General features: G+C 38.4%; 1 protein-coding gene across 1 annotated transcript; it reads right to left on the bottom strand.

Annotated features, from left to right (window-relative positions):
• Positions 1-8795: 8795 nt before the first annotated feature.
• On the bottom strand, positions 8796-9189 carry LOC125360617 (60S ribosomal protein L31-like). Its single transcript, XM_048358657.1, has one exon. The coding sequence runs from the start codon at positions 9174-9176 to the stop codon at positions 8796-8798; it is 381 nt and encodes a 126-aa protein (XP_048214614.1). The 5' UTR covers positions 9177-9189.
• Positions 9190-144179: the final 134990 nt, after the last annotated feature.

Genomic DNA, 144179 nt, shown 5'->3' with positions numbered 1-144179 from the left:
TGATGTAGGTAGTTTAGGTTTTTTGGCTATCACTTACCTGTTATTTTTTAAAATCTATGATACATGTCTCTTGCAGCCATCAAATAGTGTGTGCATATTTATTATATAATCTATACACATATACAATGTATTATATCTGTATATATATATATCTGTATTATATCTGTATATATATATATGACCACTCTTGTCTGAAGGCTTTTGTTCATTTATACTTAATACAATTAAATTGAAATCAAGAAATGTTTTAATTTTAGGCTTGCTACCTTTTCCTCACATGAGTTTGGACAAGCCAATTTTTCACTCTCTGTTTTTGAATGTGAAGATAAAGATGTATATTTATTTCCATGAATTACAAGTGCAATGCTGTTCATATTAGCAGGCAGTCTTTATATAACACATTCTCCACTGCTGTCAAAAATCAAACAATAACAAAGAAGGAAAGCTGAGAGACAAAAACCTAAAAATGGAATTATTTTTTCTAAATGACTTTCTGGGTAGCATTTTCAGTGGTACATAACTCAGAGGTAACAATAGATTTTTTTTTCATTTCAATCATAGGCATGTGGCACTCGGACAGTCATTCCTGCAGAGAAAGCTGTGTCAGTCATGCAAGGGTACAGTAATTATTGCACAAGGCAACATTCTTACCACAGAGAGCAGTGGGGGAGTCAGGAGGCACCGCGCTGGGACAGAACACCGAGTTAACTCCACAGTACACAGTGGCAGGAGCAAATACTTAAAAGAGATCAGGAAAATATGGAGAGAGCTCTGAACATGACTTAGTGCTACGCTTTCTGATGGTCTTAACACAGCAGTATCAACAGAACAGTGCTTCATGTCATCAGCTCTGAAGGCTGTATTACAAATTGTTATGTTGTAGGTTGAAAATGAACTTGAGATGCTGACATGCTATAGTAGGAAAAAGAAGTGCACACTTTCTCATTTAAAGATGCAGCATTCCTCTCTGCTAAATCCTTAGGCATTGAATGTGGCAAGACAGCACTGTGTAAAGCAGTGTGGGGCTCCTGTGCACCAGGTGTGTGGAGCTCCACCCTGGACATCAAGGTCAGCTTGCTTATTTGCTCCAGAAACTTCCCATGGCTTAGTGCTGCATCCTTTGTGTTTCTCACCAAATGTCCAGCATAACCAGATTTCCAAACATCAAGTACTGTATATAATACATGCCAATTTTTCTCTTTAGCTCTCAGTTCACCATGCATAAATGTGAGTATTTCACTAGGTCAGTAGAACTTGATTTATTTGTAAACTTGAAGAAGTCCTATGACACGCAACCATGTGACCTCCACAACCCTTCTAAGTTCTTGAGAAGTAGAAAAAAGCGCTTATTTTTTCACTTTTTTTTTTTGCCAGGCCTAGGCCTTGAACTCAGGGCCTGAGCACTGTCCCTGGCTTCTTTTTGCTCAAGGCTAGCACTCTGCCACTTGTGCCATAGCACCACTTCTGGCAATTTTCTATATATGTGGTGCTGAGGAATCGAACCCAAGGCTTCATGTATACGAGGTAAGCACTCTTGCCACTAGGCCATATTCCCAGCCCCCCAAAAGTGCTTATTATCTGAGGAACACACCACACACACACACACACACACACACACACACACACACACACACACCCACCAATTCTAAATACTCAGGGTTGGACTTCTCAAGCCCAAACTAGAAAATTTGGGCTTTATTAAGTAAGGAGTTTGAATTATAATTACCAGAGCTAATCATCTAACTACATTTTTGTTCTATTAGTTAGCAAATATCTGCTGTATATTTTGGGTATTTGGACTTGATAGTATAACTTTCATAGTAGTTGAACTTGGGAAAACATTCACCAAAATAGAAGCAACGGAAATAAATTGAAATGCTTTCTGAAAAGGATGTCAGGTAGGGGAAAGAATGTAAGATTGGGGTGCGTGGCTCACAAATGGAAGTACATTTTGCAGAACAGAAATATGTGTAATTTGGGTTTGGATTCAATCGGTTGTATGAGAGAGCGGGCAGGTCAAGGGGAAGGGAAGAGCCAAAGTGTGAGGATTCAAAGCCAGAAGTTAGCTAATTTTAGATTATAGTCATTGGTGATGGAAAAGATCCACAGGATTGTATTACCAAACTTGTTTCTGCGCCAGTTCAGGACACATTTGGACAGAGAGAAACTGACCTCAAGCAAAGGTTGGGTAGTGTGGGAAGGCTGCTTCTAAATGTGCTCACAAGGTTGGTGCTTGAGATGTTTGTAGGGATCATAAACAGGAAAGGTGAGTATAAGTTTCTGTTCAGCCATTGCTCAGGACTCTAAAATAACCTGGCAAAGAAAAGCTGGTTTAAGTAGAGTCTACTCTGACTCAAAGTATAAAGATAAAAATGTATGAGGTATGAAGTATAAAGATAAAAGTATTGTGGCTGGGGATATGGTCTAGTGGTAGAGTGCTTGCCTCATATACATGAAGTCCTGGGTTCTATTCCTCAGCACTACATACATAGAAAAAGTCAGAAGTGGCACTGTGGCTTAAGAGGTAGAGTGTTAGTCTTGAGCAAAAAGAAGCCAGGGCCAGTACTCAGGCCCTGACTGAGTTCAAGCCCCAGCACTGGCCAAGAAAAAAAAAAAAAGATAAAAGTATTGTAGGAATATCTTCACATTCTTTGCACAATACAGTTACTATGCTGTATTTTCATTGTTGCTTATCTACAGGACTGGGGATGGGGATATAGAGCGTCCGTGCCATAATATCCTAACAAAAACATTTCTATAATGTAAACCTTCATGGGGAAAGACAGGGACAATATGAGTTTTCCACAGAACTGATTTCATTTAAATTAAATGATTGACCTCAATTCTGAAGTGTTACTCTTTCTTTAAAAAAAAAGTATGTGTGTGACCCAGGTGCTAGTGGCTCTCACCTGTAATCCTAGCCACTCAGGATGCTGAGATCTGAGAATTGCACTGTGAAGCCAGCCTGAGCAGAAAAATCATCATGAGACTCTTATCTTGAATTAACTCCTCAAAAACGGTAAGTGAATTGGTGGCTCAAGTAGTAGAGCACTAGCCTTGAGCACAAGGAGGCTCAGGGACAGCACGCAGGTCCAAAGTTCAAGCCTCACAAAGGACAAAAAAATCTGCCTGTGTGGGTGTGTGTGCGCGTGCGCATGCACATGTGCTCCAGTACTGGGTCCTGAACTCGGCTTGGGTACTCAAGGCTGGCACTCTACCACTTGAGCCACACCTTCATTTTTTACTTTATCCTGGTTAATTGGAAATAAGAGTTTCATGGACTTTACTGTTTGGGCTAGCTTTGAACTGTGATCCTGAGATTTTGCGTTCTTAAGTAGCTAGGATTACAGATGTGAATCACTGGTGCTTAGCTGTAAAATATCCCTTTTAAAAAGAAAAGATAGCATTGGTACATGTACTTTTAATTGCTTTTCTTGTCTAAAGGAAAATTGGTATAACCCTATATAAATTCACTCATTAAAAATTAGTCTTGTGACATTCAAGTTCAAGGCACAATGTCTTTAGAATACTCAGAGGGCATTTTACAAACAAATATATGAATGCACATCAAAATTAAGCTTCTCCCAATTATTGAGATGATCTGTGATATTAACTAACACTAAGAAAGAAAACATGAATGACCCGGACCATGAACAAGAAGATGTAGCCTAATGTCAGATTTGTAAATATGTAAAACGATGTGACCTTAAGAGCCGATAAAATATACTGTATGATTCATATGAAGAATATCCATTTATTTGACACATTTCATTCAATTTGAACAGTGCCATGTTTTCCATGGTTCATGTTTTTTTTTTTCCCCCCAGTGTAGCATTTCTCTAAATTTGGAAGCATTCCAAGTGATCAGTTTTAGACATTTCTCACTGGATAATTATATGTTCTCCTGTGCCAAATGCTAGGGATATGTGACCCATTTTGATATATATATTTCAAGGTTTAAGGGTACTCTGTGGTGCTAAACACAATCATAATGCTGTTTATCACTGATAAGCTAAGGGTCAAGAGGGGACATTTTAGGATGCAAAATTAGGCAAGATAAATTAAAATTTTTGCTCACTCTAACCTAAATGTTATCCCTTTTTCAATGAGAATTGCTTAGTCTTTTAATTTCTCTTATAAACAATGCAATTTATCCCCCAAAATTACTTTTTTTTCTTTTAAACTTACGAAGGAAAAGTTTACTTTTGTGCAGAAGGGTAGGTGGACACAAGAAAAAGGCAGAACACACATGCAATGGCACTGCTGCCTTTTATATCCAGGCAGTGAGCCCTGCCCCTTGCCTGGATTGGTCAGACTCAGAGTTCACTTTCTACTGGACATCATTTAAGCCAAAAAGATGGGGAGTTTTGTTGGTAGGCTTTTTTTTTTTTTTCATGTGTGTGTGTCGGGAGGGGGTGGGGGGGAGGTATGTCTACCCTGGCGTTTGAACTCAGGGCCTGGGTGCTAGTCCCTGAGCTTTTTGCTGAAGGCTAGTTAGTGCTCTAACACTTGAGCCAAAACTTCACTCTGTCTTTTTGATGATTAATTAAATGTAAGAGTCTGGCTTCCAAACCACCATCCTTAGATCTCAGCCTTCTGAGAAGCTAGGATTACAGATGTCAGTCACTACTGTCCCATCTGTTGGTGGGCTTTCAATGAACAAAGGGACCAGTGGGAAGGGTCTGTGGAGTCTGAGCAAGTCTCCTGGCTTTATATCATGGTGAGCATGTCTTGCAGGGAGGAAGGGCTTAACAAAGAAAGAATCTAGAAAAATGAACTCTGAACAGGGCAAGTAAAAATGGAGTTTGACAAAGGAATGCAACACATTTTGATAGAAAAGACTGTCTAATAACTGAGGTTATTATTGTCATCCAGTTTCCAGACCATTATTCTAATCATCCCATGAATGGGCCATTAATTTCAGAATTTTGCTAATTCACTGGCCATATCTGACAGACCCTGTAAAGCCTTTGTTATTGCCGTATCTGGGGCCATATTGTTGAGGATGAAAGTACAACATCCACTTCCAGAAATAACACATACATTTCCCCTTTCTGTCAGGACCATATCTAAGACAATTGGGTTCTCCTAGGCCATCTTGTTGTTTGGCCCAGTTGTTCTACAGTTTCTTTAACTGCGTCCTTTGTGCAGTTAATTAATACTTGTTGGTTATAATAGGTATAGTTAATACAATGTACACTCTTATTTATAGTGGCATACCAGAACAATCTTGACGTAAATTCAGTGGCTATTTGGTTTCTAGTCTCAAGTTCACCAGGAACTCATGGGACCACAATGGCATTGATGTAAACTTGGGGTCAAATGATGGAGTGCTTTGGTTTTGAAATGCTAGGCTGAAAGGGCTGGCCAGTTGAACTAGAGTACAGATTTTGCTCCATTTGATAGGAAGACCCTCAAGCAAAGGTCCCCCACAGTACCATCAAACATTGGATCTGGTAAAGGTGAAAGCAGATGTAAAAAGACCTGCTTTCACTGCACAGAATACATTTTCCAGAAACTCTGACTTTCCACATCTAGAAAGGCATGAAGTGAAGTTAGGGTTATGGGATAGTGACTTAACTGACCAATGTGGTTTTAATCCATCTGGATCTTTGATTACAGGAAGCAATTATGACCCTGTCCTGCAGGACTTGTTGCCCTAAGCTGTTGTGTCTTGGAAAGGGGCTATTGCACAGACCATGACAGCAGGATCTATGGTTCATCTCTGGGAAGTGGGCAATTTGAAGACCTGATCTACCTGCTGCACACACTTAATTTCATCCCTCAAGTATCTATGTCTACCCCTGGTATAATAAGACCACTGATTAGTTTTGGTTGGCCATCCCACATTACTCTATACCAGCATAGGCAATGTCTAGTACTTCAAATATGCATATCTATGTAATCTCATCCTGAAAAGAATGTTGCTTTAAATCTTTATCTCTCTCAATTATAACAGGGAGCAGTGTAGTATTGGCATCAAATTGGACATTTTGTAGGTCTTTGGTTGCCCAAATTCTCCAGTTCATACCATTGTATTTTTTTGGCATTGCAAAATGCAGAGAAACTAACAAATCTGAGGTGCTTTATTGTTCATAGTGGGATAGGGTAGGTGATCCACACAAAAATCTCTTTTATCGGAAAAAATTCCATACTCTAGTAATTATATTACAAAATGGCTTCATTGAATTAGAATAATTTATTTTCCAGAAAGACATATATCTGTCTATCTATTTATTTACTTTGCTAGTGCAGGTTTTAAACTTAGGGTATTATGCTTTTGCTGGGTTGGTGTTCTACCACTTGAGTTACATCTCCACCTTGGCTTTTTTGCTGGTTATTTTTTTCTTTTTAGCTGTTATTTTTTCAGAGCTGAGGATTGAATATAGGGTCTTGCATTGCCAGGCAAGTGTTCGTCCACTGAGGTAAATCTCCAACTCTTTTGCTGGTTATTTTTGGAGATGGAAACTTGAAGACTTTTCTGTCCCATCTGGTTTCAAACTAAAAATCTCTGAATCTGTCTCCTGAGTAGCTAGGACTATAGGAATGAGCCACCAGCACCCAACCAGAATATTTTTATGAATTCACTTTTATTTTTTTCATACTGCTTCATATTCATGGTAAATGGATAGAGGAGCAGTAAGTTTTAAGATGAATGAATGGAAAATCTAGCTTAAGAAAACTGGGCCATATGCCCTGTGACCCCTCCTCTTTTAAACGTCTCCTTTTGATGGCACTGACACTTCAGAATTAGTAGAGCCACACCAGCAAATGTTAATATATAGGGAATGTTAATATATCGGAATGAGAGATATGGGCTTAGCTGTTCTTGAATACAGTTAATATAAGTAGTAGATGAGTAGTATTGGAATGCCTAACTAGAGTAATAAGGCAAGAGACAAACATAAAAGGGATCCAAACAGGGAAAGAAGTAAGACTCTCCCTCTTTATACATGACATGATCTTGTATTGAAAGAAATCCATAGATGTTTCTTCCAAGTTACTTGAGCTGATCTGAAACTTTGGCAAAATGACAGGGTATAAAATTAACCCACAAACAGACAGATAAAGGTGTGAAGTGGGGAGAATGGAGTCTCAAATTCACCATATATACCACAAAATTAAGAAAAATAAAGGAAGGAATAGGTCAAACTTTTGAGCATGTTGAAGGGTATGACACTGATCAAGATGCATTGTATTCATAAACTGTTTTTAAATGGAACCTCATTTGTACAACTACTTAAAGTAAAAATAAATAGAAGTATTTGCTATCTAAAAAAAAAGACTTTTGCCTGTTCAAATTGGATCTGAAGATGGAAGAGTGGTGAATAAATGCAGCAGTCACTAGAAGTTGGGAAATATAAGTCAGAAAGAATGCAGCTTCAACCACACTTTGATCTTAGCCCAGGGAATCTGTTAGGTTTTTGAGTGTCAGGACTATAAGGTATGGTAGTCATGTTGCTTTATGATTTCTAAGTCTGTGATCATTTATTTATGTTCCTAAGTTTGAAATAGAACATACACATATTATCTTTGCTTATTAAGTATTTGGCCACTATGTTGACCTTTTGAAAAGGGAGCCATGATTTACTTAAAATATTTTTGCCCCTTATTTTTTTTTTTTACTTTTCTTTCAAATGAGAAGTGCTAAATTATTGGTGCATTTACTTCAGAAAATAACTTTGAATAAACGCAGATAAGAGGAAAATGCTGAACACATTAAGTCTATATTATATTCAAAAGCTATCACCAGTGTCATTGAATTTTAGCATTATTGTCATTAAAATAATATGTTTAGAAAGATTTTATAACTTTTAACTTCAGGTCAGAAATAAGATGAATTGAATTATTTTAAGCTATAAAGTCCTTTTTCTTAACCATTGGTATGATGAAATCCTTCTTACATTGTAAATGCTTTCGGAAATTTTGTGCAGAAAAAATACATAAATGTATATATTGTATTTAAGTATTGTAGACTATCTCCCTTTTTTAAGAGAGTGCTTTGAAAGTTTTTTGAAAGTTTTCATTTTCACATTGAACCTGAGACCCTCCAGTTCCACTGGTTTGATTCCTTATTTCTACCTGTTCAGTGGCAAATTTGCAACATGCACTCAATAGTAAAGTTTCTAGTATGCTGCAAAAAAGAATTAGCCCACAAAAATCAATAGCTTTTCTGTATGTCAACAATGAGAAGAGCAAGGCTGAAATCAGGAAAGCAACTCCTTTTGCAATAGCTTCAAAATATCTAGGAATTAACCAAAGACGTTAAAGGACCGCTATGATGAAAAACCTGAAAAAAGAAATTAAAGTGAAAACACCTCCCATGTTTCTGGATTGGGAGGATTAACATGGTGAAAATGTCAAAAGCTATCTACAAATTCAATGCAATATACATCAGTATCCCAACAATATTCTTCAATGATAAATAAGAAGCAATCCAAAAATTATATGGAATACTAGCAGGCCCCGCGTAGCAAAAACAATCCTTAGCAGGAAGAACAGTGCTAGAGGAATGTCAATACCAAACTTCAAATTATTTCAAAACAGTAAGTATAAAAACAGCTTGGTACTGGCCCATGAGCAGACCTGAGGACCAATGGAATAGAATTGAAGTCCTAGAAATGAACCCACAGACCAATAGCCACCTAATCATTGATTAAGTAGCAAAAAACTCTAGATGGAAGAAAGCTTCTTAAAAAATGGTGCTGGCAGAATTGGCTACACACATGCATTTATTTATTTATTTATTTATTTATTTATTTATTTATTTGCAATTTTATAGCTTTATTTGACACTCACTGGCTAATTCTCGTCCACATTGACTGTAGATTTCTGAACGTGGTGACCGGGACATAGGTCACCAGAGTATAGAGCTTGTTTGGTGAGTCTTCATCTTCCTTTCGTTTCCTGGACAGGTGCACACGGATCCGATAGGGGACATTCCTTATTCCTTTAGCCCAGACAGCTTTGTTGAGCCTGGTATCAATGCGCACATCTGGAGTCCCCATCTCCTTCATGGCGAACTTCCGGATCTCTTTGAGTGCACGAGGGGCTCGCTTCTTAAAGCCTACTCCATGGATGCGCTTGTGAATGTTGATGGTGTATTCTCTGGTCACCACCTCGTTGATGGCAGAACAGCCCTTCTTCTTCTCACTACCCTTCTTTGCGGGAGCCATTCTGCCGGGCCCAAGCTGGAAAGCCACACATGCATTTATATATCACCTGCACCAGAATCAACTCCAAGTGGACTTGGAGGTAAGAGCAGATATCCTGAAAATATTACAGGAAGGGATAGGGGAAACACTAGGCCTCCTTGGTACAAACTGAAATTTCCCAAATAAAGATCCAGAAACACAATAAATCAAAGAAAGGCTGGATAAATGGGACTGCGTCAAACTGAAGAGTTTCGGCATGGCAAAGGGAATAGTTAGTAAGATATATAGAAAGACCACAGAATGTGAGAAGATTTTCACTAACTATGCATCAGACAAGGACCTCATATCTAAAATATACTTAGAGCTCAAAAAATTACACCCCCCCCCAAGAAAAACAAAGACTTAAAGAGACTTCTCTGAAGAAGAAAGAAGAATGGTCAATAGATACATGAAGAAATGTTCAATATCTCTGGCCATAAAAGAAACACAAATCAAAACTACATTGAGATTCTACCTCATCTCAGTTAGAATTATGATTATGAAGAAAACAAATAATAACAGATGCTGGTCAAAAGGGAATGCTACTATACTGTTGGTGGGAATGCAAGCTTGTTCAACCATTGTGGAAAGCAGTATGGAAGGTCTTCAGAAGACTAAACACAGGGCTCCCCAGTGACCCAGCAACCCCACTCTTGGGTATTTATTCAAATGACCACAAACCAGTGAGCACTAAAGCCAAAAGCACAACTGTGTTCATTGCAGCATTGTTTACCATAACTAAGGTATGGAATCAACCCAGATGCCCCTCACTGGATGAATGGATCAAGAAAGTGTGATACATATATTATATATATATAATATATATATAATTGTATGTGCATATATGTGCATGCACATATATATACATACATATAGGAAAAAATTATATTAAGCAAAGTAAGCCAGACCCAAAGAAACATAGGCTGCATGTTTCCCCAAATTTGTAATAATTATACTGTGCCTATGAAACTACAAGTAAACCCAATGGATAGTCAAAGACAAATAATTACAATGCAACAGTGATTTCACTAAACACTACGTTGGAAATTAAATGAACTTTACAATATGGGAGAGTGAAGTCCTAGGGTGAGGAGGGAAGGAAGAGAAAATGAGGGAGTGGGTAACACTGTTCAAAAGAAAATGTCCTCATTACCTAACTTACATAACTGTAATCCTCTGTATATCACCATTACAATAAAATTTAAATGAAAAAAAAATTGTGTTCTCAGTTGTTTATGTTGACACTGTAGAACAACTGATAGGAAAGCCACAGGCAATTATAAAATATAATTATGGTACTGAAATAGTCTTGTTTGTGCCACAGGTTCAGAGCTAGGAAAGAATTTTAATATGCTTAGGATGGGGGTTTGACCTGACATTCTGATGTGTGATGGAGTTGAAAATATGTAACTTGGAATGAAAAAAATGATCTGTAAGGAGAGGGAAAGGAAATTTGTGGCTTTTTTCCATTTGAAAATAATTACAGCTTCCTTTAGCCAACTCCAGGAGATTTAATAACTTTTTGTATTGGAGAAGGGTGGCGGAGCCATGTGGCTACCTCCTGCTTCTGTGTCTGAACTACAAATAGCACAGTTTGGAAGCTATGAATAATTTGTTCACTGTAAAATCCATGCTGTAATTCTTTATGTTGTAAAGTTGCATTCAAGACCCCTTTCTGACTTCTTTAGAAAAACCAACTGGCAAGTGTCTGTCTGAGGGAATTGAGGCAATATTTTCTAAGTAAGTGACAGGAAATGTTCTTTCTACAGACTATTTCAAAATAGTCTTTGATAAGTACACAATTGAGTTTAATTACCTGTGAAAAATATCCTGTTTCTAACTTCCTGAGCAATAAATGGGATTGCTACTCGGTGTACTTGCTTGGAATTTTAGCACTTAGCTATAGAATGCCTTGTGAGGTATACCTATTTAACCACAGAACTGAGAGTCAGAGTATTTTGAACTAAAATTTAGCCATAAAACCTTGGGTACTTCCAGTTCTCCTTTCAGATTCATTCCCATTCCTCCTGTTTCTGTGAAGAGAAAAAAAAAGAAGAAATAATTCCAGAATTATTAGATTGGGTTAAGCAATTTATCATATTAATTCTTTTAGGCAGAATGAAAATCAATTTCAGCAGGAGTAACACCCAGGAAGTCATTATGATATTTTGCTTATTTAATACGTTAAACATCTAATTTCTTTTAAAAAGCAAAGAACACATATTAGTTTATAGATATTTTTGTTTAGTCTCTTTTGCAAAGTAGACTTGGGAAGTTTATGGCTACTTGGTAATTGACAAAGTTTAGAGAGCAACCACAGTCAGATTTACATTGATTGGTGAGTATGGTTTTAGCTCCAAGATGGTATGACTCAGAGTTTAGAAGTAAATCTCTTAAACTATAAGTCTCTTAATGTTTATTTCTCTACACATATAATTATGATCACTCCCAGGTTATCTGTAAAATCCTTCATAGTCCTTTGAAGTGACATACTATTTATTTTAATGATGGCAATTCCACCTTTCTCCTTGAAATGATAATATATATTGGTGTTTTAATAACTGCCACTGATTCTAAATAATCTTCACTCAGTCTTAAAATAGAAGATATCCCTACAGTTCTAAGGGACTATAATAAAGTCAATACTGTCATGCTGAACTCTTTTCTTGGATAATTCTATTGACGACTTACAAATTGTTTATTGATATTGTATACTGAATTTGAATTGCATACTCTATTTTATAGTTTAATACAGAATTACATTATTTTACATCATTAAAACATTAATTTCCTTTAAGTTAAGAACAAATGATTCTAACTATATCAGTCTAAGACCACACCATTACATGTAATTGTGGGTGGTTATAAAGCAAAGTCAGGACAGAGCTTCCCGTGTCAGGTCCCATGACAAAGTTACATGGATAGCTTCATCAACAGGCTGCAATGAGTATCTTAGTTTTGTTTGATTATGTTCAATTGTTAGGCTCCAAGTGCATAAAAAAGAGGCCTATTAATGACTCAAGGATTGTAGTTTCTCTTGAGTTTAATGAGGTATTAAACTCAATTTAAAGATTTTCAGGTTGTAAGGAATCATTTGAACAGAAGTGTTTTGCTGAGTTGCATAATGCCCCTTTCCAATTCATGTTTACCTGGAACCTGTGGCTATGACTTTATTAGGAAATAAGGTCTTGGCAGACATAATGAAGTATAGGTGAAGTCATATTGGGTTAGGGTGGCCCTCAATCGAATATGACTAAAGTCCTTATAAGAAGAAGGAAATTTAGATCACATACACATGGGGAAGGAAGAGACAGAGATTTGACCAGTGCATCTACAAACCCTGGAATGCCAAGCATTGCCAGTAATCTTAGAAGCTAGGAGAGAAGCCTGCAGCTCCCTCCTTGCTTCCTGCAGCCTGCTGGCACTTTGATCCCAGGCTTCTAGCTTCCCGACTTCTATGTGAGAAGCATCAGTTGTTTAAAGGACACCATTGTGGTAATCTGCTTTGGCAGTAGTGTTGTAATATGGAGGTCAGATCTGGCCAGCGCAAGAGCGCAGAAGCTGACTCCACCTCCACTATCTCCCCAGCCCCCTTGCTCAGAGGCCTGGGAAGATCCCCTCTCCCTGTAAACAATAGTGCCCCACACCCCCTGAATCAGCATGCCAATTTTTTTCTGAATAATTATTTGTTGTCAAAGTGATGTACAGAGGGGTTACAGTTTCATACATAAGGCAGTGGGTACTGTTATGCCCAAGTCGTGAGACGACCACCAAGAAGACCACCAAGAGCCAGATGTTCTGAAATGCAAAAGCAAGGCTTTATTCAGGCGGGCTGCAGCTTGGGCCTTGTCCTACACTCTGACGCAGCAGAGATTAGGAGGAAGGCCCCAAGTTGAAATTTCACAGGGCTTATAAAGGCAAAAAACCACAAAGTTACAGCAATCAGGTGTTCAAGCAAGATTAGGATACGGGTACAAATCTGATTGGCTCAGGGCTCGAGGCATTCCAGGGCAGTTAGAGTTAAGCATTCCCAGGCGGTTAGAGTTAAGCAGGGAGTTTTCTGACCAGCTGGGTCCTAATAAGCTTGTTCCGCTAGCTGGGATAATTGGTGGCCTGGGTTACTCATAGTTTAAACAGTCAACTAAATGGCTACTGCCTCAAAAATGGGGTTTACTTCAACTCTACAGGTACATTTGTTGTACATTTTGTTACCTCCTCCCTCATTTCCCCCTCCCCCTCCCCCTTTCCCTCTCTCCCCATGAGTTGTTCAGTTGGTTTACACCAAATGGTTTTATAAGTATTGCTTTTGGAGTTGTCTTCCCCCCCCCCCTTATTTATTGTCAAAGTGATGTACAGAGAGGTTACAGTTTCATATGTTAGACCTTGGGTTCATTTCTTGTACTGTTTGTGACCTCCTCCCTCATTACCCCCTCCCCCTTTTCCTCTCTCCCCTTGAGTTGTTCAGTTGGTTTACACCAAATGTTTTTGCAAGTATTGCTTTTGGAGTTGTTTGTCTTTTTATCCTTTGTGTCTCGATTTTGATATTCCCTTTCACTTCCCTAGTTCTAATACCAGTGTATACAGTATCCAGTGTACTGAGATGAGATACAGTAATAGTGTGGGAGCATACCAATTCTTGATGGGTGTGCCTGGATTCCTACAGGAAGGGAAGCCCCATCCCTAGGTAATGGGAGTTCCTGAATCCCAAGAGACAGACAGGGGTGGGTATATGGCCTATAGGTTACTGAACCTGTCTCTCAAGTGCTTGGAACTGGGAGCTCCCTGTGACCCAACCCAGATCAAGATAACAGGAAATACCTGAAGTTCCAGTGTCCCCTCAAGTTAAGGATGACTCAGGCAACACCCTTGTGACCCAACCCAGATCATTTGTCTAAACCAATCATTTCAAACCCCATAAGCTAGTCAATCACCTTCACCAGGCCCATTTCAGCCATTGATTAGGCTGATCATTCTTAAGAATTATTTTATAATTTTCCCGTGATACAAAATGATTTGCTGTGTGATGATGTGACGCATGAAATGTTCCCCCAAACCCTATAAAAAGCCGGTGTAATCTGTATCTTGTCTGTGTCCTTGTGGGTGTAGGTCCGAACTCGAGCTTGCTAATAAACGACTCTTTGCTTTTGCATTGGAATCAGCTTCTTGGTGGTCTTTGGGGGGGGTCTCGAATTTTGGGCATTTCAGAGTGAAACTATTCACCTGGTAACTAGTGCTGTTCACCAATCAGTTCACAAACTGGGCAATAAAATAGTAATTAAAGAGGAGGGTATTAAGCAGAGCATTGCATGCTATATTCTAACACCTCAAGGGTCAAAGTCCAACTGGGGGAAGTACAAAGTAGTAATAGTGCCAACAAGCTCTAATTTTCAAGAAAAAGAGCTTTAACAGTGTCAGAGAAAAAGGTGACATTAGCTAAGATGAGATCTGGAGAAATGGGGCTGTTACAATGTAGATTAGTAGACACTTTCAAGACAATCTTCCCGAAACATCAACATCTCTCAATCTTGAGTGCTAAATGCAGTGCTACTTGTGCAGGAGCTGACTTTGCCTATCTATGGTTGGGTCTGGGAATCTGCAGTCTAGGGGGTCCTGAGGAGGAAGCTTCTTGGACTTCAATTTGTCAAGTATCATTGAAGGGTGAGTTTGGGAGCAAATCTAGGGTTGGTGGAACAAGACATTAATACCATTTGGGAGACTTTGTCAAAGAAAGAAATAAAATTCAGAATCATGTATTTAGGTGAGAAATAACAAATTGAAAATAAAAATTACAGCTGTATATTATTTAAGTAATTATGAGTAAATTGCCCTTATGGAAAATATAATACAGCTGTAGTGTGTGTGTGTGTGCTGGTACTTGGGCTTGAACTCAGGGCCTGGGTGCTGTCTCTTTGCTTTTTCACTCTGCGCTAGCACTCTGCACTTAAACAACAGCTCCACTTCCTGTAACCAGAACCAGGATGCCAGTCTTTGTGACTGCATCTGAGGCTGTTACCAATATTTTGTCTCACTTTGCAAGCTAGCCACTCTCAACTAGCCAGCAAAATGCCAAGTTGGAGGCATAGCTCAAATGGTAGAGGTGTGAGTAAGAAAACAGAGTTAAGTACAAGGCCCTGAGTTCAAGCCCTAGTACTGGAGTTAAATGAGGGTAGTATTCAGGAAATGTAGGGCAGATTAGCTTAATATAGGACTTCCCCCCCTCCCCCAATATAGTTTTTTTTCCCTTAGCAAAGCTGAACATCAGTGTTCTACTTTCTAGTATCTATCAAATAAATATTTGAACTCATTCAATGATCTTGATTTTTTTACCATTAAGATTCAACACAAATTCATCAGAACAATTCAAAGACTATCCTTTAGATATTTTTTGGTTATTGAATATTTAGGTCTTCTAAGCGATTTTTGGAACCCAGTACCTAAAAGTAACAACACCATAAGAAGTGCCCACATGTGGTTGTGCTCATATGCTGCCAAAAAAATTGGAAGAAAATAAAAAATTCACTCATTCATTTGGATGTTTCCAAGTCACCAGATGTTTGGCATCATGAAGACTAAATGTTAGGTGACTAATTAATTGGGTTGTTCTTACTCCACGTGTTTGGCATTGCAGACTGACTGATTATCTTTTCAGATAGGGAAGTACAATGTGTTTCATGTGCTCATTTGGGACACAACGCCAATGGTTTTTTTTTCTATTTGGTCTCCACAGACACAGTTAAGTTTAATTTGTGATTTTTTTTGTCTTACAAAAATGCAGGTGGAAATATTTTATTGCCTTTAAATCTCATAAAACACTAAAAGATTTGAATGAGAAAAAGTTCTGTTCCAACAGAAAGTGTTTCATCCCAAAGAATAAGATTTTCCTTTCTTTATTCCAGCAAATGAACAATAAAAATATATGAAATCATAGTATCACTAAACTTGAGAACAAACATTTGATAATGAATGTTTTCTTTTAAAGCAGAGTAAGAGACAAAATTTAAGAAAAGAACTTTCAATTAGATAGTGTCTAAACATACCTTATTACTTTAACATGCCAAGATTTAGGAGACAACTACACATGGAGCTAAAACTTCTTTTAAAATTGTTATTATAAAGATGATGTAAGGAGAGGTTAGAGTTACATAAGGTACAGAGTACATTTCTTTTTTGCTGAATGTCACCCTTTCCCTTACTCTCTCCCAGATTTTTCCTCCTGATACACATGGAATTTTATTTGCTAGAGTAAATCCTTTTATCAGACATTTTCCAGGTAAATAGGGCTATTCATCTTAAATTAATTGTGTAGTCTACATGAAACTGCAATAGAAAACTGGGAAAACAGATCAATTTAAGGACCAGAGAGCTACACATAAGAGAAATTAATATTAAGAGACTCAACCCAGTAAGCATTACCTTCAATTATAATGAGTTAATTCAACAAATATTGACTGAGTTGTTTCCATGTCAGGTTTGCTTTCTGTAATGCCCTGGGACACAGAATTGAATAGTGTAAAAGTCATTCAGTCTAGTTGATTATATCCAGAATATACAAGGAGCTCAAGAGAAAAGCTCAAAAAGTGGGAAAAAGAAAGCAATTTTATAAAAATAAACTGAGGTAAAGAACTGGTACCGACTAAATAGACATTGATGAACAATTTTCAATACTTTGAAACCCTGGACCTAAATTTCTTACTAATACATTATAGGAAAAGTGATAGAAATTAGAAAACGCTTAAAGAAACTTAATCCTTCCTACTTCTATCTGAAACAGAAACAATTAAGAATAAAAGCAAAATAAAAGGAAGGAATAAAGGATATAGGCTTTCTGTTATATATGAATGATTTCAAAGTATATGGGAATATTAAAACAAGCCTCTGAGAATTCAATTAAATTAGCATTTAAGAAAAAATTGCCAATGGTATGTGGTAAGTGATAATACGAATTACAGAACCTGATGAGTTCACTCATCACAAGAGGTCACATTGTTAGATCAAGTGAAAATGGAAAGTCCACAATCCTGATAAGCTGGTCTGTGCTGCGATGAACATAGTTGTGCTGGTGGGTTTAGTGTGGTCTTGCTTGTAGTCTTTTGGGTAGATGCCCAAAAGTGGGGCTGCTGGGTCATAGGGGAGCTCTATGTTTAACCTTCTTAGGAACCTCCACACTGCTTTCCAGAGGGATTGAACAAGTTTTCATTCCCACTAACAATGTAGTAGGGTTCCTTTTTGGCCACATCCTCTCCAGCATTTGTTATTATTGGATTTCCTGATAATGGACATTCTTACTGGGGTGAGGTGGAATCCCAATGTTGTTTTGATTTGCATTTCTTTTATGGCCAGTGATGTAGACTCTTTTTCACATGACTCTTGGCCATTCTCATTTCCTCTTCAGAGAAGTTTCTTTTTAGGTCTTAAGCCCATTTGTTGAGGGGGCTGTTGGTTCTTTGATTGTTTGATTGTTTTGGAGGAATTTAATTTTTTGAGTTTGGTGTATATTTTAGATATCAGGCCTTTGTCCATTGTATAGCTAATAAAGATCTTTTCCCAATCTGTGGGCTTTCTGTTTATCTTGGAAGCTATGTCCTTTGCCCTGCAGAAGCTCTGCAGTTTGATACATTCCCACTTGTCCAACCTTTCTTTGATTTGTTGCATTTCTGGGCCTTTGTTGAGAAAGTTTCTTCCAGTGCCAAGGAGTCTTAGAGTTTCTTCTATTCCTTCTTGTAATGTTTTCAGGGTATCTGATTGTATTTCTAGGTCTTTGATCCATTTGGAATTGATTTTGGTGGAGGGTGATAAATAGGGATGAAGTTTTAGTTTGTTACAGATGTTGACCCAGTTTTGCCAGCACCATTTACCCAAAAGACTACAAGCAAGGCCACACTAAAGCCACCAGCACAACTATGTTCATTGCAGCACAAATTGTCATTGCTAAAACATGGAACCAATCTAGATGCCCCTTAGTAGACGAGTGGATCAGGAAAATGTGGTACATATATCCAATGGAATTCTGTGCCTCCATCAGAAGGAATGACACTGCCCTATTCATAAGGAAATGGAAGGACTTTGAAAAAAATCATATTAAGTGAAGTGACTCAGACTCAAAGAAATATAAACCCTATGGTATCCCTCATATGGAATAGCTAGTACATGAATAGGCTAGTCATGGTAGAAGATCAAAATACCCCAATGGCTACACCCATATGATCATATAAGATGATGCCAAGTGAAATGAACTCTATATTATGGAAACAAGAGTTATACCACTGTTGTAATTATTATCAACATGCCATGTGAAACCGTACCTTTTGTATTTTGTTTTTTTCTTGTCTGTTTCTTTGATTGTTTTGTTTTATTTCTCTTGTATTCCCTTCCTGTGGTTGTACACCCGCTACCACTATATCTCATCTGAATAACCTGGATATTGTTTATATGGGTATTAGAACTGGGGAAGGGAAAGGGAATATCAAAATAGAGAGACAAAGGACAAAAAGACAAACCATTCCAAAAGCAATACTTACAAAATCATTTGGTATAAATCAAGTGCACAACTCTTGGAGGGAGATGGGAGAAAATGAGGGAGGAGGTAACAAGTTTAACAAGAAATGTACTCCCTGCCTTACATATGAATCTCTAACCCCTCTGTACCACACTTTAACAATAAAGAAAAAAGTTATAAAAAATAAGCTGGTCTGAAGGCCCATACAATAGTCATGATTATCTTGGAAGAGAGCTTCTACATGATTCACTGAGACATATCTGTGGGCAGGTTAAAGAATTCTTCTTGCAGAGAAGTCAGTTCATTCAGGGAAAGCTTTCACAAAAGAGTGCAGACTTCTCTCCATCCTCAACCTGTCCAATTTAATAGAAATAAGCCTTGGAAATAGGTGATTCTGGGGAGGGATTAAACAAATGTAGAAACAGAATCCATGACACGAAAATTGTTAATATGAAGAATTACAAAAAATACACAAAACAATTCAGTAGTTGCAGCAGTAATCAAAGTTTTTTGGTACATTATTTAATCATACACACAGAATAAAGTGTATATGTGTAAATCAACACAAATGACCAAAATTAAGATTGTTGGAGTAAAATTGTTAGAGGAACTGTTGGTCAGAGATTAGGTTTTTGAAATTGAGATTAAGCAAGATTGAAATTTTGGAAATGACAGAGTGAAGTGATTCCAATTAGTGAATAGTTAAGAAAGGGTAGTAAACAAGTTGATTGGAATGGGAGAAATTTTTTTTTTTTGCCATATTTTCTCTAGTAATGGCCTACTATCCAGAATATATAAGGAGCTCAAGACTCTAAGCTCTCGTAGAATCAATCATTCAACTAATAAATAGGCAAAGGAGATAGACAGAGACTTCTCAGAAATAAAATAGGCATAATCATGAAGAAATCAATATCACAGGAGATTTCATTTCTCCCCAGGAAGAAAGTCCATGATAAATAATATAAACAACAACAAATGCAGGTTTGGATGTAGAGTAAAATAATCCTGTTAGATATTGGTGGGGATGTAAACTAGTACAACCACAATAGGAAGCAGTTTGGAGATTCTATAAACAAACAAACAAACAAACAATAGACATCAAATGATCCAGAAATATGGCTCTTGGTATGTATCCAAAATATAAATTATGAGTCAGGATATAGTAGAGAAGTTTGCACACATTTGTTCATTACTGCACTTTTCACCATAACCAAGTTATGGAAACAGCCTGGATGCCCTAATGATCATTACATTATAAAATTTTTGATTGATTTGGCTTATTGAGTCTTCTTTGGCCTTTTGTACTCAATGTTGTAAAATAGTTCTATTTTACCTTCTATTACTTTTAGAGTTTCATATTTTGTATTTATTGATTTCATTCCAGGCATCTCTCTTGACATACAATTTGAGATTCAATCTTAGTTTTTCAACTCAATCTTAGTATTTCCAAATAATTATCTATTTTAGGATCATATATCAAATGTCATTGACTTAGGATAACATCTCTATGACATATTAAAATCATATAAGTATTTGGGCTTACCTTTACACTTGCTCTTCTATTCTTCTGAAAGCTAGTACTTTTAATTGTTGTTAAATTACATATATAAGTTAATAAAGATCTTTGTGGTTTTGAAACTTACTATTCAAGAATTCTCCGTCTTCCTTCTTTATGAGACACAGTTTTATTTATTTATTATTTCTTATGCCAGTACTAGAATTTCTAGCAAGAGAATAAGCCAAGAGAAAGACAAAAGGGAGATGCAAATAGAAATGGAGGAAGTACAACTATCTCTATTTGTATATGACATGATCCTATATTTGAAGGGGCTTATGGACTCTTTCTTGCAGCTACTGATTAAACACTCTGGTTAAGTAGCAGGGTATAAAATCAACCCACAAAAGTCAGTAGCTTTTCTGTATGCTAACAATAGGAAGATCAAAGATCAAGAATGAAAGCAGGAAAGTGACTTCATTTGCAATAGTCCCCAACCCCCCTCCCCCAAGCCCTAGGAATTAACCAAAGATGTGAAGAAACTCTATAGTGAAAAACTGTAAAAATTTGAAGAAAATTAAAGAAGACACAGGAAGTGGAAAGACCTCCCATGCTCTTGAACTGCTTGTAAAAATGGCAAAACTACCCAAAGCAATCTAGAAACCCAATGCAATATTCATCAAAATCCCAACATTATTCTTCAATAAGGTAGAGAAAACAATCCAAAAATTCATATGGAATCACAAAAAGCCCTGAATTGCAAACGCAATCCTTAGGAGAAAAAGTAGTTCTGGAGGTATAGCAATACCAAACTTCCAACTTGGTACTTGCACAAAAACATGCATGAGGACCAATGGAACAGAAGGCCCAGAAAGAAACCTACAGATCTAAAACCATCTGATATTTGATAAAGGAGTAAAAAACAGGCTGGAAGAAAGACATCGTCTTCAACAGATGGTGTTGGGAAAACTAAATATCACATGCAGAAAATTAAAGTGAATTGCTATCTATCACCTTGTATCAGCATCAATTAAAAATGGATCAAAGACCTCAATGTAAGACCTGAAACCACAAAACCATTGCAGTAAGAAGTAGGACAAACATTAGGACTCCTTGAAATAGGTCAGAATTTTCTGAGTAGAGATCTAGAAGCACAGCAAATCAAAGAAAGACTTGGTAAATGGTATTGCATCAAACAAAAAGTTTCTGTACTGCAAATGACATAGCTAACAAGCTAAAAAGACAACTTACTTCAGTTTCCCAGTCTACAGAATGGGAGAAGATTTTTGCCTGCTATACATCAGACAGTGGCCTAATAATCTAGGATATACAGAGAGCCTAAAAAATCAAATTAATAGATGGGCTAATGAGCTAAAGAGACTCTTCTAAGAAGAAGAAGTAAAAATGATCAATGGATACATGAAGGAATGGTCAACATCTCTGGCCATAAAGGAAATGCAAATCAAAACAAGAGTGAGAGAGAGGCACTGGTGGCTCATGCCTGTAATCCTAGCTACTCAGGTGGTTGAGATCTGAGGATCACAATTTAAAGCCAGCTCAGGAAAAGTCCCCATGAGACTCTTATCTCCAATTAACCAATGAAAATCTGGAGTGGCTCTGTGGCTCAAGTGGTAGTGTGATAGCCTTGAGCACAAAGAGGCTCAAGGACAACATCCAGGCCCTGCATTCAAGTCCTATAACTGACAAAACTAACAAAAACCAAAGACTGAGATTCTATATTACCCTAATTAGAATGGCCAATATAAAAAATTCAGGCAACAACAGATATTGATGAGGATGTTGCTAAAAGGCAACTCATAATACACCACTTGTGGGAATATAGGCTTGCTCAACCACACTGGAAAGGAATTTGCGGGTTCCTCAAAAGACTAAGCATAGAACTACCTTATAGTCCAGCAATTCCACTCCTGGGCAATTAGCCAAAAGATTAAAAAAAACCCAACAGCGTACAGTAAAGCCACCAGCATAGCTATGTTCATTACAGCATTATTCACCATAGCTAAGATACTCTTCAATGGATAAATGAAGAAAATGTGATATATATATGTATATATATACATATATATACATATATATATATATATATTCCACCCAGTGGAATTTTACTCATCCATTAGAATCATTAGAATGATATTGCACATGAAATGGGAAGACCTGGAAAAATTATGCTAAGTGAAGTAAGTCAGGTGCACAGAGAGAGAGAGAGAGAGAGAGAGAGAGAGAGAGAGAGAAAGAGAGAGAGAGAGAGAGAGAGAGAGAGAGAGAGAGAGAAGGGTTGCATGGTTTCCTCAGATGTAGAAGCTATTAGCTTATAAACCAGTAAGTAAATACATTGGATGGTATTCAAGTGTATATAAATGTATTAACTGAAATATGGCAGATTCAAAGGAGAATTCAAATAGTGTAATTCCTTAGAAATGCCAAGTCAAAGTTCAACAAAATGAACACCAGCAAACAGGTATTTGCAAAGGATGTGGTGGAATCATGAGGAGAGGGGCAGAAGAATGAAGAGAAGTAGGGGAGGAAACAGTAAAACTTTCTATGTATATTTTACAAAATTAAGAAAAATGAGGGAAGGATCAGGTTCGGAGTAATGGATATGAATGAAAGGTGTGACACCTGATCAAGATGCATTTTATTCATGAACTACCTTGTTAAATGGCAATTCTTTTGTGCAACTACTTAAAGATAAATTAAAAAAAAACTGACTTCTGGATTGTGCAATCATTATCTGTTTTAACTAAAAGTAAGGCTATGATCATTCACCACATCAGTTTGATAATATGCCTTTGTAGCTCTCTCTTTTCTTGTATCATTTGTATTCAGCCTAACATTTTGGGCATTTACCATCTGCCTTTCTGATAAGCCTTAGGGCTTTATTTGGGTTCTGTTGTGTAGGCCAGAGTTTAGATTTGCTCATTACTCTGGAGGCCAAAATCTAAGAATTGGCTCTTTAACAAACTATTAAATAGAATGAGCTTTTCTTTTTTTGAATAATTTTCTTATCAATAATACAAAATATCACATCAGTGAATAATAAGGGGAAAAATCTGGAAAATCACTGGGAAACATATCCAGTCTTTTGTTTGTTGTGGTTAGTGATGGAAACTGATGACATAACTTACTATATTAGTTTCAGAGTAGAAAGAACAATGATATAATAGAGATTTAGATATAAAAAGCTAATCTTTACCACAAAAGTCTACAAAAGGCATTTAGTATTGTGGAGGTTATAGTTTATGTAATAGGAGGTGGGAGAGGAATAAAGGAGTAAGACAAGGATGGGAGTGGAAGAATTTTTCACTTGTCTTCCCAAGTGCTTCTTAAATCAAGTTAAGGTTTGTTGGAGGTGATCTTTCTTTCAGAATCAAGTAACTCAATACTGGTATTTTTTGTTTTATTCGTGTCTAATGTAATTCTAAGTGGCAGCTTCTAACCTGCACTCAAGATTCCTTCAGGCAAAAGTGGTCCCAAATGCTGAGGAATTGTCCCCCTGTCTTTGGCTTCCATGAATATGGTAGCAAATGATCCACATGCAGTGATCCAATATGGCTTTCAGGAGGCATTGCCCTTTGTTTCTTCTTCTGTTTCTGGGAATTAGGTTGGGGTTTATTTCATTTACTTAGTTTCCACATTGTTTTTCAGATTCTATGTCTGTTGGTAAGTGGGAAGTTAAGGAATTGTGTGAGAAAATATGTTGCATGGTATGGCTAAAAATTTTTTAAAAAGTCATTACTTAGATTACTGGGAATTCCTTTGACATGAATACATCACACAATACTACCTAGACTAGTTGTCTTTCTTTCTCTTAGGAGTTGCTCATTTGGAATCATTGAGACTTGTGTTTATCCTTCCTTATCCTAAATGATGAAGATGCCTTGTTGGAAAGAGTGAAGTCTGAGACTGTGATGCTGATAAAGGATGATTCTTAACATACATATGTATGGAATGATCTGATTTCACCGCAATGAGCTTCTAGTCTCTGAGCGCTCTAGGACTGTAAGTAGCCAGTGCTTTTGAGTTCTTGCCTCTGATAATGAAGACTCATTAGGCAGTATGATGTAGTGATTATAAATATGGGCTCTGTGGTCAGTCTGACATGACTTGGAATTTTGGGTGTTCCATTTGCTAGTTGGGTGAACTAAAGTAGTTTCTTACCTGACTTAAGCCTCAGTGTATTAATATTAAAATGTAACTAAGTAAATTTTACCTATCAAATAAATTCAAATAAACTTCCAAAATAGTATTTGGAATAAAAAAATTAGATATTTTAAATTAAATATTAATTCCTGCCTCATCATAACTTCCTCTACCTTAGGAGTCACTCCACTATCTTAGGCCCTGATGTAAAGCAAGGCCTTTTCTGAAATCTGGGACACGGACCTTTCCGTGAGATTTGCTCACTCAGGACTTATCTGGTGACACAGGAAGCTATAACCATAAACCTTATCCTCACCACAACAAATTCCCCTGCTCTCATGTACCTCACAAGCTCCACATCTCACAAACTGGCCTGCAGAATACTCCCCACCCCTGGTGAAATTGTCCACCTTCAGCCCCTTAGCTATATAAACCCCCTTGCTGAAGGACAAGTGCTGTCCTTGCCCACGAGGATCAGTCTATCAGCTGGCTGGCAAGAAATGTTGCTGTATGTGACTTGGTGTCCATGTGGTCTTCTGGGCTGGGCTTTCAATCAGCTTAAGAAACGAATGAGATCAGGAGCTAGAATTCTTCTGGATACACAATAAAACTATTAATATTAGTATTAACTGGATTTATAACACTGAGCTAAGGTCATAAGGAATACAAAGAATTACAATGTCCTGTCAAATGTTTAAGAGCTTAAGTTTTTTTGTATGAGAATGAGATAAGCCACATAGTTAGCAAGCAATTTATGAGAGGAGTAGACTTTTGGGCCATAGTTTTTCAGAAGGTTTACAAGGGATCCAGAATTGCAGCTGTGTCTTGAAGTATGGATAGTCTTTGGATAGGAAGATAATCCTATTTCCTCCATATTAAAGTCTGCTTTCAGAGTATTTTATAAGGTATCTGTATTGCAAGTATCTTTTGGAAATTTTCTTCTACAAGGTTGTATATAGTTGAAATGCTATCTTTAGTTAAGTTGTATGATAGTCTATATTGTTAAGCATTACTTGGCAGGGATGGAGATTATTTTTGGCCAGAGGATTGTCCCAGAGTTCTTAAGATGATATGATGTTTTTGGTTATATATTTTGTCTGTTGATAAAGGGTATCCTTAACTCCAGTCAAATTGGAGGAATAGTTTCCACTTAGGGGAAGTTGACATATTCATTCTTTTTTTTCTGAACTAGAAAGTGCAGAAATAAAATCTAAGTGCCTTTATCACAGCTATTTTGAAACTGCTTTTTGCTAAAAAAAAAAAATCACTCTTCACTTGGGCCCACTGGTTAACTGGCCTGGAACTACTGCTTCTCAGTTTTCAGAGTGATGGGATTATAGTCATGTGTCACCATATCTAGCTGACAGTTGATGAATTCTGTAGTTTAGTTACAATATTTATCCTTTATATCCACTCCTTTAATGTTTTTCATTGTTTAATTGTAACTGTAATGCCACAGACAACTTGAGGCAAGATGGAAAAGATGAGATAATAGAAAAATTAAAAATAAAATATATGTATATAAAAGAATTCATTCTTCTTTCTTTTTATCTACAAGTGTTTTTGAGTCAATAGTTGGAAGAGATTCTGCCTTTTTTAAAACAGAAGTTACTAATAAAGAATATATATATATATATATATATATATATTCCCCTCTTAAGGCATCTGTGAAATATTTATCAATCACCATTGGATTTTGTGAAGCTCTTGGAAAAGAAAATTCCTCAGACTCCCTGTTTTCTGACTGTCCCTTTCCCTCTGAGTTTGGAAAATGTCCTGTAATCATTAATTTTGTGTGTAACCTTCTAATCATACTCAGGCATAAGAATGATATTCCTTGGACTGTAAAGAAACAATTATGGCTGCGGTTATGGATGGAATGAATTACTTGACATTGACCCAAGAACTCTCTTTACATATGCATTAGACATACTTTGGTTATTATTTTCTTACAAATGAATTAAATGGCTGAAGACCACAATATATTTGGATGAAATTACCCAATTGATTTATTTGCCTTCTATTTCTCGTTTCTTCCACGTAGCATACTGATGTAAGGGCACCTCATGGAGTGCCAAAGATAACAGACAACTTGGCAGAGCTGGCTGCCTTGATAGACAAACAGCAGAGCAGGACTGGCACCTGACAGTTGTATTTGTTCCAGCAGATGCATTATTAATATTTTATTAGCCAACGATAAATAAATAGGCATGGCATTTCCTCTTCCCCTTGCTATTTTATTATTATTAGTTTTTAAAAAAATAAAATCTGCATTGTGTGGTAGATAATTGTATTGTCTTCCTGCTCCTACATCAATATTTTTCAAAGTAAGGCAGACAATATATCGTCACAATTGACTCAGACTCCAGAAGGACTAGAGAGGACTGTGGATGAGATCTTTAATAATTGAGAAGGAAGCCAACACAGTTAAGCATCAAAGTGTTGGTCACAAGGAGTAACCACATATAATGAATTCAAATAATAGTAACTTGGTCCTAGGAAAATGGTAGCATACTTAATGTGGAAGGATTTTATTTTTTTATTTTTTATTTTTTTTAACATTATGATCATTTATTTTATTTAATTCCTTCTTACAGTATTTGGATATGAACTCAGAGTTTAATGCTTGTTATGAAGGGGCTGTACCACATGAGCCAAACCCCACAGCCCATTTCGTGTTTGATTCTTTTTTGTATAGGCTGTCACTTTGTTTTTGTGTTGTTTTGTTTTATTTTTTTCTTTTTTATTTTCAGGAGACTCTTGGACCATGATCCTTCTACCTATGCCTCCCAAATACTTAGGATTACCGACATGCCCCTGACATGCTTAGTTTATTTTTTGAGACGTGTTCTCATGAAATTCATTACCCTAGTTTGTGGAAGAATTTTAACTTGATGGATTTCTTTTGGGTACAAACCTACATATGCTAAATAATTTATTATCCTAGAATATTGAAGTGGTCAAGCAGGACATAGGCAACTGCAAGAGCTTTGTGTCTTTATAAGGCCATTTTCTGCCAAGTGTCTTAGAATGATACCAAAGTTGAGGTAGGGTTAGTGCTCACCTGCTTTGTTTATGGTAAAGAAAGAAATCTATCAGAAAGAAAGGACATTGTTTATTATGTACAATCAGAAAGAATGACCTCTTCTCACATAAGAGGCATTGTGGAGGTCAATTCTCTGTTACTAAGTTCAAGAAACTATGATAAAGGTATTATAGCGGTGAGAGAGAACCCTATTAACGAGTCTATTTCTACTTATGAAAAATGTACAGTGTCAATGGTGATAGAGTTGATATCAGCATACTATAGAAAAGCAGATCAAAGCCCAGGATCTTACTAAATTGTTAGACATCAACTGTGTTAGAACATAAAACAAAGCATTTTTGGATTAATTTTTTGTGGGAAATATGTTAATAATCATTATTTGTACTATATTTGTACATTTTATCTCATTTCACATATTGACTATTATTATTAAGTCCTACTAATATTAGGTGTTATTAGATTGCTTTTAACATTTTTATGATTTTCTACATTTTTGTTAGCATCTATTAGTTTAATTTTGAAATATATTAGGCAATGAATGTACCTGGATCACCACTTCCATCACTCTCGCTTATTCTCCCTACCCATTTCTTAAATAAATTTCAAGCTTCACTGCTCCAGTCTTACATGTGTACATAAAACATTTTGAAGGTACTCAGCTTCCCTTACCCACTTCATTCATAATCTCCTCTCCCACTAGTACTCATCCATGTCTCAGAACATGTTTCACATTCCTTTCCTTCAACTTTGTAAGTGTATGTTGACAGTTCAAAGAGATTTCATTATGGTATTTCACACATGCATGCACAATATTTTAATCAGGTTTGACCCCCTTGCTTTCTCTCACTTTTCCTATCCCCCATTCTGTATTGTGCAACAGCTTTTAGCAGTTTGCCATCTTCCTTCTCAGAGAAAAGATACTTTGTTATTGTTCACCTTTGAATATTCTCTCTCCTTCCTACTTCTAATCTCCTCAAACAGTCCCACAATTACAAACATAAATGTATATATATGTATATATACATATGTGTGTGTGAACATTGACTGTCTGTTTGTCTATATGTATTTGCCAAGTATAAAGGTCAAGTGACCCTGGACTGAACACTCTGAAAGCAATTTCCTTCTTTGAAGTTGTTTCTGTCAAGTATTTTGTCAAAGTGATGGGAAAACTAAGTAATATTCAGATCAATGTACCTCAGATTAATTTTGCTCATTTGTCCTCTATTAAACAGGCTAATAATAAAGATTGAGGTATTAAGAGATTTGGTATAACTGGGGTTTCAATTGGTCAAAAACTAGAATGGCTGAGTGGAGCCTTCTCTTCATTTCTTCAGCTTCTGAGAGAAATATTCCTGTTTCTTCTTTCAGTGTTTTCCCACAGCCCTAACTACTTCTTGGAATTCTCTTTCCTCAAGCCTTGATTGTTTCTCTAGATTTCTTCTATCACTTAAAAGACCTCTCATGAGAATCTATATTTCAGTGTCAAAGTAATTATTAATTAATGATTGCATAAAGCTGTATGACTTTGTACAAGATGAATTTTCTGAGGGTCAATTCCTTCATAGTTAAATGAAGAGAATAAGAATGAATTAATGTACTGTAACACTTGGAAGTTAGTAGGCTGCACAGAGGGATTTAATAAGGATGCAGTACACAGTTCACTGAAAGTTTTCCCTCATTTTCTTCCTATATAAAAATTGAAACAGAATTATTTGGGGTTGGTTCCATGTTTTAATTATGAAAAACTGTACAGAGATGAACATAGTTGTGCTGGTGGCTGTGTGCTTTGGTGTGGTCTTGCTTGTAATCTTTTGGATAGATGCCCAAAAGTAGGGCTGCTGGGTCATAGGGGAGCTCTATGTTTAGCCTTTTGAGGAGCCTCCATACCGCTTTCCAGAGTGGTCAAATAAGTGTACACTCCCACCAACAGTGTAGTAGGATTCCGTTTTGGTCATATCCCCATCCAGCATCTGTTTTTATTAGTTTTCTTGATAATGGACATTCTTACTGGGCTGAGTTGGAATTTCAATGTTGTTTTGATTTGCATTTCTTTTATGGCCAGTGATGTTGAGCACTTCTTCATGTGCCTCTTGGCCATTCTCATTTCCTCTTCAGAGAGATCTCTTTTTGTCTTTAGCCCATTTCTTAGGGGGTAGTTGGTTCTTTGAGGATTTGTTTTGGAGGAATTTAATTTTTTGTGTTCTATGTATCTTTTAGATATGAGGCCTTTGTCTGTTGTATGGCTGGTAAAGATCGTCTCCCAATCTGAGGGCTTTCTGTTTATCTTGCAAGCTATGTCCTTTGCCATGCAGAAGCTCTGCAGTTTGATGTAGTCCCATTTGTCCAACCTTTCTTTGATTTGTTGTGTTTCTGGGCCTTTATTCAGAAAGTTTTGTCCTATGCCAAGGAGCCCAAGTGTTTCTCCTATTCCTTCTTGCAATGTTTTCAGGGTATCTGATTTTACCTGAGGTCTTTGATCCATTTGGAATTGATTCTTGTGCAGGGTGATATATATATAAGGATCTAGTTTTAGTTTGTTACAGGTGTTGGACCAGTTTTGCCAGCAGTGTTTGTTGAAGATACTGTCTTTCTTCCACCCTGTTTTTTTTTTTTTAGCTCCTTTATCAAAGATTAAGTAGCCATACATCTGTGGGTTCATTTCTGGATCTTCAATTCTATTCCATTGGTCCTCAGGCCTGTTCGTGTGCCAGTACCAAACTGTTTTTATTACTATAGCTTTGTAATAATACAGCTTGAAGTTTGGTATTGAAATTCCTCCAGCACTGTTCTTTCTGCTTAGGATTGTTTTTGCTATGGAACCAATCCATATGCCCCTCAGTAGATGAGTGGATCAAGAAAATGCCGTACATGTACACAATGGAATTCTATGCCTCTATCAGAAAGAATGCCATTGCCCCATTCTTAAGGAAAGGGAAGGACTTGGAAAAAAATCCTACTAATTGTAGTGAGCCACGCCCAAAGAAACATGGACTCTACGTTTTCCCTCATTGGGAATAATTAATACACAGCTAGGATAATACTGGCAGAAGATCACGATAGCTCAAAGCTATGCACATATGAACCCATAAGATGATGCTAAGTGAAATGAACTCCAAGTTATGGAAACAAGTGGTTTATCATTGTTGTTATTTTCAACATACCATGTGAAAGTATGCCTTTTTCTTTTGTCTTTCTTTCCTATGGTTTTACCCCTGATGTCACTGTAACTGATTTTAGTATCCTGGATATTGTATATACCTGTATTGGAACTAGGGAAGGGAAGGGGAATATCAAAATAGAGAGACAAAGGATAAAGAGACAAACCAATACAACAGCATTAATTACAAAACTATATGCTGTAAGCCAACTGTACAACTCATGGGGGAGGAGGGAAATGGGGAGGGTGGAAGGCAGGGAGGGATGAGTGGGGAGGTAACAAGTTGGATAAGTAATGTATGCACTGCCTTATGTGTGAAACTGTAACCCCTTTGAACATCACTTTGACAATGAATAAATTTTAAAAAGGGTTATTTTGTTAACATTATTTTATATTAGTATGATGAGTGATGACTTCCAAGTTGTTTTCATGTATTTTACCTTATTTGCTGCTGTCACATTTAATTTGGGTTAGATGAGATTATTTATTATTGCTATTCTCACATAGGGCTCAGAGACACAAAAAGAAGCACCCAGATTCATAAAATCTAGCAATTCTATAGAAATGGGAAGGGATATTAGTTTATTCATTGTCATTTATTTAGAATATCTGTCCTGTGCACTTGGGATTTACCAATTACTCTATTTGGTACAAAGACATATCAGCAAAATTTGTTGAGTAGTTTACATTAGTGGGAGAGACAGAAACCATTATAAAACTATATGTGGGGCAACAAGTTTGACAAGAAATGCACTCACTACCTTATGTATGTAACAGTAGCCCCTCTGTACAGCACCTTGATAATACAATTAAATATAAAAAGCATATATGAGACTGAAAAATTTAAAACCAATTAAGAGGGATAGATTCCCTGTTGTAAGGTTTTGATTTTGGTACCCTGTGTCTTGTAAATATGTTTATCTGATCTGGGGAAGAGCCAGGAAATAACAAAATGGTGAGACAAAGGGCAAAGGGTGAACCAGTGCAACAGCGATACTCACAAGACAGTATGTTGGAAATGAACTTTACAACTCGGGAGTAGGGAGGGGAGTTCCAGGGAAGGTGTGTGTGGGAAAGTAGGAGAAAAAGAGGGAGGGGGGTAACAATGTTGGACAAGAAATGTACTCATTGCCTTACTTATGTAACTGTGATCCCTCTGTACATCACCTTTACAATGTCATTTAAAAAAATAAAACAATAGAAATTTCTAAAAGTGGAAATTGAATATGATTGATTTCATTCAAGTTTACTTGCATTGGAAGACATCTAGTGGGTATTCTCTTGTTAATTAATAGGATTAAATTTTATTGTACAGGTGATGTGCTGAGTGGTTATAGTTACATACATAAGGTAATGAGTATGTTTCTTTTTGAACAGTGTTACCCTCTCTCTTATTTTCTCCCACTTTCCTAAATTTTTTAATTAGGAATTCATAAGCAGGTTAAAATTCATTTTATTTGTGTTAATTATGTCTTTATAAATATGTATGTTTTTAGTATCAAGCATGCATATTCTTTCTTCTCTATTAAGCTTAGCTTGGCTATAGTGGTAAGAGAACATACTAACATAATAATATATTAATTTTATAGTATATGAGCAAATATTCTTTCCATGCCACAGAAGACATTTTGTTTTGCTTTCACTGAAGGTATCTATGTATGTGGGTTAATTTAATAATAAATACTATGAGATAAGAAATATTTTTACTACTAATTTGGTACTGAAAAAAGTCATAGATAAATCGGTTGGAACAAGGTAACACAAATAATACCTGGTGGATCAGTTTTGAACTTAGTTCCATCTGACTTGAGAGTATATGTTCCTTTAAATATTATGTAATTTTACTTCTTTTACAATAACAGTCCAATTTGCAAATTTTACAATTTCATTTTTTGTCTGCTTCAATAACATAGTTTTCTTTTAATAGAATATGGCATAGCTGATTCAATCATTCCAAAGATCTGGATTTGTCATTTCAACTCATAACTAAAGACCTCTGCATGATTGCTGGAAAATTCATTAATTTAATCAATCATTCAATGAATACTTATTAAGAGCCTAGATGCAGTAGATGGTGATTTATGTGAAAACATGAGAAGTAAAACAAATACACTTGGCTTTTAATTTTTCCAGCAGAAAAATCTAAATCAAAACCATCTGTCCAATAGCTTCTGCATATGTAATTTATACATTTTCTGTATCTAATTAAATTAAATGTATTGGAAATGAAAAGTGTAAATCATTATAGAGATGTGTAGAAGTATCCATTAAAAAGAAAAAATATTCAAACTAATGAATAATAAAGTAATTTCATAGAAAAGACCATTTTAAGAAACAGAAAGAAGTTTTAAATTACTAGCATTCCATTTATAATTAAAACTAATACTGTCTGGTGTGGGTGGCTCATACCTGTAATTTTAGCTGATCAGGAGGCTGAGATCTGAAGATAGTGACTTGAAGTCAGCCCAGGCAGGAAAGTTGATGAAATGTATATCTCCAATTAAGCATCAAATAGCCAGAAGTGGGGCTGTGACTCAAGTAGTAGAGCAATATCCTTGAGCAAATAAAACCTCAAGGACAATGCCAAGGCCCTGAGTTCAAACCCCAGGACTTGCACACATGTGAAAAAATAATACGCTAGAACATTCTGGTTTTCTGGTTGGTAATTGGAGATAAGAATCTCAGAGACTTTCATACCCAGACTGATTTCAAACCTCTATTCTTGGTTCTTAGCCTCCTGAGTTCCGAGGATTACAGGCGCAAGTCACCAGAGCCTGGCTATGATTATTATTTTCAATACACCTGTTTTTTAATATGGAGTAATTTGAAATTGACTTCAGGTCAATTAAAAAATCTTCATGACACTACACATATTCATGAGTATCTTTGTGAAGATAAAGATAAGCTTTAGATGCCTTAAATTATATCTCTTTTCCTTAAGAATTGAAAATAAGAAAGGATGACACTGACTGAGATATATTGTGTATATAAAGTGACATCTAGAATTGAAATTCCTTTGAATACTATGGAAAAATATTTTAAAGCATAGATAAAAGAATAGAGAATATATGTATATGGAATCAGTGAAGTCAACTGCTGGTCATTTCATTTTACCTGGTCCTCAAGACCCAAGTAGATCTCATCTAGGTGATATACAGTCTATAATTTCCTTTTCCAAATCAGCTTGTGTCGAGTGGGCTAGTGGGTGAGTGAGGACAGAGCAGGAATGCTCAACCAATAGCATTCTAGGACTCATGGCTCATTATCAGAATCCTTGGGCTAAATAGAGATCTGTATGTTTGGGTCAGCATATTGTTGGAGATATATTCTAATGGAGTGGCTGGAGGTTAAAAGTTTTAGATACATAGTGAGTCAGGGAGTCAGTTTAAAAAAATCAAATTTAGATTTGATAAGAGTGTTCAGATAGGAAGAAGAAATACAGAGTCAGGAGTTATTTTCTATAGATTCTGAGAATTTTAGAATTAGAAAGAATTTTGGAAGACCATAGTTTATTTCTCTGGATATGAGAAAAAAAAAGTCCAGATGGGTACTGGGATTTGTTTAGTTTTACTTCCCTGGTTATTAACAGAACTATGAGTCAGGTTTGGAGGCAATGTTGCCCTGTCTCAATCTCTTTCCATGATTGAGTTTCAAATATATGGTGTTCTTTTGCTTAGAATTTAAAACTTCAAGTTTCCTTCTTTGATTAGTCATTTAGAGCATTTGACAGTCTTTTCCTTCAGCTCCTTACAACACAAGCGAGAACATAAAAAGAAATAAAACTAGACTCAGAACATCTTAACTATTTCTTGCTAAATCCTAGGATACAATTCTCACACACTTTTATGCCTATGAAGAAATCCTTAAAGTTTTCATTCAGACTGTTGACTTTCCTTTATTCATGCAATTGTTTTTGAGGGGGAGGAGTACTAGGGATTAAATTTACAGCGTAGCATATGTGGGCTCTCTTTAGGTTTTTTTTTTTGTTGTTGTTGTTGTTTTAGATAGTCTTTTGATTTTTCCCTACAAATCCTTCTACCTCTGCCTCTTGAGTAGCTGCTATTATAAGCATGTATGAGGGAGGAGGTAGCAAGTTTGATAAGAAATGTACTCACTGCCTTACATATGAAATGGTAATCCTTCTGTACATCACTTTAATAATAAATAAATCAATTAAAAATAAGCATATGTCATCAGGCCTTCCATTTTTGTACATGTAATTCTTCATCAACTAGTTAGATGCATTCATGTAGAAGACATAGGTGTAAAAGTAATAATAGAAGAACTTTATTTTCTTAAACTAATGACAAAGGAGATTTTAAAATGCACAAAAACATGTATGAACAGTACAATTTACACTATTGACTGGCTCCTTCCAAAGAAAAATATACACATGGTAATTCTGTTTAATAAGTTGGGAAAGTGCAATATTTTATAATGTCATCTTTAAATGCCATTTTTATAATGACATCTTTCAAAAATATAAATATTATCTTATAAATTTGGATACTTTAGATATTGAAATAGATTTATATGAAACACTTAAATTCTCAGGAATTATAGATAATTTGATTATTTAGATCAATGATAAATAGATTTTAATGTCATGCAATATTTAATTTTATACAAATTTCATTTTTTGTGCAAATTTGTATTAAGCTTTATAAAACTTCATGAAATAAATGGTTTCACTACAAGTATGAGGCTTTTCTGATATGGAATGAGGTGAAACATTGGAAGATTCTGGTAGAAACAGTATAGGTAAAGTAAGAAGGGGTGCATTGTGTTTCTCAGGTATGTACTTATTCTTTGAAAAGTCATCAGCTTACTCAGTTAAGTATATCACTACCTAGAAAAAGGCTGGCAAATATTTTGGTGTCCCATCCCACCTCTATGAGCTATTTTGCATGCTACATTCAGGAAGATTTTGAGGCTATATTCAGATAGGTAGAGGATGGGGTGAATAGCACTGCAAATGATGTGTGATTATTGGAGTTTACACACATAAGCATGGGGATGAGAATAAGAGAATGATGGCTCCAGTGTCATTATAACCTATCATGCATTATTTCCTTTCCTTCTAAACCGCAAATTTCAAAATACTCATCAATCAAATATTCCATGTAGTAGAAATCTAATGAATTTCAGTATTAATTCTGTGTTGCAGTAGGAAAGGACAGATAAATTGAGTTAGAATCTCGATTTCTTTAAGGAATAACATCAAACTCTGAAAATATGTAAATCTCAGCTTAATCATCTCTAAAATAGGCATAAAATAAAGCCTGTCCACCAGTCCCAAGGCTTTAACTTAGGGCCTTGGCACTGTTCCTGAGATTTTATGCTCAAGGCTAGTGTTCTATTGCTTGGGCTCTAGCTTCACTTCTAGCTTTTTTGGGGTGCCTCATTGGTGGTAAGAGTCTCATGGACTTTCCTGCTGGGATTGATTTTGAACCATGATCCTCAATCTCAGGCTCCTCAGTAGGTAGGATTACAGGTCTGAGCCAATGGTGTGTGACATCTTTTGTGGTTTTTGACACAGGCAAATGGAAAATTATAAGCAAAACCTAGCACCATATCTAAAGGTATTTATATACCTTCACCCAAGATAGTTCTGTTATAATATTATGTTAGAATATATATAATATATATAATATGTTAGAATATAATGATATTATGGTACTAATTTTGTGTGAAATTCTACTGGAAAATTAAGCTGTTATATATTTGCACATTCTAAAGAGCAATAAATGTGGACTTGCATTATGTGGACAACTGACAAATGTCTGTTTCTACTACAGTTTTGTGATTGTATCACAGACATTGTATATCTTCTCATTCATATATTATAAGACTGAGAAAAAAAGTTCAGCCTAACCTGTCAATAGAACACAACTATGCTACAGATTTAAATATGTTACAGATTTTATTTCAGCAATCCTATTTACAGAGAATTTATTGACAAGCCTTTACACAGCTGATTTTGATCCCAAACATTCTTTGCTTTCTCTTTTGCTGGTCACACAATGAATTTTCTTTTCAGAACTGCAGGCTGTCCAAGCACGCCCCCTACTGGCATAGGTCTTTTGTGCATCAACTCTTAAGTCCTAAAAGGAGACATAGAGAAGGTGATAGTGACAGACATAGTAAAAGCCAGTATTGTTAAAAGGGAAGTAAACAAGCAACCACATGCAGATTTTATTTCAGATGCGTGCTTCCTAGTGTCTTATTTTAAATACATTTAATTCTGTGAACTCCTTGTGTGGAGACTCCATATTACTTCTTAAGGCTCGCAGCCAGAATATCCTCACTCATATGATTGTTCACTCATATGATTAGCTCACACACATAGAGTTCACACCATGTTTGGGCACAGTTTGAAAAAAGGAAGAAAGACATAAAATCTCCACCTTAATGGAGGTACAGACAGCAATGCTGCCGAAAAAAGACACCATTGTAGGACAGCACCTATGTGGGTGGGTGGGGTGGGTCATTGTGACAGGATGTGGATGGGATCTCTGTAGAGTTTAGGGAAGAGATGCGATCATACAAGCTGAAGTCCAGGAACAACAAACAACAGGGAAACATCCTCTCACAGGTAGCATTTGAAGAAACTAATGAGGGAAACCAGAGTCATCACAGCATAATGGTTGCAAAAGGAGAGGCTGAAATTTGTGTGGGACCAGTAGGCAGAGGTCAGATTGTTACAGGACTACGGGTCATCATCAGACTTTTTTTTCTCTCACAAGTACACTAGGAAGCTATTTGAAATTTCAAACAGGAAAGAGATACCACTCCACTAAAATGTGATTCTATAGTTGACATTATACTTAAAGTTCTAGGTGAATTTCCTTTGGTGTACACTAAGTGGTTACTGTATATGATTTTGGTACACTGGGTATTGTATATATGCCTACCTGATCTAGGGAAGGGAAAGAAAAACGAGGGTGTAAGATATCACAAGAAATGTACTCACTGCCTTATTATGTAACTGTACCCCTTTTGCACCACACCTTGTCAACAAAATTTAATTAATAAAAAATGTGATTTTGGGTATATGATAGAAATGGATTTTAGGGGAACATATGTCTCTAAAATTCAGCTTGGTAATAGTGTCAACCTGGGCTGGGTGGCATTGTGAAAGGGAGTGATTCAAGATCATATTTCTCACCCTTCACATCTGGTGAAGTCTAAAAACCCTTTACAGAGACTATATAGAAATGTGGTTCCTAAAACATTTTTTAGATGATGAACTATGAAGTTATAGGAATTCATGTCTCTAGTAATGACTGTAATTTTAAAGCAGTAATACACAGAATTATGATTGCAAGCGTGGTGAGGTAGTAATGATATGAAAATATATGATTTCTATATGATGACATTAAATTCACTGCTACTATGTTGTCTACTCTCATAATGAAAAGAAATTTAAATTTCAGCTTAAAGCTACTGAACGTAAGCAGGGCATGATGGTACTTTTCTGTAATTCCAGCATTAGAGAAGTAAAGATATGAGACTCAATTATGAGTTGTAGACCAGTCTGGTGTACACAGAGAAGTTTTAAAATAAACAAATAGCTCTTAAATATTTGTTCCCCCTTCTCAATTAGTGACACCCTACCTCAGTGGTAGAGGTGACATGGTATGTCTGTTTTCTAACACAGTGGTCATATTTTATGGAAAGCTTATTTTGGTTCAGTATCCTGAATATTCAAAGTTGCTGGGGCCTATTTCTGATAATGGCTTTCTTGTTGGCAGAATTGTGAGGCAAGGACAGGGATGACACACAGATTGTATTTTTTTCTGGTCTCTTTCCCTTTCATTTTTTTTTTTTTTTTGCTTTTTCGGACTCTATGTTGCTGGGAATCTAATCCTTGCATATTAAGCATGAGTTCTTAAGCTGCTTTCTAAGCCCTCTCTCTTCTTTCTTAAAAGTAGCATTCAACTATGGAGATTGTTTTCCACTGACTATCCTATCTAATTCTAATCACCTTGGAATGGTTTGCCACCAAATGTCATAGTTGGATTGTTTCCATTCAGATGTGGAAAAGAAAGGTTCCAGGAACATATGATAGCATAATTCAGGTGTGTAAATCTGTGTGGACCTGACCAAAGTAAAAGCGACCATGGCTTGTCCAGGGAAGATAGTTTTGTATATCCAGTTGTGAAAGGGTGTGAAAATTCTACCTTTTGACTTGAATACAGGCAAAAGGGCAAATTCCAGGAAGGCTATTTTAAAATGTGCTTTAACCATCCTATCATGGTTCTTTCTGTAGGAATATGGCTAGATTTTTGTCTAAGGTTTAATTATATAGGATTAGCACCTCAACTGGGAAGGCTTAAAATAACAGTGAAAAATGTAGCAAATATATTTTGTTAAAACTTTTTTTTTAAAGAGGCTGCCAATGTAAATTGTAGGTACTTCAGAGGAGAGAAAAGTATTATAAATAAAGTTCATATTTATAGTAATTGAAATGGAAGGTGTCACTTTTTACATTTCATAACAGAGCCAGTTCTGTATTTGGCCTGCATCACTTGAGGACATAGCAAGGATACAATAAATAAAATGCAATTTTCTTTAAATGATTAACATAACTTTCTTTTCTGGGGCTGACATCACCCAGGTGGTAGAGTAGCATATACTAGCATTTATCCTTCCACAAAAATTTACATGTGGACAGGTAGTCAGTCAAATTAGGCCAGAGGAGAGCTAAGGGGTACAATAAAAAAATCTGCAGCTACACAGTGGGTGAAAAAAGTGAGATAAGCCAAGCTCAGGCAAATGGTGCACATTTTCTCTCATATACAGAAGCTAGGTCTAAAATATACTGGGCCATGATAAATCAGACAGGACTCTAGGCATTCACACACAGTGAGACCAAAGGAGGGACGCTCTAAGGGGAGGAACACAAAGGCACAATGCCTATGTGCCTCTGATCATATAAAATAATATTGATAGAAATGAATTCCAAGAAATGGGAGCAAGTGGATTCTTTGGGAAGGTAAGGGGAGGGGCGGGCAAAGAAATGGAGGGACACAGGGTGAACAAATGCAGCACTGATACTCAGTAGACACTATGGTGAAAATGAACTATACAACTTGTGAGTGAGAACTGGAGGGATAAACTGGGAGAGAGTGAAAGAAATATCCAAAAAGAAATGTACTCATTACCTGACTTATGTGACTATAACCTCTCTGTTTATCACCTCTATAATAACAACAAAAAAAATTTAAAAAGCAGAAAATAACCACGTAGAAAAGATCATTGGTGAGATGGGCATAGTGGAGACAAGTGATGCAAAGGGTAAAGGAAACCTACAATAGTGTTGGTACCAAATATACAATGGGAACCCCCATGCTCCCCAGTGGAGTACAATGGCATCTGCTGTAACTGGGGAACCCTGGAAGGGGGGACAGTTTGTACACCCTTTGTACACATAATGCTTTTGCATTACTCGTGGAAAAAAGAGCTTCCATGTCTTTTAACCCTGTGAGTTATAGGACCTGAAAGCCACCATAGATGCTTTAAGAATAGCCACAATTCAGTCCTGGGATTTGTGGGTATACTGGGGCCTACCTCTGTCTCTGATATATAGTGAGTTAGTTTGCATTCCAGGCACAAAGCCAAATCCTCGCTGCAGGTGTCCATGCTACTGTAAGAGCTAGAGCTATTCCTCCCTCACCCTGGAGCCAACTGAACTGCACAAATGTGTGTTCTCATGTTTCATGGTGGAAGTGATAAAACTTGTTTATGAATTGATCTTGAGGAAATATAGAGAGGAAGAAAAGAAAGGATCTAGAGTTATGTGATAACATCATAATCCAGGTCTGTATCTGTGTTAATGTCTGAAATATAAGCAAGTGTGGCGAACCCCATAGTCTATGCAGTTCTATGAGTAGGAAGTCATTTCACATCTTGAACTCCGCACGTGCAAAGAGAATGCTGTGGCTCCTTCATGAACATCTGTGTTATACACTGTTAATTAGTATGGCAATGTGAGGTGCCTGTGCCTTGGGCTACAGTGCTATCCTCCTCCATGTTCAGCTCTCAGCTTTGTGGATGCTCCATGGTACTCCATACCAGACACTGGGGCCACTGCAGGCTCAAGTGTTCTTATAAACCAAGCCCAGTGTCAAGAGCCATCCTCTAAATCTTGAGTTCCTTGATGGGGAAAAAGAGAGTGGGAGTGTCAGAGAATTACAAAACAACCTGAAATGACACTAATGAGTCTCCTCTCCTCTTCTCTCCTCTCCTCTCCTCTCCTCTCTCTCTCCTCTCCTCTCCTTTCCTCTCTTCTCCTTCCTTGTGCCTATCCTGGGGCTTGAACTCAGAGACTCGATTCTCTCCTTGATCTTTTGTGCATAAGGCTAGCACACTACTGCTTGTCTTTTCTTTTCTTTCTTTTTTTTTTTTTGCCAGTCCTGGGGCTTAAACTCAGGGCCTGAGCACTGTCCCTGGCTTCTTTTTGGCCAAGGCTAGCACTCTGCTGCTTGAGTCACAGCACCACTTTCAGCTTTTTCAGTATATGTGGTGCTGAGGAATCGAACCCAGGGCTTCATGCAGGCTAGGCCACTGGGCCATATTCCCAGCCTGCACTCTACCATTAGAACACCTTCATTTCCAGCACTTTGGTAACTAATTGGAGATAAGAGTCTCAGACTTTAAATAGTAATCCTTACATCTCAGCTTCCGTAGATCACTAAGTACTTACCTCTCAATAATATCATTATTTTACTCAAGGCTAGCACTGGCCTTTTCTGTTTATGTGGTACTGAGGAATTGAACCCAGGGTTTCATGCATGCTGTGCAAGCACTCTACCACTAAGCCACATCTCCAGCCCCTGAAAATAAATGTTTATAGAAATATTTCATGAATAAGTTTTGTGGTATTGCAATGACTCTTAATTGGCTCCTTAGAAGTGTTTAGTTAGGAATTGTCAGTGTTCAGTATCTGTTCCTCTGTGTTGAGAGCCCGTTCTGTGCCTTCTCTTGGAGGTCTATTGGGAATGGAGTGAAATGAACATGATGCTCAAGTCTAAGAATGCTCTGGCTGGTACTGAAGAAGACATATAAATCCCCTCAACTCTCAATGATCTCTGGTCTAAGCATGCCCTGGCTGGTATTAGTGAAGATACAAAAATCTCCCTGACTCTCAATTTCCTTGACATTGCCCACTTTATATGAAGATTCTTAGGGGCTGAAGTATATTACAGGGGATGGTCAGAACATCACAGATAAACAGTTCTCCTCCTTTTTTGCCATGTTTTAGATGCAGCAAATAATTCTTCACTGGTCTGGGACTCATGTAGCCTTCCTCGAAGTCCAAATCCAAAGTTCTAGGCTTGAAATATACACTCACTGTGCTGAAATCACAGCACTCCACACAGTGGTTAGAATTTCATGATAGGATCTTACATTTTGCCTCTTACAGTTTGGGAATTCCTCACAAATTGCAAGGATGTTTGAATGTTAGTATTGGACCTCCTGGAATGACAAATATAACTGTACCTTTAAATCTTACAGAGAGGTAACAACAGCAGATACATGTGGGCTCAATGTATTCTTCTGATAAATGAAGAATTCAGTTTCCTGAGATTTTATGAGACATTTTCACATAAAGTTAATGAGGAGAGATAAAATTAGAATTTTCAATTTTTTTTCTAACTCCTACCCAGCCATCTTAATGCCTTGTGGACTTTTCCTTTGTTGACTTAATTCATCCTTTAGTTCAAGTGAAAATATCAATAGATGTTTTCAAAAGCTGATGCCATTCACATCTTATCATGCTTTATGTTGTGGATATTGGTAAATAAACAGAATTATGTTACCAAAAAAGCCTGATAAGCAGTGATGGTAGAAAAAGATGAATCTGAATTTAACACAGAAATTAGCAGTCTTTTGATAAGTGAGTTTGTTAAGAGGCTGGAAAAGAGAACAATGGTTAAGGAGAAAGATTTCTATGTTACATGCTTTTCATAAAATATTTTCAGTGAATTCACCTATAGTAGGGCTATTGATGGAATGTTGAGTTAAAAACTGAAAACCAAAATCCATAGGGGAAGTACTTCATATTGTCTCTTTAAGAACGAGAAAATGATTTTTTAAGGTGTATAAACACATACTCACACACAACTATTTTCTTCACGGCTGAGCCTTAGAGATTCCAAGTTATTTTGAGTGCCAGATTTTTAACCCAGAGGAAGTTTTATGGCTGAACTGAAACCCCTCAAAAGCAAAGGTTACAATGGAAATGCTGACAGAGTCAATGCCATGGCAACCTTTGTGAGTCTAGTTTTATTAAAACAATAAACAACTTTTGTTCAAGTGCAAGTGTTGTAAAAAAAAACACCAAAAAAACAGAACAGCAAAAGGACCCTTCCTGAGTCTAGTGCCTAATCTCGCTCTGTTATTTCCTTGCCCTGGCTCTGATCCTGTGCTCGCTGGGTCTCACAGGCAATTTATTGGTCTGAAATCAAGCCTGGCACAACCAGCTTCCCCCCTTCCCCCTTCAAAGCAATAAAAAACCAGGAGAGGGAGCTCTGACCTGCACGGGCTGGAGTGAATGCTGAATGTTTACTCAGTCAGGACATAGGGGATATTTCTAACTGGCAATAGAATGTTTTCAATTTCCTAATGGACTTTGTATGTATTTTGTGTCTGATTATGATCTAACAAAATTGTTTCCTCCTTTATTGCAAGTAACTCACCAAAGTCTAAATAATACCTTATGTTGTACACATGGAGTGCTCACTTCCTTGTACAACTTAATAGGTCGGTGGAGTTGGTCAATGCTTTGCACATTTGGCTCACAAATAGGAGAAGCCAAAGTGAAAACAAGTAGAGTCACAGTGATCTACCTCGGTGTAAGGTCAGGTGGAGAACAAAGTTCTCTGTTTAACTTCTCACCAAAAGTAATATTGTGCAGTGTTTGAAGAGAAACAGGACTTTGGAGAAAATGAAGGAAGAGATGACACTATTCAAAAAGAAATGTACTCATGACCTGACTTATGTAACTGTAACCCCTTTGTACATCACCTTTACAATAAAAATAAATAAATTATAAAAAAATGAAAATAGAAAAACAAGGAAAAATACAGGACTGTCTAGTAGGGGGGAAGGGGGACTGAATCTAAGTTACTTCTTAGAGACACCTTGAAGCCTAGCCAGGAGCTGGGAAGCTCCAACCAGCTCCAAGGCCTAGAGGTGAGAGGAGACATCCTTTGAATTGCAGATACCTGTCTCAATGGGTGTGTGTGGGGGGGGGTTGTTCTTTGGGGGTACTATGTGGACACATTGTGTTGTTTAGTCCCAGGTTCCTCATGCTGTGTTTATATACAATGTTTTCTGAGGCAGGTCCCCATCCAACTTATGGCCTTTGTCTTTTGGGTTTGTTTTTCACTCTTTAAAAAAATAATTTATTTATTGTCAAAGTGTTGTACAGAGGGGTTACAGTTTCATATGTAAGTCAGTAAATACATTTCTTATCAAACTTGTTACCTCTTCCCTCATTTTTCTTCCACCTTGCCCCTTCTCAAATTCCCTCTTCACCCTAGAGTTGTAGAGTTCGTTTATAGCATATTGTCTTGTTGGTATTTTTGTTGCAGTGGTTCACCCTTTACTCTTTATTTCTCCATTTTGATGTTCCTCTTCCATTCTCTAGTTCCAATAAAGGTATATACAAAACTCAGGGTACCAAAATCAGTTACAGTGACATCAGTGGTAAACCCATGGGGAAGAAAGACAAAAGAAAAAGGCATAATTTCACATGGTACTTTGAAAATAACAGCAATGATAAACTACTTACTTCCATAACTTGGAGTTCATTTTGCTTAGCATCATCTTATGTGTTCATATGCACATAGCTATTGAGCTATTGTGATCTTCTGCTAGGACTATCCTAGACATGTACTAATTATTCCCAATGAGGGAAACCATACAGTCTATATTCCTTTGGGTCTGGCTGACTACACTTAGTATGATTTTTTCCAAGTCTTTCCATTTCCTTATGAATGGGGCAATGTCATTCTTTCTGATAGAAGCATAGAATTCCATTGTGTATATTGGTTAAACATCTGTAACAAACTCAAGCTAGATCCTTATATATCACCCTGCATCAGAATCAATTCCAAATGGATCAAAGACCTTGAGGTAGAGGCAGATGCCCTGAAAACATTGCAGGAATGAACAGGAGAAACACTTGGACTCCTTGGCACAGGTTGAAACTATCTGAATAAAGGCCCAGAAACACAACAAATCAAAGAAAGGTTGGACAAATGGGATTGCATCAAACTGCAGAGCTTCTGCAAGGCAAAGGACATAGCTTGCAAGATAAATAGAAAGTCCTTCAGATTGGGAGAAGATCTTTACTGGCTATACAACAAACAAGGGCCTACATCTAAAATGTATGTAGAACTCAAAAATTTAAGTTCCCCCCAAACAAATCCTCAAAGAACCAACTGCCTCCTTAATAAATGGGCTAAATAAAGACTTAAAAGAGAGATTTCTCTGAAAAGGAAATGACAATGGCCAAGAGGCATATGAAGATGTGCTCAATATCACTGGCCATAGAAGAAATGCCTATTAAAACAATACTGAGATTACACCTCACTCCAGTAAAAATGTCCATTATCAAGAAATCTACAACAGATGCTGGCTGGATGTGGCCAAAAGGGAATCCTTCTACACTGTTGGTGAGAGTGTAAACTTGTTCAACCACTCTGGAAAACAGTGTGGAGGTTGCTCAAAAGGCTAAACATAGAGCTTCCCTGTGACCCAGCAATCCCATTTTTGGGTATTTACCCAAATGATTACAAGCAAGACCACACTAAAGCTACCAGCACAACCATGCTCATCACAGCACAATTTACTATTCCTAAAATATGGAACCAACCTGGATGCCCCTCAGTAGATGAACGGCCTTTGTCTTCAAAAGCTTGGTGCAACCTCTGTTGTGGGCTTGAGGTCTTTGTAATCGACCTCTAAATATACTGTATATGGAAGGTTGAAGCCTATCTACCCAGATGGAAAAGTTCTGCTGGTACCTGACTATGTCCATTAAAGGTCTGGCATCTTGTCTTCATGTTGGAGGAGGGTGACACCCCCCTGCCCAGGTGATGGGTATGCCTGGATCCTTGGAGACAGAAGCAGGCACTTGGCTGACTGGTTGCTGGACTTGTCAGACCAGTGCTTGGAACTTGGAATTTCCTGTGACCTTGCCTCCTGCCCTGACCCTATTTACGCCTGGATCAGGATGCCATGCCACATGTCTCCATGTCTGTGTCCTGTCTCCTGGCTCTTCTCCAGTCACCATAGGATCCCACTTCAGCTCTTCATTGGAGCTGAATTGGTTTGTTGGTATTGTTTTTGTTCTTTCTTTCCTCTCTGGCCTGTTTCCTCACAGTGTTAAGTGTATTTGTGGGTTGCAGGCCTTTGCAACAATTGGCTGCCTGAAGACTGCTAGCCTTCTATTAAAACTCTCCAAGATTCAACTTCTCAAAATGTGGCTTCTCTGATTTATCACCTTATTGTAGCAGGAAAACAGGAGCCATCCAAGGAACAACTTTTCTAAGAATAAATACAATAAGTAAATCCCCCTGAAGCCAAATACAGATATGAAGAAAGCCAGATCAAATATGATAAAATACCCTACCCTCAAGGCATTACAAAAAAACCTTTTCATTTATTGAAAGGTACTGAAAAATAACAAAAGAGAAGGAGATGTTTGGAAAGTAACTGTAGGCTGGAGGCAAAAAGCACAAATTGGTGAAAAATTTTCCATTGACCAGAGAAAGGCCAGAACTCACCAGAACAAATGAACCCAAATTTGCTCAGCTAATTAAATTATACGATGAGGCAGTGGAATCCCATCTTCCAGCTACCACACTCTGTCGGATTTAAACAGGTATTTGCAAGCCAGATGGAAGATTAGAATCACCTGTGAGTTCAGAGCACATCCTAAAACAATTTAAAAAAGTTTGAGGGTTCTTGGGGTTAGGGTACACATTAGTAATTTTCAAAGCTTCCAGGTGATTCTGGGGTGCATCTGAGGCTGTGAAGCAATGACTTCGGGGACCCCAGAAGCCCTAGAAACATGACCTTTCAGCTAAAGAAAAACTACAGATGTTTGTGGTAGGACATTTCCTCAGGATAGTTCATCAGGTCCCTCTGAGTTTAGCAGCATTCATGATTGAATTCTGTGGCTCATGGCCCACTTGGTAGAATGTCTATAGCAGATGTCTGAATTGCATTAATAAAGGAAGCCTCCAAACTCTTCCTTCTTTAAGGAGTAGCAACAGACTCTTGTTTCAATAATGATTAGTAGTGATTAACTTTAATCTCCCTAAAACTGCCAGTTCTTTTTTTCTATAAATTAGCTGACCTTTGGATGCCCAAAGCCACATTGTAGATCCCAGCAAGTTGGCATTTAAACTATGTGAGCAGCCCATGAGACAGCTGTGCACTCCATTTCATGTAGTTCATAAGACGGGGATTATGGAGGGTGGTTGGCTGTTCAAGCCATCTGAAGAATTGTTCTGAATTCAATCAAGTCCCTCTTCATCAGCTGTTTTCAGGGCCAAAATCCTGAAGAGACTGGATCACATTTGGAATATGGAAAGGCCAAAGTCAACCCCAACAAAGATGTAGCAGAAGCATGTGGAAATAGTTTTTTCTGTATTGCAATTTTAGTGGTTCACGTTTTAGTCACATTTTCATGATTATAAACTGTTACTCTGGGCAAAGGCTTGTTTGTAAGTAGCCAAAGAATAGCATATATACAAACAGGCCTGGTTTCTGGTTCATTTATAGGAAACATCTATTCAGCCCACTTGTCTCTCACCACTCCCACTGTGCCTTATTAATTACAGGCAGGAAAGGCATGCGCTGTGGCCACTGGAAGCCAGGGGTTACATTCACAGCCCTGGCTGTATCCTTGAGCAGATGGTGTTTGGGGTGCTTTGGTAGTTCTTGGAAGAAGCTGAGGCAGAGCCACGGGCTCTGGGGTGTGTTGGGTACAATTCTCCTCAGCTGGAGTATAGTGCTCTGTTGAACAAATGCTAACGGCTAGCAAAGAAGCTGCCTTCTCCACATGCCATAGTTTTTTTTTTTTTAATTTTGAAATTAATTAATCCATAGTTTTTGAACAGGGTTTTATAGTTTTGCCTGAAGCAGCCTGGATCATAATCTTCCCATTTATCGTTCTTGAGTAGCTGGGATGACAGTTGCTGGACACTGCTCACATCTCATTGGTTGCTATTTTGTTAACTTGGGGTTTTGTGAATGTTTTGGTTGGGGTTTGCCTCAAACCATGATCCTCTCAATTTCTGACTCCCAAGTACCTGAGATTACAGGCAAGTCTTTGTGCCTGGCTTGCAAGATGATTACAAAATAAAAAAATGCTACATCATTTAATTTTTTTCATTATGAAACAAATGAGACTAATATTATTTTCATTATCCTTAGCTTATAAGCTAATGATGTAGTGATGGGGTTTTCATAATTTCCTGCCCAAGAAAATTCTATAAACAAACAAATCCCAACTTAGTAGAAATTGGGACACTGACCAGAGTCCAAATATCACACACTTTTACAAAATCTGTGCTTTCTCCTCAGATATGAACTTGGCATAAAACACATTGAAGACAATGATTCTGCTTCCATCCTTGCAGAGGACTGTAGAGGGACACCACAGAGGTCTGTCTGTGTAGGGCTTCCTCATTCTCTGTATAGCCTCTTATTTGGTGGCTTCTTTTTACATGCTTTGATGCCACATTGCTTACCCCAAGCTTCATAATCACATAAGATATCTAGGTAACAAGCTACATATTATTCCTTGGAAAAATGTATTACAACCAAATGCCAAAATGACAACAGGATTTGGAAAGTTCCTCTGATCCCCCAGTAGTAGATATTTCATATTGCTTCAATATATACTGTTGGGTACTATCTATGAATAATGCAGACCTTAGTTTACAAACATGATATATTATCTGTCTTACAGAAATAAGATTTCATGAAGATGACTGACCTGAACAGTAAATGTGCAATGTGACATGTAATTTTTAAATGTAAGACAAATGATATCATTCTAAATATGCTGTTTTTCTTGATACAAGCTTTTAGACACTGAAACAAGGAACGTTAAGTTAGGTCTTAGATAGCCTTTGTGCTACATCTCATAAAAAAGCCAGAAAATGGATCTCTTCAGTCTTTGAGATTTAGATTTTGCCTGTGAAACCATTGTCTTTTGGTTGTGTCATTATTAGAAAAAGGTGTGGAAAGTCTTGATCTGCTGCTCACATCACTTCAGTCTCTATAAACATCCCAGATTCTCTTGTATCATCAGCCAAATGTTGTCCTCATATTTCCTGGAGAACTCCAACTTCTGTAATCCAAATCAATTACAAAATAGTGACTAGCTCTCCTTTTTTACACTGTGATTCAATTTTGCCCTCCCACATTTTGCTCTTAAGTGGGGTACAGGTACAGAATAGTCCAGAGTTGTTTGAATCACTCAGGGAGAACCTACAACTTTTAGAAATGTAAAACAAATTTGAGTTTTGTGTTTAAAACTAATTCTGGCAAAAGAATGTCTCTATTGAATCTCACAAGACTCAGGTAATTCTCCAATGTCTTTTTTTTGGGTCAAATAATATATGTTGAAGAAGATATTTTCCTTTCTGTTTGTTGGCAGAGCTGAACTAATCATATGTACAACTTTCAAGCTTTGTTAACCTTTCACAAAGTAAAGTAAATAAATATTAGTTTTTGATAAAATGGATACTTTAAAAACCCAAAGAACCCATAGTTGTCTTTTAGAAGAACAAGATGAGCATACACTGTACTTGTATACTGTACATGCTACATCAATCCTCACCGTCCAGAGCTGATCACTTGATACTAGGATAAGCTATTAGGACTTTGCAGTTCCATAGCTCAGGGTCTGTTTTGCAGGTGTTAAATGGTGGTGAGAACCCATGTGATTTGTACAAGGTCACAAAATGGGTATAGACAATGGCAGAAAGCACAACCTCTCAGCTTTCTGAATTAAGTTTAAGACTCAGTACCATTTCTGTGACCCAGTCCTTGGTAGATTGGTTTCATAGGTAGGGATTTCACATATATGTTCTCAGCGTTGCTTTATTCCTCTACATCAGCACTGGTGGACAGTTTATCTGCTGCAAGCCTATCTACTGAAATTAAAATGAAGTTGCATTTAGTTAACTGTTCAATCACAAAACAAATATTTTCTCATTATTTATAAGATGAAGGGCTGTCAGTCAGATTTCTGTCACTGGGATAAGATATACATGAGATAATAAAGTTTGAGAGAGAAAAGGTTTATTTTGGTCCACTGTTTCAGAGGTCTCCTGGTGGCATGTGCATATAGTTTTGAGCCTCCAGCAACACAGCAAATCATAGCAGCAGTCCATAGCACTGCTTACCTCATGGTAACTAGGAAACAAAGAAATATAGAAGAGGACTTTCAAGGGTGTGGCCCAGTAACCCAACTTTCTTGCACTAGGTTCCATCTTTGAAGGGCTCTTTCACCCCTAATAGTGCCAGAGTGGTGATTAAGCCTCCAATATATCGACTTTTGGGGGACATTTAATATTAAGCTTTAATGACAATTATTTCAGTAGACTCTAAAGTATAAACAAAGACAAGATAAAGCCCCTGATTTAGAGAACCTTATTATCTACTAATTAATTCTAGCCTAATGTCTTCTTAGTGTATCTTTTGGGTATAGAGTGGATATTCTCCACTGAAGTTGAAAAGAAGGTTCATTACAACTTTCTTTCCTTTCCTTCCTTCCTTCCTTCCTTCCTTCCTTCCTTCCTTCCTTCCTTCCTTCCTTCCTTCCTTCCTTCCTTCCTTCCTTCCTTCCTTCTTTTTTTCCAGATACACTTTCACTGAAAGTTGTGGTTATGTATGAAATATAAATTGTTAGTGTGTTATATAGGTCTTTATTCTCTTTCCCCATCCTATCTGGCTCTCATATTTACTTGGGGAGGAGCTAAAGAACATAGAAAAGGAAGATTTTGAGAATGTTTTCATAGTTGCCTGACAGTTCAGTAGCCCACTAAATTACTAATGTAATTACCTCCATATTATTATCGAGAAAATTTCTGATCTTCAGTAATGTATAATCTGGGAGACATTTTCAGTGTAGGGACCTGCATCATGACAGTTTTTCTGTGTAAATGATCATATAATAAAAATTCAGGGGGGCTGGGAATATGGCTTAGTGGTAGAGTAATTGCCTCGTATACATGAAGCCCTGGGTTCGATTCCTCAGTACCACATATTTAGAAAAAGCCAGAAGTGGCACTGTGGCTCAGGTGATAGAGTACTAGCCTTGAGCACAAAGAAGCCAGGGATAGTGCTCAGGCCCTGAGTTCAAGACTCAGGACTGGCCAAAAAAGAAAAAAGAAAAAAGAAAGAAAAACAGAAAAAAGCCAAAAGAGAGCTGTGGCTCTCAAGTGGTGCACTATTAATGTTAATTTATTTTGGAATTACATTTAGAAAGTTACCCTACCCCCCCTTCCCCCCCAAAAAACGTCCTAATTAGAGCCCCTTGTGACAACTATCACAGCTAGAGCTGGAAAGTGCCACTGACTTGGATCAGTGTCCTGACTGATGAGGATGCCAGGACATTTCAAAACCCATTGAAATCTTGTTTGCTTCTTAGTTCTTAAATATATATTACTTTTCTCTCTGTGGCTGGAGTACATGTCTATAACTAGTCTCCTATGGTTCAAGGCCATTAAAATAGTTTCATATTGGCTAGGTTTGCTAAGTGGTCCTTTGCAGATCAAATAATTTTGTATTTGGTAGAAGTGGTTTGGACACATAAAAAATGCCAACTAATGAATTAATTGGGTTTGTATTGGGTTACATGTACTACTCATAAAGAGAATTGACAAACATCATAGTTTCTTTACTTGTCTACTTTGTGTTTCACCTGACAATAGGGCTAATTTCCAACTACGTAAATGTCTGTAGTAAATAGTATAAAGCCTACAGAAAATGACATAACTATCATCAGTTGAAATAATGTGTTTATCAGAGTAAGTTTTAATGGAGTTTGTAAATTCTACCATTGACTTTTCTAAAGATGTTACAAGATAATCCTGTAATTAAACAGTATTATAACTCTTAAGTTAATAAACACTTTTTATTGTCAAGTCTTTGAATCAGAAATTTAAATGACCTTAGACAGATGACTTCAGAATTCTGAATGAATGATTTATTTCTCACATCACAACTTCTTTTATGGGAACAACAGTTGTGCTTGGGGTAAAGTAAGATTTTATTGTTTTGGTGCATGGGTAGCTCACCTCTTAGACTGGTAAGTTATATGGCTGAGTTCTAGTGCACAAATGTTCAGTTCTGAAGAAGAAAATGTAGGAGCATTATATCTATAGAAAGTCTTCTCTCATAGTTTCTATTCTTGCCTCGCCTCTGAAATTGGACTTTAGCTTATAGACATGTACCACATGTACTAGATAAAAGACATCTTGGATTTTAAACTGTCAGACAAGATAACATTAAGAATTAAAAAGTGATGTTTCTTTTTCCTTATTAGAAAATCCTTTGGAAGATACTACTACTGGACTCTCTTATGGAGAAATTAGGTCATTTTTTGGCCCATTTTGGGTATATTAACAGAATACCCTGTTCTTGCTTTTTGTGTTGTTTTCAAGGGGCTACATTTTCTTTGAGAAGTCCACACACTGTGAAAATTAAGCATAAATCTGTCTGTAACTCTAGATTCAGATATATCAAAAGGTGGTATGCCCAGAATTCTTACAAAATCTTTGGCATGGCTGTATAATCATTAACTTTAAAAGTATTTTAGAATAAATAATTTTGAACATTGCCATTTTCTCCACTAAAAGTATAAATTACTCAACAGCTTAAAATCAACGGATTATTTGGTTAGTAAGGAACAATGAATGTGAATGTGTTTTCAGACAAAGAAAACATCTTGGGCTTAAGCTTAAGCAGCTAGAATAAATAAACATTCCTGCCTTTCCTGAAATGTTAGTTCCTGATGAATACCAGTGAATGCATTTCACAGAATGAAATAGCTGAAGTCACCAGTATAGGCTAAACGAAATGACCCATCTGATCACCCATTAAGTACAAAGTGGCAGAAGTATGAAGCCAGGAAGTGAGGGTGTTGTGCAGACCATGGGTTATGGAGTCTCTTAGAATCTCATTGCCCCCAATCTTTGATCTGAAATAAGTCAGAAGCCATGGATTTGTGAGTTTTTCACTGAGATATGTTAATTAATTTTTTTTTGCAGGCCCTGAGACTTGAACTCAGGGCCTGGATGACACTGTTCCTGAATGTTTGTGCTCAACAGTAGTGCTCTGCACTTTGAGCCACACAGTGTTAGTTAGTTAACTGGAGATAAGAGTCTCATGGACTTTTCTGTCCAGGTTAGATTTGAACCATGATCTTTAGATCTTAACTTCTTGAGTAGCTAGGAATACAGGCGTGAATGGCTTTCTAATTAACTTTATAAGAGAACTACTCCTCTGAACCCATGATTTATGTATAGTGGTTGGTGAGTGAGATATGAAAAATTATCTAGGGATATACTTTTTGATGCTAATTATGGCTGTTAGATTGTATGTTCTATGAAGTATACACAATGTATTCTTTCTGTTTTTAAATTTATTTTTTATTAATTTAAATATTTATAAACCAGTATTTCAACTCAGCATGTTAATTTATCTGTATAATGCATCTTGATCAGAGTCAACTTCCCAGCACCTTCCCATCTATCCCAACCTACCTATCCCCTCAAATTTTCTAGTTCCATTTTTACACATGGACATAGAGTATTATGACTTTGTTCACCCACCATTCCAACCTAATTCAACCTAATATAACATCTGGCTTCTATGCATTCAATAAATATGTGGTGAACAATAAAAAGAAAGGAGAGGGGTATACTTCCATGGAGGTATACTGTTCTTGATTAGGTTATCTAGTTCTTTGAATCTTAAGTTTCTCAATGATAAATTGAGATAATCTCCTTCTAAAGAACATTACCTACAGTGATAAGATAGTATCCAGGAAAGCACTTTGGAATACAAAGTACATTTCAGGCATAAATGATGCAATCTGTGTTATCAAAGTAATGGCAATTGGGGAAATCTTGCTGATATTCCCCAATGTGTATGAAAAAGAGCTATTCTGAAGAATTATGTTAAAAGTACCACTTCATGTAATTGTTATGTGAGACTATATCAATTATGAATCTAGTCCTCTTTGGAAGAGGTTTACTTATATGTTATTTCATCCACTTGAAAATTATATTTTAATATCTACATAGTTGTACAATGAACCAATTATACAATGCATCTTAAGAAATGTCACCCTTTCATCATTCTCCTCCAACCCAATTTTCTTAGTTTCATAGGAAATGTATTGAATATTATGATTGCATTCTCCCACTCTTTCTTCACTTCTTCCTCTCTCTCCCCTCCCCTTGACCTCTCCCTGACTTTCAAGTGCCAGTTTCCTCATATTCATTTTGTTCAATTGTGGTTTAGTTTTACTAAGGAATTACACCATTTGAATTCTCCCTTTAAAATACCATGCATTGGTTAATACATTTGTGTATACTTGCATATATCCCTGTATGTGTTACGTGTGTATTTATAAGCCAGTTCTAGCTTCCACCTATAAAAGATATTTATCAGTCTGTGGTTTGAACTCAAGCAAGCCTTGTGCTTGCTCAGCTTGCTTGTTTGGCTGTGTTCTATATCTTGAGCCAAACCTTCAGGTTGGCTTTTTTCTTGTGTGAAATGAAGTTTTATGGGCTTTTCTTCCAGAACTAGCCTCAAAACATAATTATTTAATCAGAGTTAAAAATCTTTGCCTGAATGAAACTTCCTTAATAATGGCCCAGAAATGCAACAAATCAAAGAAAGGCTGGACAAATGGGATTGCATCAAACTGCAGAGCTTCTGCTGGACAAAGGACATAGCTTCCAAGATAAACAGAAAGCCCTTCAGATTGGGAGAAGATCTTTACTGGCCATACAATGGACAAAGGCCTCATATCTAAAATATATGCAGAATTAAAAAATTAAATTCCTCCAAAAAAATCCTCAAAGAAACAACAGTTCCATCAACAAGTGAGCTAAAGACCTAAAAAGAAACTTCTCTGAAGAGGAAGTAAGAATGGCCAAGAGTCACATGAAAAAGTGCTCTACATCACTGACCGTAAAAGAAATGCAAATCAAAACAACATTGAGATTCTACCTCACCCCAGTAAGAATGTCCATTGTCAGAAAGACTAATAATAACAAATGGAGGGGATGTCGCCAAAAAGGAACCCTACTACATCGTTGCTGGGAATGTAAACTTGTTCAGCCACTCTGGAAAGTGGTATGGAGGTTCCTCAGAAGGTTAAACATAGAGCTTCCCTACGACCCAGCAGCCCCACTCTTGGGCATCTACCCAAAAGACTACAAGCAAGAATACTCTAAAGCCACCAGTACAACAATGTTCATCATAGCACAATTTGTCATTGCTAAAATATGGAACCAACCCAGATGCCCCTCAGTAGATGAGTTGATCAGGAAAATGTGGTACATATACACAATGGAATTTTATGCCTCTATCAGAAAGAATGACATTGTCCCATTTGTAAGGAAATGGAAGGACTTGGAAAAAATTATACTAAGTGAGTGAGCCAGACCCAAAGAAACATGGACTCTATGGTCTCCCTCATAGGGAATAATTAGTACAGGTTTAGGCTAGTCATAGCAGAAGATCACAAGAGCCCAATAGCTATGCCTTATGAACACATAAGATGGTGCTAAGTGAAATGAACTCCATGTTATGGAAATGAGTGTTATATCACTGCTGTAATTACTTTCAACATGCCATGTGAAACGTAGCTTTTTTTGTTGTTGTTGTTGTTCCTCTTGTATCCACCTTTCTATGGTTGTGCCTGTGCTATCACTGTATCTAATCTGTGTACCCTGTATACTGTATATATGTGTATTAGAACAAGGGAAAGGAAAAGGAATATCAAAATTGAGAGACAAAGGATTAAAAGACAAACGACTCCAAAAGCAATACTTACAGTACCATTTGGTGTAAATCAACTGAACAACTCATGAGGGGAGGGGAGGAACACCGAAGAGGGGAGGGGGAAATGAGGGAGGAGGTAACAAGTTATACAAGAAATGTACCCAGTGCCTTATGTATGAAACTTTAACCCCTCTGTACATCACTTTGACAATAAATGAAAAATTAAAAAATATTTGCCTGAATGTTGGAAAAAGATAATAAATACTATATATCAGTATAAATGATTAGTATGACAATAACGTATGGGTTGGGGAAATTGTAATTTTAAAAAGGGTTATAAGGTTGGCCTCATTTAGAAAGTGACTTTTAGTTAGAAATTTGAAGGTGGCCAATGGGTCCAAACAAGAAAATATGACAGTATAAAGACTTCAAGGCAGGAGAGAGTCTACAACATTCATAAGAAAAAAAAAATCATGATGATTAGAGATTATGATAAATGGTATCAGAAAGATCAGGAGCTTTGGAATCACATCACTGGGTATCAAAATCTTATTGCATGTAAACTTTATTTAGCAAGGTTACTATGCCTCTCTGAGCTTGAGCTTCTATTTATGTACAACAAAGGATGAAGTGTGCTATGAAGCACCAAGTCTAACACTGTTACATATGGAATTATTACCTCAAGGAAAATAATGGATTGCTTTTGTGTGGCACTTGGAATAGACAACAAAACCAGTATGGAAGTTAGGCTAAGGCTGTGCTTCAACAGGAGGCCGTATGAGCCAATAGTCAGTCATCTCCTGGTATGAGCCTGGCCTAACAGAGTAAATGACAAGATGACAGTGTGGTATTTGCATTCCAAATAATTTATTGAGGGCCTATTATATACAAATTTTTGAGACATTCGTTTTATACAGTTGTACAGTTTCTCATTTAAATCAGGTTCAAAAAGTCAGCCAGTGTCATCTCCCGTCTTCACCTCTTCCTCACAGCCTTGAATTTTTTTCAGTATTTATTTTGGTTCTCATTCGTCCTTTTGTAGGCGGATCAGACCACATAGTGGTTTTTGTCTCTTTAGCTATCTTTGCAGTTGCTTAGTTGTTTAAAGAAAAATGACTAGACTGACATTTGTCCTTTATTTTGTAAATGTCTTAGGAGAAAACTGAACATTTCCTTTCCATTTTAAATCTCTATTGTTCCTGGCCCAGTGAATTCTTTTTTTTTTTTTTTCCAGTCCTGGGGCTTGGACTTAGGGCCTGAGCACTGTCCCTGGCTTCTGCCACTTGAGCCACAGCGCCACTTCTGGCCATTTTCTGTATATGTGGTGCTGGGGAATCAAACCCAGGGCCTCATGTATATGAGGCAGGCACTCTTGCCACTAGGCCATATCCCCAGCCCCCAGTGAATTCTTGACACAATTGTTGACTGATTGAAACTAAGTGGAGTTTAAAAGAAGGAATGAAGAATTCCTTTTCTCCTCCCTTATTTGTGCTTGTTTTTAAAACTAAGCTAATATGATTGTTTCAGGACCCTACTTACCAAGATAATAGGAAGCATGGACCTAAATGGCTTGTCGCTGGCTTTCCAAATAGCAGAAACATCCTTTCATAGCATGCAAGATCTTGCTCATATGAAAAAAAATGTACTTATATTCTTGGTATGGGTACATAGAAATGTATTTGCTTTACTTTTTACAGGTTAGATAACTTCCTGGGGGCTGTGTATTCTGTTTATGGCTCTAGTCTGTTAGTCTGATGCCCCCAGAGTTCTACAAGTTAAAACACATGAACTGCAGTACTGTGTGTACTGCAGTACTGCAGCTGCAGTACACACACATGCAAATGTGCATACACACATGCATGCACACATACAAATGCTCATTCACATGCATTTGGTTTTCCACTTTTCTATGTTTTTTTTTAAATTGTCATATCAGAATAATCAACAGCCATTCTACCTTATTGGGTCTAGCTTTAACACTTCATAAGGTAGTGGGTAGAGTAAAAACTGTTAATGGAGTGAAAATTCCTTCTCAGGGTAGAGAGGACAAACAAAAAATGCATAGCGAAGGGGTGAGGATGGAGGCAGGAACTATCCTGGAAGGGAGAGTATGTTTTCCTGGTTTCCTGCTTTTGTACCACTGACTTCTCTGGCCCCTTCATTCTGCATACTTCTTTTGAGCTGTTTTCTTAGATTGACCACAAACTAGATAGATGTTTCACTAACCAATGGTCCGTAGAAATTTCTGGCCTTGGGTTATTCACACATTTATTTCTTTTTTAAGCAAGTTGACATTGTATTTTCAGATAGGAAAGGACATGGCCCTGTAATAGTACTTTTTCCTTTCTGCAGTCTGGGAAAATTCATTCTATGCATTTTTTGCTATGCCAAAGGAAAATTATTCTCTTTGAACATGATAAAGATGAATCTTGAAAAGCCCTATCAACAGATTGCTTTGGACATTTTACTGTAATTGAAAAACACCCCATGTGTTCAGGTTAATTGACACAAATTGCAGAACAATAACATAAACTCCCTATGACATATCTGTTAGCAGGTCCTAGGCTGTCCTTGTTCTAATGAGCCAGAAAGTTGTTCTGGAGTTCATTGTTTTAAAGCTGTTTTCAATTAATTTGGGCAGAAAAAAGAATCCATTTAAAGCAATGAACTTAAGCTCATGGACTTTATGGCAGAGACCCTAAGTTGCTGAAATATATTTTTCCTCTCAGCATGTACATTGGATATGACAGCTCTGGACGACTTCATAGAGAGCTGTAATATACAGATCAGTCACAGCAGGATGAACAAACAGCATAGTCATTGCTTCCTTTCTTTGTCTGTTGGATGTATCACTTTTGTTAACAGATCTTTAGATGTGATGATTATCAGACTGTCATATGAGAACCAAATCAAGTGTGTTGTAGCAATGTCATTTACAACATGTAGTTAATAATATGGATCCATTTGCATAAGAAGAGAAGTGTTTTGGGGTTAAGTTAAACAGAATAACTGATAAACAGGAAGAAAAATGTCACTTTCATAACATGGTATCTTGTTCTGTATGCTCACCTTTTGTTTGTTTCATATGAATGACTGCTTTGGTAAACATGAACATGTTTCTTTTGAAAATCAAATTGAAAGCCAGGTGCTGGTGGCTCATGCCTATAATTCTAGCTACTCAGGAGGCTGAAATCTGAGGACCATATTTCAAAGCCATCCCAGGAAGTAACGTCCTGAGCTTCTTATCTCCAAATAATCACAGAAAAAGCTGGAAGTGACAAGTGGCGCTATGGCTCAAGTGGTAGAGTGCTAGCCTTGAACAAAAAGGAGCTCAGGGACAGTGTCCAAGCCCAGAGTTTGAGCTCCAGGACTGGCAAGAAAAAATAAAAGTATAGACTTCTCTAATTCTTTTTCTTAGTGGATTTCTGGGTGAGATAAAACAGAAGCAAGTCAGTAGAAACATTTTTTTTTTTTTGCCTCTAGCTAGAAAAAATTACAGCTTTTTTTTCAGTTGAGTTATACATGTACCTCTTCAGAAGCATTGTTTATTCATTCATTGCCAGCCAGTGAATATGTATGCATTAGTCTTTTTAGGTTTTGATAACAAAATACCATGAGCTGGGCAGCTTAAACAACTAAATGGATTTAATTCACATATTTCTGGAGGCTGGGAAGTCCAAGGTCAAGTGTTGGCCATTTCATATGGTGGGGAGTAGGAGAGGGAATGAGGACAAAGGGGGGAACAGGAAGACACAGGAAGATCCATATTTGATTTCTTTCTTTCTTTGCCCTTTTTTTTTTTGTGCCAGTCCTGGAGTTTGAACTCAGGGTCTGGGCTCTGAGCCACTGTCTGCTCAAGGCTAGTGCTCTACCAATGTCAATTCTGGCCTTTTCTGAGTAGTTTATTGAACGTAAGAGTTTCACAGACTTTTCTTCCGGCTGGCTTCAAACTGTGTTGGGGAGGACCCTGCCCAGGACTGGTCGGGACAACTTGTGTGAGAAATATACACAGTACCTCTTCCCTGCCCACTAGGTAATCTTACTCTTGATCAGTAATAAAAAAATAAATATTTTGAATGTGAAAAATTGCAATTTATTTTTTGTGCTGGTCCTGGGGCTTGAAATCAGGGCCTGGGCGCTGCCCCTGAGCTTCTTTGGCTCAAATCTAGCACTCTACCACTTGGGCACCACATCTGGCCTTTTCTGAGAAGTTTGTTGGAGATGAGTCTCATGGACTTTCCTGCCCACACTGGCTTTGGACCATGATCTTCAGATCTCAGCCTCCTGAGTAGCTAGGATTATAGATGTGAGCCACCAGCAGGAACTCAGTTTTTAAATAGGGATTATAATAGTTAGATACGGTTGGGACCAAGTGTTCTCTTAAGGATCCAGCAACTAAATGGTTACTGTGATAAACACTAACACATTTTTAAATTATTGCTAAAAGTAAAATTGTAGGTATTGATTTTTCTTCTTTGTTCCAGGACTCTGGATACAACCTGGATTCTCCATCATTGTGTAGGTCTCTAAATAGGCCTCTTCATTATCATGTATCATTCTAAACAAGGTGGATTGGGTTTTGTCTTGGGGCTGCATAAATGGGGTAATAATATACCTGGTAACCTGTTAACAAAGGAGATAATGAGAAGATGGATGTGAGTTGGTACTGGATGCAAACTGCAACCAATCCTGGTTCCATATTTGATAGTCGTGGCATTTAGTCTCTTGTATAACCCCTCAGGTCCTTTCCCTTGGCTAGGAAGCTTGAGAAGTTGATGGAGGGTTGAAGAAGGTAATGCATATAGAACACATAAAAAGGTATTTAGCACATGGTAAACAATCAATAAACATTATTATGTAAAATAATCTAAATCTGTATAAACATCCACTAAGAAGATTAGGTAAGTCTGGCTCCTGGTGGGGCCCTTGTCATCCCCTTAACTGGAAAACTGACAGGTTCTCTCTTTCTCATGAAAGACCCCAGGCTCAGAACCTTAGTGCAGCCATTTTAGGCTAACCAAGCTGTTTCTGGCTTCTGTACAAATATGCTTTGCTAAGAAAATTATATTATCACTTACCCTACCCTCTCCCCTTGGTAACTAAGTAGTAACCTCACAAGCTAATCAATAAGCTCGCATTCTGCTCAACCGGCCCCCGCAGCTGGACATCCTGGTCTGAACAAACAACATGTGCTGACTCGGACAAGGGTCATTTCCTCATACCAAGGGTCGAAGAACGTACTCCTGCTAAGGGATGATTGGCTAAAGTGTATGATTTGTTCTAAAGGGATTGGCTGCCTGCGTGCAGACCTAGTTGTAATACTTTGAATTTACTGGTTGAAAAAGCGCGGGCTCTGTTGTAACGGACTGTAAGGTTCTATAAAAAATCACCCCCAAAACTGCTCGGGGCTCTCAGCCACTGACCCGAACCTTGCGGATCTCGAGGTCACGTGCACCTGGGAGCCCGGGCATGCCTGAATAAAACCCTCTTGCGTCTTGCATCCAGTGGTCCGTGTTTGTGTCCTTGGGTGCGGGTCTCCGAGGGTCTTTCATTTGGAGGTCCCACCGAGATCCACCGAGAGCCCCAGCCCAAGGACCACCGGTCCCACCGGGAGGTAAGCCGGCCGGCCATTATCTGTCGTTTGTGGTTTTGTCTGTTTCCTGTCTGTGTCTGTTTGAAATTTGCGCAGCGTTCGTACTATTACGCGTAATAGCTCTGTATCTGGGCAGCTTGAGAAGGAGTTGACGGACTCAGACTTCTCCCCTGCCACCCTGGGAGACGTCCCAGGGATTTGGGGAGCCCAATTCTTCGGTGCTCCGGGCGTATCTGAGGGATACGTCCATTTGTTGGCCGAGGGGACAGCCCCTGTCTTCCTCCGACCGTCTGAATCTGTATTTTCGGTTTGTCGCCGAAGCCGCGCAGCGCGTCTTTTGACCAGTCTGTCTTGTTTTGTGTTGTAGCTGTCTGTTATTTGTTTTACTTGGAGTCTAAAATGGGACAGATTCCCTCTACCCCCTTGGATTTATGTTTAGCTCATTTGAAAGATATACAGGCGACAGCTCACAATCAGAGTGTGAGTGTCCGCAAAAAGAACTCTGGGTGACCCCCACCCAGCCTTCTTCAGCAGAAAATTATTTGGTGTGCTAAAATGTTTCGCTAAAATTATCAAGCCCTGGAAAATGAGGCTGGAGAATGCTAAAATCATTTGTTAAAAGTTTGTCTTAAAATTTGGGTGTTGCAGGAGTAAGATTGGCAAAAATACCTCCCGCCATTGGAAAATGTACGGCCGATGTTTATTTTGCGCGCTTTAAGATCTTTTTAATGTGTGTGTGTGTGTGTCTGCATGTGTGAGTGTGAACATGTACAAGACTGTTAGCATGATGTAAAATTGCGTGAGTTTAAGTTTAAATTCAAATGGTCATTAAGTTTGGGCGTTACCAAATGCTTTAAAAATTATTGCATTGTTTTAAAGAGGAACTATAGTTAAAGAAAATGTTTCATTAATTAAAAAAGAAATTAAGGTTAAGTGTCAGAAATTTTAATGTAAAGGTTTATCACTGTTAAAAAAGAAAGAAAAAAATTGCTTGGGTTTCTAGGACATGAGAAAAATGGGCCTGTATGCCTATCCACAGGAGTGAGTGGTGATCTGGCAAAGGTGCAGCTTAGCCAGCCCACGTGGTGGCACAGGCCCTGGAGGGAATCCATGTGGTGGGACAGCCAAAAGGGAGTGTCCTTTCATGGTGGAAGAAGACAAGCCGGCACCAAGACAGTTCATCAAACTCTGAGGAGTAGGATGAAAATAGGCTGTTTGGTAGTACAGGCCATGGAGGCCTCTCTTTTGACTCTTTTGTTTTCAGGTGAACTTTGGAAACCTGGTGGTAAAAATGAATGATTTGGCTGGAATTTTTAAAACTGCCCCTTGAGGTACTAAAAATTAGAAAAGTTTTTTAAATGGTTAAAAAGTATATTTATCTGATGTAATTTTGATTCCTGTGCTATTTTTGTAATTCGGATGTATTGAAAAAGCAAAGATGCTGAGACTGGATTTCATGTGTTTGTGATTTTGGTGACTGTTTTAACGCTGTTAAAAGTACTTTTGTTACAATTGTTTTGGATATCAGTTCAATGATTCAGGTACTAAATTTTATGTGATGTAATAGTAAGACTCGTAACTATCTTAAGTTACATATAATGAGGCAAGTATTTTAAAGACTAAACTAATGGGGATAGAAGTAAACTCTCTATGTAGGAAGAAATGGCAAAATGGGCTAACATTTCTCACTAATTTATTGGAAATCTGAATGGATACGTATTTCTAATTTTGTAATTGTAATTCTTGCATTCAGAAAAAATTGTCATTTTAGTCCAAAGGTCTTCATGCCATGTGGTAACTGCGACTAAAGAAAAAATAAAGAAAAGAAAAAAAGGCTCTTTTAAAATGGGCAGGCCAAAGGCAAAGGGCAGTACCGGTTTCAGAATGTCTCTAAGCTTCAGAGTTTTTCCAACGCAGATAAGTGCTAAAGTGTTAGTGTTAAACAAAGGTTAGTAAAAGGCCTTGAAAATCAAGAATGCATTTCTAGATAAGAAATTTGGAAGTAAAATTGTCCTAAATGATTATTGCGAAGTGAGAAATGGAGAATTATGGCTACCAAAATGTTTAAATTGCCATTCCAGTTTCTCTGTAGGTTTTTTTGTAACAATTTCCAGCAGGCCCACAGAGAAGAACAGATGACCCCTACAAGTTGTCAAGATGTAACATTGGCCCTTAATAAGTTCCAGGTAAGAGTATGCTTAAAAACTATTTCTGTGTGGACCACCTTGTTGCTTTTAATTGGAGTGAAGTGGCCTTCTGTAAGACTCATTGATCTGAAATCTGTGGTTCGAAGCCAGCCCGGGCAGAAAAAGGTCCCTGTGGGAGTCTTTGTGTCCAGCTGACCAGCAGAAGTGCTGGGAATAGTCATGAGTTGCTTTGAGGCTCAAAGTGGTAGGGTGCTAGCCTTGAGCTGGAGAGCTGAGGGACAGCACTCAGGCTGAGTCCAAGCCCAGTGACGGACCAAGAGAAATGCCAAAGGTGCATTTATACCAGCATGGAAAAGTTACTCCTGGGACAGAGTGATTGCGTATCCAGAGGCAGTAAGCCACTGCTTGGATGACAGAGAGCGTGTCAGGTCCTAGAGTCACTCCTGTTTGGCCTTTCAAAAGTTAATCAGAGCCGGGAGGTCCTAGAAGAATAGTTCGTAAGCATGCCTTTTATTGCCTATGTCTATCTACTTTGTAACTGGACAGGAACTTGCCAGTCATCTGTGGTAGTGGGTAGTAAAGCTAAGTTTGTTAAATAGGGGATAGTTTAAAAATCCCAACCCCCTGCATCTGCTCAAAGCCCTAACAAGCAGTGAATTTTGAGCCGGTACATCTGTTCAGGAAAGAAAGCTTGTAGACCTGAGATTTTGTGCTTATTGAGATCTGTAAAAGGCCTGCAAAGGTAGTGTAGGCATTTCTTTTTAGGTCATCAGAGATCAGTTCCCCAGCCAGACAGGAAAAAGCTTTTACAAACTAGAATGTTAAAAGGCTATACTGATGTAGCCACGAAAAGTCTGTATAGTTAAATATTGAATGTAATTTTCAGTTTGGAGTAAAGCTCCTACTGGACATCTGATCCTGGCAGCCCCTTGGTAAAGTAGACTAAGGTTATAGGTCCCTGGCTAGGAAAGGCCAACGCCCCTGAGTCAGCCTGAAGAAGTTACAGAAGATGGATGATCTTCGCCCATCAGCCCCCCTTTAGGACCAAGGGACCAGAGTTGTTTTGGGGAAGATGAGACAGGATAAACTAGGGGCATGGAAAACAGAGGTAACAGTGTACAAAACTGCACTTGTGAGAAATGGTTACAGGCCAAGCCTTCTATGTTGGTTTTAAATAGCTGATTTAAACTTATTGCCCTGGCAAAAATGCCCCAAGGGCCATTGATTGCCTAAAGCTGTCTTGACATTCAGCCTACAAAAGCTAGTGTGCTTAAGAAGGAATCAGGAAAATACAAGGAAATTTGACTAAAGTTAGGCCTCAGGTTAACTTAGGTTAAGCTTCTCTAACCAGTCTATGGAGAAAGTTGCAGGTAACCCAGAAGGTGTGACATTCTACTGGAACCACTGGGAGCCACTGCTGCCTGATACCACCATGACACCTGCCCATTGCATTTGAGTGAGGATCAAGGAGAGTCTAACAGTCATCTGGAAGAATCTACATCTTCACCCTGTGTAGCCCTATCTTGGTAAAACAAATGGGACTCTTATCAAAAGCAGCTGATTTCTGCTGGAAAGTACTTTGGATCTGCTGAAACTAAAATTTTTGAGGGACATTCTTGAGTTGACTGGAGTTAACTAGCTCTATTAAGAAAATTGGATATTGTAAGAAATTTTCAAGCAGACTGGCCTGCTGCTAAAATCAAAGCATGTATAACAGGCTGGAGAGTCACTTCCAGGCATTGCCCAGAGTGGGAGTATTAAAATGTGTCCAGATGGATTAGGGTGTGACCTCAGAAGAAAGGGAGGTAACTGCCATCAGGTGTGCCAGATGCCAAGGTAACTGGACAGAGATTTAAACTGTCTGGGGGCATCTTCATGAAGCCCTCCTGAGGGTGGATCTTACAGGTGCCACTGACCAAGCATAGGCACGTAAAGGCACTGGAATCAGGAGAAATCCACTCTAAAACAGTAACTCATGGTAGTTGGCTCTGGTCTGGCTTTTTAGGAGCAGCAGTCCCCATCAGGCTGACCCTTGCCCCACCTTTGTTTTCCCCAACAGCCTGGATAAAGTCACAGTAAATTGCCTTGATGTAGTTGAGATAAACCAGATTCTACAAACCAGAGGAAAAGAAAATGTAGACAGTTTAAAACTCTAGCAGCAAAGAAGCCCCAGAAACTGTAAAGAGGAAAGTTAGTATAGTAAGTCTTGGAAAATAAGAAAGGGATTTAAAAAGTCAAGTGTTACAGAATGTTTCAGTAAGTCGCTGCTGGCGTGAAGAAGTAAAAGATGGTGTGAGTGGGGATATGTTAAACTGTATAAAGAAAGACTTTAGAAAGAGAATTAGGGAAGCAAAAACGTTTCCTTTAAGATAAAACGGTTTTTGGTATGTTAAAAGTAAAAATGACAATCCCTAGAAAGTTTAAGTATGTAGCAAATGATATCAATATGTCTTAAAATTAGAGCTTATGAGTAAAGTTGGCATGTAATCAAATTGGCTATAATATAATTAGGTAAATAGGGTCAGAATTAGGGCTTTGGTGTAAAACTATCTGTACCTGCATCTGCAGGGGTAAGGGACTTGTGTTAACCAAAAAGAACTCATGTAACTAACTGCTTGATTCCCTCGCTGAGATGGTTTTGTAGGTAAAGCCTGGATTTGTTCATGTGTAGCCTTAGGATCAGATTTGGGATCCCCTCCCATAATTCCTAACTTACAATCGAATTTGTTATGAGTCTTTATCCCCCCTCAGAGCCCTATAACAGGCCCACCAAGCGATCTGGCCCAAGCTAAAAGGCCCCTTATGAGACTGGACCTCCTTCTGAGCCACACCCGCTACAAACTGAGTAAAGTGCCACCGACAAGGGAACCTGGAACCACGTTGGAAAGGACCTCACACCGTCCTACTGACCACCCCCACCGCACTAAAGGTAGACGGGATCGCCCACGCTTCTCATGTAAAAGCCGCCCATCGAGAGGACTCAATCGACTCCCTCCAGGATCCAAAATGGAACTACCTTAGAAAAATCATTGACATCCCTATCCGAAGTAGTTTTACAAAATAGAAGGGGGTTAGATCTACTCTTTTTGCAGGAGGGGGGGTTGTGCGTCGCACTAAAAGAAGAATGTTGCTTTTATGCAGATCAAACAGGAATAGTCAGGGAAACTATGGATAAACTTAGAGAAAGACTTGCTCAAAGAAAAAGGGATTTTGAGTCCCAGCAAGGGTGGTCTGAGAACTGGTTTAACAAATCACCTTGGCTCACTACCCTCTTGTCCACCATCATGGGCCCCCTTATCATCCTGTTACTTATCCTAACCTTTGGACCTTGCATTTTAAACAGGCTAGTACAATTTGTAAAAGACCGTCTGTCCATTATCCAAACTATGGTGTTAACTCAACAGTATCAACTGATAAAACAGATGGAACCCCAAGGGAACCTACCCCAAAGACAGGACAAATGGATATAAGATTCTATCCATTATAAAGAAAAAGGGGGGAATGAAAGACCCCAGGCTCAGAACCTTAGTGCAGCCATTTTAGGCTAACCAAGCTGTTTCTGGCTTCTGTACAAATATGCTTTGCTAAGAAAATTATATTATCACTTACCCTACCCTCTCCCCTTGGTAACTAAGTAGTAACCTCACAAGCTAATCAATAAGCTCGCATTCTGCTCAACCGGCCCCCGCAGCTGGACATCCTGGTCTGAACAAACAACATGTGCTGACTCGGACAAGGGTCATTTCCTCATACCAAGGGTCGAAGAACGTACTCCTGCTAAGGGATGATTGGCTAAAGTGTATGATTTGTTCTAAAGGGATTGGCTGCCTGCGTGCAGACCTAGTTGTAATACTTTGAATTTACTGGTTGAAAAAGCGCGGGCTCTGTTGTAACGGACTGTAAGGTTCTATAAAAAATCACCCCCAAAACTGCTCGGGGCTCTCAGCCACTGACCCGAACCTTGCGGATCTCGAGGTCACGTGCACCTGGGAGCCCGGGCATGCCTGAATAAAACCCTCTTGCGTCTTGCATCCAGTGGTCCGTGTTTGTGTCCTTGGGTGCGGGTCTCCGAGGGTCTTTCACTCACAACAGCAAAAAATGTCTGTCATCACTCAGTAACATTTGAGACAATGTTGACTCTTTTAGAAGATTATATACACTGCTGGTTTGGAGGTACATAAGCCTTGGAAGTATATATTTTGTGTTTAAGTGATTCAGTGTTTTAGGCATTGTGTTTTGAACTTAAAATGTCAGATCAAAGTGAATTCAGAAGATCCTGTTCATTCATTCATTGCAAAAAGAGATTATGACACCAGCATACTGATAGGAGAGAGCCCTTGGCTGGGTAGTAGGAAAAGAAATGGGGGGTGGGGAGGGTTATTTTAATAGCATTGTTTGAAACAATAAATTACAATACAAGTCACAACAAAAGATATTCTTTATGTCCTCCAAAAAGAAGAGTTCACCTCTCCGAGAATATGTCCTTTGAAGTTCCAGGCATTTGCCACCAGTTAGAAGTCTAAAAGGAGAGATACCTGCACGATCTTCTGCTCTCCCAGGAGCATGCTCAGCCTGGAGCATGTGTTGGTGGGAGTCATAGTGTCTTGAATGCTCTTAAGACAATAATGTTGAAAAACAACCTAGCAGCAGGTACTAATCTAGCTTCCTGGGGTCATTTCTCAAAGCCTACTGATGAGGCAAGCTGACAGGATCCATACTTTCCCAGCCTGCATCGGACACCAACACCTTTGGCAGTGGGACAGTATGGCTGAAACTTACAAGTGTGAGCCAAAAGGGCAGGTCAGGAAGGCTTACTGTGGTTTATCTCATGAGAGAAATAGAAGAGAGTTAATGACCTCATCTTTAGTTTGGAGGCTTTGCAGTACTTTGGCAGATAGGCACCGGCTTGTGGAAAGCTCACATCAACAAAGGGAAGAAGCACTGTGACCACCTGTGTTCTTTGGCTGTGATACTGTGTATGCAACAAGTGAGTACAGAGGCCAGGGCAAAGCACAGGGTAAACAGAAGTTTGTGTAAATGAGGCAAATTAGGGCAGCTGGTTTCATGGTACCTATGAGAATAGCATAACAATGGAGCCAATATGGCCTGACCCATGGGCTCAAGTTCATTCTGAAGTCCATTGTGAGCCTGGAAGCTGCCAAAGAAACACACACAACAGAGAGATTCTGAGACCACAGTTGAGCTGGATGAATCTTTCAAAGTAAAACAAAAAAAAAAAAAAAAAAAAGGGAAAAAAAATCTGAAGTTCAAGTAAGTACAGGATTCCAAGAGAGATGAAGGTCAAGTTCATGGAATATGTGCATGAAAGATGAGCATTGGTTTTGGACGTCTCAAAGACTCTGATGGTTTTAGATCAATGCTGTGAATGTGGAGGGTTTTTTTTTTTTAACTCTAATGTTGGCTTAATGTGGGTATATTCTTTCCGTGCATTTTAAAATTATTATTATAATGGTGATGTACAGAGGGGTTACAGTTACATAATTCAGATAAAAAGTACATTTGAACAATGTCATCCTTTCCCTAGCTCTCTCCCCATTTTTCCTTCTCATATTCACCCACCCACTGCTGCATCTATTCATCATTTGTCCCACCATTTCTGGGATCCCTCTTACCTTCCCAAAGACAGATAAATGAACAAACAGGAAAAAAAGAAAAGAAAACAAAAACAGCAACAAAGAAAAATTTCTCTTGCTTCCATTTCCTGGAGTTCATTTCGATAAATATTATTTTATATGATCAGAATCACATAACTATTGGGTCTTTGTGTTTCTCTCATAAGAATGTCCTCCTTTGGTCTCACTCTGTGTGAAAGCCTAGAGAGAGAGACCTGCTTAATTTATCATGTGCTGGGTATATGGGCTTAAGTTCATTCTGAAGTCCATTGTGAGTCTGGAAGCTGCCAAATAAACACATACTACAGAGGGATTCTGAGACCAGAGGTGAGCTGAATGAATCTTCCAACGTAAGAAAAAAATGGGGAAAAATCTGAAGTTCAGTAAATACAATGTTATTATTATTACTGTTATTATTTTTACCATCCAGTATATTCTTGTAGCTTTTTTTTTTTTTTTCTCAAATTTTTATTTTCAAACTGACGTACAGAGAGGTTACAGTATCATACGTTGGGCGTTGGATACATTTCTTGTACTGTTTGTTGCCTTGTCCCTCATGCCCCCCTCCCTCCCCCACTTCCCTCCCCCCCGCCCAGTTGTTCAGTTCACTTACACCAAACAGTTTTGCAAGTATTGCTTTTGTAGTTATTTCTCTTTTTTTACCCCGTGTCTCTCGAATTTGGTATTCCCTTTGAATTTCCTACTTCCAATACCAGTAAACACGGTTTCCAATATACTCAGATAAGATTACAGAGATAGTGTAGGTACAAACATAGGAAGGTGATACAAAACATCATCAATAATAGAAACTACACATTCACATAGGACGTTGAAAGTAGTTATAACTGTGATATATCACTTGTTTCCATATCATGGAGTTCATTTCACTTAGCATCATCTTATGTGTTCCTAAGGGTATAGCTATTGGGCCTTGTGATGCTCTGCTATGGCTTGCCTAAACCTGTACTAATTATTCCCAATAAGGGAGGCCATAGAGTCCATGTTTCTTTGGGTCTGGCTCACTTCACTTAGTATAACTTTTTCCAAGTCCTTCCATTTCCTTACAAATGGAACAATGTCATTCTTTCTGATAGAGGCATAAAATTCCATTGTGTAAATGTACCACATTTTCCTGATCCATTCATCTATGGAGGGGCATCTGGGTTGGTTCCAGCTTCTCGCTATGACAAATTGTGCTGCGATGAACATTGTTGTGCTGGTGGCATTACTGTGATTTTGTTTGTGGTCTTTTGGATAGATACCCAACAGTGGGGCTGCTGGGTCATAGGGGAGTTCTATATTGAGCCTTCTGAGGAATCTCCATACTGCTTGCCAGAGTGGCTGAACCAGTTTACATTCCCACCAACAATGAAGTAGGGTTCCCTTTTGGCCACATCCCCTCCAACAATTGTTATTATTAGTTTTCTTGATATATGACATTCTTGCTGGGGTGAGATGGAATCTCAATGTTGTTTTGATTTGCATTTCCTTTATGGCCAGTGATGTAGAGCATTTTTTCATATGTCTATTGGCCATTCTCATTTCCTCATCAGAGAAGTTTCTTTGTAAGTCTTTAGCCCACTTGATGAGGGGGCTGTTGGTTCTTTGCAGTTTTGTTTTGGAAGAAGGTAATTTTTTTAGTTCTGCATATATTTTAGAGATGAGGCCTTTGTCTGTTGAATGTCCGGTAAAGATTTTCTCCCAGTCTGTGGGCTTTCTGTTTATCTTGAGAGCTATGTCCTTTGCCGTGCAGAAGCTCTGGAGTTTGATGCAATCCCATTTGTCCAACCTTTCTTTGATTTGTAGCCTTTCAGGGTCTTTGTTAAGGAAGTTCTGTCCTGTGCCAAGGAGCCCAAGTGTTTCTCCTACTCCTTCCTTTAGTGTCTTCAGGGTGCCTGTTTTGATTTCAAGGTCTTTAATCCATTTGGAATTGATTTTGGTGCAGGGTGATATATAAGGATCTAGTTTTAGTTTGTTGCATGTGTTGAGCCAGTTTTGCCAGCACCACTTGTTAAAGAGGCTATCTTTCTTCCATACTATTGTTTTAGCTCCTTTATCAAAGATTAAGTAGGCATAGTTCTGTGGGTTTAATTCTGGGTCTTCAATTCTGTTCCATTGGTCTTCAGGCCTGTTCCGGTGCCAATACCAAGCTGTTTTTATTACTATAGCTTTATAATACAGCTTGAAGTTGGGTATTGTAATTCCTCCAGCACTGTTCTTTCTGCTTAGGAGTGTTTTTGCTATTCTAGGTCTTTTATTGTTCCATATGAATTTCTGGATTGCTTCCTCTATTTCATTAAAGAATGGTGTTGGGATATTAATGGGTATTGCATTGAATTTGTAGATAGCCTTTGGCAATATTGCCATTTTGATTATATTAATCCTCCCAATCCAGGAGCATGGGAGGTTTTTCCATTTTCTTAGTTCTGACTTAATTTCATTTTTCAAGCTTTTAAAGTTCTCTTCAAAGAGGTCTTTCACTTCTTTGGTTAAGGTTATTCCTAGGTATTTTATGTTTTTGGGGGCTATTGCAAAAGGAGTTGCTTTCCTGATTTCAGCCTCGGTCTTCGGGTTGTTAGCATAGAGAAAGGCCGTTGATTTTTGAAGGTTTATTTTATATCCTGCGACTTTGCCAAAGTTTTGTATCAGCTCTAGTAGCTTGGGGGTAGAGTCTATGGGATTCTTTAGGTATAGGATCATGTCATCTGCGAAGAGAGAAAGTTTAACTTCATCTTTTCCTATTTGGATCCCCTTTATATTCTCTTCTTGCCTAATTGCTCTGGCTAGGAATTCTAGTACTATGTTGAAGAGCAGGGGAGAGAGTGGACATCCCTGCCTTGTTCCTGATTTTAAAGGGAATGGCTTTAGTTTTTCACCATTTAGAGTTATGCTTGCTGTTGGTTTGTCATAAACTGCCTTGATTATATTCAGGAATGTTCCCTGGAATCCCAGTTTTTCCAAGGCTTTTAGCATAAATGGGTGCTGGATTTTATCGAACGCTTTTTCCGCATCCAGCGATAAAACCATGTGGTTCTTTACCTTGCTCCGGTTGATGTGGTGGATTACATTAATTGACTTGCGTATATTAAACCAGCTTTGCATCCCTGGGATGAATCCAGTTTGATCGTGGTGTATGATTTTTTTGATGACTTGTTGAAGTCGATTGGCCAGAATTTTGTTGAGAATTTTTGCATCTATGTTCATCAGGGAGATTGGTCTGTAGTCCTCTTTCCGTGATGAGTCCCTGCCTGGTTTTGGGATGAGGGTTATACTGGCTTCATAAAATGAGTCTGGCAGTGAACGTTCTCTTTCAATTTCATTGAAGAGTTTGAGAAATATTGGAGTGAGTTCTGTTTTGAAGGCCTTGTAGAATTCTGCTGTGAATCCATCTGGACCTGGGCTTTTCTTGGATGGGAGATCATTTATTGCTGTTTCTATTTCAATACTGGATATGGGTCTGTTTAGAAGGTTTAAGTCTTCATAGTTGAGTTTGGGGGTATCAATTTTTTCTAGGAAATCATCCATTTCTTCCAAGTTCTCGAATTTGTTGGCATAAAGGTTTGCAAAATAGTCCCTTATTATTTTCTGAATTTCGGTTATTTCTGTGGTGATGCTACCTGTTTCATCTCTTATCTTGTTTATTTGAGTGTGCTGCCTTCGTTCTTTGGTCAGGTTTGCCAGGGGTCTGTCTATCTTGTTGATTTTTTTCAAAGAACCAACTCTTTGTTTTGTTGATTCTTTCGATGGTTTTTTTCGTCTCTAATTGATTTAATTCTGATTTGATTTTAATTATTTGCTTCCGTCTATTGACTTGGGGTTTGGCTTGCTGTTCTCTCTCCAGAAAATTAAGGTGCTTCCTTAAATTACTGAGTTGCTGTTTCTCCAGTTTGTTGATGTATGTACTCAGAGATATAAATTTTCCTCTAAGTACTGCCTTTGCTGTGTCCCAAAGGAGCTGGTACTTTGTGCCCTCAACTTGGTTGAAGTCCATAAACATTTGAATTTCTGTTTTAATTTCTTCAATGATCCACTGATGGTTCAGCAGTGTGTTCTTTAGTCTCCATGAATTGTGGGATTTTCTGTGGTGGCTGAATGAGTTGAGCTCTAATTTTATTCCATTGTGGTCTGAGAGAATGCAGGGAATGATTTTGATACTTCTGAATTTGTACAGATTTTCTTTGTGCCCTAAGATGTGATCTATTTTGGAGAATGTTCCGTGTGCTGCCGAAAAGAATGTGTATTCTGTCCTTGCTGGGTGGAATATTCTGTAGATGTCGATTAAGTCTAGTTGGTCTATGCAATTGTTTAGTTCTGTGGTTTCTTTGTTCAGTTTTTGGCGTGTTGATCTGTCCAGAGGTGATAGTGGAGTGTTAAAGTCCCCCACTATCATTGTGTTTGGGTCTATGAATGTTTTTAGAGCCAGTAGTGTTTGTTTGATGAAGTTGGGTGCTCCTGCATTTGGCGTGTAGATATTTAGGATGGTTATTTCTTCCTGTTGGAGAGATCCTTTTACTAGTATGTAGTAACCTTCTTTGTCTCTTCTTACCTTTTTTAATTTGAAGTCAATTTTGTCTGATACTAGGATTGCAACTCCAGCCTGCTTATGGGGGCCATTTGCTTGATAGATTTGTTTCCAGCCTTTCACTTTTAGAAGATGTTTACTTTTGCTGGATAGATGTGTCTCTTGGAGGCAGCAGAAAGATGGATCTTGATTTTTGATCCAACTTATGAGCCTATGTCGTTTGATTGGAGAATTAAGTCCATTAATGTTGACAGTTAGGATTGAGAGGTGATCGTTTGTTCCTTTCATTATCACTGTCTTGTTTGAAGCTGTGTCTTCCCATTTCTTGATCTAGTGTTTACTAATTAGGGTTCATTTCTCTGTCTGTGTTGGGATCCTGATTATTTTCCCTGTATAGTACATCTTTAAGGATTTTGTGTAAAGCTGGTTTGGTGGAGATATATTGTTTCAGTTTTTCCTTATTGTGGAAGACTTTTATTTGACCTTCGGCTATGAAGGAGAGTTTGGCGGGGTACAGAATTCTTGGTTGGTAGTTATTTTTATTTAGAGTTTGGTATACTTCATTCCAGGCTCTCCTTGCTTTCATGGTCTCTGCTGAGAAGTCTGGGGTAATTCTGATTGCTTTTCCTTTATATGTGATTGTTTTCTTTGCCCTAACAGCTTTGAGTATTTTTTCCTTGCACTCTGCAGAAGCTGTTTTGATCACAATGTGTCGATGGGAAGTCCTATTCTGGTCTGGTCGATTTGGGGTTCTAAATGCTTCTTGTATCTGTATAGGCCTTTCCTTCTGGATATTTGGGAAGTTCTCAGCTAATATTCTGTTAAATAGGTTGCCTATCCCATTAACCTCTTTCTCCAAGTTTTCCTCAATACCTAATATCCTTAAATTGGGCTTCCTGATTGTGTCTTGAATCTCCTGTAGCGATCTGTTTTGTTGCTTGGACTGGATTTGTATTGATTTTTGATCTTTCTCCATAGAATCTAAGGAATCTTCAGCTCCTGAGATTCGATCCTCTGCTTCAGTTAGTCGGGACTGTAGGCTAACTACTTGATTTCGAATCTCTTTTCCTTCTGACTGGTCTTTCCTGATGTTTTCCATGTCATTTCTTAGGTCCTGTATGGACTTCTTTACTTCATTAACTTCATTACTTTGGTTTTGAGTGTTGTCTCTCAAATCTTTAAGTTGGGTAGCTATCTTTTCATTTGACTCTTGAAGCTCACTTATCTTTCTATTTGTGGATGCCATGAAATTCTCCATTAATTTTTGCTTTGCCTCCTCACGCTCTAACATAATTGACTGGAGAGATTCAAACTTTTCATTTATCATGTTTATCAGTAAACTTTGTAGAGCATTTTGGGGGTTTTCTTCTATGTTTTTGATTGACTGCTCTGCTTCCTGCTTGTTTTGGGTGGGGGATAAGACTTCATTATTTGCCATCTTTCTTGTGTTTCTTCTGCCCATTTGAATTGGGAATGCCAACCTACCAGCACCTGTGAGCACTGTTTAAGACCCAAAGCAGCCCTTACCAAGCACTGTTGTATAAATCTTACAATTTCACAATTATAAACAGATAACTTGTATACCTGTCTATAAAGTTAGATTTGGTGTTCTAAAGAATACAATTTCAATATAACATCTGATCCTGGGCCCTGTATTCAGTAGTTACTTATTTACTGTTACAACCTTATACGCAATTCTTGTTTTTATATTAAGTTCTTTTAGGACTGGCTTTCTCTGTGAACCCCTTTGATTCACTCGTATTAAGCTGTGATATCCTCTATCCAATAACCAGAAGTCAATGGAACCTGGAGGTCCAGGCAGTAAGACCGGAGGGTAAGTTGGAGGTAGTAAAGAGAATAGAGTAAACTGTATTGGGGGGGTGGTGGTGGTGATTTTGGTTTAGTTTCAGTGACGTGGAAATGTGGAGAAGAGTAGAATCAGTAGAAAGAACATTCATAAAATGACAGACACTGGAGAGTTAGCAGAAAAGGGTGTAGGTGTTATTTATAGGAAAGTAATTTTTATAGGAAGAGGACGCAATGAGAGAAATGAAGTAAAAATACTGGAAGACAGATACACAAAACAGAGAAAAATTATTTAACAAGGAAGTATAAGTAAATAAAAAGGAAAATAACCGAAAAGGAACAAACCTAGCAAATAAACAAACACACAAAAAAACTTGATACAACAAACCAGTAAAAATGGAAAACAAACAAACAAACCAAAAAAAAAAAAACAAAAAAAACAAAAGAAAAAACAGCCAATGATGTTTCAGGTGTGAAAAAATTAAAAAGAAAATTTAAAAGAAAAGTTAAAAAAAAATGTTTGAAAAGAAAAAGAAACCAGTCTCTCGTTTCCCTGCAATGGACTGCAGTCTATTTTCCTGATTGGCTGATTTGACTTGATTTCAGTTGGCAAGGGGTGGTTCTGTTCTGACTTTCTCCCCTGTTGGTGCAATCGTGGGTCTCTGAGGTTCGCACAGCTTGCAGGCAGGCCTTGGGCGTCCTCTGTCGATGGGGACGTGGGCAGTCACAGGAACTGTGGCTCCTCTGTCTGCTGTGGGGCCGCTGCCTTTGATGCCTGGTCTTGACTAGACTGTGAACTCAGCAGAGCATGGCGCCTCTAGCCTGTGTTGCTCCACTAAGAGTTGCTTGCCTGAGGGAGGCGGCCTCTTTGGCATAGGTAGCTATGGAATGCAGCTCCGTTTTGGGCTGGGAATTAGTTTCCTCTGTGACGGGACCGTTTAGCTGTCCCCGGAACTGTTTGTTCCTCCTTCTGTTGTTTCCGTGCCCCTGGTAGCTGCTCGCAGCTTTTGCTTTAAGTTTAGAAGTTCCGGCGGGCAGGGCGGGGCTTCTCTGGCTAGGCCCCGGACTCGCCTCCCACCAGGGCAGGGGGCGTTCTTCTGGGCGGAGCTGGTTCTCACTGATTCCGCCCCTCCTGCCCTTTTCAAAGATGGCTTTTTTGACCTCGCTTTCCCCAGGCCCGCTTCAGTTTCAGTCTGGTCTGACCCTATGCCAGTGGCAAAGATGGCGCTTTGCTCTGGCGGTGGGGACAGGGATGCCTTCCAGAAGCTGGACTGTGGGCACAAGCGAAAATAATTTTTTTTTTTTGCGGGGTACTCACGCGGTCTCTGCGATGTCAGGTCCTCCGTGCTCGGCTGCCGTCTGGAGTATTTCTCGCTTTAGCTGCGTGGAGTGCTGGGGGCTGTGCCCGGCACTGTGCCGGAGCCAGCGCTGGCGCCGCGGCGGGACGCCGCCTGGAGCTCAAAACTGTGTTTTCAGACCAGCAAAGTCGATTTTTCCTTCCTGTAGAGAATCCCTGTACTGTTAGAAGTTACTTTGGCTGTCTTTCTCGGAGAAACAGTTTCTATGAGGTGAGAAAACTACGATATCAGAGGGAGCTCTGCAGGGCACAGCCGCTCCTCCGCCGTCTTCCCCTGACCTCCATATTCTTGTAGCTTTATAGGAACATTCTTGTTACCACAAATGAGGGAAACCAAATTTCTTACCTGTAGTGTTCTAGAGTTATTATAACCAAGTTTAGTTAGGAAGGAATGTAAAATGCAATGCATAGCTAGAAATGTAATTGCTCCATTACCATTCAGTACTTTCCATTAGTGAAGACAACAGACTTATACAATCATGATTATGTCTGTCTTTTTCTCCTTAAATTATAGCTTTTGGCTTTTAACTAGTACACAGGTTACAGTACTTCTACATAAACAAATCATACTAATGCAACTAACATGGAGTACAGTGATAATTTGATGGATAGAGCCACAGGACCAACGAGTGCTTGGCTTAAGTAAATCCAGGATTAGGAAGGATTGCTTCATTTCTATCCTAGTTTAATTTTAAACATCTCTGCCGGGCTAAGCTCTACCTCTGTCCGCGTGGAGGTCCTGGGCCTATCTGCCTCTTCCGTGTGGTCCTCTATCGCTCTCATGCATATCCTCTGGCCAGTAGGAATTGACTGCCGGAGCCTCGGTCAGCATGTGGTTGCAGGACGCCCTGTCCCCTTCCCCATACTTGCCAAGGAAGACACCGGGGGCGTGGGGTCTCGGAGAAGCCTCAAGGGGTGTTCTGGTTTATTCGAGGGAGGGGCTAACAGTCTTATACCAGTAATGACACGCAAAGCAGAGGGATTGGCCAGATGCTAATGATAGGCTAATGAGCGTGTCCATCACGGTGATGTCATGGAACTTCCCACAGAGGTGGAGACCTCTTGGCTCCACCTCCTGGGTCAACCAGTGCCATCAGGACACACGTGCTTGCCACTGAGAGGCGGGTGTTGGTTTGGCTTCTCTTCTGGTTTCGGAACCAGAAGGAGGTGGGACAGGCCAGCTAGCAGCCGCCCCAGGTCTTAAAGGAATAGCCATCCCCTACACATCTCCATTATCATATCTAGATTATTTTGTGTATTTGTTTTATTTTATTGCTTATTTCCACACTTTGCTGTTTTGGATTCCTATGTGTGCCCATAGTTTATGTTTTTCAATGGTTTGTTTTGGTTGGCTAATTCCTAGAGCACATTAAGTGAATGGGACCTTATTCCCAAGATATGTGTAAAGTGAAGCATGTGGAATCCTTTGGTTGAAGGCTACTATTGCACTTAGCCTGGCAAATCTGGAAACTTTGAAAAGAACTTATCACATCTCCATTCAAATTTCTTCCTTCTAAAAGAAGGAGAAAAGAAGGAGACATGTTCTGTGAATGAAGACATATGTTTGTTTGGAACAGTTTCACATCGATTTCTATAAGAGAATGGCTTTCTTTTGTGGGATTTTTCAAAAAGAGTATAACTTAAAACAAGACCATTAAAAACAACAACAACAAGCAACAAACAAGGCCATTCATTGGTGAAAGTGTTCATGAATGTGAACCCTGTTGTTGGTTTGGGCTGCATCTCGCCTTCATATCATGGGATCATCTTTTACTTATATGGAATTTAACATAAGGCAGAAAACAAGGAAGCCTGAAACCATCTGTTAAAATTCTAAACAATGAAAAACTGAAGCATTTTGGATTGGTATGCTTATCCAGTGTGAAATAAGATAAAATACTATGCTGATATTAATTCAGTTCTATGCAATTGGTTTGATCTGGAAAGGTTTAAGAGTGAAATAAAAAATATATATCCAGACTCAAATATGTGTAGAAGATAATACATAGCTGTGCCCAAATCACTTATAATTCTTTAAAAAATGCAATACAAAAGCATATTTAGCTTTCCAGTGGAGGTGATTTAAAACAATGAGAATTAGTTTGTTTTAAAAATCCATTTTATATTAGCTCTAGGATCTTGGACAGTGGCTTACACATGTGATTCTAGCTATTCAGGAAGCTGAGACCTGAGATCATGGTTCAAAGCCACACATACACACACCACATACACATCATTTTTATATTTGGATGGGAAAGAAAATTTATTTATGAAGATTTAAAATGATTGGGGAGCATTCATTGCCATAAGTATTAATGTAAGAAAAAAGTTAGAATTTTGGAGTTTTCAGGAAAAAATACTCATACTACCAAAAGTTGAACTACTATAATGAAGAATTTTCCCCCCTCCCTGTTCATTTGCTCCTGACTCTTTCCACAAAACTCTCCAAATTGAATGTCATTATTTGGTCGGTGAAGAAAATTGTCCTGGGAATCTTGTTCAATTACATCATGTAGCTAACAGGTGGCAGCCATTTTTACTTCAAATCTTTTCCTGTACTAATGATTGTATTTTCTATTCTAATAGCTTTCCCAAGCTGCAGAGGAGTCTATTTGACCAGTCTATTTCTCAAGAAATAGGAGTATATTGTCTACCATCTGTGTTTCTGATCTTCTTTTCCAGAAAAAACAGTCACTTTAATTTGTCTCATGAGTTTAAAAAACTCTCCAAGATTTCTTTTCATTCTCTCCTTCTGAGTCTAAATCCACCTACTTTTTCTTCCAGTTCATTAATGCGAGTCCTCTGCTCTCACTCTTTCTGGGTGTTCTTTTTCCCCCATTTTTTTAACTTGCCAGGGTCACTTTGCCATGTGCTCAACTTGGAATGTGGTTGGTCACTTGAAGCTGAATCACTGAGTTACTTCCTTTCCTTAAATATCATTTTGCAAATAGCCATCACTAGAAAGACTGATGCAAAAAAATGTGTGTTCTTTTATCGACATTGATAAGGTGAAGTTCTCTCTCAGGATTTAAAGTTCTTCAAACTCAACTTGCTTATTTTTTTAACCTTTTATGAGAATTTTATTATGTTAATTTCAGATAATTAATCCTCAAATAATTTTTATTATGCTCTACTCTCATTTATTTCTAATTTGATTATATTTTGCTAATACCTAAAATTATATCATTTTGGTATGATTATTTGTAAATCATAAATCCATTCATAGTAACCTAAGGTTTTGATTATTATTTGCTTATTTAGTCATTAATTTTAATAGGGGGAGTTAGGCAGAGATTTATTCAAGAACAGTATCTCATCAAACAAAGGAAAACCCAACTCATCATCACAAATGACTAGAATCTGATCTGGAGGATACTGAGAATTAAACTTTGTTTTTAAAAAAATTATTATTATTTGTTTTTTGTAAGAATTAATATTTTCAGTCACTGCTTTTGTTTTTGTTTTATATTGCTGTCAGTTTTCCTTGTTCTTTCAGATAAGATTTCTCCAACTGGGCACTGGTGGCTATGCCTTTGATCCAATTTCTTATGTAGTGTCAAAACTGAAAATAGGTGGGAAATTTTCTCATTTGGCAAGTCACAATAATATGGACTAGATTATACACTTAGAAAAAGGACACACTACCAAGCTGTTATGAATTGGCTGGAAATACTAATCAATTTAGTCTAATGCTATCAGGATTCACTAAAATATTGGTATTTTTACCTGTTTCCAGTGCAGTGTTGGATAATTTAATATTTTATCAAACAAGTGCACATGAAAAATAATTAGGACACCTGAGTGTCAAATACACTTTTGAAATATTTTTATTGAGATATATTAATTATACAAAGAGGATTTCATTTTGATTTTTCTACACATGTATACAATGTATCTGGGTCCAATTTAAATACCTCCTGACTTCCCATCATTCTCCCTTACCACCTCTCCTCTTTTTAAAACCATCTCAACAGAGTTCACTGTCCTGATTTCATATATTCAAATGAACTACTTCGCCCATACTCATCCTCACACACCCTATTCCTTAGCCCTCCCATCTCCTGCAGGTACCTCTTCCAACAGAACCTTATCTATCTGTCTATCTATCTATTTTATGGTGCCAGTCCTGGGGCTTGAATTCAGGGCATTTTTGTGCAAGCTTAGTGATCCATCACTTGAGTCATAGCTCCACTTCCAGCTTCTTAGGTGCTTAATTGGAGGTAAGAGTCTCAAGGAGTTTTCCTTCCCTGAGCTGGCTTTGAATCGTGATCCTCAGTTCTCAGCCACCTGGGCAGTTAGGGTTCCTGATGCTCTGCCAACAGCCTTTAAAAAAATTAAATAAGCAATGAAAAGAAATCCTTGAAAAGCTGAAAGTATACATATATGTTAAATATCATGAATATATTTAAGCCATCATAAATAACTTGTAATGGCGAGCTTCAACTTTAAGTCAAGAGAAGAACTGCACTGTAAAAACTGCCTGGGGGGCTGGGAATATGGCCTAGTAGTAGAGTGCTCGCCACCTATACATGAAGCCCTGGGTTTGATTCCTCAGCACCACATATATAGAAAAAGCCAGAAGTGGTGCTGTGGCTCAAGAGACAGAGTGCTGGCCTTGAGCAAAAAGGATCCAGGGACAGTGCTCAGACCTCGAGTTCAAGCTCCAGGACTGGCATAAAACAACAACGAAAACTGCCTGGGAAATGAGCCCTCCTCCTCCTCCTCCTCCTCCTCCTCCTTCTTCTTCTTCTTCTTCTTCTTCTTCTTCTTCTTCTTCTTCTTCTTCTTCTTCTTCTTCTTCTTCTTCCTCCTCCTCCTCCTCCTCCTCCTTCTTCTTTTTACTTTTTTGTTTCTTCTTTTAAAATCACTAAAGAAAAGTCATTGTAAAGGTGATGTACAGAGGGGTAGTTACAGTTAACATAAGTCAAATAATGAGTACATCTCTTTTTGAACAGTGTCACTTCTTCCCTCCTTTTCCCCCAGTTTTTTCCTTCCCAATGTCCCACCCCTACACATTGTAGAGTTCATTTTCTGTATAGTGTCTAATGAGTGTCACTGCTGAATTTGTTCACCCTTTGTCCCACCATTTCTGTGATCTCTCGTGCCCTCCCCCAAACAGATCAACTTATATACAAGACAAAAGGTACAGAAAACAAAAGCAGCAACAAAGGAGAAAAATAACAACAACAAATAACATTAGAAAACAAAAAAGCAAAAAAAATATGGTTTCTATTTCTGGGAGTTCATTTCAGTAAGCATCATTTTGTATGATGATATACACATAACTAATGAGTCTTTGTGATCCTCTTCTAAGAATACCCTCCTTTTGTCTCACTAGAGTCCTGTCTAGAGTCCTGTGTAGTTTATCATGTCCAAGTTTATTTTTTGTCCAAGCCCTTCTTTATCAAAGCAACATCAGGGGCTGGGGATTTAGCTCAGCAGAAGAGTGCCTGTCTGGTGAGCGCAAGGCCCTGAGTTCAGTCCTCAGCTCTGGAAAAAAAACAAAACAACAACTATAAAAAAAATCCTACAAAAGATCAAAGCAACATCATGGCTCCAAAGCTACTTGTGAAGTGCCAGACTTTGAAGTCAGGTCCCACTTTACCACGTGAACCCCACTTTACCACGTGAACCTGAGATAAGCAGCCCCTGTGAGCAAACCCAGGACAAGCCCATTAGGGCCCAGTTGGTCTAGAACTCTAACTGCTGGGAATGCTTAACTCTGACCACCCCTAGAATGCCTCAAACCCTGAGCCAATCAGATTTGTACCTGTGTCCTAATCTTGCTTGCTTGAACACCTGATAGTTGTAACTTTTTTTTTTTTGCCTTTATAAGCCCTGTGTAATCACAGCTCGGGGCTCTCTCCTAACCTCTGCTGTGTTGGTGGGTAGGACGAGGCCTGAGTTGCAGCTCGCTTAAATAAAGCCTTGCCTTGCTTTTGCATTTTGGAACGTCTGAGTCTCGGTGGCCTTCTTGGTGGTCGTCTTGCGACTTGGCACAACACTTGCATAAGTAAAAAATGTTTTCATTATTGACCAAGCCTGCATATCTTCTAAATGAAAATATTTAATTCTTTGTTTTCCAGTTGTAATAGGGAGGTCAGATCTGGCCAGTGCCCTCATTAACTGTGGAGGAGCGTCAGATGGACTCCAGGTCAAATTAGAGCAGAAGCCAACTCCATCTTCACTAAGATCTCTCCCACCCTATCCAGGTAAGTTCCCCTTTGTTGTGATAAGATTGTGTAAACTGCTGGACCACCTGAAGCATGGAAATTTCAAGGAACGTTCAAGGTTTTCAAGGTTAAACCCGTGCCTCCCATGAGTAGGCGTATCCACCTGCATCATGTGAGCCCCGCCAAATCCATGGGCCAATTCTAACTAGAATGATAGGTTGGTTCAAATAGATACTATGAGACAGACTGTAACTCTATTGGCCACCTGCATGTGGCCTAGCATGTTCTGTAAGTGTTGTATCCTCATTGGCTGCCTGCATGTGGCAAGTTTGGCTGTGATGTTTGCCTTATAACCAGACTGGAAGGTCACATGGATGCGGTTCCAGCTCCTGGTCTGGACTGCACAAGTGCAGGTGGTTCCAGCTCCCGAGTCTGGGCTGTGACCAAGGCCGGTTGGTTCACTTTTTGTTCACTCTTTACTTCCCCAATAAATCTGTCTTTTTGTCATCTTGTAGCTGGAGACTGTGTGGTGGACTCTTGGGGAAACCAGGAATCCCCTCCCTTGGGGGGGACCCCGTTTCATTGTAGCGAACCCCCACTCTACTTTATACTCTCCTCAAAATATCAGCACTTCTTATGGTGGAAAATTGTTTTTTTATTTCAACTAGTGCTGTCAGTCTAATCTGTTATCAGAGGTAGTCAGAACAACAACAAAAACAAAAAACCCTAATTTGACTTGACTTTGGGAAGGATTTTAGCTTCAATCTAAGTAAATACGAGATAGTGTGGGAAAAATAAATTGATAACAGGGAGGGTAGAAGAAATGAAAAGAATAGAAGTGAGGTGCCAGACTTTGAAGTCAGGCCCCACCACGTGAACCCCATTTTAGAATCGAACCCTGAGCCAATCAGATTTGTACCTGTGTTCTAATCTTGCTTGCACAGCTGATTGTTGTAACCTTGTTCTTTGCCTTTATAAGCCCTGTGTAATCACAGCTCGGGGCTCCCTCCTAACCTCCGCTGTGTCGGTGGGTAGGACGAGGCCCGAGTTGGCAGCTCGTTAAGTAAAGCCTTGCCTTGCCTTGCTTTTGCATTTCGGAGTGTCTGAATCTCGGTGGTCTTCTAGGGGGTGGTCTTGCGACTTGGCACAACATTTGGGGGCTCGTCCGGGATAGCCCCAGAGACCCCGAGATCCCAGACTCCGAAGGTAAGAAAACAGCGGCTTATACTTGTAGGGCGCGAGTCAGTTTGGTTTTTGGCTGGAACTGACCAGGAGGGCCTCCTAAACGAGACTCAACCCGCCCACCTTGTACTTGGGTCTGCTCCTTCTGCTTATCTGGCAGGAGGTTGTGGGCCAACTCGGGTCCACTCCTTCTGCACCCTTACAGGAGGTTGTGGGCCAACTCGGGTCCACTCCTTCTGCACCCTTGCAGGAGGTTGTGGGCCAACTCGGGTCCACTCCTTCTGCACCCTTGCAGGAGGTTGTGGGCCAACTCGGGTCCACTCCTTCTTGCAGGAGGTTGTGGGCCAACTCGGGTCCATTCCTTCTGCACCCTTGTAGGAGGTTGTGGGCCAGCTTGGGAGATCTCCAACTCGTAGCTTTTCTTGTTCTCAGGCCTGTATGTTTTTTTCCTTTTGTATTAATTGTTTTGTTTTTGTAGCCTTTTGGAAGAAATTTGGAAGTAGAATTGTCCTAAATAATTATTGCAAAGTGAGAAAAGGAGAATTACGGCTACCAAAATGTTTAATTGCCATTCCAGCTTCTTTGTAGGTTTTTTTTGTAACAGTTTCCAGCAGGTCCACAGAGAAGCACAGGTGATTCCTACAAGTTTGTCAAGATCTAATACTGACTCTTAATAAGTTCCAGGTAAGAGAGCATGCTTAAAAACTACTTCTGTGTGGACCACCTTGTTGCTTATAATTGGAGTAAAGTGGCCCCTTATAAGACTCATTGATCTGAATCTGCAGTTCGAAGCCAGCCCGGGCAAAGAAAGGTCCCTGTGAGAGACTTGTCTCTAATCAGCCAGCAGAGTGCTGGGAACGGAGTGGTGTGGAGCTCAAAAGTGGTACGGTGCTAGTCTTGAGCTGGAGAGCTGAGGGACAGCACTCAGGCCCTGAGTCCAAGTCCAGTGGAAAGTCACTCTTCCTGGGACAAAAGTGATGGAGCATCCAGAGGCAGTAAGCCACTGCTTGGATGGCAGAGATGGTGTCAGATCCTAGAGTCACTACTGTTGACCTTTCAAAAGCTAAAGCCGGGAAGTCCTAGAAGAATAGTTCATAAGCATGCCTTTCCAATGCCCATGTCTGTCTACTGGGCAGGAATTTGCCAGTCATCTGTGATAATGGTTAGTAAGGGGAAGTTTGTCAAATGAGAGGTTAGCACTGGGGACAGATTGGAAATTGCATTGTGCTTATAGACCCCAGAGTTCAGGACAGGTAGAGAGAATGAATCGGACTCTAAAAGAGACCTTAACTAAATTGGCCTTAGAGACTGGTGCAGACTGGGTGTCACTCCTTCCTTTTGCTCTGCTTAGAGTAAGAAATTCTCCCTATCAGCTTGGCTTTACTCCTTTTGAAATAATGTACGGGTACCCTCCGCCCATTATCCCTAGCCTTCAGACTGAATTGCTTGCTGATTTGGATGATACTGAATTTTTGTGTAAACTTGATTATTTGCAGCTCGTGCACAAGAAAATGTGGCCCCAACTTAAGACATTATATGATTCTGCTTCTGTCCCTACCCCCCATTTATTCAGGCCAGGAGATTGGGTGTTCGTCTGGAGGCATAACCCCAAATCCTTAGAACCACGATGGAAGGGACCCTACGTGGTGCTACTGACTACTCCCACCGCCCTTAAGGTAGATGGCGTCACCACTTGGGTCCATTGCTCCCAGGCCAGCTGAACCTTTTGCCCTGGACGACAACTACCGTGGTGGAACATGGGAGGTCTCCAAGCACCCAACTCAACCACTTCGCCTTCGCCTCAAGAAAAGAAAGTTAGACTGAATATTGTTATAATTTTCTTTTTGCCTTCTTTCCTTACTACCCTGGCTAGTGTTAATGTTATTTTGGCAGCTCACTCCAAAGTGAGGTGAATCCTGCAGTCCCTTGGTAAAGTAGACTAAGGTTATAGGTTCCTGGCTAGGTAAGGTCTACGCCCCTGAGTCAGCCTGAAGAAGTTACAGAAGATGGATGATCTTCACCCATCAGCCCCCCTTTAAAATCAAGGGACCAGAGTTGTTTTTGGGAAGATGAGGCAGGATAAACTAGAGACATGCAAAACAGAGGTACAGAGACTATTCTTGTAAGAAATTGTGACAAGCCCTTTGGTTACTACATTGGGCCCTACTGGCCCATGCCTTACCTCTATGTCATCCCCTGACATGCAAGCCGTTGAAATGGACAGAATGGAGCCATGATTGGCTCCCAAGGTACCAAAAAGAAAAAGGGGGAAATGAGGTGCCAGACTTTGAAGTCAGGCCCCACCACGTGAACCCCATTTTAGAATTGAACCCTGAGCCAATCAGATTTGTACCTGTGTTCTAATCTTGCTTGCACAGCTGATTGTTGTAACCTTGTTCTTTGCCTTTATAAGCCCTGTGTAATCACAGCTCGGGGCTCCCTCCTAACCTCCGCTGTGTCGGTGGGTAGGACGAGGCCCGAGTTGGCAGCTCGTTAAATAAAGCCTTGCCTTGCCTTGCTTTTGCATTTCGGAGTGTCTGAATCTCGGTGGTCTTCTAGGGGGTGGTCTTGCGACTTGGCACAACAGAAGCAAGAAAAAAGGTTAATTTCTATGAGCTATTCCTAAAATTACAATATTTTAAAATACAATTTACTTTATTAGATTTAGCTGAATTTGATTTGAGATTTTCAGCAAATTATACTGTTCCTCAAATATCACAGAGACTTTAATTGAGGAATATTTTCAGGAAAAAGAAAATTTATAGTCATATTAGTGTACAATTTATTTAAAATACTTTTCCATGATCAAAACAAGTTGCAAAGACTTATTCTTCGAGAGTTACTAGGTTATTTACTTTGTTTTGTGTATGTATGCTGGCTGCTTTCACCTTGTATTCTGTATTGCAAAATTTGATATTTATTGAAATATTTGAGTAAACCATATGAGTCAGACAATATGATAGCACAGTTTATTAATCTATTGAAGTGTCTAAATAACTCGAACTTTACACTTACATTTGAAGCATAAAGTTATAACCACCATATATATATATATTTGCATACCTCATACAAGGTTAAAATTTGTATATCTAATAACTGTAATATGGAGGTCAGATCTGGCCAGTGCCATCATTGGCTGTTTAGGGGTGTCAAATTGACTCCACCTCAGATTAGTTAAAGAGAGCAGAAGCTGACTTCATCTTCACTAAGATCTCCCCCGCTCTATCCGGAGAAGTTCCTCTTAGCTGTGATAAGATTGTGTAAACTGTTTGACCACCTGAGTAGTGGAACATTCAAGGTTAAACCTGTGCTCTCCCATGAGTAGGTGTATCTGCCTGCATCATGTAAGCCCCGCTAAATCTGTGTGCCAAGTCTAACTTAAATGATACTTCAAACAGTTGCCATGAGGCAGATTGTAACTCCATTGCCACCTGCGTGTGACCTGGCATGCTCTGTAAGTGTTGTAACCTCATTGGCCACCTGCGTGTGGCAGGCTTGACCATGTTGTATTTGCCTTTATAACCCGACCCCGAGTGTGGCTATGACCCTGGCTGGTCAGTATACTGTTTACTTCCCCAATAAATCCATCTTTTTACTTGAGACCATCTCTGACTCTTGGAGGGATGGGGGATTCCTTCTGGCCCCCTTACATTGTGGTCCCCTCCCTTGGGTGGACTCCATTACAATAACTAATTTAAAAATATCAAATACCTGTGTTATGCCCAGATTTTGGGGTCCCCAAAGACCATCAAGGAGCTGAAAGCCGATGTAATCACCCAAGAGTCTTGATTGCAAGCTGGAGCCTGGGCTCACAATCATCACTGACATAGCCGGTTTGAACCGAGAGCCTTGACCCTCCATTCAGCAGGGTTTTTAATAGGGCTTTGGGGAACATTCCATGTGTCACATCATCACACAGCAAATCATGTCACACCGCGGGAAAATCATAAAACAGCATAGAAACTCGCAGCAAATCATTTCGTATCATGGGAAAGTTATAAAATAATTTTAAAGAAGGATTGGCCTAATCAATGGTGGGAAAGGGCCTGGTGAAGGTGATTGGCTATCTTATGGAGTTCTAAATGACTGGTTTAGACAAATGATCTGGGTTGGGTGGCAAGGGTGTCACCCGAGTCATCCTTAGCTTGAGGGGACACATTAACCATGTTTCAGGAACACAAAACACACTGGCCACACCTCAATACATTTCCTTTGTGTCACAATGGCTAAAGCATTCTAACTTTAACTGACCTCTGGTCAAATAAAGTCTCTCTGGCTACCTTCATTATTTCATATTGACATGTTCTACAGTTATTCCATGAAGCTTCAGGGCCAGTCAGGCCCAAGCTACAATATAGAGTTACACTGGCTGCTCAGGTTCTTCATATATATATATATATATATATATATATATATATATATATATATATATATATATATATATATATATATAGTACTGGTCCTGGGGCTTGAACTCAGGACCTGGATACTGTACCTTAGCTTTCTTGATCAAGGCTAGCACTCTAACATTTGAATTACAACTCTACTTCCAGATTTTTGCTGGATAATTGGAGATAATAGCCTCACAGACTTTCCTGTCTGGACTAGCTTCAAATTATGATCCTCAATTATCTGCCTCCTAAGTAGCTAAGATAAGCCACAGCTGCTGGCAATAAATACCTGTTTTATCAGTTGTGAATGAGGCACTTTAAGACTGGAAAGCTGAATGAGACACAGTTCTTGCCTTAATGTATATGCAGCTAAAGAAAATAAGACTTGTACAAATAAATAATTGCAAAGCAGATCCTAAAATGTATCAATATATTCGATGATAGCAAAGGAGAAAAGGTTTCAATTCACATAAAATAATAAAAAGTGTTCATGGACAATATCTCCTCTAAGGTTGCCTTTGAAGAACATGGTTCACAATACTGAATTGTCATAGATGTAAAACATCTATAAAAACATCTCTACTCTATAATTTAGAGGAAATACTATTAGGAAAGGAAGTTATAATCTATTAAACATGAACAAGAGTTGAATACAGCAAAGATTTCTGTAAACAGGAGCATTTTATTCTGTGAGATGAAAAAAACAACAGGCTATTCTCTGTTGAATTGAACAAGTCCATGTTGGGAAAGAGGGTAAGAATAGTTTGGGATGATATTATCACATTATATATATGATAAATTTTAACCATGAGCAATGGACACAGTTTACTGCAGTGAGAGGACAGCTGGTCATAAAAGCCAATAGGTCTTCTAACATAAGATTTACATTGCTATTACTGTTGTATACCTGATACCCAGGTGGGCCTCGAACCCACTACAATAGTCACAAGCACTCAGTCAATTGGTCTAGGAGTCTTTATTTAGCTGTGCATAGTGCCTGCTCGCCACCACCAGGGTGGTGACAAACAGTGCCAGGGCCAAATAGGTCTGGGCTTTTAAGGGCAGTCATCACATGTACCACTCGCAGGTGGTCATGGGGTAAGAATCACATTCACCACATGCAGATGGTCTGGCAAGTTAGGCAAAGCCATAAGACATACAGAAGCAGAATTGCTGTTAGTGATTACAATTCCAGTAAACTCCATAAACAAAGTAAACAAAGCAATACAATTCTTGGTTCTGGGTGTGACTTGTCTTTATTAGCCATAAATCTTTCTCTTCTTAGAACTTCCCCTAAACTGAGTGGTCTTCCTCACTCCTTTCTTTTGCCAAAGGCAAGCAGCTCCAAGTCAAGCTGCTTTTGGCTTCTGTTATTCGGCTTAGGTTTGCCCTTCCCTAGGCCTATTACCTTGTCTAAGACTGCTGTTTCTAGAAACTCAAAAAAGGGGTTCCCCTACACCTTTCACTTGGTTTCCACAATACTCTATAGAGAGATGGAATAAGCTACTGTTTGTTGTTTCTTCCCATTAGTGACTGGAAGATCTTCCTGGTTATGCTTTTACTCCTTAATGACTGGAGAATAGGGCAAAGAGCAAGCTATAAGCTGAATTGCTTTCTCTTACTGGACTGTGCTTCAGGACAGCAGAGCTCAGGTTACATAGTGCAGAAGTTTAAAGAAATCCCTGAAAGCAATGGTCTGAATTCCCTAGGTTATTTCTTCTGCTTATCTGAGGAGAAAGAATGCTATTTTAATTGCTTTCATCAGGAATGAACTTGTTTACTAGAGAGAAGGCATTCTAAGAATAGCTCAGTTTGACTGACATTCCAATAACCATAAAAGAAGCATTAAAAAAATGATTCCCTTAGGTCTTAATCTGTGACTTGAGGCTTGCAGACCTTTAGGAATTAGAATGAACAAAACAAGTACTTCTAGTTTTTCTTTTTTGGAATGCAAGGTAGAAATGCTTCATCTGCATCAAAGTTGGGCTTCAAGGAAGGAGTGGACCCTCTGGAATAAAAGGCCCTGCAGGGGTGGATGTGCTCATATAATTTTAACCAAAGAAGAACCATAGGATTCTCAACAGGGTCTCTGCCAAGGCTTCTGCCCACCCAATCTACCATTCTTCCTGCTATCACCCAAAAGTTAAGAATTCTGTCTAATAGTCCCTAGATTGTTGCTTGTTTCCAGAAAACCAGAGGGAAATCCCTATTCCCTTATCTAAGACCCAGACACAAGAAAAGTCTGTTAAATGTTTTGATATATATGTCTTTCCATTGTTCTCTCTTCTAAAATTTGAAACTATCTCTGAAATCAGTAGATATTATTCTACTGATCCAATTTAGGTCTTTGAGAATGAGAGAGTTTCTTATAATCTGCCTGAAGAACAGCTGGGAGATTTAAAAACTGTGATAGCCAGGCCTCATTTTCCCCAAATTTCTATTTTCTTGGCCTAGAGTGAAACTAGATTATCGGCATGCTATAAAAAGTTTCTAAGGTGATATTTTAGGATAGAAACTGACTGTTGTTATTTTTAAACTGTCTTAAGATTTTAGCAAAGTGAACATTTAATAAATATCTTATTTTATGGTAAGCTAGACTTAGCTGGTTGGACTCACTCTTATTAGAACCTGACTACCTCCTCTTTCCTTCCATTCTTTCCCCTAGATTATCTTTAAATTGTTGTACAAAGGGGTTAATACTCAATATTTCAGTTTATAAGCACAATACATCCCTTTCATCATTCTCCCATCCCTCCCAGCCCCACTCATCCTCTCAATTTTCTGAGTCCTCTTCCCTTCCTTACGAGCACTGTTAATCATGTTTAAATGAAGAAATCTCAGTATCTTTTCTCCAAGAAAATTGCCCATATGAAAAGCAGATTAGTCACTGTAAGGTTCACTGAAAGGAGACTGCAGGCAGAAAAAAGATTATTAGAGGCAGAGCATACAGCCAGACTGCACAAGATGGAGTCATGCCAGGGCGCACCAGATGGAGGGTGAAGTGGGTACAAGGGATACAGTGGGAAGGAAGAAAGAAAAACAAAGGGGGGGGGGAAACTAATGATAGAGATTGATTATATAGGGAGAGGGCAGGGAAGAGGTGTGGCTTCAGCAATATCTCAGAAACTGGGGGACCTCCCAATGCCCCTGGGTACACAGTTATCTGGGTTACAAGTGCTGGATGGGGCCTTATAGAGAAGGGACCATGTGTGCACCACAGGAGAACAAAGGGGAAGGGGCTATCTTTCCTGGGCAGAACTAACATTCCAGCCTTTTGTTAAGTATAAAGGGGTGTTGATTCTCTATGCCTACTTCCTGCTGGTAAGGGGTAGAAGGCAGAGATGTTGTTTGGTCCAGGAGAAGGAAGCAGTGACAGTTCCTTTGTAACAAACATGCATATGTGCCTTTGGATGAAATCTGAAAGAAATCTTATGAGGCAGGTGCTTACCAATAAGAAAAAATATTATTAGAGGGTTTACAAATGGCATAAGGAAGGGCTTATGGCATAAAACTAAAAGGGTAACTTGGCTAGTTCCTGTTTCCTGGTTTCTAGGAAGTTCTGGAGTTGGTGGATTATGTCTCTCACTACGTCTGGTGACTGGGTAGGGAAATCTGGTTAAAAATAAGCTGTCAGAAGCTGGGACTGCATTGGAGTGGGAGGCCTTGAATACTTCCAGTAATTGGACTATATATATCAGAATTATAGAGATGGGAGACCCAAGAAGGTGCCAAGGCAAACTGTCCTGAGTCTAAAGCTCACTATAAGTTCCTGTCCATTTGGAAGAAAGATAGGTATGAGCATTAGATAGGCATGCTTATTAACTATTTTCTCTCAATTTCCTGGCTCTCATTAGTTTGAAAGGGCAAGCAGAAGTGACTCCATTTAGGATGTGACACCATCCCTTGTTACTCCTCTCCATGATCCCTCGTCCCCAGGACTAGCTTTGTCCCAAGAGTCTAGATGCTTGTTGCTAGGATGGCTTGTCACAGCTGGTATTGTTTTTTCTTTTTTTCCTGTGACTTGTGGGGCTTGAACTCAGGGCCTGGGCATTATCCCTGAGCTCTTTTGCTCAAGGCTATCACTCTACAACTTTGAGCCACAGCACCACTTTCAGCATTCCACTGTTTAATTAGAGATAAAGTCTCACAAAGACTTTTCTGTCTGGGTGATCCTCAGATCAAAATGAGTCTTTTTGCCATGAGACACTTTTTGCTTTCAATGGAAGCAACAAGGAGATCTGAAGAAATAGTTTTAAAAAAGGGATTACCTGGAACTTGTTAAGAATAGAAGTTAAATTTGAACAATAAATACTTGTAAGAATTATCTATCCCTCTGTGGGTCTGACTAAATACTGCAGAGGTTAGAATTTGCAATGACAAAACTCAATAGTAGATATGATAAGAGTTTTGGAATAGCAACTGATTGATCTAGTTATTTTTTAACTGAATATAGCACTTTAGGATACTATTTAAGATCAAAACCATTGTCAGCTTTGTATACAGGGCAGCTTACATACATATTGGGAAACAGACATTAGACAAATTTGTTTGCACCCAAATCTGATGAGCTTCTTTGCAGCTTGAGTTTAAAACTGCCCATTTCCCCCCACCCCCTTTGGCCTCTGGAGCCAGTTTTCAGTTTTGGTAAAGAGACACATTAGCATACAAATTGACCTTTGAACAGAGGGGTGGGGATTGCAAGAAAACCCACCACTTGGCCAAGATGGTGACTTTCTAGACAAGTCATGATGGTAAGAAAACTTGGTGGAGTTTTATTAGGTAAGTAAGCAAGAAAGAAGACAAACAGAGAAGCAGAAAGGTAGGGGCATTCAGTAACAGAGTGTGGGCGCTCTAGAGAAGAGAGAGAGAGAGGGGAGAGAGAGTTAGGAGAGAGGGAGTTTTAACTAAGAATTCAAGCCCATGGCAGCTAGCCTTCAAGAGGAAACCTAGAAGGGGTTGAAGAACCTGAGCAACCATTGCACCTCCATATTGTAGCTTGGGCCTGACTGGGCCCTGAAGCTTCCTGGAATAACTGCAGAACATGTCAATGTGAAGAGCCTGAACAAAATGCAGTCTAAAATAATGAAGGTTGCCAAAGAGACTTCATTTGACCAGAGGTCAGTTAAAGTTAGAATGCTTTGGCCATAGTGGCAAGAGTGCCTGCCTCATATACATGAGGCCCTGGGTTCGATTCCCCAGCACCACATATACAGAAAATGGCCAGAAGTGGCACTGTGGCTCAAGTGGCAGAGTGCTAGCCTTGAGCAAAAAGAAGCCAGGGACAGTGCTCAGGCCCTGAGTCCAAGCCCCAGGACTGGCAAAAAAAAAAAAAAAAAAAAAAGAATGCTTTGGCCATTGTGACACCAGGAAATGTATTGAAGTATGGCCAGTTTGTTTTGTGTTTTTGAAACCTGGTTAATGTGTCCCTCATAAATGAGAGTAGCCACTTCTGAGAAATAAGGCTCATTCCCAGCAGGTGTGTGACTTAAGGCCATAAACCTGCCCCAGTGACAAACTACAGAAGTGCAGAGATTCCAGGGGAAGGGTCAATAACCCCTTTGGGCAGTGAAACTCTCATGACCAAGTGATCAAGAGATAACAGGAAATACCTGAAGTTCCAAATGTCCCCTCAAGCTAAGGATAACTTGGGCAATGCCTTTGCAACCCAGACTATTTGTCTAAACCAATCATTTTGAACCCCACAAGCTAGCCAGTCACCTTCACCAGGCCCGTTCCCACCATTGATTAGGCCAATCATTCTTAATAATTATTTTATAACTTTCCCATGATATGAAATGATTTGCTGCGAGTTGCTATGATTGCTGTGTGATGATGTGACACATGGAATGTTCCCCCAAACCCTATAAAAACCCTGCTGAAAAGATAAACAGAAAGCCCACAGATTGGGAAAAGATCTTTACCGGCCATACAATGGACAAAGGCCTTATATCTAAAATATATGCAGAACTAAAAAAAATTACATTCCTCCAAAACAAAACTGCAAAGAACCAATAGCCCCATCAAAAAGTGGGCTAAAGACTTAAAAAGAGACTTCTCTGATGAGGAAATAAAAATGGCCAAGAGACATATGAAAAAGTGCTCTACATCACTGGCCATGAAAGAAATGCAAATCAAAACAACATTGAGATTCCATCTCACCCCAGTAAGAATGTCCTTTATCAAGAAAACTAACAATGACAATTGTTGGAGGGGATGTGGCCAAAAGGGAACCCTACTTCATTGTTGGTGGGAATGTAAACTGGTTCAGCCACTCTGGCAAGCAGTATGGAGATTCCTCAGAAGGCTAAACATAGAACTCCCCTATGACCCAGCAGCCCCACTTTTGGGCATCTACCCAAAAGACTGCAAACAAGAACACACTAAAGCCACCAGCACAACAATGTTCATTGCAGCAAAATTTGTCATAGCCAGAATTTGGAACCAACCCAGATTCCCCTCAGTAAACAAATGGTTCAGGAAAATGTGGTACATATACACAATGGAATTTTATGCCTCTATTAGAAAGAATGACATTGCCCCTTTTGTAAGGAAATGGAAGGACTTGGAAAAAATTATAATAAGTGAAGTGAGCCAGACCCAAAGAAACATGGACTCTATGGTCTCCCTCATAGGGAATAATTAGCACAGGTTTAGCCTAGTCACAGCAGAGGATCACAAGAGCCCAATAGCAATACCCTTTTGAACACATAAGATGATGCTAAGTGAAATGAACTCCATGTTATGGAAATGAGTGTTATATCACTGTTGTAATTACTTTGAACATGCGATGTGAAACCGTAGCTTCTATTATTGATGATCCTCTTGTATGCCCTTCCTGTGGTCATACCTTCACTATCTCTGTATCTTATCTGAGTACATTGGAAACCGTGTATACAGCTATTAGAACTAGGAAACTGTAGGGAATACCAAAATCGAGAGACACAGGGTAAAAAAGACAAATGATTACAAAAGCAATACTTGCAAAACTGTTTAGTGTAAATCTACTGAACAACTCATGTGGGTAAAGGGAAAGGGGGAGGGGGTAGGGGGGAATGAGGAAGGAGGTAACAAACAGCACAAGAAATGTATCCAATGCCTAAAGTATGAAACTGTAACTGCTCTGTATATCAGTTTGACAATAAAAAAACAAAACATAACAAAACAAAAAAACCCCCTGCTGAATGGAGGATTGGGCCTCTGGATTCAGACCCGCTGTGTCAGTGACGGTGGTGAGCCCAGGCTCAAGCTTGCAATAAAGACTCCTGTGTGATTACATCAGCTTTCAGCTCCTCAGTCGTCTTTGGGTACCCCAAAATCTGGGCATAACAGGGTCTCCAGCACCTAGCCTGTTTCTCACTCTCTAGGGCACAAGAAGAGAGGCAGAGAGAGAGAGAGAGAGAGAGAGAGAGAGAGAGAGAGAGAGAGAGAGAGAGAGAGAGAGAGAGAGAGAGAGAGAGGAGCTTGAACTGTCACAGCAAGGAAAATTATTAATCTTTTCTCAGTAATCAAAACAGAGTGATATTAGAATCAAAATAAAAAAGTATTTAGTAATATATTCACATTCGTATAGTTAATTGATTTAGTTAATTCACCTAGAAAGAAGAGAAAGAACAGTCTTTTCCATAAACTATGCTGAAACAATTGGAGATCCTCTTACAATCCAAAGAGAATACCTCAATGCTTACTTTATATCATCTACAAAACTCAAGCAACAATGTACATAGGTGAAGCAGAAGGCCTAAAAGTAGGCAATTTTGAGAAATAGATAGTAGGCTCGATATAATACTGAAAAAAAAACCATGAAAGAAAGTACTGAGAAGCTGAATTTCATTAATATAAAGAAGAACACATCATGAAGAGACATTATAAAGAAAACAAACAAGTTACAGACCAGGAGAAAAAAATTTCAAATCATATATCTAAAAAAGATTTGTATCTAGAACAAACAAAGGACTTCCCCAGCTCAGTCATAAGCAAAAGAAAAAACAACAACACCAAACCACTCGGAGTGGGTAAAATATTTGGACAGACATGAGAGATAAAGTCCCAGGTGTTACAACTACTCATCTACTACACTTGTCTGATAGTAAAAGCCATGGATATGCCAAATGTTGGAGAGAGCTCAGAATAACGAATTTTCATATGCTATGGGTCAATTGTCACATAAAATAGTACCATTATTTTGGAAAGGAACTAGGCAGTTTCTTAGATATATACCTGTTGTAAGATGTAGTCATTCCAAATTAGCAAATTATGTATGCATTTTAAATATGTATGCCTTATCATATTCATCAACAACAGTATAGTTTTTGGAAAAACAATAAGCCATATTTCACTCAAATTTAAGCAGACAATTCTGCTACCTGCTTAAATTTGGACCAAATGCTCAAATTGGAGTTTCTCAAAACAGCAATATACCCCCCCCAGTAAAACTCAAAATTATTTATTCATATTTTCAAATGTGCTAGTTTTCAGTGGTATTAGTTATTTTCTATTTTTGAATGACACATAACAATTGATCCTATGGTCACAACTGAGAATTAAATTCTAGGAAGTGACTGATGCAATTGTTTCTGGGGATCCTCTGGAGCAGATCCGGGCAGCTCTAGGCAGCTCTTTCCCTCTCAAGATCTTATATCCACATCACATTCTACAGTTAGTCTACAGAGCTACAAGTGGGAAAAGGGGGAGAATTGGACTGGTCCAAAGCTACCAAGAAAACTGTTTTATAGAATTATTTTGAAGTAATAATTACATGCAGCCCTGCAATTTCTAAGCTCACATTGAGCCAGGATTGGAAGGGAAAATTAACCTACCTTAATGTTGCATAGAGAGAACAGCTGGAGTTGCCCAGATAAGCACACTCCCAGGTTACCTTCTTCTATACAACTATGTTTACTGGACAATTTTTGTATACAATCTGGAAAACAGATGCAGTTGTAAGCACAAATTATGCTCTGGCTAGCTATGGCAGAAGAGTATGTCTTTTAATCATCTTACCCTTTAGAAAGATTGGAAGGAAGACCATTTGTAGAAATGACCTAATTACTGGTTCTTATTTAAGTTTTGATAGTCATTTTAGGCTGTTCAGATAGTTTTTTTTGGTTTAATGACATCATTATCATCACCATCACTGCCATCATCATCATAATCAAGTAGTTGTATAAGGTATTACAGTCAGGTTATGATTACAATGTAAAAAAAATTTCTTACATCTGTTTCTTCAAGAAAGCATAATAAAAAGGACCAAGAAAACAATATAAGATGTAACCATTTAAAAATGTTTCTCTGAAATTTCTGTGAGTTGTCATGGTCCAGAGATGCAGATGTGGACTTTGGAGCAAATGGAAGGCTGACGGAAAGTTCCAGAACTGGAGCAGAAGGTTGGGAAGATCTTGGAGTGCAGTTGTTCAGTGTGGGAAGACAGTCACATAATGGACAAACAGCTGTTTGAATCATGCAGTGAAACCACAAAAGGGAGTAAAAGGAGGATGTTACTTTAAAAAATATTTTTATTTAAAAGATGATGGCTATATAGAGGGGTTACAGTTACACAAGTCAGGTAATTTGTGCATTTCTTTTTGAACAGTGTCACCTCTTAGGAGATCATTGTTGATGAGGAGCCCATAGCTACCATCCAGAAGTCTTGAAATACTTAAGTAGTGTTTAAATACTTTTACACTTTAGCCTGTGTTAACACTAGCAATTCTTCAGACCAACCATTTGCTCTCATACAGTGTGGGTGAATGTTTCATAACACTGTGGTTATGATGAATAATGTTTGATATATGTACTTGAATGAAAATACAGAAAGAGACTGAAGCTTTGGCCCATGGAAGTCAGGATTAGGAAATAGGGAGAGAGTAAGGAGAGGCTGAGGCTGGCTCCTACTGTACTGAGGTGCACCACCATCTGATGGCGGGAAGTAAAGTGATCATCCAAGGGTATGTCCCACTTCCCTCAGCTTTGATGAATTTACTATGCTTACTATAGAGCCCTAAAAATGAAATACATTCATGAAGAGTCTAAAGTTGTTGTTTTTCTATTTGTATGATGCTTTTAGAATATGTCTCTCCTACACTCTGCTGCCTACCGACATAATTAATTTCCTTACTAATTGGAGGTATTGGAGGTATTAGCAATGTGCCAATTCATTATATATCCTCAATATTTTTAAGAGATCGAATACTTATACTCTTTTATCTGCCTTCAAAAGTAGTGGCCTGTGGTCTTTCCTCTCATTGTTTAGGAAATACTAGTGAGTGCTGACAGATTTATTTATTTCAATTCTCTCTCTCTTTGGGAATAATATATGCATCTACACACATCTATATATGTGTATAGATGCACATATATGTGTATATATATATGTATTTGCTAATGGAGTGCCATGAATGGGAGAACAGGACACTCTCAGGCAAAGGCTGAACCTCTGTTCATCTGTGCAGAGGTGACAAAATTATTTGGTGTATTGTTCTACCCCCCTTCCTCTCATTATATCTGTAGTCATTCCTTTTTCGCTATTTTTTCTACTCATCTATACTTAGTGTAGCATAGATAAAGCATTTTTTATCTGAAATGCTTGTGATTAGATTTCTGATGTTGGATTTTACCCCTCCCCCTCAAATTTCTGGGTATTTGTATATATGTAATCAGGTATCTTAGAAGTGGGACTGAAGTCTAAACATGAAATTAATTTATGTTTCATCTACACACACACACACACACACACATGCACATACACATATATCCTAAGAGTAATTTTCTACAATATTTTGAGTGTGCCTGTAGTTTGACTGCATTTGTGCTTCTAGGTCAGATGTGGAATTCTCTACTTGTATTAATTTGGAACGTTTTAGGATTTGAATATTCAGATTGGGGATGCTCAGTCCCTAACTTGATTTTATTACTGATGATAACCAAGCTATCATATCTTAAAGCACTTTCTAATTTATGTCTGTGCTCACCAAGTAGCAAAATGCGTTCCATTCAGTCACAGAAACAACAACAACAACAACAACAACAACAAAAACAACTTTAAAGCTTCTGAGCAGAGAGAATTATATGCATTTTTTTTTTTGGAAGTAGGGCTTGAAGTCAAGAGCCTGGGCACTGTCTCTAAGCTTTTTCACTCAAGACTAGTTAGTGCTCTACCACTTTGAGCACAGCGCCACTTTCAGTTTTCTGATGATTAACTGGAGACAAGAATCTCACTTACTTTTCTGCCCAGGCTGGCTTTGAACTGCAATCCTCAGAGGTTAGTCTCCTGAGTAGCTAGGATTACAGGAGTGAGTCACCAGTGCCTGACTATATGGATTTCTTGAACAAACCAAATTCTGATGAGGATGTGGGTAGAAAGGAGCCTTCATACACTTTTCAGAGGAAGGTCAATTAGTGCAGCTGCTATGGGGATCAGCATGGGGGGTTATAAAAAAACTGAAAATAGCCCTTCCTTATGACCTTGCCTTACCACTCTTGGGCATACAATTGAAGGACTAGAAGTCAATGTGCAAGAAAGATAACTGGCTACTTGTGTTTATTGCAGCACTATTCATGATAGCCAACATGGTAAAATCAGCCAAGGTCCTGAGTAACAGATGAATGTTCGATAAAGAAAAACATTATACATATATGCCATAGATTATTACTCAGCCATAGGAAAAATGGAGTCATATCCTTTGCAAGAAAATAGATAAAATATATTAATGTGTGAAAAACCATGGAGAAACCTCTTGGTGTAGTTAGTGCAGACTAAAAATAAATAAAATTAATGACAGCAAAGTAAAACAGGCCTCTGTTGGGGAGGGATGTTATCAGGAGTAAGGAGGTCAAATACAGAATATGGTGAATTTTTACAACCCATACTCACAACTCCTGAGACTTACTCCTTTCTTCAGAAGCAACTTTCTTCTACATTTCTTCGTGTCAGAATCTTTTTCTTTTAGTATCTTGTCAACACAATGTCTTTGCTGAAGTTAGATACCAACAGAAGGCTTATATCTTTAGGACTGTGGTTTACTCTGAACATACCAAATAATCAAAGACTTAAGAAAGTTAAGGCTATATTTTGTATCACAAATAAGTGAACTGGGTTTGTGACTCATTTTTCCTGGTTTCAGAATAAAGTTTTTTCACTTTAGGCTGTTGTCTGAATAATTAAGTAAAGAACATGGTGATCTGTATGTAAAAGATATTGAATATTGATAGGCTACTAAGTGAGAAAGCCTGTTTAAAGTTTCTAGGGCAGCAGAATTAGATAGTATTTCTAAACATGAATTGGAAAGGCACTTCTTATTACCCATCTTGAAGCACTGATGCCAAGCACCCTGGGTTCTGATTATATTTCCCATTACGTTTGGCATCCTCACTATAATACTTTTCCAAAAACTATTTACAGCACCTTCAAAAAGAGCCAGCTTGTGACTAATTGGTAATGTTTTGAAGATAACTAATACACATATATATTTTAGATACTGGCAAAGGTAGAAATCACAGGCATTTTGGTCCAACTGATTTTCCATTTTGTTCCGGGAACAATTAGCCCCAAACATGTTGAATGACTTTTAGGGCACCACCCAAAGACCAAGTTATTCTCTTCAAATTGGGAAAATATAATTTTTTTCAACATTGTTGGTACTATGGCTTAGTTCCTGGGCTTATGTCACTTTACCCAAAGTTCCAAGAGGGCTTGATTTCACTTCAAGCACGTTCTTGATTTCTTTTGGGCAGTCAACATGGTGTGAGTAGATTGGCTCACTATTTCAGTACACTGGAGAATTTTTGTAGAACTTACTTTGTTATTGAAGTGAAGCATTTGCTACTAATCAAGTTCTCACATATTACGAATACAGCTGGATCTTCCCTTAATTGTTGTGGTTGTTTTTAAGTCCAAATTTCCGACTATTTTTCCACCTGACATTCTGTGAGAATGAGTAATTTTCTGGAGTTTGTACATCTGCCAGGTATTGAAGAGCATTTATTACTTACCCTTTGCAAAGATGCTTACAAACATCTGACTGACCTAAAATTTCTATTTTTAGATACATAGGGATATGACATTTTTCCTTAACATTCCATCACAGGTTCATAGGTTCACAGGTTCACAGGTTCTCATTTATTTGTATTTGCATTATGTCTTATGTACTCTTAAATAGTTCAGGGTTTGTTTTCTTTCTGACCATACCTGATTGATAGATTTTATACGTTTTTTCTCAGTCTCTGAAAGAATGAAGCTATTTATGCATGTGAAAAAAGAAAACATGATTCTCTTATTGGAGTTCTACCTGTGCCACGAGTAAATGTCAAGTTTTAGCAAAGAAGTGACCACTCAATACTTGGTGCTCAGCCAGAATCTAAATATGAGAAATACAAAATTAAAAACATAGCACCAACAGCCTTATCAGAGTATTCAATTACAAAATTCTAAGAGTGGAAACTCAAGCATAAGCTAACATAATTGAACACTTGCTGCTCTTCTCTGAGTAGTGAAGGGGAAGCTGTCCTTCCTTGACAGCCAGCCTCCCAGTGCAACAAGTGAGGACAAAATATGGGATACTAGAGAACCCCTGCTTCACATTGCTGTCAATGCCATCTAAGGGATGGGAAAGCAAGCCACTTTGGAGTTCTGATAATCATGACTATAGAAGAGGGTCCCAGATATTTTGTTTTGTAGTTTGCTATTTTCCATTGAAATGTATCTAAAATTACTCTAAGGTATCCTCTTATTCAACATAAGCATGCAATTTGTAGATGTACCACTTTGAAATTATTCAATTTGAAATGTTTGATATGATAATGGCTCATTATTTCCAAAATCAATTCTGTGTTATGAACAGAAACATGTAGCATCACAAATTCATCAATGAATGGGAAAGAAATTATGATAAAATATAAAATATAATTTCAAACGTCAAAACCTTTAAATAGATGCAATTTGTTTAATTTGTTATGATATGGGTGAACAGTTTTTGTTTTGTTTGCATGTTTGGAGACAAAGTCTTTTTCTATGTAACCTAGGTGAATCTACAACTAACAATCCCATCTCATCTCCCTGAGTCCTAGGATTACAGCTGTGCGTGATCATGTTTGACAACAGTTTCTTAAGAATGGAGCCCATTAGAATTTCAGAGAGAGAAAAAAATTACTGAGGTAGAAATGATGTGCAATCATCTAAAATAGAAATAGAAACAAGTTCAATTTTATGCAAAAGTTGTGATATATTGTTAAAATCGAATAGTCATGTATTCCTTACCATTTCTTACTCTATTTTTTAAATAATCATATATCCCCAAACATTATATAGATGGCCTGAAATATCTCTTAGCTTACATTATTTGCTCTACAAATGATACCATTTTTTGTGCACTTCAAATTAAGTATTTTGGTCCCATAATGAGAGAATGCAAAATAATAATAATAATAGTCAAAATAATAGCAGCTACGACTTATGTTCCTGGACCTATGTAGTTTGTGGCTACATATACTCTTCCTTTGTTCCATTCATCTGTACTCCACCTAGATTTCCCAGGCTTCCTTTAGCACAGCAGTGCATGAAAGTACAAAGACCGGGTCATTCTTTCAGTATGAAAAAAACTAGGTTCTTCTCTGTTGGATGGAGATAAATTCTTAGTTCTTAGGCAGGGAGCCAGTAAAGTTTTGCCAGTGGAGAAGCTGAGTGCTGGGGCTCAAGCTTGTAATCTAGCTCTTTGGAAGGGTAAGATTGAGAGGATCACAGTTTGAGGCCAGTCAAGGCACAGAATTTGGGAGATTCCCTTCTCAGTTAACAGCTAGTCAAGGTGGAAAATGCTTATCATCCTAAGTATGTAAGATGAGGAGGTTGAGATGATGAGGATCACAGTTCCAAGCCAGTTTGTACAAAAAAGTCCATCTCACCATCCATCTCACCAGAAGGAGTTGGGTGTGTTGCTTATATACCTATTTTATCCTAGCAGGAAGTGAAAAACAATAATAGGAAAATCACAGTCCAGGTATATGCTCAGATAGTAAATAAGATTCAATTAAAAAAATGACCAGTATGTGAAAAGGGCTAGAGCGGTGGCTCGCTGGTAGAGTGCCTACCAGGCAAGTAAAGGCCCTGAGTTGCAATCCCATTGCTACTAAAAAAAAAAAAAGGAACATAGAGAATTCTGAGGAAGTAAAATGGAAAATTAGAATCAGATATAGCACAAGTAGGATATATGTTTGAATTTCTAGGCTTGCATCAACAATTTGCTTTATCCCCTAAGCATTACTAATGGTACATTCTCTACCAATCATAGAAAAGACCTCATCATCACTGAACACATCCCCTCCAATATACTTTGAGACAGCTAGTATTTTCAGGTCTTGTTAATAATAAATCCTAAGTCGACATCATTCACATGTATAGCTCTCATTTCCTGTTTGCATGTCCTCCTCCACTAAAATACATTCTCTACACTGCGACAAGACTGACCTTTTACTGTAAAGATTTGATTATAATGTTGCCAGCCCGAAACCTTTAATTTCTTGGCATGTTCTTTTTTTTTTTTAATTTTTTTTATTATTAATTGAACATAAAATTTTTTTACAAGGTGCTGTGCAAAGAGGGTGCAGTTACATAGTAGGGCAGTGTGTACATTTCTTGTGATATCTTACACCCTGTTTTCCCATCCCTTGTCTAGGTCAGGTAGACCCATATGCAATATACAATGTATCAAGCACATATACAGTGTTCACAGACTTGGTCTCTACTGTCTCTCCATCTCCCTTTGTTAACAGTCATATATCAGGGAGATCATGCCCCTTTGTTTTCTGTGTTCTAGGCTTGTCTCACTCAACATTATTTGTTCGAGTTCTGACCATTTCCCTGCGAATAACAATATTTCACCATTCCTAATCACTATGTAGTATTCCATTGTGTATAAGTACCATATTTTTTGGATCCATTCATCTGTGGAGGGGCATCTGGGTTGTTTCCAAATTTTGGCTATTGTGAATTGTGCTGCGATAAACATGGAAGTACAAATGTCCTTTTGATATCTTGGGTTTTGCTGTTTAGGATAGATGCCTAGGAGTGGTATGGCTGGGTCATAGGGTAGGTCTATATTGAGCTTTTTGAGAAACCTCCATACTGTTCTCCAAAGTGGCTGTACTAATTTGCACTCCCACCAACAATGGAGAAGGGTTCCTCTTTCCCCACAGCCCCTCCAGCATTTGTTGTTTCCTGAGTTCAGAGTATAGGCCATTCTAACTGGGGTGAGGTGGTATCTCAGGGTTGTTTTTATTTGCATTTCCTTTACTAGCAGGGATGTTGAGCATTTCCTCATGTGTTTCTTTGCCATTTTTATATCTTCTCTTGTGAAGTCTCTCTTTAGCTCTTTTGCCCATTTCCTAATAGGTTTATTGGGCTTGGAGGGGCTTAGTTTTTTGAGTTCTCTGTAGATGACAGATATCAGGCCTTTGTCTGTTGCTGTGCTGGTAAATATCCTTTCCCATATCGTTGGCTGTCTTTCTATTTTGGTGGCTATGACCTTAGCTGTGCAGAAACTTTTTAATTTGTAGTAGTCCCATTTGTTGAGTCTTTCCCCTATTTGTTGTGCCCCTGGGACTCTATTCAGGAAGTTCCTTCCTGTGCCTATAAGTTCTAGTGTCTTTCCTACTCTGTCCTTCAGTAGTTTCAAGGATTCAGGTCTGATGTTGAGGTCCTTGATCCATTTTGAGTTGATCTTGGTGCATGGTGATAGGCTTGGGTCTACTTTGAGTTTTCTGCATATGGCTGCCCAGTTCTCCCAGCACCAGTAGTTGAAGAGGCTATGTTTATTCCATTGTATGTCTTTAGCTCCTTTGTCGAATATCAGTTGGCTGTAAGAGTGCGGTTTTATTTCTGGGTCTTCAATTCTAATCCACTGGTCTTCCGATCTGTTTTTATACCAATACCATGCTGTTTTTGTTATGATGGCCTTGTAGTAGAGCTTGAAGTCTGGTATGGTGATACCTCCTGCACTATGTTTTTTGCCTAGAATTGCTTTGGCTATTCTAGGTTTTTTGCTGTTCCATATGAATTTATGGATTGGTTTCTCTATTTCAGTGAAGAATGTGGCTGGGATTTTGATAGGTATTGCATTGAATTTGTATAACAATTTGGGCAATATGGCCATTTTCACTATATTGATTCTGCCTACCCATGAGCATGGGAGGTCTTTCCATCTCCTTGTGTCTTCTTTGATTTCCCTTATTAGATTTTTGTAGTTTTCATTGAATAGGTCCGTCACGTCCTTGGTTAAGTTGATCCCTAGGTACTTTATTCTTTTTTTGGCTACTGTAAATGGAATTGTTTCCATAATTTCCTTTTCTGTTTGTCTATTGCTGGTGTACAGAAAAGCTGCTGACTTTTGTGGATTGATTTTGTATCCTGCTACTTTGCCAAATTGGTTTATTAGATGTAGTTTATTAGATGAGTTTTTTGGGTCCTTGAGATATAAGATCATGTCGTCTGCGAATAGGGATAACTTGATTTCTTCCTTGCCGATGTGGATCCCTTTGATGTCCTCCTCTTGCCTTATTGCTATGGCTAGGGATTCCAGTACTATGTTGAACAGAAGTGGGGAGAGTGGGCATCCTTGTCTTGTTCCTGTGTTTAGGGGGAATGATTTAAGTTTCTCTCCATTTAATATGATATTAGCAGTTGGTCTGTTGTATATGGCTTTTATTGTTTTGAGGAATGTTCCATCTATTCCTGTTCTCTCCAAAGCTTTTAATAGGTATGGATGTTGTATTTTGTCGAAGGCTTTTTGGGCATCGACTGAGATAACAATGTGATTCTTGATTTTAGTTCTGTTTATGTGGTGAATTACATTGATTGATTTACGGATGTTGAACCATCCTTGTGACTGAGGGATGAAGCCTACTTGGTCATGATGTATGATATTCTTGATCACTTTCTGGATCCTGTTAGCTAATATTTTATTGAGGAGCTTTGCATCTGTGTTCATTAGTGATATTGGTCTGTAGTTCTCTTTTTTTGTTGGATCTTTGCCTGGTTTGGGGATGAGTATGATATTAGCTTCGTAGAATGAGTTCGGGATTTCTCCCTCCGTTTCTATTTCGCGGAAGAGTTTGAGGAGTATTGGAATTAGCTCCTCACTAAAGGTTTTGTAGAATTCATTGGTGAATCCATCTGGGCCTGGGCTTTTCTTAGTAGGGAGGTTCTTGATTACCTCCTGTATCTCACCGTAAGTTATTGGTTTATTTAGTTGATTTATTTCTTCTTGGTTCAGTTTGGGCAGTTTGTACTTCTCTAAGAATTGATCCATTTCTGTAAAATTATTGTTTTTTGTTGAGTAGAGGTTTTGGAAATAGCTCCTTATGATTGTTTGGATATCGTGTGTACTTGCTGTAATTTTTCCTGTGGAGTCCCTGATTTTACGAATATGAGTCTCTTCTCTTCTTTTTTTTGTGAGTCTTGCAAGGGGTCTGTCAATTTTGTTTATTTTCTCAAAGAACCAGCTTTTAGTCTTATTTATTTGTTGAATGGTCTTTCTATTTTCAATCAGATTTATCTCTTCTTTAATCTTTGTAATCTCTCCCCTCCTAGTCGTTTTAGATTCTGTCATTTCTTGTTTCTCCAGTTGTTTTAGTTTCATCCTGAGGGTATTCACCTGCTCTGCTTCCATTCTTTTAATGTGGGTACTGAGTGCAATGATCTTGCCCCTCAGTACTGCCTTAGCTGTGTCCCATAGGTTTCTTTGTGATGTGTTTTCTTTGTCATTGTGGCTTATGAATTCGTTGATTTCATCTTTAATTTGATCTGTGGCCCAAGTGTTGGATAGCAGCGTGGGGTTTAGCCTCCAAGAGTGTGTATAGGCTCTGTGGTATCCTTTGTTGTTGAGGGTTACCTTTAATCCACTGTGATCAGATATAATACATGGGATGATGTCAATACTTTTGTATTTGCTGAGGTTCTTTGTGTGGGCTATGATGTGGTCTATTTTGGAATATGATCCATGGGCTGCTGAAAAGAAGGTGTATTGGGTCTCTGTAGGGTGGAAGGTTCTATATAGGTCTGTTAGATCCATTTGGGAAATGGTGTTATTTAGGTCCTTAGCTCCCTTACTAATCCTCTGGGTGTTGGATCTGTCTCTTGGAGAGAGAGGAGTATTAAAGTCACCCACTATGATTGTGTTTGCATCTATCTTGCTCTGTAATTCTGTGAGAATTTGCTTGACATATGTCGGGCCTCTTTTGTTCGGTGAGTATACATTTATCACCGTGATGTCTTGATTCTGGATTTTTCCTTGTATTAATATGTAGTGTCCTTCTTTGTCTTTTTGAGTGGACTTTAAAGAGAAATCCAGCTTGTCTGAGATCAGAATGGCTACACCTGCCGTTTTGGTGGGTGCATTTGCTTGGTAGATCTTGCTCCATCCTTTCATTCGAAGCCTGTTTTTGTCCCTTGCTGTAAGGTGGGTCTCTTGTAGACAGCAGATGTCAACTTTTTGTTTGCGGATCCATTCTGCCAGTCTGCTCCTCTTGATCGGGGAGTTTAAGCCATTTATATTTAAAGAGATCAAGGATAAGGGTGTTTTTTCTCCTTCCATTTTCTTGTTGGGCTGTTTTTTCCTGTTTTTTTTTTCTTTCTTCTTGTCTTTAGTGAGCTGGTCTTTCTGCTGGACTTTGGCTATTGAAGTTTCTTTCTGATTCTGTCTGTGTGTCTTTTAAGATCTCTGTTGGGTGGGCTTCCCCTCTTAATATTCGCTGTAGGGCTGGTTTTTTATTCACATACTCCTTTAGCTCCTCTTTGGTGTGGAAAGATCTGGTTCTCCCTTCGAATGTGAACTCCAGTTTCGCTGGATATTTGATCCGAGGTTGTAAATTGTTATTCTGAAGTACTTGGATGGTGTTCTTCCACTCACTTCGAGCTTGGTAAGTTTGTGTGGATAAGTCGGATGTTATTCGAATCCTCTTCCCATTGAAAAAAGTTTCCTTCTTCGCTTTGGCTGAATTCAGAATTTGCTCTTTAATCTTGAGGTCTGTAGTCTTGAATATTATGTGCCTTGGGGTGGTTTTCCTGGGGTCTGGCCTGCCAGGTGTCCTATAGGCTTCGGTTACCTGGATGGGGTCCCCTGTGAGATTGGGGAAGTTTTCTGCAATAACTTTATTGAGAACATGATTAAGCCCTCTGCTCTGATATTCGGCTCCTTCTTCTATTCCAATTATGCGCAGATTATATCTCTTGTCTTTGTCCATTAGTTCCTGGATTAATCTTCCCTGAAGCTTCACCTTTTCTTGGAGTGTGGTCATTTTCTGGTTGTTTTCAGCTGCTTCATCGTCCAGGCGAGAGATTCTGGATTCCATATGGTCCACTCTTTGTGTTATGGTTTCAATTGCGGAGTTTATGGATGTCAGAGAGCTATTCATGGTTGTCATATCAGCTCTGATCGTGGAAATTTCTTCCTTTAAAGAGTTGTATTTTAAATCTATTTTTTCATGCATTTCAATTCTCAGGGTGTGGAGATTTTCTTTAAAGGCGGCTTGCATTGTATCCATTTTTGCTTCCATTTCTTTAAACGAGGCTTGCATTGTATCCAGTTTTGCTTCCATTTCTTTCTTGGCTTCCTGGGTGTCCTTCCAGATTTCCACTCTAAACTCCTGGACTTGTTTTCTGATTTCATTTCTGACGGTTTCGATCATTCCTGTTAACATGTCCTCATTTGCTTTTTTATTCTCTATCTCCTCTTCAGTCGTGCTGCTTTTTGGAGCTGGCGAGTTGGCTTGTCCTTTGATGAACTGAGTTATGTTTCTTTGTGATTTGCGCATCTGGAGGTCTGTGTAGATCTTCCCTCCCTTCTGTGTAGGCGTGTCTACGGCAGCAGGTGCTGTCGCTGTGGCCCCGCCCACCAGTGCAGGGCACGCCTACCAGAGCGGGTGCTTTCGCCGGGGCCCCGCCCTCCTGTGCACTGTGAGTCCCCTACAACAGGCACTTTAGTGGGGTCTGCCTCCCAGAGCGAGCCCTGGGTTGTTGGGTTGTGCTTGCGCCCTCCCGCGAGTCCGTTGGGGGGGGAGGCAGTATGTGTGGGGCCCAGTGGGATTGACTGTCTGGGTGTGGCTTGGCCCCCTCAGACCTCGCCTCCGCTGGGAGGAGGGGGAACGAGATCAGGCTCAGGTGACCCTGCTGGGCTGGTATTGCCCACCAGCGCCTGTGATTTTAGTTGTAAGAGTCCGCAAGGTCTAGGCGCCTCGGGTGGGGCTTGCCCTGCCGGCCGTCTCCGGCCCCTGTTGGGAAGGGGACGGGGCCGGTTCTGCCAGTTCAGGAGCCTTTGGGGTCTTGGGGCTGTTCCGCCCTTCCCCTGCTAGACTGGCTTCCCAGCGCCTGATGGGAGCTTCCCGCCTGATTTGGGGGTCCTTTGTTCCCACGGGAGTGGGGAGGGGGAGGGAGAGAGATATAGCTTCTTTGTCGGGCTTGGGTCTCCCGTTGGGGGAAGGGATTATGGGGGACTCACTTTTGCTGCTTTGTGTGTGTGTCCCGCGCCGCCGTTGGCCCTTCAGGGGTTGGCGAAGTGTCGTGGTGGCTTCCCCCGTTCCTCTTGGCATGTTCTTAGGCAAAAACTTATAAATCCTTAATACAGTCTCCAAGCCTTTATACTTTAGTTTCTGCTTCATTATCTAGCCTTAAAATATTCCATGCTATATTTTCTTAATAATTGAGTCATTTATCCATTCAATATTGTGGTTGACTATATGGCTTTTAAACATTCAAGATTCTCATAGCACATGAGAATATAATTAAAGAACTGACATTTTTTATTGTCATAATAAAAGTGATATATAGATGAGTTACAGTTACAAATGTCAGGTAAAGTGTACATTTCTTTTTGGACAATGTCACTCCTTTCCTTGCTCTCTCCCAGATTATCCTTCCCATTCACACCCACAAGTTGTATAGCTCTTTTCCCCCATAGTGTCTAGTGAGTACCACTGCTCTGTTTGTTGACCCTTTACACCTCCATTTCAGTGGCCCCCAAATAAGCCTTTTAAAAATTAAACTATTTAACAGCATTATTATATCACCATTCTTAATGCTTTGTTCACGTGTTAAAATGATTATAATCAGGGATTTGAAGGAGCCAAATGGCTTTTTAGCTCATATAAATGGAGCTTAACAGTCATATAATTTGCGTGAAAACCAGCTGACTGCTCCCATTTCTTTTAGCACTGGGAATTTTGTGACCTTGGGGAAGAGAATATTGTCTTCTGTTTGTCTTGTTCCGTGTACTCTCATCTTTAAGACAGTCAAGAGGAAGAAAGAATAATTCATGTTTGAATTAAAGATCAGTTAAAAATTAACACAGATATTTATTCCAAAATTTTTGGCTTTGAGGCATTGGAAAGAGATGAAGAGATGAGTGAAGCATGAAACTAAAGGAAATAAAACATCCAGAGAACCCAGGAAGTCTCTAGATAAAGCCTCTTTGTATGACAATGGAAACTAAATATTTAAGAGTACTTGTGCAGTGCAAAGCAATAAAACATAGCTACCTTGAGAAATGAGAGAAAGAAAAAAGAATATGGTATTCTCTGAATCTGGTTTGAAATATAAAAGTATATGGTGCAGATGCATTTGGAAGATATTTCATCAGATGATTTTATATGTGGCCGAGTGAGATGGTGGTGGTATTCCTCTTGTCAACTTAGCCCTGGGTCCTAATGATTTAGTCAAAGCAATTCTCTGGGATACACCTGTGTTCATTAGTTACTAACTTTTGTGACTATTTTAGTGTGGACAATATTGGTATTGACAAATGAGAAGGGGGAGTATTTTGTGGGATACTTCATTGTTATAGCATTGTTCCATTGTCCAGTTTCCAAACTGATGAGAAGCAATGTTTAAGTCCTGAGTCACAATCAAGGGTTGTCAGCAGAGAGAAGCAATGATTAAGTCCTGAGTCACAATCAAGGGTTGTCAGCAACATGACAACATGAGAATTGAAGTTTACTTCCAAGTATTTCAATGACAGGGCTAAGACTTTACTCAATAGACTAGTAGTTAGAGAAAAATGGCAAGGCATAACTTTAACTTGACTCTGTAAGTCTAGTCTTGGATAATGATTGGTTTCTGAAATATGTTTCAACTGAGTATAAAATAGACTATAGCAGCCCAGGAAGCAGAGAAATTACAAAAACTAAGTGGTCTTTGCTTGATAATTATAAGCAAAGGACTTAATAAGATCTATGATATGGGACACATTTTGAGACAAAATATGTGTTCAGGCTTTTAAAAAAGAAACCTCTTCCAGTTCACTGATTTATTGAAAGAATGCTATTTTTTTTGATATCCATTTATGTCAGCCACTATCTTGGTAGCTTTTCATATGCATGTTGTCATGGAATTAATTTATTACCCTAACATGCTTTCATTGAAACAGCACATAAACAATGCCAATAAAGAAGTCACTGATGGCAGAGGCTCTCGATGTAGGCCAAGTTACACACACACACGCATACGCACACACACACACACACACACACACACACACAGCAGTTTACTTATTACTTCCTTTCTTGACTCAGCAAACATGCATTGAACATGTTAAGAGCTAAGAAATAGTCTCTGTAGCAATCTTGAAGTGATACAGGCAAGCAGAAAGATATACTTAGCCTGGTGGGAAAAGATTATTTTAGAATCCATTTTTATAGCAGGTGATGTGTGGGTGCAAATACTGAAAGTAGTGCAGGAGGATGGGAGAATGAATAGAAGGTTTGGGAGCACAAAACCACAAACCTTTCACATTGCAGTGTAGTCTCAGTAGAATATAAGATCCTCAACAGAACCTCCACAGTGCAAAGAGACTGCTCTAAGCTGACTAATACTTTAGAGAAGCAGAGAAGCCATGAGCAGAATTAGCAGTCAACACTCATAGATGGTGAGGAAAGTATACTGGCCTAGTGGAAAAGATATCAGTTGACCATTTGTTAACCACAAAAATGATTGGGAGCTGATGACTAGAGATATCTAATCCTGATCCATCTTTTAAGACCTTTGAGCCTGAATGTGTTCTGAAACAATCCTTAATCCTATTGTCACAGTTGACATTTTTTTTTCCGCTTTAAGCTGTGTCTGCTGTTCCTTTGTGGCAGTTCATTAGTACTTTCTAATTCCTCATATATCCAGCCAGGCATTTCCTCAACTCAATGTTGTTTGAGTCAGTAAATGTAGTAGGCTCACAGTTGGAAGCCAGCTTGGGCAGGAACCTTTGTGAGACTCTTATCTCCATTTAACTACCAAAAAGTCAGAAATGGAGCTGTGGCTCGAAGTAGTACAGTGCTAACCTTGAGGAAAAAAAAAAAAAAAGCTTAGCCTCTGAATTCAAGCCCCAGGACTGGGACACACACACACACACACACACACACACACACACACACACACACACACACCCCAAAACCAAAACAAAACTCCTAGGACCATGAACTTCATAGTAGATGTTTAGATTTGCCCAGATTGACCAACACATATATTGTGTTGGTTGCATCCAATAAGGATGCTAGGCATATTAGTTTTCTTGTCTAAATAAAAATGATTGTATCTACAAAAAAAAATATTGTCTTCTCCTTTCAATACATATACTCCCAAGGAGCTTTTATCTGTGTTACTCACATAAAAACCTCTGTCACAAATACCAGAGAAAATCAACTCAAGGAGAGGATGATTTGTTCTGGCTCATGGCTTCAGAAGTTTCAGCCCATGGTTGTTTGTTTCTGTTGCTTCTGAACCCATGTGTGGGAAGGAAGAATGCTGTGTTGGGGGAGCATGTATGGAGCAAAGTGGTTCCCCTCATGGTGGCCAGGAAATTGAAAAGAGTGGAAAGGGCCAAGAACAGGATTCAATCTTCAGTTATACCCCTCTCAGTGAGTTGCTTCCTCCGACCAAGCCCCACACCCTTCTCAATAATACCATTGAGTCATGAATCCATCTATAGATGAGGTCATCTATCTGTGAGGTCAGCACTCCTATAATCCAGTCACAATTTTCCCAAGCTCCATCTGGTGACAATTGAATCTTTATCACATGATCATTCAGGAAACATTTCAGATTCAAATCATAACACTACCCACTTTGTTTTCATGAGAGAAAGATCCGACACGTTTAATCAATGGACTGAAAATGAAGTCCTTAGTTTCCTGTCCCCTACACCAGGCCACAGGGTGTTCTCTTTGCATGTACAGACAGGAGATAAGTCAGCCTAGGGAAAGGGTCCAGACAATTGCAAATGTGAATCTCTCTCCATGTGCAGAGAGGGGAAGAGCCAAGGGGGCATGGTGAAAAGAGATCTGCACAAAGCTTTCCTTCAAGAAAAAGGAAGGAATCTTTAGAAAAACTACAAAAGTGCAAAATATTTCTCTGAAAAACAAAAAGGCTACTCTAGCTTAAAAGTCTTAAGCTAGAGAAAACACAGACTTAACTTTCAGAAATCAGCAGTTTGGAAATGGAAGGAGAAAACACAGGCTGGAAGTTCCTGGCAGTAGACGAGGGTGAAACATGTCATAGTGCTTGCATCTTTCTGGCAATGTGTTTTACTTTATGTAACACTAACAATGTAAAAATGAAAAGAATGGGAGTTAAAAAGTACTATTGAGTGTCTCTTACCATTTGGCTACTGTAGAAGTATACACTATTTCATATGGCATGTTGCTGATATTCCGAATATCTTTGTCAAGATGAGGAACAAAAGTGCAGACTCTGCAGTATATACGTGTATATTCAGTTTCTTCAGAGACATGTTCTTTGTCAAATGTACATACAGCCAAGTGCCTTTTTCAGTTTCCACTGTGTTGTGGATTTTAGGGATGATGCGATTTTTCTGAATTGTGATTGGTAATGAAGAGCAAACTTTTTGTGGCAGGGTAATTTGAGGGCAGTGTAGTGATCATAAGCTACTGCTCAGGTTCCAAACATATCTCACTTGACACTGAAAATAAGCCCAGGCCTCTGACACCTGCTTGGTAGTTAGTCACAATGTAGAGCCAGCCTCTGTATTTGATCATGTATGAAGTAGGAGGAAAATCAAGAAAGTGTCTGTTTTTGTTTTCAAAAAGTCCTGGGAGAACATAGGTATTTACAGAGACAATGCTTTCTTAATGTGTTTGTTGTATTAGCTATTAATTCCATTATTTTTCTGATAGTTTTCATTTCAGTATTGTTGCATTTATTGCCTATTTTTTTTGACATAAAACAGGAAATATTTCTACATCTTTTTTTTTTTTGGTCAGTCCTGGGGCTTGGGCCTGAGCACTGTCCCTGGCTTCTTTTTTGCTCAAGGCTAGCACTCTGCCACTTGAGCCACAGCGCCACTTCTGGCCGTTTTCTGTATATGTGGTGCTGGGGAATCGAACCCAGGGCCTCATGTATATGAGGCAGGCACTCTTGCCACTAGGCCATATCCCCAGCCCATATTTCTACATCTTTTGACATTTACATATTTCAAGTTCTTATGCCTTTGCTTTATAAGAGATTTAACATGCCACAATATAATTACCTAATTCCATATTTGCCTATTCAAACTTCAGTTGATATCGCTGTAAATGGTTCTTGTGAGTTGGTGAAAAGAATTTGGAGAAATAGAAGCAACTCCTCTGACATAGTCAATTCATTCAGCTCTAACAAAATGTATATCACCTGGTAAATTATAATAAGAACAGAAAGTTATTTAGGGAGGCTAAGATGTCTAGACTCAATATATATTGAGGACTTACTCTGCTTCAAAAGATAGCCCTTTCTTGCTGCATCTTTACATGGCAGAAGAAAGCAAACATGTTTCCTTCCTCATCTTCCATAAGGACATGAATCCCACTCACAATTACTTACTCCAAGATTTCACCTCTTAATACTATTTCATTGGGGATCAAACTTTGACATGTGAATTTTGGAAGAACAAAAGCATTCAGCTCATGACATTTTTCTTATTCCACACAGGAGTGTCTGGAGCATACTCCACAAAAGAAATTGCAAATGAAAATCGTATGTGCTAGCTGTTGTGACACATCTGTGAGGCTATCTTTCCACTCATGGTTCCATACAAAGGTATCCTTATTATCCATGCATGCTAGGAATATAGACTATTTTCACTCAAAGAAAGGAAATCATACTGTTATCTAAGAATTCCATGAAGAATTTCATAAATTACAGTTACAACTAATTAGTTGTTAGATAACATATTATGGTTTTAGAACAATTTAGGTGTAAAAAAGAAAATGTGAGAATGAAGGAAAATAATGACTAAAAATATATATGTGTATATACTTATATATGTATATATGTATATGACATCACCTGAATGAGTGCTTATCATTCTGCAATTGTAGAATGGTGAGACATTGGTGAGTACTTACTGTGGCATAGGAAGTACAGAGAGATAATTAACCACTATCAAGAAATGTTTAGCTAGGTATTGGTGCCTATAATCTTAGCTACTCAAGAGGCTGAGAGCTCGAGATCATAGTTCAAAGCCAACTTAGGTATGAAAATGTATGAGACAAATGTTCAATTAGTCACCAACTTTCTTTCCTCCCCAAAGAAACCCAACTAGCCAACCAACAAACCAACTAAACAAACGACAACAAAAACAGAGATGGAACTGTGGCTCAAGTGACAAATAAGCCTTGAGTAAAAAATCTAAGAGATAGTGCCTAGGCCCTGAGTTCAAGCTTCAGTACCAGTAGACACATAAAATCTAAGAAAGAATATTTTACCCTAGTGAGTTGTATTAAATCTATATGTAAGGAAATGAATCTAACACAAAAAGAAGCTTTCCTGTGTATTTTCAGATATTCGGATCTTTGGTGGCTCATCATTTGTAATAATCTTTAGTCACTAAATAGGGTCAGATAAATAGATGTAGGAAGAAAGAGTTAAAATAAAAGGAGATAAAAGCAAAGTCACAAAAATAGTAAATTAAAGAAGATACACTAAACATGGTTTGTGCTACTTGTTTAGACTATAGGGACATGATGGAATGAGATTTGAAATACAAGCTGGAGCCACACTATAAAATACCTTAAATTCCAGACTTAGAGTTTCACCTTTATTTAAGAAGCACATTAAATAAATCCTAATGAGAGTGTTAGCCATCAGCATTGACATATAATAGGTGGCTGACTATCACTATGTAGCTGTTTTTTTTTGTCAGTCTATGTCAATTTGTGAAATTAAGCCTTAGTCAGAAGGAGATATTGATGTCTAAGTATTTTAAGATCAATTTCCCTAGGGAAATTTAGAGTATGGTTTTAGATATGATTCTTTTGAGAATGTTTCTTTGAGGAAATATAAATATCTGATGTATTGCAAGTTGACTACAAATTTTAAAATAAACGATGGAATGCTTTTGCCCTGCCAGTTGCTGAAAGGAAAAAAAATAATGACACATTAAGTAATGGAAATGTGGGAATTAAAATTTTTCACCGAAAAGGAAAACAAACTCATCATTTCTCTCCTTATCTCTTTTTCTGTGTCAGGTTCCTCGCTTGCTCATGTCTTATCCTCTGAGATGTCCCTAGTTGCCTCTCCTCCAGTAGTTCTTGATTTCCACAAGTAGTGAGAAACCATTTTGGAATTTAGTAAGATTCTCTTTGCTTCAATGGCTGAATATAGTTGGAACACCTTTATTTTTATTCCTTCTGGAGAAAGAGGCTGGGAGCTTCAGAAGTTGACCTCTACTCTTCCTTTTCTATGGCCCTCAGCTTGTTTCAAGTGCAGGAGTTATGATTCTGAATATTTCTGATGGTGTGGCGCTCTGCTAACCCCTCAACCCTGTGAATTCTTGTCCTTGAACACAAGATGCTTTCACATATTTTTTTTCCTCAAAGATAGTTTTACCAGATGAAATTCTGAGTTAGCTAAGTCCTATATATAAATTTATGCCGGAAGAGTGGGAGAAGAAACTATGCAGGAATGAAAACAAATATTTGAATGCAGGGAATCATTTGACTCTAAAATATGTCAAGTTATAGTTACTTTTTTTCCAAGAGATTTTCGATTTGAAGAATATTTTCTAATATTCTTTGCCAAAAACTTCAAGAATGCATCAGTGTCTTTGGCCATTTCATGGCTTTTAAGTGGTGTTATGTGGTCTATAAATTTAATACATTGTCCAGGTTACCTTGAAAAATTTCCCAGACTATTCTGGTATATTGTTAACAGTGAACTAAACACTAGCTGTTGATTTTCTATTCCTTATCTATCCATTCACTCATCATGGCAGTACTGAACATCTTTTATGTATTAACCAGTCTAGGTCATCTAATGTGTCATTATACTTTAATAAAAACAAGCTAGGGTATATTACAGTATAAATTTGGGATTGGGGCCTGTATGTCTACATTTCTTTCTTTTTTATTATTTTCCTAGTCTTGGGCTTGAACTTAGGGCTTCGTTCTTTCCCTTGGCTTTTCTCACTGAAGTCTGGTGCTCTACTTCTTGAGCATGACTTCACTGTCTACATTTTGCTTTTACGTTGGAGATAAGAGTCCCTTAAATTTGTCTGCACAGACTGGATTCTAAACTGTGATCCTTGCATCTCAGCCTCCTGAGTAGCCATGATTCTAAATGTGAGGCACCCATGCTTGGCATCTATTTACCAATAATTGAAATGTGCTGGTATGAGATTAAACTTTGTGTAGCAAGGCTTTTTGGAATTCCTTCTTGATGGAAGGCATACATTTCAGAATTAATGGACTCCATAGTTCTATGTAGCTAGGGCTTAAAGGTGTTCCAGGTGGGAATGGAAACACTGAATTAGTTTAGATCTTCTAGTACACACATGCAAATGCATCCAGAATCTGGAGGCTGATGGGAACATAAATTAAGCACCCCCCTCCCCCAAGCATTCTTGGTCAAAGGTGCCCTTTACTCGCTCACAAGTCAATTTTATCTTCAGAAAAACACAGTCATTTTTAACAGTGGATTTTTGTCTTTAAGCCAATGGTTTAACTTTATAACTTGGAGTCTTTAAAGGAAACATAAATAGCACACTCGGAAAAACTTTCATGACTATCACTCTGAAAAACATACATAAGCATTATGAGATTCTTCTGGGAAGTCTGCTTCAAACCTGTCTTCATTCTTCTTGCTACATTCTTAGAATCTAGCTGCTTTATAAATAGATCTCTATGTTTATAGTTAAAGCTTGTCTTTAAAATATGACATTATTGATCCCGTATGATTTGTTCCAACTTACATATTTTTAGTATAGTTTTACTCTATTTCTCCTCAGTGCCCCACTATATGGAATAGGTCTCCTTCGTTCATTAAAAATAAATGCATGCAATGTCTACTATGCACAAGAACACAGAATATTGCTTGGCTTTGAGGATATAGTTTTTAAGAAAGTAGAACTGGCACCTACCTTCAGTAGAATGCAGGCAAGAATGCATTTTATTTTATTTTTTTTTCAAATGTTTATTATCAAACTGATGTACAGAGAGGTTACAGTTTCATACGTTAGGCATTGGATACATTTCTTGTACTGTTTGTTACCTTGTCCCTCATACCCCCCTCCCCCTCTCCCTTACCCTTTCCCCCCCTGAGGTGCTCAGTTCACTTACACCAAACAGTTTTGCAAGTATTGCTTTTGTAGTTGTTTCTCTTTTTTTACCCTGTGTCTCTCAATTTTGGTATTCCCTTTCAATTTCCTAGTTCCAATACCAGTATACCCAGTTTCCAATATACTCAGATAAGATTACAGAAATAGTGTAGGTACAACCACAGGAAGGTGATACAAGAACATCATCAATAATAGAAGCTACAGATACACATGGGACATTGAAAGTAGTTACAACTGTGATATAACAATTGTCTCCATAACATGGAGTTCATTTCACTTAGCCCTTATTGGGAATAATTAGTACAGGTTTAGGCAAGTCATAGCAGAGCCTCACACGGCCCAATAGCTATACCCTTATGAACATCTAAGAATGCATTTTATATGCCACAGAACTGAGAAAAATCAAGGAAGGGGTGGGTGGAAGCGGATGGAGATGCTGAAGGGATGACATAGATCAAGATGCATTTTATACGTAAATTGCTTTGTTAAATTGGCAAAAATTCAATATAAAACCTAAAACTTAAGAAAAGTGAGGTAAGGAGTAAGTAAGGTAGGAAGGGTGGGTGAGGATGTTAAAGAGTTGAAATTGATCAAGCAGCAATATATCCATAAACTGCTCTATTGATTGGCAACTCCTTTGCACTACTACCCTAAATATAAAATATGTTTTTTAAAAGGAGCTTATGAGTTTTATGAGAGAATGTAAAATTACAGGGCTCTCACTTATCAGAGATTAAGCATAGACATTCCTGAGCTTAGATCTGGAGAAATAAAAAAAAATGCTTAAGCAGATGTGTGGTTGGTGTCAAGGAAGGACAGACTCTAGAAAGCATACATACACTGTAACTGCATACTTAGTGGGAAAGAGTCTAACTGGGAAATTCAATGATGACTAACCTTATAGTATGAGAGGAAAAGTAATGAGAAATAAGAACCAGGCAGGGGCTGATTGCGGCTGGCTTTGTCTTTTGTGAAAATAAACATAAACATGCAAAATGAAATACAAAAGCTATTGAAGAGTTTTAAGCATAGAAATGGCACAAAGAGCTTTATATTTTGCCATTATCATATGGGCTTCAGGATGGAAGAAAGCTAGAGAGAAGAGGCCAGCCCTTGTAATTATTCAGGTGAAATATACTGAAGAATGGTTAGGAATGGTGGCAAGAAAAATGGAGAGAAGTAATTAATAACTATGGAGTCTGTGGGGTATGTAGTGGTAATGTGGATGAAAGAGACAAGTCAATTCTGACACTGAAATTTTAGGCTGGGGAAGGTACTATTTATTAGGATAAGGAAGAGTAGAGAAGACTTTGAGGAGGTTCTTCAAATTTGGGCATGTATGCTTGGTAGGCTTTGACAATATCTAAATAAAGATGTGGCATAGGAGGAGGGGGAGGGGGAGGGGGAGGGGGAGGGGGAGGGGGAGGGGGAGGGGGAGGGGGAGGGGGAGGGGGAGGAGGAGGAGGAGGAGTAGGAGGAGGTAGGAGATAGGCTTATAGCTCAGTAGGGAAACCAGGCTTGAATTTATAAATCTGGAAATAAAGGTGTGTGGATGGAATGAAAAGGTCATAGAGATTGCTGAGATTTCTTTGGAGGATTATTCAGAGCAATAAGATTGAAGGGCTAGCAACTGAATTCTGAAGAACATCAGTACTGGGTGATCAACAAAGGAAACAAAACCTACTGAGTACTCTGGGGATGAGCCACAAATAAGAGGGAAAATTAGGAGACAATGGATTTTCAAAGACAGAGTATTTCTAGGAGAAGTACTTCTCAAGGTATTTCCAATTGTCTGCAGGTCTGAGACACATGTCTCAAGAGTATTTGTTTTGAGGGCTCTATTTGTAATGAGTGACCTTGATCGGGGTTAAAATAATTTCTCTTGCCTTCCAACTTCCATGTTTATATTGCATTCCCTGTTCTTCTGCACAAGTCTATCCATTTTCTAAGACTCTATTAAGTTAGTATCCGATTCATAAAAATATTTTCAAGCTTTGTCACTTTTATGTGCATTATTAACTTATATATTTCATGTGATCTTTATGAAAGATCGGTTTTCCTTGACATCACTTGGGTATATCTATCTCCTAATAATCTAGAAAGTTCCTTGAAGTCAGAAACTCTGCCTTGATTGGGAGGATGTTAGCCAAAATGATCATCATAGCACAACTGGTAAGTTTTTATTGATACTTGCAGGATTTTCAGACTACCCTATGGATGATAGTTGAGGCTTCTAGGAAAACTGAAATCAGGTTTCATTTCTATTCCTTGTTTTATCTGCAATGTTTTACCTTGTGGTATGTAAGAGGCAACCATTAAAATGGTGTTTCATGTTTTCTTTTAAAAAATGATTTCAATTATGTTCCAGTTAGACATTTCAGTATTTTAAAAATATTTTATCATATTTAAGTAGGTGTACAAAGAATTTGCCATTCACCAAAACAGTTTATAGATACAAGGCAACTTGATAAATATCAGCCCTTTCCACAATTCTCACCCGCATCTGCCAACCTACCTGTTCACTCATGTTTCTTAATTTTGTAGGCTACATATTGAGTTTTTCCACAGCATCCCCCTGTTTCTTCCAAAATATTCCTGAGGAAGTTCTAGGTTGAGTGGCATCATAAATGCTCCTTTATTTTATTTTATCTTATTTATTTATTTTTTTGGCCAGTCCTGGGCCTTGGACTCAGGGCCTGAGCACTGTCCCTGGCTTCTTTTTGCTCAAGGCTAGCACTCTGCCACTTGAGCCACAGAGCCCCTTCTGGCCGTTTTCCATATATGTGGTGCTGGGGAATCGAACCGAGAGCTTCATGTGTAGGAGGCAAGCATTCTTGCCACTAGCCATATTCCCAGCCCCTATTTTATTTTCTTTTAACCATGAAACATAGATTTTTTACCTGGTTTGAAGAGTTAAAGAGCTAACGTAAGCACTGGATCTGACTTATCAGTCATTATGTAGGAGCAACAGCATTGGGAAGTGTCAAATGCCAGCACTGCCTCTTTCTCGTGCCATTTTGAGTGGGATGCAACTGAGCCATGCCATACTTGCAGAAAGTTTGCTTGCCTCTGCCCTGCTGTGGTTGGCTATGTCATTAGCAGCTCCTTTAATGACTTTAGCTTTCTGATGTTTCATCACTTATGTGCCATCTTTTGTTTAATTTCTTTAATCCCCAGTCAAAAGCCAAGAATTAATTGCTCCTTTTCTAGTTTGGATCTTCCCTTCATGGAGCATAGGTGTAGATGTCATTGTTCTTCCTGGCTTCCCTTCCAATCTTTGAAAGCAAAGAGGAAAACACAGATGTCCCATTAATTTTCCAGACAAGTTTATACCCCCCCTGCCTCCATTTGCACTTATGTTCATATAAGGACTTGGGTGCAGATTTGGGAAAACAAATGGCATCTGAGGACTCCTTCCTTTGTACCCTATCCAAGGAATGAGGTCCGACTGTATTCCAGGCAAAGCTTTCCTATAAACACCCTCCTTTTTAACCCAGCCATGAAGAGTTACATGCAGAAAAATAGCCACTTGAAACCTTTTGCCCCTGTGTTCAGATTGTTGCCAAAGCTTTTGCTTTAGCTTACTTCAACAAGAATAAACTGTACAAAAGTTTGAGAGTTCTCAGGCAATGTGACTGCTTTCCCTGCTTGCTTAAGGTCATTAAAATCCTGGCTGTTGCCAAAAGACTTAGAGCAGAGTCATCCTGTTCTTGGAGTGAACTGTACTTTGCTTAGGTCACAGGCTTTTTAGTGGCCAACAGCATTTAAATGGGTCTTTCTTAATGGTGTTAAGTATAAACAAGATGCAAAGAGTGAGTGTGACAACTATAAAGTTGTGTTTATAATGAAAATACCATGTGTAAGAAATTGCTAGTACATTTATAGTTATGGATTATTGAAAAGAAAAGCAGTTTTCCTGTTATCCTGTCAGATTAAAGGACTTTATATTCCAAGTGTGAGGTTTTTACAGATATCATTTTCTTCATTGAGTACTAAAAATTCCTTCAGATACATTGTGGGTGCATTTTTGGCTATGCTTATATAGTCAAAAGAAGATTTGTGTTGTATAATTATCTGGTAAATTCAAGCTTGTCAGTTGAACCCATTAAGAGAATAAAAGCAAAGCCATTTCAAGTCATCATTGTTTAATAGATTCCTCTGGAATAAAATGTCTAGTAATTGTTTCCTTTTTTTCTGGGTAAGAGCAAAAGAAGCACATTTTATCTTATAATAATTATTTTTCTCTAATGAATTAGAGAAGTTGGATTTGTAGTTTTTCATTTTTTCCTCTTAACTTTTTCTTGTGTTATGGTCAATTAGAAAGGGCTATGGGAATCAAAAGTGCATTCACATGAGTTTCCATGGCTCCTTCCTGCAATACCACCTTCTCAAAGAGGCTGAGATGTGGAAGGTAACCATTTGAAACCAGCCCAGGCAGAAAACTGTGTAAGGCTCCATCTCTAGTCAGTCAGCAAAATAGCACAGCTTAAGTGGTAGAATGCTGGCCATCAGCAAGAAAGACAAGCTAGAAAGAAAAAAAAATAAGAAATGGCCTAGGTGAAGATAATAGAGCTAAGAGATTGAAAAGTACTTGTTAGCCAGGTAGGGGCAGGGCAGGAGCAATTGTGGTGGTGACACAAGAGGGGCCAATAACTTTCCTAATGTATATTATTGAATCTTCCCATTTATATCATGTGGCAAAATGCTATCTCTGTTTTAAATACAAAGATGCTGAAGTTCAGAAAAATTACTCAGGATCACAAATCAGTAAGCTGAAGTTAGATTATGAACATTAGTTTCTCTAATTCCAAAGCTCTAATTTCTTCTGCTAAGTTTAGATCTCAGTGGTTAGTGTCTGGTGTTTCCAAAGATAGAGATGCTTCAAGGAGACTGAGTAATGCCTAAATCTTTCTTAAGTCCTCAGAGCTACAGAAAGACTATGAGAAGCTTGATTTATATGTGTAATTAATATGTTGAGGTATACACTGACTCAGTTATTTTATTAAACAAATAATTTGTTGTATACCAATCAAATGTTAGTCATTGTGGTAGTAAAGAAAATAATGAACCAAATATATATTTCTCAACAACACTGATGAAGACACTGTCACCAGTCTTAATTGAAAAATTAGTACAGCTGAAATTATTGTTAATGATTTCAACATTCCCATAAAATTTATGAAAAGATAGTAAATGTGTTATCCATTTTCTAGCTGTCATGAAATTGTAATTAAATACAAACAAGTGTTTAGAATTGAGCATAATCAATAAGTAGCTACCTAGACATTCAAGCTCACCTGTGAATCTATTTTATGTAACTAAACAATGGATTTATTAAAAACCACATCCTGCCAATGTTGCAGTGTTTCTCTGGAATGGTACAGATTAAGCAGCCTGGGGCTTCTGTCTACATCAAATGACAGGTCTCATTACTTTCTGTCCCTGCTTCATTCCATGTCCAGATTGTATTTGTATTTGTATATCGTATTCTAAATGTGATTTTTGTTTTGGGCTACTAGTATTGTAAAGGTTTCCAAGGTAGGAGAAAGATACTTGAAGACTTTAATGGACCACAGATCATCTTTTACTTTTCTTCTTTGTCTCTTGTTCCTTAGACAAGTTGCAAAATTTTATTCAGAAAATTTTACACATCCCCAGACCTGTGCCTACTTTCTCTCTGGTAGTAATATAACTTCATAACAATGTTCAGGTTAGAGGATCCACAGGTAGAAAAATTCAATAATCTTTCCACTCCCACCTGGCTCCCTCTATGGGAGAATTGTATTCACTGTCTCCTGGACAACTGATTCACAGTTCTGTAATTTCTCACTAAAGATGGTAAGGGTGTTTCCTTGAATTTCTTCCCAGGAGTTTGAACTTCAGGAGGAAAATTTAAGACTCTTCTTTAAAAAGCTGGAAATCACATGAAAGATTGAGTAATTTCAGGAGGAAGAGAGAAAAGAAGATAGGGCTGAAGGAGTTATGTTCGTCAGTCTTTCCAGGATCAGCGGTATTATTTTGCCTTTCATGGATTTATCTGTCAGCCTTTGCTGTAAATCTGTTAGTTCACTAAATGAATTTTGTTTCAAATGTTTCCTTTACCAACTAGAGAAAGAAATATCAAATTATCTTAAGCATCTCTAAATATTTAATTTGGTCCCAGTAAGTCTCAAGTAAGCTAATGATGAGAGGAGATCTCAAAGAAAAATCACAAAAGAGGCCTTGTAAACAACAGAGCTAAGAGACACTCTTACTCTTATAAAAGACAGCTCTTAAATTCCTCTCTCTTCTCTCATAGTACCAAACAATTGGTGATATTTAACAATTGATGTTATTTAGGAAAATGGGATTTTCCTGTCTCTTTTCAATTGTCATTTAAATGGCTTCTTGTAGTTGGGGGGGGGCAGGAAAGTGAAGTAGAAAGAACAGCAAGGAGGAGATGGCAAAAGAAAGAAAAGAAAGAGCAGGAAGAAGCAAGGGAGGAAGGAAGGAAGAAAAAGAAAGGGAAAAACAGTTTCATTAGAACATATTTTTATTCCAGAACTAAATCATTCTGAAAATAGTAGCTTTCTTCCTTATTTTAGTATCTTCAGCAGTTTGCATAGTAATATTATGTATTTTCCTACAAAAATATTTCATATGATTATATATTGTCTAACCAATGAAATCCAATGCTCACTAATATATCAGTCAACTCACAATCCAACATGCCTTCATGTTGAATGCTTTTCCTGTAGAAAGAACAAATGGGAATTGGTTAGCATGTGGAATTAATCACAAACAGTGATTTCCCATGTTATCCAGGCTTGCATTTTCAGCAAATTTTTACAGTGCTTAGCTAAGTAAAGAAGAAACATACTAAGGGGTAAAACTTTTAAATGGATTCCTACTCAAGATACCAAAGTAGATCTATATCAGTTCCTAAATTCGGCAAAAGGTGACTGCTAAATAAGAAAGCAAATTCCAGTCAAGGAATTACCACTGAGTCAATGAAAAGAGTGGTCTTTCTAATGAAACTCAGTTTCACTTGGAACACAGTGAGCTGTCATTGATAGCTACACCACTGCTGATATGTGTGACTAGAACAGAGAGCATAGGCTTTCTACTTAAAGACTAAAGTGACTTCCAGGTGGTCAAGTTAACCATAATTCCTAAGGCTTTCATGGAAAAGTACTACACAATATGGTTGCTACTGCACAGAGTAGCATGTCTTTCTCAAACTAACCTGTGACCATTTAAAGGTCTGTCCCCTCCACTTGATTCTTTTATTTTGTCCTGAGGGTGTTACACACCATAAACAGTTGGTGCTTGTTAGGTCCTCTCTTTATTGGTTTGTAATCTATTGGTTTACTAGTAACCTTTTTAGAACACTATTCATGTACGTGTTCTAATGGGGATACAAATTCAAGTGGAGATTCAAATGGGGATACAAATGACTAAGCATTTCATACAATAAAGCATGATTAGCACCCAGAGAGGGGGAGTACAGAGAATATAGTAGATACAGAAGAGGGCCTGTTACACAGAAATGGGAGTTCAGGGAAACTAGTTGGGGAGTGTAGTTGTTTAAGTTACTTACATGTAAGTGTCAACAACATTACTGTGAAAAATGGATAGTGAAAACATGATGGTGGCAGCACAATTTGTCATAGCTAGAATCTGGAACCAACCCAGATGCCCCTCAGTAGAAGAATGGATCAGGAAAATGTGGTACATATACAAAATGGAATTCTATGCCTCTATCAGAAAGAATGACATTGACCCATTTGTAAGGAAATGGAAGGACTTGGAAAAAGTATAACTTTTTCCAAGAAAAATGTTTTCCAAGAAACATGGACTCTATGGTCTCCCTTATAGGGAATAATTAGCACAGGTTTAGGCAAGTCACAGCAGAGGATCACAGGAGCCCAATAGCTATACCCTTATGAACACCTAAGATAATGCTAAGTGAAATGAACTCCATGTTATGGAAATGATTGTTATATCACAGTTGTAACTACTTTCAATGTGCCATATGTAACTGTAGCCTCTATTATTGATGATCCTCCTGTATCACCTTCCTGTGGTTGTACGTGTACTATCTCTGTACTAGTTGTGTTTCTATAATGCTTATATAGGGTTTCAAGTTTCTTTTCAAAGAACTCTACTTCTACACAAATGTCCAGAGAGTCACCAACATCTTCATTATCCTTGTTTTTTTAAATCATTTCTCCTAAATATCTATTAAGTATATATATATATATTTGAAAATATGATTTTAATTTTATGATAAGATTTACACAACAACTGAGTGCTAGTGGCTCAATTCTAGAATCGTAGCTACTCAGGAGGCTGAAATCTGTTAATTATGGTTTGAAACCAGCTTGGGCAAGAAAGTCTGTCAGACTCTTACCTTCACTAAAACTACCAAACAAGCTGTAAGTGGAGCTGTAGCTCAATTGGTAGAGCACTAACTTTGAGCAGGAACAGTGCCCAGGTCCAGGTCCAAGCCCAGGCCCATTGTTCAAACCCAAGGACAGGCAAAAATGTGAACAATTCATTTTAATATGATATAAAATATTTCTTCAGTAGACCATATCAAGGTTTTTTTCCTCAGATTTATCAAAGTATAACTTTTATATAATAAAATCTGGTCATGATATGTATTTTTTCAATTGCATATACTTATGTATACACCTTTATTATCAAGATAGGAATAGAGAAGGTGAATGAAGACTGCATAAAAAAGAGAAGAAAATATTATTCTTTTCAGTCCAATCCCTCCTCAATATAGTCTATCTTTTCTGGAATTTTACACAAATGAAATTACAGTGCATGTAATCTTTTGTGTTTGACTTTATCACTCAGTAAGGTAGTTTTATAGTTTATTCTTGTTGTGTGTATATGCAGTTTTATTCAGAGATAGTATTCCAATAGTATGGATACACAACCATCTATTTCTCTATCAGTTTATGGGTATTTAATAGTTTTATTCCCAATTTTGTAGTTATTTTAAATAATGCTATTATGGACATTTTCATGTGAGTATTTTTATCTGGACATATTCTTTTTAATCTCTCTGTGTCAAAAGCTTAAGACTGGAATTTCTGGATTGTGTAGTAGCTGGGTAAGATGTGATATGAGATTGCTATACAGTTTTCTGAAATACCTCTATTGTTTTGCATCCATTCAACAATACATTAGAGTTCTATGAGTTTAATGTTCTCATTAATATAATAGTATATATTGTCATTATTATGATTTTAATCATTCTGGTAGGAATTAATCAAATATTAAGTTGTGGATCAGCATGAAAAGAGATTATTTACTTGAAGACAAAATGAAGGTACATTTTATTTGAGCTTTGTCTCTGGTCAGCTACCAGTAGAGACTTGGAATGTGAAAGCCTCATTTTATTGTATTGAAATACTTTCCTTTTCATAAAGTGAAATATTAAAATGTGTTGGTTTCATTTTGATAATTCAAATGCTGCCATTTTAATGTGTCTTGTCATAAATCTATTTTATTGCATTCTATGTCATCCCTCATATCTTGGATAAAAATGCTTTTGTTTCCTTTCTGGTTAATAGACTTGGTAATTGTGTGTTTTCTTTCCTTCTTATGCTTGGAGAGAGTTGGTAATAAATTTTTTTTTGTTCATTTCCTGCTCCCCCCCAGCATACTTTCAATCCTTCATTTTAAGGCCACCAGAGTTGTTGGAAACTAATTGTTTTCAATGGTAATGATATTGTTTAAAAATTACAATTCTTTTGAAGAATATTTACTTCTTTTCTAAAGATGGTGCTCATCTTTGACAGACAGTGGTTAGAAGACTTTGCAGATCTGTGATAAAGGGAGCTATTATCCTACAGGATGGGTTTATGATTCTGAAGTGAGTGTTTTTGTTTGGTCATAAAGAGTATAAAATTTAACTAATATATTTTCTAGCTTCTTCTACTTTGGGATTGCACACTCTACAAAACACTAGTTCAATAAGCACTCTATAATTTAGTTGAGGAGAAGACAAAACATAATTATTCTCATAATTATTCAAAATTATAGTTATTATTATATACTAGTATGTTATTGAGAAGTCTTTTCTTTCCATTTCTTTTCTACTGGAAAGAGCCTTAATACTTCCAGCCAGGGGTATGCATGTTATCATCACACCAAAATATAATGCAAAATGAGTCAAGATTGAGTTTTCTGTTGTTACTCTTGTTGAGGATTTTGTTTCACCATATAATTTAGTAAAGTTATGCAGTGGCAATAAGGGTTTTAAATATGCTTCAACAGAGGAAACTGGTATAAAACTTCAGTTCCATATAACACATAGGAGGGCAGATGATGAAAACTCAGAATCACTGCTCAAACCAGCAACAACATACAACATGAAGAACAGAGTAGTCCACACAAACACATACACTGTCTTGGTCTGAAAGACACCTCAACACTTCATTAGAAATAAATGCAACCATAGGTATACAATGAAGTACTTTTTAAGTCTTCCCCCCAACAGTAATTAAGTTAGACATAGTTATTTCAAACATTTACCAGTAATGCTATATGTATGCACATTTACTTCAAATAAATAAGACAAGGAAAACTTCAAGAAACGCTTGATTATAATTTGAGTTCTGAGGATGGTTTTCTTAGAGGACTGGTAGTTATAACTTGAGTTCTGATTACCACAAACTTCTAACAAAGTCATATATGTAACAGCCATATGATCAAATATATCCAAAGAGAGGTGTGTCATGTAGTGGTTTTATCTCCACTGAGATAGCTTTAGAGGTAGAGAGCTTTTCTAGTGGAAGAATTGTTTAAGTTGATAGAGGAGGAGTGGAGACAGGATTTTTCTTCATCATAAGTAAGAGAAAATTCAATGAACTTGTGCAGAGAACTTGGTGTGAGCCCCTGAGTTTGGGGGTCTGTGTGGATTGGTACCTGGATCTCAGGAAAAATCTACAGGAAACATTTTGACTAACTGGGTGCATAGATTCTGGAAGGAAGGAAGTTGGCTCAGTAAGACTGAGGGGACCTCTTTAATCTTGCTCAAAGAATATGGTACAGATGCCAGGGAATGGTGACAGAGTGAACTGCCCACTTTTGAGTTGAAGGAATTGATCTAGAAAAGTGATAGACACATTTGTTCAGGTCAAGGAAACTGCATTTTAGAGTGCTACAGACAGCATGAAAGAGACTTTAATGGGCTCTCGAGAAAAACAAGCTCAACCAAAGACTATCAGGTGAACTTTGATAGTTCTGGTGCCATATGATAACAGTACCAATAAAGTAAAAAAATATTTCTTTCTATCTAGAAGCAAATAAAGGAAGAAGTATGTTGGAGGGGCTTCTATGCCTTTTGGCTTTCATCTATGGGAGTACTGAGTATGTAAGTTCACAAATTTTAGTCTATCCACAGCATATAGGGTGACTTTGACTCCCTTTTGATATGCCAGTCCAGGGGTTTGAACTCAAGACATGGGCACTGTTCTTGACTTTTTGTGTTCAAGGCTAGTGCTCTACCAGTTGTAGTAGTGCCGTACAGCTCTACTTCTGGATTTTTTTTTTTTTTTTTTTTTTTTTTTTGGCCAGTCCTGGGCCTTGGACTCAGGGCCTGAGCACTGTCCCTGGCTTCTTCCCGCTCAAGGCTAGCACTCTGCCACTTGAGCCACAGTGCCGCTTCTGGCCGTTTTCTGTATATGTGGTGCTGGGGAATCGAACCTAGGGCCTCGTGTATCCGAGGCAGGCACTCTTGCCACTAGGCTATATCCCCAGCCCCTACTTCTGGATTTTTTGATGGTGAATTGTAGACAAGAGTCTCACGGTTGTTCTTGCCTGGGCCAGCTTTGAACTGTGATTCTCAGATCTATGAGTGGACTACTCAAAGAATATCCATGGACTGGAAGCATTGACATCACCTGGTATTAATTAGAAATGCCAAATCTCAAGACTCACCCACAACCTACTAAGGCAGAATCTGCATTTCAACCAGATTCCCAAGCGACTCACAATGTTCTTTAAAGTTTGGGGATCTCTTGCCTTCTGTCATCTCCTTCAGCTCAAAGACTAATGCTTTTTATTAGTCTATTCCAGCCACTATGGTTCTTGACCATACTGGGCTGTTTTGCCTCAGAGTCTTGGCTTTGGCAGCTTGTTCTTCCTTGAATATCCTTTTCCTCCTATGTATATTTGCTCACTCTCCTTCATCCTTTGTCATCATTCCTCTTGGAGACCAACATATCACAAGGGCCAAACTTAAAATTACATCTCCATCTGCTAGCACGTCCAACTTCCTTTATCTTCCTCTGATTTTTTTCTTCCTGAACATGCTTTAAAACCTGTTGGAAAGTTTACTAATTTATTATGTTTCTTGTCTGCTTCTCTGAGAATGTCAGCTCCACAAAGGTTGGGGATTTTGTCTCTTGTCTGTTGAGCTTCCTTACAAAATAATGCTTAGAGGGTTGCTGGTGGCTCACACCTGTGATCTGGGGATTGTGGTTTGGAGCCAGCCCGGGCAGGAAACTCTCTGATATTCTTATCTCCAACGAAACACCAGAAAACTGGGAATGGAGTTGTGGCTCAAAGTGGTATAGTGTTTAAAGGCAGTGCCTAGGTCCTGACTTCTAGTCCCATGACCGACAAAACCAAAAATGTTTGATATCTACTAGGTTCTCAATGAAAGTATGTTCATGAAATGATGGCTGAACTATTTCTTTGTTTTTGTTTTGTTTTGTTTTGTATTCCAATTTCTCTAAGTGCTTCCTATAGTTTAAAGGCAGGAAAAATCTCTGTAAAATACATTATCTTGTTGGCGTGTAAGAAAATTTGGACCAAGTATGAAATTTGTTCTTACAGATAAATAGGAGCTTCACTTCATATTTACAATTTTGACAAAAGAAGGTTTATTTAAAACAATTTGAGGAATTGTTTCATACTTAATCAAGTGATCTACTCTCCCAAGATGTCAAGGAAACACAAATTATTAATCTAAAAGTTGCCTTTTCTCTCAAAGAATCTAGCCTGATCTTCTATTTTTTGTTTTCCTCCAAACTTTGAGTTTGCTTGCTGTTGGCCAATGAACCTGTTTCTAAGAAAGGATAAATATGCTCATAAAGATGAACTCAAAAAGCTCCTTGCACAACAAGTAATTTTTACAAAAGAGCATTTCGATGAGTTAAGTAAAGTAAATCAGAAACAGATGGATCACACAGCAATAGAGGCCTCAAAGTTTGGAAAACAAGTGAAAATGTCTCGTGTTTTGTATCCCCAAAATATAAAAATAACATGCATAACTTGAAGCAAAGCTCTTCAAATTTCTATTGTGTTTAAATTCAGAGGTCTTGTATCTGATGTGTTTTTTTAAAATCAGAAATACTTATTCTTTACAAAACTTTCAGAGTAATCAAACTGCTCTAATCTCTAAATTTTGAACCAAGATAAGTATTTAATTAATACAATTAGCATAAAATTATACATATTTCTTCTATTTTAGTATACAACTGGTTGAAGTTTTGTTTTGCTTCAGCTTGTGTTCTTTAGTCACTAGGAACAGACATATAGAGTCCAAATTTACAGCTGGGTACCAGTTCCTCACCCATCCTAACTGTTTTGGGAGCAGATACTGGCGAGAATTATAGTTGGAGGTAAGCTTGTGTAGAAAATTTCATGAGGTTTCTTCATAATTAAGAGTAGGGCACTGTGGCATACTCCTGTCTTTCTAGCTACATGGGAGATTGAGATTGAGTAGGTCACGAATCCAGACTAGCCAGGGCAAAAAAATCTATGAGATGCCATATCAGTGGAAGACACTGGGATTAGTGGTTCAGACCTGCCATATCTGCTACAACAGGAAGTCCAAAATGGGTGGATTATAGTTCAGACATATGCTAGGAGGAAGTGAGACCCTATCTCAAAAACATAGCTGGGTATGTGGCTCAATGATAGAGCATCTATCTAGCAAGCATGAGGGTCTAAATTAGAACTATAGTACTGCCAAAAAAGAAATTAAAAGAAATAGTTATATCATGTGCCTGAGCACACTTACATACATGAACATTATCAAACACAGCACTATGGAAAACTTATACCATGAGGCCACTAGAAATTTTCAATAGTTTCTCTCTGCTCATTGGAATTATTTTCCTCACACTGCAGATTACTGTCATGAATTCAGTTTCAAATGACCCATAGTGGCCCTAGCCTGAGTTCATTTTATAATCTATCTTTGCTGTTATAGCAATCTGACTTTGTCATTTCAGATTCCTAAATGAAGACTTGATGGGCCCAGTTCATCTTCTGAAGCAGGTAATTGATCATTCAAATACGCAGGTAAGCTATGGAACAATCAGCCTTGATCAAGACAGAGATTACCCTGCAGATGAAGGTCTGCAGACAGGTGTCAGGCCTAGTGGTTCTGGTTTCAGTGTTCAAAATGAGGACTCCAGATGATACCTATTTGAAGAACATTTCTGGAAAAATATTTTTATATTAATTTTTAAAATTATTTTATTTTTAATCATCATTTATTTATTTACTTATCCTAGCCTAGGGCTTGAACTCAGGACCTGGGCACTCACTGTCTCTGAGCTCTTTTGCTCAAGGCTAGTGCTCTACGACTTTAACCACAGCTCCCCTTCCATATTTTTGCAGGTTAAGTGGCAATAAGAGGTTCTGGGACTTTCCTGCCTTGGTTAGCTTGCAAACAAGATGCTAAGATCTCAGCCTCCTGAGCATCTAAGAGGCCTTACTGGCTTGCCGCAGGCTAGAAGAGAATTAGCCACAGTGGTCAGATGCTTTGGCCACTTTCTTGGGCTTGGAGTGTAATGTGCTGAGCCCTGCTAAATCTAGGGTCTAAAGCCACCCATTCCTCTTGCTTCCCCCTGGGGCGGGGTTCCTTTTTTTTTTTCTTTTTTCTTGCCAGTCCTGCGGCTTGAACTCAGGGCCTGGGCACTACCCCTGAGCTTCTTTTATTCAAGGTTAACACTCTACCACTTGAACCACAGTGCCACTCCCTGCTTTTTCTGTGTATATGGTACTGAGGACTCAAACCCAGGGCTTCATGCATGCTAGACAAGCACTCTGCCACTAAGCCACATTCTAAGCCCTAGGTTCCCTTTTCTACCTCCCCCAAACCCTTGACAAAGCCTGGTCCAAGAAGAAGGTGGACAGTCTTGGCCAGATGTGGTGGTGATGCTGGTCTTTTGTAATCCCTACCCTGGGGAGGCTGAAAGTGGACTTAATACCAAAAATTAAAACATTAAAGACAGAAAAAGATGGGAGTCATTAGCTGGACTCTGTGGCCCATACCTGTAGCCTGCCTACTCAAAGACTGAGAAAGGAGGGTCATAGTTTGAAGCCAGTTTGGACAGACAAATTAGACTCCTCTTCTAATCACCCCAAAGCAGAAGTGGAGCACTTAACCCTGAGTGAAAAGCTAAGGGAGAACACAAAGCTCTGAGTTCAAGTCTCAGTACTGGCACAAACAAAAAAGGTAAGAGTGAGGCAGGCATCCATGGCTCATGCCTGAAATCGCAGCTACTCAGGAGGCTGAGATGTGGGGATCAAGGTTCAAAGCTAGTCCAGGCAGGAAAGTCCGAGACTCTAGCTCTAATTAATCACCCAAATGCCAGAAATGGAGCTTTTCCTTAAGTGGTAGAGCACTAACTTTGAGCCAAAAAGCTCAGGGAAAGTGTCCAGACGGAGTCTGATCCCCAGAACCACCCCCCCCCCCAAAACAAAAAGAAAAGATGGAGTGTTAGCACCCCAAAGTCAGGGTTCACAGTTTCAGATGAGGCACAGAGCAGGGGAGTGAACTGCCCAGGGTTACTCAGCCTCAGGAATGAATTCGGCCATGGTGGACAGAATGAATAGTGACAGGCTCCGGGGCCTGGCGCTTTTTGGAAGATGATTTGCTTCATCACCAGAGATAGCTGGCTCTGGCAAAATATTTTTACTAATGTGTTTTTCAGAAAATAAAATATTTCTTATTCCTCTTTTCAAGAATTGAAATGTTTTAGATTTTTTAATTTTAAGATGCCAGAATTGGAAGGGGTGTGATTGGCTTTCAAAGTTTAGAATTTCATAGAATCTTTGAAGAAAACAACATCATCAATTACAAGATCCCATGGGGGACATGTCTTTGGAGATAGCTTACTGTCCTGTTTTAAATATAATTACTCTTTTAATTTTCCCCAAATCCTTGAAATATTCTTAAAAATCTTTGATTTTGAATTTTATAACAGGCTATATATATATATATATATTTTAAAGAAGGCTAAAACAGACTTAGAGGACTTGGAGGAGATCCAGTGAAAACCTGATAACAACTGAAATAAGCTTTATTTTGCCTGGAGAAGGCAGGAGACAGAATAAACAATAATTTCAAATAATACATAATTCTGATGTAGGATTTAGACAAAAATCTGCTCTATCAGCAACTGGAGTTCCTGCAACTCATAAAAGGCTTATAATAACTAGTGCTAGAAAGAACCCCAAGCTCAGAAGAAGGGTGGTGCTTTGCCAGTTACCATTGAGCCACTTTGCTACCTGGAAATGTGGGGGAAGCTGGCCTGCCTGCCAGCACAGGGCCTTCACAGCCTTAAGAAGAAAGCTACAAAAGGGACACTGGGCATATTTGTACAGCAGATGATTGCATATTTCTGAGGGTGACATTGTCCTACAAAGTTAACACATTTATTTGGAAAGGTATAAAAAATAAGGATTTCTTATATATTGAAGAACATCTTTAACCCAGAATTTCAAATTCCATCACTCATCCAACGTGATGTGGAATATCAAAGCAAACAAAGGAAACTGATTCTAGTGACAAAACCTGACCTTGTGCCTATGAACAGGGCACTTTGACAAAAAAGTATAGTCCAAACCTCTATATTGTATTTCTATGTTGTATAGGAACTACTATAATTCAAACAGAGATTCAGATTCACTATATTTGCTAATTAAAACGACTTACCTGGACTGTTTTTCCTCCTTCTCCTTGGCTTTTCTCAGTGACAAAAATATTTTTCCATCGTGGTCCTGAAGGGATATAACTCTGAGACTACATACACTGAAAATATTATTCCACCTTGAGACATAAGTGCCCAATTCCTTCCAAGAGAAACAGACTGCTTCATTCTAGCCAATCAAACATTATGAGAGAGAATCAATTTTGAAACAAGAATTCTCTGAACGTACTCATTAACAGCAGTGTTCATTTCTGGCTCTTGGAATGTAGATTACAATATTAGAGCCTTTGTCAACATCTTAGTAGTTGACTTAAGCAGTCATTTTCTCTCCCACAATAATGTCAACCACAGGCATCAGTTCACTTCTGTAAATAAATCCATTGACTATTTGCCTATTTGTATGCCAAGGACATTGTAAAATCTCAGCTCTGGAAGAACCTGAGGATCTTCAACAGGCCCCGTTTCTATAGAAATAATGCTCTGCAAGGTATAATTTGAGAACTTAAGAAAAGCCAAACAATTTTTCATGTTATTTTGGCTAAATAATTTTTCTCTTTGTTTTTTCTAAAAACCAGACTCTTATATGATGAAAAACGTCTTAATGCTTTAAAAAGAATGAACATACTATAATAGTTTTCCTTTGTGATCAGAAGGGCTAAGTTTAGGTATTTGGGGCCCCTCAGCTGAAGAGCTAAAAATGGAGAAAAGGCACTGAAAATATGTTTCTTCCAGAAATGATTCATATTTTGGTATATATTTATATATTTTTGGTTGTATATGTTACAAAATATGATATTTTATATATCTATATATTTTAAAATAAAGATTCTTTTAAAAACATGCACTTACTTCTATTATTCTAGCCAGCAGTGTGATAACTAAGATTGTTAAGTAACACAAATTGCATGTTATTGAGTTAATAAAACAACAAATAAGATAGACTCCATTTACTTACTAGTAACTCCTGAAGTCCTGTGGCATTATATATACATGCTGACTATTGGTATGACTTAATAAAATGAATACTTTTTGGAGAAATTAGGGATAAATAGAAGATGTAAATGATAGCAGCTTATTTTGCTTAGGAAAAGGTAAAATAAACACTATACCTACAGCCAGAGTAATGACACAATTTACTGAGTTCAGCATGACATTGCAATTCTCTGACTGTACATGCCAGCAAGACTAACAGGGTATTTGTAACATGTTTAAGAACAAGTATTCAATTATTTTCTTTCTTACCCATCCAAATTTGTAAACTGATAGATATTAAAATAAAAACAGAGGGAATTCATAGACATTTTTTAGGGAACCAGACATTGAGCTAGGCTGAAAATAGGGATCTTCTTGAGATAGATTAGAAACTAAAAAGCCATTTGTAAGTTTTAGTTTTCCATGTTTTTAAAAAGTATCTGTTCTGAAGTAAACCCTCCTTTGCCCATTTAAAAACATTACTAATGGGGTTTCCTTCCTCTCGAGAATTAAATCATTTTACTTTTACAGAATTTGCAGAATCTCAGGGGGCTAAAAGTAATCCAGTAAACTTGATCTCATCTAATCACATAAATCAACTTTATTCAGTACTCTTCAGAAGTTTGGAAAGCTCATGTGGAAAGTAGCATTTACCTCTGGCCATTAGTATTGGACATTTTTGGGTTCTTATCAGTTTTGAGGCCCTAGTTGTAGTCACATTTGCAAAGGCCAGGACACAAAGTAGCGCACTCTTGAGCCAGGGTCATTACGATTCATTAATCCAAACCTGATGGCCTCAGAAAGCACTTTAGCACTAAGCATAAAAATTATTTCTTCTTTAATTTCCCACCATGAAAAACCAGCTAGCTATATCTGTTATAGGAAAGAAACAATCTTCCAAATGCAAGAGATTCTAGCAAACATTTGAGGATTGTTTTACTCAGCATGGTGAGAAGTTCTAGTTTCTATTCCTTATTGAAATAGATGCATTAAAAAAAACTTCCAGGAAGACTTTACTTAAATCTTTCTGTACTTTGAGTTTGTCTTTTCCCTCCTATGCTCTGTTTACTTTCCTTCTATTCCAACAGCTTTCTGGATTTCGTATCTATAATCAATGCAAATCCACCATGAACGGAAGGTCAGAATGGAAATGGACCTTGCAAGTTTCTGCTTTCTCCCTTACTTTCCCTTCAGATATGAAGACTATGGCCACCTCTCTTATTCTCTTTGTCTTTTTCCTAGTCTTTGAATTGTTTTCTGCTGTTATGTCCTAGTTAGTGTTTCTTCCTTTTCTTTTTTTAACATTCAGGATTTTCTCTGCATCTCTTTTGTGTTCTTTCTACTGGGCTTTCAATGTCAATACCTACTACTTTCTTAAGGACATTGCTAGGATTTTCCTCTCTGCTTCTCTTGATTTCTCTCTGATTTGCCTATATGCTAGATCCAAATCTATATACCCCAAAGTAACATCACGCAAAAGGAACAAGAGACAGAAATAACATCAAGGTGACAAAACTTGTCTTGGTATGCTTAGCTCTCAAGTTAACCATGCAACCAGTTCTTTTCTTTTTAACAAATTTTGGGAGAATACTTAAATCTTGCTGAAGCCCATATTTACTTTCCAGGCCAGGCACTGGCATTTTGTAAATGTTAATGATTTCCTCATCTCAGTGGAGTTCTTTTTCTGGTCACTATTGTTTCTTAACAATCAAAATCAGTATCCTCTCCCCAGAATGCTGCGTCCATCAACTGCAATGTGTAAATCTAGCCATTGGTTCACTTTTCCAACACCACTTCTTGTTTTCTCTGTTTACTGTGTCATTCTCATCATTTGCTCTACATCTCCTCAGTCCCATTTTACATTGACCACTCTATTTTATTTTGACCATATTTCTAATTACATTTCACATTTCAACTTTAGTATTTCAGGATATATTGCTGTGGGGTACCACTTAACTTTCACAGTAACTTCTAAATTTAAATAGTTGTCCCTCTCTATCCACCAAGCCCTAATAGGAGCCCTTATTTTTTTCTAACATGGACGCTTGGGATTGCCTCTTGACTAGTATCCCTCCTTACATCATACTGTGTTCAGCGAGTTCTTAGGCAGACAAAAACAAAACATCTTACTTAAAAAAACTACTGAACTGAGGTTCAGGCCTCCAGTAGCTTTTTATCAGGATGTCAAATCCTATTGCTCTAAAGCAGTCTGTTTGCCATTGCATCTCTGCTTCAGGAGAGTGTTATCCTGATTTCACTGACTCTTTTTCCATCTGGTTTATATTGATTTCAATAATGACTTTATTTATAATCTGTTTGTCCTCATTAAGGACAAACATTTTTTGAGATTGAAACTTGAACCAGGTACCCGACACTCTCCCTTGTTGGCTGACACTCTACCACCTTAGCCATTCCTCATTAAGATATATTCTCACTGAAATCAGACTCCTCTAAACCTTTTGAAATTTGAACTGCACTGTCACCAGGACCTGAGGCAATGCCTAACATGCAATAGCCTCACTATATACTGGTGAATCTTGTAGAAATTTGGAGAATGTATCATTACTAAATTCTTACCCTTTTGTATGGCTCAAGGGTATGTTTATTTCAAATTCCAGAAGATGGCAAAATGGAAATGGCACAGATATTACACCCCCCCCAACCCTATTAGAGTAGGCATATTAATTCCCATTCTTATTACCAACGAATACAATTAAACTGTATAAACTATAGTCTTGAGTGTTAACCTGGCTCGAAAGGCAGTTCTGCTAGGTGTGGCTAGACTTTCTCCCAGGGTTCCAGTCAGGTGGAGGCTACTGTTCTCTGGAGGCCCACCCGCATGTTGGGACAGCAGGTGCTTTCACTGAGCTGCAGCTCACCTCATTGCTTCTCCTCCTCATTGCTTCTCTGCCTGCCTGTCAGAGATGCTAAATGACTTGTATGTCTTCTGATGTCACCCAAATGCTAATGCATGAGGGATGTTTGCCAGATTTTCTTCACTCTTGAATTTAGAATTCCTGAAATGCAGCTCACTCTATGTTCTTTTCTTTCTTTTCTTTTCTTTTTTTTTTTTTTTTGGCCAGTGCTGGGCCTTGGACTCAGGGTCTGAGCACTGTCCCTGGCTTCCTTTTGCTCAAGGCTAGCACTCTGCCACTTGAGCCACAGTGCCACTTCTGGCCGCTTTCTGTATATGTGGTGCTGGGGAATCAAACCCAGGGCCTCATGTATATGAGGCAAGCTCTCTTGCCACTAGGCCATATCCCCAGCCCACTCTATGTTCTTTTCATCAAAGCAGCCAGAAGCCCAGTCCAGATTCATGAGAGGAGTGGCTTAAAAATAGATGGGGTTATCTGATGCCATTTTGGGGATCTTGCTGTCACAAATGAAAGATCAGGACTGTGGCAATAGGGATAAAAGCCAAAGAGGAGACCTAAGATTTCAAACCAGAATTCCTAGTTCCAGAGTAAAGCATTTGAAACTCAGGGGTGGAACTTTATGTGAAGAAAGAAATTAAGATTTGCTAGGAGCAACTTGCTCCTAAAATCTAGTTCTGCTTATTATGTAATGAGAATATAAATGAATACATGATTTTTAAAGTTTATTTTGATAATCTAGGCTAAGGCCTATCATTTTGCAATTTTATTTTAACTGTGCATACTACATTCCATGTTCAAAGTTCCTCCCATCTCCTCTATGCTCCTGTAGAAATCCACAAGCACGGATGGAATTCTCTTCGTGGTTTGTTTTTGACATTGGCTTTTTTGAAGTATTACTTGTGGAATAATACCACTCCCTGCCCCCTCCCCCTGCAACAATCTCTCTTTTTTATTATGGAGTAGCAACACCAAAGCTACCACCATGGTGACATTCCATTAGCTGTGGACATGAGGTGTTCAGGAGGTCCATCCTCTTGTCATTAGAGTTTAAAACACTTCAGTAGGACAATCACTGACTATTTGCTCTCTAAAGAAGTGGGTAGCATTAAGAATTCCATATGATGCGAGTTTTTTGGCTTATTTTGGTTGATATGGGACAAGAAGTCCAGATGTAGTTAGGCATGAAAACAAAGAAATATGGGAAAGTATAAAATGAGAGGTAAGCGTACAAACAGAGATGGTTAACCTGGGGAAGGAAAGAAGCAAGGAAATTAAGTGATACTCTTTGTAAAAGTGGCTATTGATGATATTTTGTATCACCTTCCTATGTTGGTATCTACACTATCTCTGTAATCTTATCTGAGTATATTGGAAACCGTGTTTACTGGTATTGGAAGTAGGAAATTCAAAGGGAATACCAAATTCGAGAGACACAGGGTAAAAAAAGAGAAATAACTACAAAACCAATACTTGTAAAACTGTTTGCTGTAAGTGAACTGAACAACTGGGGGGGGGGGAGGGAAAGGGGGGAGGGAGGGGGGCATGAGGGACAAGGCAACAAACAGTACAAGAAATGTATCCAATGCCCAACGTATGATACTGTAACCTCTCTGTACGTCAGTTTGATAATAAAAATTTGAGAAAAAAAAAAAGTGGCTGTGTGATCTGATACGGGGTTACAGAGCTTGTAGACATAGTGCTCTCCATTCTTTGTAAAAAACAGGGACATAACCTATGCAGAACTGAGTGTTGCAGGATGCTGACTTGTTACCTTTTTCTGTGTTCTGGTTATCTTAGACCTAAAAACCTTTTTTTCTGATACACAAAAAGTAGACGCAAAGTCCAACTTTGGGTATTTTAATTTATTCCAATTATTTATGCCAAGAAGATTAAAAAGATCTCTCCCTGCCCCCTTTTAAACTGTCTCTGGTCAGGCAAGCTTGAAGATGGTATGAGGGCTTTTGTTTGATATGAGATTAGAAAATCTCAGGACCTCCCTCAAGGCAGGGCTTTTATTCTGTCTTTAATTACAGACTGCAGGCATGGACTGGAACAGTTGTTCCTGCATGCTGCATAGTTATAAGCTATTGACTGGGCTTTTTGTACTTAGCTCCCCTTGCTTTTCTATCTGTATTTTTTCTCCCAGAGAACCAGACCTAAGCATTACTAAAAGGGCCTTCTGTGTGAAGCACAGATGGAATGCTAGAATATGCTGCTCAGCCTTCCCTGAAGCAATGAAGGGGTAATTTTACCAGTTGTTGTCATGGTTGCTTCCTAAATAGATATGGGTTTTCAAGGATTGTCTCACCCAAAGATGACTATCTCGCCCAAGGTCATAACTCTTTCATGGTATATCTATCTGGCAGTTAATGGCCACATGAAGTAATAGGCACTGGAAACTCAATTTCTCCCCCAACTCAGAAGAGGTCTGCAGGTTCACTACACCTTTAGAACTCCTTTGTGATAATGTTGTGTGCATTATATCTCAGAATCTGTTTTCTGGAAAACACAGCCTGTTACACTCTTAAAATGTACACTTCTAACATTTCTAGACCTTGAAGTTGAGATTCATACATCAGATTTTTAAAAATCACAAATTTGCATTTCTAAGATTATTTCAAGTTTAATATGTTCAGAAATGAATTTTTTATTTTTACCTCCTAACCTACCAGTAGTAGAATTGTCTCATGCAATGAAAATACATTGATAGTCAGATATATAGGCCCCAAAGTATCAATCTACATTTTAGTGGTAGAGACCAAAGCCATATCCCATTGACCAACATCCTGGCAGCTCTATATTTTTAACGCATCCCAAGTCCACCTGCCTTTCACCTTCTCTACTGTCATGACTCTATCCAAGCTACCATCTGTTTCCAATTGGTTCATGTATGTCTGACTTTTCTCTAGTTTCTCTAAATGCACCTTTAACTAGCAGCCAGATAGATACCACATTGCATTTAAAAAATTATTATTTCCCCAACTGTTGAATAACTTCTCCTTATAAGAATAAAATGTAAGTTGTTTTAAGCCTCCATATGATCTGTCTGCACTTAGAAATTTAATGATGTACTGATGGATTCACTACTGAGTCTTGTTGGCTTTCTCTCCATCTATTACATACAAACTTCCACTCTATTTCTGTTTCAATCTACTATTTCTTGGCAAGTTATTCCTTAAACTCTTTGATGGCTGCTTCTTTTTCTACCTTTTCTTTCTTTGTTCTCAAATGTCACTTTCTCAAAGAGGTCATTGTAACTACTAGGCTACCACAATTGCACATATTCTCTTTTGTCACTGAAAACTTTCTCCTTCCCCATAAAATTTGCTTTTAGGTTGAATTATGTTCCTCCCCCAAGTTTATATGTTGAAGCCCTTGTCTCTGGTGTGACTATCTCAGGATAAAGTCTTTAATTGCTAATTAAGATCAAACAAGGTCATAAGAGTGGGGCCCTTGTCCAATAGAGCTGTGGCCTTATAAGGAGGAGGAAGATTATCTCTGGCATGTGAGTTCCCAGGGAAAATGTGCAAGCCAGGAAGGGCGTCCGCACCTGACCCTGATCCTGCTGGCAGTTTGATCTCAGAATCTGAGCCTCCAAAACTATGAGAGAATAAATCACGGTTGCTTAAGCCATGTAGTTTATGACATTTTGTTATGGCAGCCTGAGCAGACTAATACATGTGCTTACTGGTTTATGCATTTATTATTTGTCTCTGGTCATACAAAACAAACTTTTTGAGGTCCAAGTATCATTTGTCCTGTTCCCTACTGTTTCTCCTGGCCAAAGAGGCCTTGTGACACAGACTTGTTGTATAGCCACCACTAAATATAACCCTACTAATTGACTAGGTGACTTAAAAAAATCTGTTAAGTTAGGTGTAAAAGTAAGAAAAATCGAACTGTGTTTCTGGTGATATATGTCTAGGAAACCATTTCTTTTTCATCCCATTTCAAAACCTGGTTTAAACATCTCTTTAAATTTATAAAATAGTGAGAAAAATACTCAGGATTGAAAAATGTCTGAAAGCCACCAGTGCTGGTAACTAATCAAGCCCTGAGTTTTGGCACCTGCTGTGGGGAGATAGGCTAGTCCCTAGAGTTCAGATGTGAGAAATTATGCTACATTTCATGTGTATCCCAACCACCAACAAAAGTTAGAAGCTTGAACAATGGTAGAAGGATTTCTGATATTCATACAAATTAAAAGAAAACTTTTAGGAATTTTATTAGATGATGATTAAAGCAAGCAGACTGCAAGATTTCAAAGTGCAGAGACAAAGCTGGGAGGGTGGAGAAGAGAGACTTTTCTATGGCTTGAAAGCAAGAGAAAGGGAATTTAATTTCCAAGGAAATGGTTCTCCTCTGCCTTCTCCACCACTACTCCTTCTTTGTCTTTCT

Source organism: Perognathus longimembris, chromosome 12 (assembly GCF_023159225.1).
Source record: "Perognathus longimembris pacificus isolate PPM17 chromosome 12, ASM2315922v1, whole genome shotgun sequence".
Lineage (NCBI taxonomy): Eukaryota > Metazoa > Chordata > Mammalia > Rodentia > Heteromyidae > Perognathus > Perognathus longimembris.
This window is presented reverse-complemented; position numbering and strand designations above follow the sequence as displayed.

Coding starts and splice junctions, on each gene's coding strand:
- LOC125360617 (XM_048358657.1), bottom strand. CDS start 9,176: ATGGCTCCCGCAAAGAAGGGTAGTGAGAAGAAGAAGGGCTGTTCTGCC.